This window comes from Cryptomeria japonica, chromosome 2 (genome assembly GCF_030272615.1).
Source record: "Cryptomeria japonica chromosome 2, Sugi_1.0, whole genome shotgun sequence".
Lineage (NCBI taxonomy): Eukaryota > Viridiplantae > Streptophyta > Pinopsida > Cupressales > Cupressaceae > Cryptomeria > Cryptomeria japonica.
In genome coordinates this window covers 566,117,881-566,262,059 of record NC_081406.1, presented here as the reverse complement: position 1 = coordinate 566,262,059, position 144,179 = coordinate 566,117,881, and the positions used below count along the sequence as shown (strand labels likewise).

The window sequence follows — 144,179 nt, the reverse complement described above, 5'->3', positions numbered from 1 at the left end:
TTGAAAGCCTTCAATGGTTATCAAAGACTTTGAGCCATTTAGTGGTTGAAGGTTGAAAGCCTTTAATGGTTATCAAAGACTTTGAGGGTTTGAGAAGTGACTTCCCTTTTGCTTAGGAATGTGACAAAGTTTAGAGAAGGGGTTAGGTTATTTAGAAGTGATTAGAAAATTCTAGAAGGGGTTTAGGCATGCAAGTGGATTTTGTAGGAAAATGCAAGTGGGAGAAATTTTGGTATTTTCAATTAAAATAAAATCATTTATTTCAATTAAATGGTGTAATTTGCATTTGGATAAATATTCAAATAAATATTAATTTATTTAAATGAGAAAAATGAAGATAAAGCATTAAAATGCTTGAAGACTTTGAGGGAAACCATTAAAGGCTTGAAGACTTTAAGGAAAACCATTAAAGTCTTAAGAAGACTATAGAAGGAAGCCATCAAGTTTGAAGACTTTAAAGCCATCAAGTTTGAATACTTTAAGGGAAACCATTAAAGGTTTCAAGTGGGTGAGGATAAATAAGATTTTAAATAAATAATTTATTTAAAATAGTTGTGCAACTTGCTTTTGTAGGAAAACACAAGTGGGTGGAGGATAAAGGTGATTTAAATAAATTATTTATTTAAAATAATTGTGCAACTTGCATTTGTAGGAAAATGCAAGTGGGTAGAGGATAAAGGTGATTTAAATAAATGTTAATTTATTTAAATGTGAGAGGTGGGATTTTGGGGGATTAAATAAATATTAATTTATTTAAATGTGAGAGAATATTTAATTAAATAAATATGATTTATTTATTTAATTAATGGTCTAAATTTGGTTAAGTGATTTAAATCAAATAAATTGAATTAATTAATAGGAGAATAGGGTTAAGATGAATTAATTAAATATTAATTTAATTAATTATTAATTGATGGTTAAATAATCAAATAAATACTAAGTATTCATTTAATTAAGTGGACAGATTTATGTGACTAGAGTTAGCAACATCAACATATTCATATTCACTATCAGAATGAACAGGAGTAACATTTTCATCTATATCATCATCAAGATTTATAAAAATAGGATCTTTAACTCGCACAAGATCAAGACCATCATGCATCTTATGTTCAGGAGATTTCGGCTCAATCGTCAGCTGAGGAGAAAATGGAATAATATTAGTTGAAGGTGTTTTTGGGGATTGCAAAGTTTGAGAAGCAGCTACCTGAGCTCTAAGACGACGCTTTCCTCGACGTTCACGTGCAGAACGATTTCGTCTAGTCTTCGTAAGAAGTTGCGAAGATTGAGGAGGAGGAATGTTCTCATCCTTATCACTTGGGTGTTTAGGTTGTGGTCTCTTAGGTTGAATAATAGGAGAAGAGGAAGGTCTCTTCTCTCCATAAGAGGAAGGAGGAGGAACTGCTCCATATAAGGGAGGAATACTTGGTTTAGAAAGGAGACCAAGTCCATCATGACGAGGAGGGATAGGTCTACTTTTAGGAAGTTTATTAGATATAGGCGTAATCACATTCATAGGAATGGGTTGGGAATCTTCTTGAGGAAAGACATTAGTTTTATCTTTCAAAGGAAGAACTTCCTTCTCAAGAACGATAGGAATGTCAAGTTTGGGTGTTCTAGGTTCACTTAGAGATAGGATCATATCTTTCTTCCACTTTTGATAAGATTTAAAAAGATGATCACTTCACGGAGGAAGAGATTGGAATCGTTTAGGCCAAAAGTAATCAATAGGAACGCTAGAAGTTCTTTCAGCTGGTTTAAAGAGACTATGATTGACAGTAACAACTTCACCATTATGGGGAAATTTCAAACACTTGTGAATAGGAGAAGCAATAGCTTTCATGGAAGATAGCCAAGGATAGCCTAGCTTCACACGAAATTGTTCGGATGATGGAATAATAGCAAAGTCCACATCAAGGGATTTGTTATGGACCTCAATAGGTAATGTAATAGAACCAATTGCAGGAGAAGAAAATGCATCAAATAATTTCACAACCACATTTGTTTCGTCATAGATCACTTGATTCAATTGCAAAGTAAAAAGAAATTCTTCTGTAATGATATTAACCATACAAGAAGGATCAATAAGCACTCCATGACAAGGTGTATTCTTGACTTTTGCAACTATATATAAAGGAACATCAGGTGCCCTGATAGTTTCACTAGAATCAAAGGTGATGGAAGGTTCTTTAGGGATTCTCTGCTGCTCTACAAAGTTAATCACATTTGGAGTCATAGACACAAGATCATCAGGTGAGACAGAGGAATCAGTAGTATCAATCGCATTAGAGGTGTGAGAAGGCAATGGATCAGTAAAAATCTGAAGATTTTGGTTAGGAGGAGCTACAGATGTGTTGCCTTTATCATTCACTCCAGAAACAGAAATAGTATTATTATCAATCAAATCTTGAATTTTACCCTTTAAAGCAAAACATTTTTCAGTATCATGCCCAAGATGACGATGAAATTGACAAAAAGATTTGTTATCAAAATAGGGTGAATTAATCTTTGCAGGATCTATTTTCTTTATAGGAGGAAGAGTAAGCACATTTTGTTCCAATAACTTATTCATAATACTATGCAATGATTCATTCAAAGGAGTAAACTTTCTTTCTTTCTTGAAAAACTTAGAAATAGGATGCACACCTGATGCCGCATTCACATTGTTGTTGATGATGTTTTCATTGAATTTAATGGACTCTCTGTTCGGTTTAAACTTCCCAAATGGTTGTTGACTACTATCACCCTTATCACTCGGAGCCATAGGATTTGCTTGTTCCATTTGACTCACAGTCAGTTGATAATTGTGAAGAGTTGCGCACAACTGGTGGAAAGAAGTAAACTCAGAAAACAGAAGTTTTTCTCTAATGTCTTTTTGTAAATTAGAAATAAAGATTCTTTGAATATCATTGTCAGGTTCTGGAAAAGAAATTTGAGCATACAAATGCTTATATCTACCAATGAAATCAGTCACTTTTTCTTTAACACCTTGTTTACAATGCATTAAATCAATCAAAGTAACTTTAGGACTTATATTGTTTTGAAATTGTTGGATAAAAGCATTTGCAAGTTGTTCGAAAGAAGTAATAGAATAAGAAGGCAACGAGCAATACCATTGTAGGGCTTTATCTCTTAATGTTCTAGTAAACAATTTTGCAAGCAACCTTTGGTCATAAGCAAAATCAGTACATATTGTTTGAAAGGTCTTAACATGTGTTAGAGGATCACCCTTACCATTATAAAGCTCCAAATGCGGAATTTCAACATGTTTAGGGGGGATAGCTCGAACAATGTCAAGAGAAAGTGGGCTCGCAACATCAAATGTGGGCATACTAAACTTAGATTAATTCATAGAGGCAATTTGTTGCTGTAAAGAAGAGACAGTTTGTGCAAGATTGTTAATGGTCACTTCAGTCGAAGAGTTCATATTAGATGTGTTAGATTGTGATGGAGGTGTTATGTTATTGAAAGAAGGTAGAGAGTAAGGTGGTGGGACACTATGATAGTTAGTCATAGGAGATGATTGGAAAGGAGGAACACTACAAGGAGGAATGGAAGGGTTAAATGAATTGCCCCCTTGCGTCATGTTCATTTGTGGAGATATAAGAGGAACACTCATTGAAGGAATGAATGAAGAAGTCAGATTGAATGAAGGAAGAGGGTTGATTGAAGAAGAGGGATTGCCCCCATGACTAGTGATCATAGGAGGAATGTCTTGTATTGAAGTAGTCGTTACATTTGATGTCAAAGGAATAGAATGATTAACTTGAGTAGGAGGTTGTGTATAACCTAAGGTTTCGAAACAACTTTTCATTGGCATCACATTCGAATCCACAATGTGTGCAATACCACGCAAAATATCAATTCCATTCTTATCACTTTGAACCATACGTTTTAGACCCTCAATTAATGAAAGAGCTTCACTATCAGGGTATTCTTGAGACATCCATTGTCGAAAATCATCAAATTGGTTATCCAATTTTGAAAGTTGTTCTACAGAAACCTCATGGAGAGCTTCTTCATCATTAAGAGGATTAGAGGAATTACCCATGTCCTCGTTAAAAAGGCCATTCAAATTAGGTTCCATCTCCTCAGTAATTACACCTTGGAAAGACTTAATTCTAAGGCTTCGTCTAACGGGAATAGTGTAAGTAGGACTTATTGTTGTAAAACTCATGCACTAAAGAGAGAGAGAAGATTTTGAATTTTAAAGGTAGCAAATTTGAATAAAATCAGCCAATCTCCTAGATTTAAGCTGTTAAATGCAATCAGGACAATCTCCCGAAATTTCGGAAAAAATGTCCGGGACCGTGGCGAACGGAGTGCACACGGTCCTCGCAACTTTTTTTGAAATTTTCAGGGATGAAAGTTATGATGATTTTAAAGCTAATCTGAAAAAATTGAGTGATTTTACGATCTGTAGATAGGCCAAATTAAAGTTGCAATCTCAAAATTGAACCCTACCAAGATTGTTGAAAAAATGCAAAATTTGAATTTTGAAAAAGAGAGGGAAACTGAAATTTTGAATTTTATGATTTTAGAGGGAATGCTGAAAGCAATGCAGGCTTTGAAATTTAAAAGTTGACTCGATTTCATGCAAAATTCAAATTTGAAAGTGGAAATCAAAGATGTTGCAATTAAACACTTGATTTCAAAAGTCACAAACTGCAAAAATTTGAATAAAACACTGAAATTTCGAATGAATGCTAACACATTTTTCAGATTTAGGATTGTAAGAAACACAATTTTGATATAAATTTCAATTTCAACAGTTTTTGAACGATTAGAAGCCTCAATCCAAGCAATCGCTAGACCAACTTTGACTTTAATTTTGAAGGTGTTAAAATTGATAAAATCAGCCAAAAGTCTGGATTTTAGCAGAAAAATATAGTAAGAACTAGCTCTCCAAAATTTCGAAAAAAATGTCGGGGACGATGGCGCTCAGGGTGCACACGGTCCTCGCAACTTTTTTCCAAATTTTTAGGGATGAAAGATATTGTGATTTTATTGCGGAATCCAAAGTTACAGCCGATTTGGAGGTGTTTTGATTAGTGAAATTATCAGTCAAAGGTTGAATCAAGAAGGTCTTAAAAATTAGGGTTTTGACATTTAACCACTTAATTTTCAGAATTAAAGCACAAATATGAATTGACAATTTGCAATAGAAGGGTAGATCTGAAACAAGCATTAACAATTAAACATTTCACAAGTTTAATTACTAAAAAGAAAATTTTAGGGTTTTTATGCAATTAGCCTCTAAAATTTGCAAAAGATCAAACATGGAAATGTAATTAAGGAAACAAAATTTTCAGATCTAACCATGAATAATCGGAATGAGGATGTTCACGTCGGGTTCACCAAAATGTAAAGCGGAAAAATCGAACCCTAGTCGTTCTCCCCTCCCCGACTCCAAGGAGAGAGAAGGTAGAGTCACTAGGGTTGATGGTTTTCACTTAGGAGAGACTTTACATTCAAAAGAGGGGTTGAAACCCACAAGATCCAATCCCACGCAATGCAAGATTGGATTCTAAATGAGTTTCAAGGGTTAAGACATCAAGGATACCCTCTTTTGTAAAGAATGTAGATAGAAAGATTGAACTAAGAATGCATGTAAAGTAGGAAAGATTCGCTTATAAACAGAGATAGGGATATGGGATGAAGCTGCGGACCTGGAATTAGCAGTAAAATGTCGAGACGGTGTTGTTCTGCAAATTTGAGCCAAAGTTGACGGGACGATGGCGCCCGGCGTGCACATGGTCCTCCGAAAAATCCGCGAAACGAAGGTGGATCTGTTCGTCTCTGCACAAGGATTCCAAATCTTCAATTACAACCGCGTACCTGCAACCTACACACAGAAAAGAGAGGACGATTGGGGGGTTAGGGATGAGGGGTTTGCCTTTAGGTCAAACCCCGGTTTTGGAATTAACCAAGAAATGAGAATGCTGTAAATATAAATGTTTGTAATGTAAACAAGTACTGATACCTTGTTGTAAGAATGTTTGTATTCTTACATGCGAAGGTGTAATGTATGTAGTATGTTGTATGTTGTATGTGATCTCCTCTTCAATGGTTGAATCCTTGTCTTGAATGCAACACCTAGCCTTGAATGGAGACTTAGAATGCTCAATTGCTTGAAGGAATGCTTGAATGCTTGAATGCTTGAATGTTTGAATATCGCTTTCACCTTTTGTTCTTGCTTATTCCTTCCTCCCTTTCTAGGAGAGGAAAATTAGTTTATATACTTGTCAATTAGGGTTGATAGACTGATTTTTCCGACCTTAGGCCGACCAGGAAACATTATTTCCCGAATTGCAAACTTAAAGACTCGATGCCCAAAAGAGACCAGGCCCAAAATAGGGCCAGGGACTAGGGCGCTGGGCGCCATGGTCCTAGGGGACTAGGGCGCTGGGCGCCCTAGTCCAGAAGGACCAGGGCGCTGGGCGCCATGGTCCCACCTCCCGGGACAGCAGGGTGCAAGGAGGGATCAGGCCAATGTGCAGAAAATGCAGTTTTTGGTGTTGTAAACAGGTTTCGAGGTCTCCATTCAGGTTCAAGGTTGCGCCGCCATCGTGAAGACCCAAATGCAGTCGAAATTGCAAGTGTCACAATTTTAGGACGCTACAGGTAGATTGCCTGTTCATGCATTAGGATGAAATGGGAATGAAGAGTTAGATTATATGAGAAGATAAGTGTCAACCGGATTTTGCTTGTCTCAGTCACACGAGGTTTTGTCGGTTGAACTCTACTGATGGACCGGTGTTGTTGTTTGTCTGTCAGTGCATAAGTGTTAGTTGACAAACCGGTTAAGGTTGTGTTTTTGCCTGTACTAATCCACCCCCCCCCCCCCCCCCCGCCCCCCCCGCCCCGCCCTGCCCTGCCCTCTCAGTACCGGTTTGATACTATTCTTTCATCATTAAGTTATCAATTGGTATCAGAGCCTTCTCCAGGTCCTCTGTGTTGTAAGCTTAACCGCTTGAGGGAAAGATCCTTTTGTAATGATGAAGAGGGAAGGTCCAAAGTTTAACAAAGAAAATTTTAGTATATGAAAAGATAGAATGAAGATATACATCAGAAGCATGGGTGCTCAACACTGGAGCTATGTTGAGAATCCCTATGTTGCCCCTACTGGTACTCTCACCGATGATCAAAAGAGAGAGATATAGGAGAATGGGCAGGTCATGGAAGCCCTAATCAGTAGTTTATCTGATATTGAGTTCGTTGATGTCCAAGATAAGGTAAATCCCAAAGAGGTATGGGATACTCTTGAAAATATCTATGGAGGTGATGAGCATGTAAAACAAGCTAAGGAAGAAAGCCTTAGAGGAAAGTTTGAAGACATGCGAATGGTTGAAGGTGAAACCATTCAAGAGTATGGTATTAGAATCAAAACTGTTGTCGGAGATATCAAGAGTGCAGGTGGTAAAATGGAAGATTCCACTGTGGTAAGCAAAGTCCTGAGATCCCTATTGTCAATCTATGCAATAAGGGTTGTTGCTATTTAGGAGTTGAGATCAATAGACAAGACTAAGGTATCCTTGGACTCCATCATAGCAAAGTTGACAGCCTATGAGCTAAATAGTTTTGATGACAGTGTTCAAAAGACTGAATCAGCTTTTAGAGCTTCTGTTGTACCATCTAGGAAAGGAAAAGAAGCAAGCACTAGTGGTAAACCAAGACAGAGTAGAGTAATGGATGATGAGGAGTTTCTGATGGAATTTGAAGCTCTTCTTGCCAGGAAATTTTCAAAAGGAACCGGTAAATACAAAGGTAAGCTCCCTTTGAAATGTTTTTCGTGTAATCAGATAGGACATATTGCTATGAACTGTCCTAATAGTGACAACAAGGATAAACCGGAAAGATTCAAGAAATTCAAAAGAGGAAACCAGAGAAACTGTTTTGTTGCAGTTGATGAAAGTTTCACAGATGAGGAATCTGAAGATGAAGAGAATGAAGACATTGTGTTTGTTGTTGTAAAGGAAGATGTGTTAGACAAGAAGGCTCTTGTCTCCCGCTTTGATAATTTCAATGAGTGGATTATTGACAGTGGTTTCTCTTACCATATGACTGGTGACCAGAGCAAGTTTCTATCCTTGGAAGAGTATGATGGTGGTGTGGTTCATTTTGGCAACGATGCACCATGTATGGTTAAAGGAAAAGGGTCCATCTCTCTGAATGGAAAGAGTAGTGTTGACAATGTATATTAGGTTGATGGTCTCAGACACAACCTTCTGAGTGTTTCCCAGCTAAATGATAGTGGTCTCACTCTGGAATTTGAGAATGGAGTGTGCAGAATCAAAGGAAAGAATGACGAAATTGTGGCTACCAGTATGTAGACCAAAGGTAACCTATTTTAGCTGAATGCAAATGTAAGTACATGTCTTATGGCTAAATTTGATGATAGTTGGATATGGCATAGGAGACTCTGCATGTTAACTTTGATAACATTGTGAAGGCTAGTAAGATCAAGGCAGTTAGAGGGTTGTCGGTGCTAAGCAAACCGGATAATACCTTGTGCAGAGAGTGTCAATTGGGGAAAATGTCTTCCTCAACCTTTAAGGGTAAATCTTTCACTGCTGACAACTTGCTTCATCTTGTGCATACTGATTTGTGTGGTCCTATGAAAACTAGAAGTATGCAGGGTGATAGGTACTTCATGATTCTCACTGATGACTGCTCAAGAATGATGTGGGTGACATTCTTGAAAGACAAGTCTAAAGCCTTTATGAAGTTCAAAGCTTTCAGAGAATTAGTGGAGAAGGAAAGTGGTAAAAGGATCAAGTGCCTCAAAACTAATCAAGGAGGGGAATTCACTTCCGGTGAATTCAACAAGTATTGTGAAGAATTTGGCATCAAGAGGCAACTGTCTGCCCCTTGAACTCCATAGCAGAATGGCCTAGCAGAGAGAAATAACCGGACTGTGGTTGAAGTAGCTAGAACCATGTTGATTCAAGGAAAGGTAGCTCACACCTTTTGGAGAGAAGCGGTAAGCACTGCAGTCTACACAATGAACCAGGTACTCATCAAGAAAGGTAAGGATAAAACTCCTTATGAGTATTGGACCGGTAAGACACCTGTGGTTAGCTACTTTAGGGTATTTGGTAGCAAATGTTACGTCAAGAGGAGTGAACATCAGGGCAAGTTTGAAGCTAAATGTGATGAGGGAATATTCCTAGGATATTCCACCAAGAGTAAAGCTCTCAAGTGTTTCAACAATAGGACTTAGAGAATTATGGAAAGTATCAATGTGAGAGTTGATGAAACCTCTGAGAAACTGGAGGAAACCGACAGTGAGCAAGTTGTAAATGAACCAGTTGCAACCTTCTGGGAACTGGTTGTCAGTCAACCAAGTACCAGTAACAGTGTTCCTGAATCGATGAATGCTGATACTGATGAAGGTGAGGATGAAGAGGAAAAGCAAGAAGAACCAGTCAAGACTATTCCTCGGTATGTCAAGTTGAATCATGATCCTAAGCAGATCATAGGAGATAAGGATGCAAGAATCCTTACAAGAAGAAATATCAGAGAAAACTCAGGTATGATCTCTGAATTTGAGCCTAAATCATTCAAAGAGGCTCATAAAGATGAAGACTGGATCAAGGCAATGGAAGAGGAACTAGACCAGATAGAGAAAAATGGTACATGGTCCTTGGTACCCAGACTGGAGCATAAAAATGTCATTGGCACCAAATGGGTGTTCAGGAACAAGTTGAATGAGGATGGCACAGTGATTAGGAACAAAGCCAGATTGGTGTGCAAAGGATATGCTCAAGAAGAAGTAGAAGACTATGGAGAAACCTTTGCTCCTGTAGCCAGATTGGAAGGAGTTTGTATGCTTCTTGCATATGCAGCTTTTAAAGGATTCAAGGTATATCAAATGGATGTAGAATCTGCATTCCTGAATGGTGTACTAGAAGAGGAGGTGTATATAGAGCAACCAGATGGGTTTTCCCTATCTGAAGACAGTGATATGGTGTGCAGGCTACATAAAGCCTTATGTACTCTAAAGCAGGCACCTAGGGCATGGTATGAACGTCTGCATTCCCATCTTGTGAAGATTGGATTTGAGAGAACAAGTGAAGATAACAATATCTACTTGAAATCTAAAGGAGATCAGATCCTGATCTGTGAAGTTTTTGTTGATGACATTATCTTTGGTGGAGATGACAAGATGAGTCATGAGTTTGCTGATGAGATGAAGGAAGAGTTTGAGATGTCACTCATAGGGGAGATTAAGTTCTTCATTGGACTGCAGATCCAGCAGATGAAAGATGGAATCTTTATCACTCGGTCCAAATATGTCAAAGAGGTGTTGAAGACCTTTGGCATGGAAGATAGCAAACCGGTTGGTACACCGATGGTGAATGGTTGCAAATTATTAAAAGAGGATGATTCTGCATTGGTTGATGAGAAGGAATACCGATCAATGATTGGTAAGTTGCATTATGTAGTGCATAGCAGACCAGATATTGCACATGTAGTTGGCATTATTGCAAGGTTCCAGAAAAGTCCAAGAGAATCCCACTTGGTTGCAGTCAAGCGGATTCTTAAGTATCTAAAGGGAACGGTTGACTATGGATTCTGGTACCCATACAACAATGATTTCAACCTGAAAGTATTCACAGATGTTGATTGTGTAGGTAATGTGAATGACCGGAAAAGCACAACCGGTGGTGCATTCTTTCTCGGTGGTAGACTGGTCTCATGGATGAGTAAGAAGCAGAGCTGTATCTCTCATTCTATAGCAGAAGCGGAGTATGTTGCAGCTTTCATGAACTGCACTCAGACAATCTGGATGAAGCATGTATTAGATGGCTTAAAAATCCCTGTATTTGAACCGGTAAGTATATTCTGTGATAGCACAAGTGCTATCAATATTTCAAAGAATCCGGTTTTACATTCTAGAACCAAGCATTTTGAGCTTAAGTATCATTTCTTGAGGGAAAAGGTTCAGAATAAAGAGATTGCACTGGAACATGTTTCCAGTAAGGAGCAGTTAGCAGACATATTCACAAAGCCTCTCCCAAAGACTACATTTGTGTATTTAAGAGGTGAATTGGGGGCACTGCCCCTTTAGGAGGTAAATTAAAAGTATTTGTTCCACATCAGTCAGGTATTGCATAGTCAATTTTTTTTTGTTGATTGATGTGTTGAAGGATGCTACTCCTGAGGGGGAGCAGCATAATAGAACAGGGATGTGTGTGCCTCCACTTTGGCATTGTTGTCAAAGGGGGAGAAGAAGTGTAGCGGAGAAGATATCTGCAGAAATTGGGGAGAAGATGAGTTAGCAGAGAGATATCTTTGTATATTGTCATCAATGCCAAAGGGGGAGATTGTTGGCATTATGTGAATCGGTATGTGGACATAATGACATTGTATGTTGTCATTGATGTCAATACACTGAAGAGGTGTGAATCAGCATATGTAAGAACCGGTATAACATTGTGAACTGGTATCTGTACCAAAGTGAAGCGGTGTGCTTGTTCAAGGTGAACCGGCATAAGGTTATGGGAACCGGCACATGGAAGCAGTGCATGACTACCGGTTGGTGGTCTCAACTTCAAGGTTTCCAGTTGGAGTTCTTCAAGGTGACTTTATGTGATGAAGTTAGCATGATAACGAAGAACAAATAGTGTTGCCACGTAAGCCTTGTGCGCATGAAGGATCTTGCATAAAGAAGAGTGTTCCTATCTACCTCGAGAATGTGCGAAGTCTGTAAACGGTGATAACGTTTGATGGGTTATCAGTCGCCATGAAATCGGTGGAAAACGAATGATGGAGAATGTCTTGAGATTGGATCAAGACTATTGCATTCAATATAGTATGATCAACTGTCAGGATTGAACCATTTGAATTCCTTTACCTATCAGGTCTAGGGTTTAGGGTTTATGCTACCGACCTGTCTATTGTCCTATAAGGTCGATGTTGTGATTCTTTCAAAGTCTGTTGGCAAAATTTGTGTGTGTGTATCTAAGAGAAGAGATACGTGATTCTTGCCAGACTAGAGGAGAGAAGTTATATCTGCAGAGTGTAAGTGCAAAAGGTGAAGAGGAGCTTAAGCGGATCTGCATTGGCATTGAGTGCTATTATCAAGACATTGATATACCTATTGATCTTTAACCACTTCAATAGTTGTGAAATCCCCTAATAGGGTAGCCTTAACCGACTTGTTGAAAATCCTTTAACAGGGTAACTCGAAGCTACTGAGTCATTGATATCCTTTAGCTATGAGTTCTTGAAATCCTCTAACAAGGTACCCTTAACAGGGTTTAACCCTTAACCGGGTATTGTAGCCATCCCTTAACCGGGTGATCCCTAATAGGATCGGTTCCTAACAGAACCTATTGTATCTATCTTTAACCGGACAAGGCTCCTAACAGAGCGGACTTCCAAAGAGTTTAAAAACAAGCTTGTGGGTATTCATCCCCACCGTGGTTTTTCCCAGTTGGGTTTCCACGTGAAAAATATGTGTGTCATGTGTGATGTTTTCTTCATGTGATGTTATGATTGTTTTCTGATTAAGTGGTGATGCATGTTGATCTTGCTATAATATGTACATCTTTGATGGTAGATTGCATGTTCATGCATTAGGATGAAATGGGAATGAAGAGTTAGATTATATGAGAAGATAAGTGTCAACCGATCTTTGCTTGTCTCAGTCACACGGGGTTTTGTCGGTTGAACTCTGTTGAAGGACTGGTGCTGCTGTTTGTCTGTCAGTGCATAAGTGTTAGTTGACAAACCGGTTAAGGTTGTGTTTTTGCCTGTACTGATTCACCCCCCCTCTCAATACCGGTTTGGTACTATTCTTTCATCATTAAGTTATCAAAAACAAATATTGGTACAGAAGAAATTCCACATAACATATTCCTGGCTCAATCCCTAACAGAGACAGAAAGATCAAAGTTCATAAGTTTCTTCACAGAGTGACAAATCAATTTTGCATGGTCATACGCTGATATGCCTGGATTGGATCCGAATTTGGTAATGCATCATTTGATAGTTAAACCGGGGGCAAAACCAGTGAAACAGAAATTAAGAAAGATGCATCCACAAGTGGCATTATTAGTCAAAGGAGAGCTTGAAAAATTATTGGATGTTGGATTCATACGCCCAATTGATTATCGTGAATGGATCTCCAATTTAGTGTTTGTTAGTAAACTAGATCGTAGCATCAGAATATGTACAAATTTCAGAGACATCAATAAAAGCTCGTCCTAAGGATGACTTTCGATTACCAAATATTGACTTGATTGTCAATCTCACAGCAGGTCATGCGATGTTATCTTTGATGGATGGATTCTCTTGTTATAATCAAATAAAAATCGCATCTGAGGATCAGCACAAAACAACATTCACTTGTCCTTGGGGAACTTTCTGCTGGAATGTCATGCCCTTTGGGCTAAAAAATGCAGGCGCTACATATCAAAGAGACATGACTACTATCTTTCATGATCTCATGCACGTTACTATGGAAGATTATGTTGATGAACTCTTGGGCAAATCAATAGACAAAGATACACATTTGGACATACTTTCAGTCATTTTTGATCATTTGGAAAAATACAAAGTAAGATTAAACCCCCAAAAATGTGTCTTCGGAGTAACCTTCGGGAAGCTCCTGGGATTCATTATCTCAAAAAGAGGAATCAAAGCCGGTCCAACAAAAGTCAAGGGCATCCTAGAGATGCAACCACCAAGAAATATCAGCCAACTTCGATCTTTGCAAGGGAGACTTCAGTCCATACGAAGATTCATAGCACAACTTGCAGATAAATGTAATCCTTTTCAGCACTTGCTACACAAAAACATCAAATTCAAATGGGATGATAATTGTCAACAAGCTTTCCAAATACTCAAAGATTATCTTCTAAATCCACCAGTATTTATGCAACCAGTTCCGGATCAACCCCTATTACTATACATATATGCTACTTCAACAACACTGGGGGCACTCTTAGCACAAAAGATTGTTGAGGGCAAAGAAAAGGCAGTCTACTACATCAGTCGCACATTGGTGGGATATGAGCTAAACTACACACCAATTGAGCGTGCATGTCTCGCTATGGTCTTTGCTTTGCAAAAATTACGACATTACATGCTAACTCATAAAACTAAGTTGGTCGCAAGGATCGATCCGTTGAAATACCTTCTCAATAAAGCAACGCTTACTGGTCGACTAGCCAAATGGGTGATGCTCCTGAGTGAATTCGACATTGAATATGTGGACATAAAAGCAATAAAAGGACAAGCTATTGCAGATCATTTAGCAGATGCTCCTATGATAGACAATGTTCCTCTAACTTCCAAATTTTCATATGAATCCATCTTAACAGTGTCACATGCAAAGCCTTGGCAACTATACTTTGACGGCTCATACACATAGCATGGGGCAGGAGCAGACATCCTCTTCATAACACCTCAAGGGGATTCCATACCAAAATCATATCGATTATCATTTCCTTGCACTAATAACATAGCAGAATATGAGGCATTAACAACTGGACTACGGATTGTAGTTCAGTAGAAGATCCAAGAACTTCATGTTTTTGGGGACTCTCAACTTGTAATTCGTCAAGCAACTAATGATTACCAAACAAAGGATGAAAAAGTAATGCCTTACAAAAGAATGGTGACATCATTTTAGCCGATATCCTATACTGTCGAGGTCTAGATGGCACTCTTCTTAGATGTTTAAAAGTGGACAAAGCTCAGATTGTGTTACGTGAAGTTCATGAAGGGATATGTGGTCCACATTCTAGTGGTCCTACCTTAGCCAAGAAACTCATCAGGACTGGATATTACTGGCCTAATATGGAAAAAGACTCCTATTAGTTTGTCAAGAAATGTAAGCAGTGTCAACTTCATGGAGACCTCATTCATGCGCCAGCACAAGAACTTCAACCAATTGCGACTCCTTGGCCCTTTTGTCAGTGGGGACTCGATCTCATAAGAAAGATTCACCCTCCTTCCTCTAATGGTCATAAATTCATCATCACTGCTACAGAGTATTTCACCAAATGGATCGAAGTCGTGCCTCTTACACAAGTCACTAGAAAGAAAATTGCTACATTCATTCTCAACTACATCATTTGTCGATACGACATTCTTGTTTCCATCATCACCGACAACAGGCATCCCTTCAAAAATTAGGATGTTCGTGAACTCCGTGATCACTTCCATATTACCCATCGTTTCTCCACATCTTATTACCCCCAAGGTAATAGTCAAGCTGAGGCGTCTAATAAAACAATCCTTAAAATCCTAAAAAAGACAGTCAACAACGCTGGCGGCAATTGGCATATCCAACTTAATCCCGCACTTTGGGCTTACCACACAAGTGTCCGCACACCTACAGGAGCTACACCTTATTCACTTGTCTACGGCACTGAAGCTATCTTTCCTATTAAGGTCAAGTTACCCTCTTTACGTGTCTCTTTGTAAAACATTATCAGTGATAAAGACTACAGGGTCTCTCGCTTACAAGAACTTGAACTATTGGATGAACGAAGACAAACTGATTTTAATCATCTCAAGGCTTATCAACAATGAATGAGTCATAGCTACAATCATAAAGTCAAGCCTCACACATTTGAGGTAGGTGACTTGGTTCTCCAAGAAAATCCTAAAAATCAGCAAGACAGAGAGAAGAAGGGCAAGTTTGAACCAAACTGGCTTGGTCCTTACATCATCACAACAACCTATGGATCCGGTGCATATCAGCTCTCAAGCATAGAGGGTGAACCTTTGGAGGATCCTATCAACAACATGCACCTTCGTAGGATTTACACATAGCTCTTCAGAGTATCCTAATTCAAAAAAATAAAAATAAAAATAAAATTCAAAAATACAAACAAAAAAATAATAAACAATAAAAAATCGTTACTTGGTAAAAACCTGGCAAACAGGTGCCTTGCGACACAAAAAAAATTTGAAAAACAGAAAAACATTTTCGTCCAACAGTGAAAACCACTTCGATGGCACCCTGGGCAAGTACCATGGTGAAAACCAGGTCACCGACGCCATGTGTAGAGACATTGCTCCTCCTTCCTTCAGGATTCTCTTTCATCATTTCACTTTGCACACACTCACATCCTATCCATTCATAATAAACTTACCCATTCCCATCATGGCTTATTATTGATCTACCCAAGATTGGTTAGCCATCCATAATAAACCTTTATTTTCATCCCTTTTGATCCATAATAAATCAGCGCCTATATGTGGCTAAGGCAAATCCTATGTCTAGTGATGGGTGTGGAACTAAGAGCATCGTTTGTTCTGAGGAGTGCAGTCTCTTCCAACTTTATTTAGTCTATCCACACACAATCCGCAATAAAGAAACATTTGCATCACTGATCCGCAATAAAGTTTCGTCTTCTCCGTAATAAAGTATCAGTTTCATGGTTCAATTAGTTTCAGATGAGACATAGTAGCAACAATGGGCTTCAACAAATCAAATCTTTCAACAGACTTAGGCAACGTTATGGTTCAATGCTATCTATCCTTTTGTGAAAGTAAACATTGTGACCACAATCAAATAGACTTATACAAGTGACAAGAGACACTAAACTTGAGGACTACAGTGGATGTTGGTGTCGAGTCTTGGTTTTCTTTTGATTTTTATTTTTTTGGTGACATGTCTTTTAGCTTTTCCGGGATGTCTCTGACTAGAGATTTTATCTCCAGGATGTCGTTGACTAGAAAGGCGGGGATGGGGTATCGTCACCTATTTTTCTTTTGTTGTTTGTGGATTGTCTCTTAGTAATGCTATGACTTGTCCAAGGATATGAGGACACTATGAGTCTAGTATGAACTGGGGCATTCCTTGTTTGCAATTCTTTGATCTCCATGCAAATGGGTACAATGACTTTCTAGGTCGAACATATGCCTCGATTGTCATAACCTACTTGCCATAATAAAGCTCAATGATGATAACGCACAAGAATCTCTTTCACTGTCATATCTTCTATCTTTCATCCCCCTTTCTTGATTGACTTCCATCGTCCTTCTTGAGTCCGTGTAGCCTGCTATCACACAACTGAGTATAATGACATGCCAAAAATATTTGCATTTCATGTAGTTGCACCTGAATTACCACTTATTAACATTTCATACATACATATAGATATCACAATTGCATCACATCCTGCACACAACACATGTTAGCACATTTCACATTCTCATCATTTGCATTATCACATTCATTTGCATTTCATACATTCATATTTGTAGTGGCATAACATATTAAAAACATAAAAAAATAGAAAATATTGCATTTCATTATGTACATATTTGCATCCATATCATAACCATCACATAGAAACATACATCATGAAACATCTCATCACATAGGTACACATGCATATAGCTGCCGCAAGGATGAATCTCATATATATATATATGAAATCATTAGTGTCATGATACAATGATGTCAAAATACATATGGCTACAATCACCCAAAGGTGTCATCATACAAAATGGTACAAAACTGATACATAGGGAGCCCTCTAAGGCTATGATGAACTCCCTCCCTCGGAGCCACCTGGCCTCAACGGAGTCTGAGCCCTGGAAGGACCCACCCCAGGATCATCTCTCTTGTCCCCTCTGTCTGGTGGTGGTGGAGGACCCATGACCCCACCGCTCGATGCTTGTCTCCTGTCTCTCCCTCCAGTGGTCGTCGTCATCTGTGATGGTCTTTGAAAGCTCCTAGCCCACTACTCTGGTGGCACCACTCCATAATATAGGTCTCTCCAGTAGGCTATCTCCTCCCCGGCCCACAGAACATAGGCGTATCTAGCCCCTGTGTCCTCTGTTGCTTGCCTCCCTACCCTCAGTGCTATCTTAGCCTTTGTATAGCGTTGAATAGTCTGATCCATGTCCCGCTTAGTATCCCTCAGCTCTCTCGAGTCTAGTTGTATCCCTCTCTAAAGTCCTCCCCCATCTCGCAGCCAATCCTCGTGTCGCCCTATCTGAACAAAGGAACCCACTGATCACTCCTGCCAACACTGCTGGTAGTGCTAATCCTATCATGGTATCCCAAACCACGTGTCCAGCCCTCATCTCTAGTCCTGGATCCTGGAACACTCGTCTCAGTGCATCCCTGTCTCTATCTTGATCGTAAGGAACTAACTCTCCATCGATCGGTATCCTCAGTATCTTGTAAACATCCTCTAAGGTGATTGTCATCTCACCCATCAGCAAATGAAAACTGCAAGTCTCTAAGTGTCATCTCTCAACCAGCGTAGTCAGCAATCCCATGTTCGCCCGAAACTTAGGCACATACAGAATATGTCACAAGCCCATAACCTCAATAGCTGCTCTATCCTCAAATGTCAGCTTCGGTCGTAAACTCTGAGTCGATGGGAATCTCTCCCGTGACTCCAGCATAGGTAGGTACTCCCGCAATCAAGCAAATCAACTATGTCAGTTAAAGTGGTATTCCCTGTTCATCACAAAATGTTGCTTTTTATCTAATTGCTTATGGCATTCTATCCTAGTGACACTCATTGTTCATCACAAAGTGTTGCTATTTATCCTAGTGGTACTCCCTGTTCATCACAAAGTGCCTTGACCTATCCTATCCTAGGGCCTCTGCTTGAGTGTATCCTCTTGAGTAGTTTCCTGATTGGCAACGTATGTTCTATCACAAAATTGTCAATCCTAGCCCTATCTGCTATCCTAGTCTTCCCTAGAGGACCTGCTTGAGTGTATCCTCTCAGCATCTTATCCAATCGACAGCCTATGTTCATCACAGAATTGCCAATTCGACCTAGAAGACATAAACGCACCTTTATGACATAAATGCGCTTACATATTGCACAAATGCGCCTGCTCTGCACAGACGTGCCTAAAATACACAAATGTGCCTATGCTCTGCACAGACGTGCCCATATAGCATAAATGCGTCTACACAACACAGACGTGCCTAGCCAACCCAAACCCGCCTTATCGTTTTTTGACCTCGCTTGACATATTCTAAAATGTATTTACTGCTCTACCTAGCATGCATTAATGACAACATTCATTGCAACAAAGTACAAGGAGGTTTTGTGGTACTTGTCGGCTCTCCTGCATCTGTTGGCCTCTGAAATCGGCGAACGCGATCGAATCTGTGAACCAATGCCATCGCTGTTGATTGCTGCTGCTCTATTCTCTCTCTGTACTCTGATCTCTTGGATGTGTGGATGACAGTGAGGATGTTTTCCCCTCGTGGTCTATCTTATAGACTACCCTAGCCCTAGCCCTCGTTTCCCGAGTCAGTCTTCATTATCCCATGACTCTGTCACTCTATCCTATCCGGTCAGTCCTTTCTAGCCTTTCTTTCTTATCGAGAGATTGTCTGCGATCTTTCCAGACATTTTCATCCAATCTCTCGAGGGGGCATATCATTCCCATCTCGGGGCAGCTTTGTATCAGTTCATCTTATCTTCTTTGAAACAACACGACAAGCTACATTGTCTCAAAGAGGGGCAAAATGTAGACACCTAAAATTGTTCTGTCTAATTAAATAAATATCTTTATTTATTTAATTATTTTAAGCCTAATTCTTCTATTAATTGAATAAAACTTTATTTATTTAATTAATTCATTTATCCTCTTCTAAGCCTTATTTCTCATTTAAATAAATTTATTTATTTAAATTATCCTTTTTACTAAATTAGATAAATATCTTATTTATTTAATTATCCCACTTCTTCTATTAATTAAATAAATCTTTATTTATTTAATTAATTCATTAAATTTTTCTACCTATGGCACATGTCATTTATCTCTTAATTCCTACACTATGCACCCTTTCATTATTTTCTTATTTCCTCTACCTACCCTCTAATCCTAGCCAACCATTTATCTTTTACATCTCTCAATCTTATCCCTCCATTTCTTATAGTGTCTTCTATATAAGGAGATGCTTCCTTCATTATCAACTCTGATCAATTGACTACCCTAAGCATCCTAGCATTCGAACTTTCATATGCGATCAAGCCTACTTGCAACCACATTTCCGTTCTTTGTTGAGCTCTTGTGCACACATAAAATTTGAGAGCAAATATATCAAGCAAGATCAATGGAGATAGGAAGAATGGAGATGCAAACCCTATTAGACATGTGATGGTATAATCTTTGTGATTTCATTTGATTTGCATTGTCTTAAGTAATCTTCATATGTTATGGTGGATCTTTGTTGTTGTTAGGCTAGGGTTTTGTGGTTGAATTCATTTAGTCTCTCAATATTGTTGTTATCCATTTTCACCATAAACAGACCCCTATAAGCTCACCTAGATGCAAGGAGTGTTAAGTGGATTGTTCATTCTCATAAGAGTTTGTCTTGTGTGAACTACTTATAGAATATATGGGTCAATGAGTTTGACTCAAAAAATACATAGTTGAATCTTGATAACAATAATACAATCCCTACTTACCTCAATAAAGAGACAATATCACAATTCCCTGGGATTATTTAAATGATTTATTGGGCTTCTATTGATCACCACCTTTAAAATCCAAATGGCACGATCTCGGTGATATAGTACAAGCAATGAGCTAATTCATCTTTTGTAGTGTTCTAGTTGTTAGGTTTTAAGAGAAAAGAAACAATGTCATAAAGGTATTCTTCCTTATGGAATGTAGTTTGTTTTGCTTGCAAGTTAAATATTCCTAAGGGTTAGTATGAATTATGTGGTTTACAGTTTTGATTTGATTTTTTTATTTCATTTAAATTTAAAAATGGGAGCTAGTAAACATATTGCACGCTATAAGAAATTCGGTTGTAAGTTATTATTGCAAACTATGGATTTCTATTGATGGTTTCAGTCTAGAAAACTATGTCATACTTTACACTAGAAAAAGTACATGAAATATCCTCAAATAATTTATAGTCTTGATAGTGTTGATGTCCTTGCAACATCCCTATTTCTAGTAGAATTGAGTGGCCACTAAATATGTTCCCTCTTGATCCTTTAGTCTTGTATAACAATCCTAGCATGAGTAAATTTAGTCTACTTTGGATCCTCTAGTTTAATATTATTTCTTATGAGGTACCCTTGATATCTTATTCAAGAGAATTCCTTAAATGGACTCCCTTGGTCAATTTATATTTGTTAGTGTGATTTGCCTCCCTTCATTCTTTGGGCATATGCCTAAATCTAAAAAATGTAACATGTGATGAAAATTTTGCATGCTAAACTAAGGGCTGAAAAGAAAGATAATTAACCGAGCAAACACAATACATCATACACCTTAAGATTAGAATCGTAAAACTAAAATGGAGAACAAAATGATAAACAAATGCAAACCATAATTCCCACTTTAATTTGATTATTCCACGATTGGATGTGTGCTCATGACATAGTTTCAAATGTTCGATATTGCTGCATGATGTTGATGAAAATGATAATGGATTGATAAATGAAAATGATAAAGGTTGGGTTGAGTGATAATTCCAGCAAAGTGACGGTATGATTAAGAAAAGGTCGATTCGAGAGTTTATTTCAACATTACGATGGTATGATTAAAAAAGGTGGATCAGAGAGTTTATTTCCGCATTATGACAGTATGATTAAAAAAGGTGGATCAGAGAGGATTTGGTCTAAAAATGGAGGGATTAAATAGGAGATGAGATGACGGTGAGGGGATCTTAAAATGCAACACTTGTCCTCAAAGAAGACAAGTGGCATAACAAAGGGAGTCAAGTGGAAGAAGATTCCACACTTGTTCTCAAAGGTTCAAAGGAAAAAGACAAGTGTCCCAAAGGAGGGACACATGTCTTGGGAAGGAATGACACATGTCTATTTGGGGAATAACCACCCAAATAAAGGAATATCTTACTAATAAATAAGAAAATTAGTTAGAATGTGCACACATGTGTGAGAGGGGAGGAGGTTAGAAGGGATAGGATAAGGTTGGTTGGAGGGATGACTAGGCTAGGGAAGTGGGTTGGAAGGAGGTTAGGGAGAAAATTTAGGAGCCATGTGCTCAAATAGGAATTTGAATAAAATTAATTAATAAAATTAATTAGTACATGGGCTTGGAGAGGGGATATTTAATTAATTAAAGTAATTAATCAAAAGAGGGGAAGAACAAAGATAATTAATTAATTAGGAGGATAGGATTGGGTAATTAATTAATTAGAAATTAATTAATAGGATATGATCAAAGGGGGATTAATTAATTTGATATTAATTAATAGCAATGGGATAACTAATTAAGATATTTAGTTAATTAAATGGCTAAGGGAACTAAACTTGATTAAATTGATTAACCAAATTTAAGTGTCTACATGTAAAAAATTTCTAAATATAAAACTTTTTGGATCAATTTCTAACCTATGTAGATTTTCAAAACTTTGCTTACCTTGGCACTTTGCCTTGAGTTCTTCAATCCTTGACCCCTTGCCTTGACTTACTAGTTGGATTTTTTATCTTTACGTGATGACATTTCAAAACTACAAATTATCTTGGATCCTTGACTCTTGTTGGCTTTCTAATTTTCTAGATGAGGGTCTTCAAGATTTCAATTTACATTGTAAACATAAGTTATATTCATGATTCACTGTTTAGTAGGCTCCCAAAGTTTCCCATACTAACCTACCTAGAGATAGAGCATATTTGGAATCCCGACCCTTGAACCCCCTTAAACCCCCACATGTTGAGAAAAGATGTGTACACCTTGCATAATGCTTGTGATCTAAAATTAATATTTTGTGGTGCACCCAAGGAATCTATGAATGCATTCATCACATGTGTTAGATATTGTTGGAGACACTTTTTATGTTGTATGTTTGGGATAAAATTTTATATGGTTGCCTATTGGAAAAATATTTAATATTGAGAAAACTTAAGGGTAAGTGCAAAAACATGGGGGACCAAAAAGTAGACACTTCTTGGCTCCCTAGTAAACATAACACAAGCACATTATAACACACTCATGTTATCTTTTCTTTTAAAAAAAAGAAAAAAAAACTCGAGGTCAAGCTCATTTCAACTTGGCCTCTCAATAGAATAACATGTTCTATAACTCTTTTGGAGTGCACTCACATTGTGGGATAGCCCTTACATCATTATTTGTCCACCAAATTATTGAGGCCCTATCATCCATTAGCTTGCTCACTCAGGCCCTTGTATGGCATGATATGCCTCTAGAACTAGGTGATGTGGGTGAGTCTTCCATGCCTTGATGTTCACCACAATTATGTCATAATTTAGGTCTCTTTGTACTTATTGGCCTATGGATGATCAAGATGCACATAGCCAATAGGAGGATGCAACTATATTGCATTAGATGGTCATGACATATAAGTTGTTGGGTTGAACATATGACATTGATAGTCATATGAATTTGAACAAGGTCTAATTTAATTTATTATGTTTCATTTTGAAATGTAATATTAATTACATTATTAGATTGATTATAGTAAAATTTCAAGGTCAAAGTGTTCATGCTACATCTAGCACCCTCCACTTCTCGATTACACAATGATGTTGAATCCACAAGTATGTAACTAGAAAATAAATAATAAATATAGTACATGAAAATAAATTAACCTTATATGAATGGTAATCGTATAACTCATAATGGATGTTGAACATATCAATGTTGGGCCTTCAACATCAACACTGCTAGTTGGATGGTCATGCATTTTTCATTGAGGCAAGCTTGACTATTTTTAATCATTAATTATTTATAAAGTATTGTTAGGTAGATTTTGGTAATGACATTTGATGCTCCTCTTTGTTGATACATAATAGCTTCGGTAAGATAAATGATTGAATGGGAGATAAATGAAGTCTCCCATTCAATTATCTATCTCATCGATAGATAAATTCAGATCTCACTGATTATTCCTTTATCTGATATTTATGTTATAATTGCTCTCCTTATTCTGTTACAACATTTATCAATTATGTTACTCATGCAGACTGATGATTAAATTAAGTGCAAACTATTAAACTAATAAACCGATAATGATTGGGTCTTATTCTAACCCTCCCGATTCATTATCGGGTTACCACTTTAATAGCCACCAAATTTACAATGATCGGGCCTAATGCATTCCACCGACTAACTAATGTTATCGGGGTAAATTAATTGATAACCAACTAACTTAAGTTATTGGGTTTAAACCGCTTTATTTGCCACCGATTATTATTGCCACCGATTACCACCGGCCTAGTTATATTGATAACCAAATGCATATGTGATGGCACAGATTAAGCAATCGGTTATGGAGGGACACGACCAAGGGGTATCTTGGTCGGTCATGTCCAAAGGACATGATCGATCAAGGTACCACTTGATCGGTTCCCTCCATGATATATATACACCGATAAAATGTTGTGAAGAGAACATAGAAAAACATTAATGCTCTCTCTCCACTTGCAACAAAGAAAAGAAATCAGATTTATTATATTGTGAAATAACATATACTTGAAAGGAAAATTACTTTGAATATAACTTGCACCTTGAATTGAAAATTGAAATACATTAACACTCTTCGCACTCGTACCACAATGAAGCATGGTGTTTTCATAGTAGCATCATCTTCAATGACTTTGGTAGAGTTATGAGTCAAATTAGTAAAATTTATAATATATTTATTTGTTGTTTTATCTATCTATTAGTAAAAATTTGAAAGATATTGATTTGTACTTTAATTTGTATCTTAATGGTTGTCACATGGCTTTGGAACTCCAGATCATGAACACAACCTTGATTTTTATATTAAAAGCAACAAAACAAGGGTGTTGACCCTATACAAACTCAAGTTGAATAAGCCATTAACAGTAGGTCATAATACCACTGTGTAAAACAAAGGCCAACCAAACCTTCAAGTACTATTCGTACAACTAGGAATCATACTCGAGTGGGGAGAAATTTCACCCACAACTCGACGAAAAGTAGTTTGGGGGGGGGGGGGGGAGAATTACCTTTTTGCCTACAAAAAATAACAGTCCAAGCAATACTATTGTTAGGAAAATCATTACAAGTGGGATCAAGGGGGGAAATCCCCTTAGAAGTTCTATTAGCACTTGAAGCATAAGGATTTTGTAGAACAAGAGCAATTGTAGTAAGAACCACAGAGCCTTAGGAGGCCACACTAGTAACAAGAGGGGGAGTAGGATCCAGGGGGCCACAACAACAGTTTGAGGAACAACCTCATGTAAGGAGGAGGTGTCATTATTATGTGAAGAGTCATCATAATCAAAAGCCTTGATAGTCAAATGAGCACCATTAGCGTCCTTCCACCAACTAGTAACACTTTTACAATGTGAGGGAGAATAATTTGTAGCTAAGTGACCAGTTGAGAAGCATCAACAACAATGAAAGGGGAGGCCCTCATAATCCAACAATTGAGTCCATTGCCTATACCTAACCATAAGAACCACATCCCCAAGGAGAGGCATAGAGATGTTAATGTCGATTATAATATGAGAAAAAGTTGAACGACCCATGAAGGAAGTGGTATCATCAACCTTTGCCAATGGCTTTATAACAAGAATGCTCCCAAAAATGAAGAGGAATATTGGGAATACGAACCCACACTGGATGCACATTGAGTGGTTTAGTAGGAGGGTTAAAAGAAGTTGTCTAGGGTTTGACTGAGAGAGAGTTAACTCCCCAAACCCATAACTTTCTCAACACCAAGTCATAGGCATCAAAAGAAGCAAAGGAAGTAATATAAAAAACCTTACCACAAGAGAAACGATCAATCATACCAGTAACCAAAGGCTTCGAAGAAAAACTCACCCAACCAAGTAGATCTAGAAATGAAGGCAAAATCCCAACAAATCCGCACACCAACCCACAATGCTAGTAGAAAACAACATTTTCTACCACATCTTGGCCAAAAACCACAATAGGGGAGGTCTTGGCACAAGGAAAAGGGTGAGATTTCCCCTTGGGGGGGATGAGAAACACTAGATCTAGCAACATGAGTAAATATTTGCCCACCAACAATAGAACATATTCTTGTTATGCTATATGAGGAGATGCAAAAGTAAATTTAGAGGGATAATGAGTATGCATAAGTGATTATTCTTTTATACAACATTCTATATATTAATTTGTATACTTTTTATTGTATTGGGTGGATCTTTAGGCAAGCTTAGTGAGGAGGTTGAGTCAATGAGTTTGAAAGAAATCATCATTGTATGCAACTCCATCCAATCGACATTCAAAGGTAGCTCATGATCTCTTTCCTTCCCTTAGAGGGAGGCAACTACATTAAATTTCTTGGTTGTATACTTATATGATAGTTTTGTACATATATTGTACTTTTACTCACATATAACATTTCATGCCTATGGATTTTTGGTTAATAAAAAATTATTTTACCAATGTTTTCCATATTTGCTATTTATTATCATGATCTATGAATACTTTCAAATAGGGTGAACTCACATGCTGGTTCCCACTTTTTGGTACATCTTGATTTTTGCTGAAATCATACATTCTTTAGAAAATATAATGATTTAAGCTTTAAGAGGTCCCATTTGAAGTAATTAATTGAAGAGAGTTCGATCAAAGCTTCTTAGATCAAAATTTCTTGGATAGAACCTCTCTACTTCTAAAACATACTTGCAATGGAGTCTCCTTTGCATCTATCAAATGCTAATAAAAAACCAATTATACATTAGCTTTTGGGGGCTCAAATGAATTCATTTAGAAGTTTTGTTTTTTAAAGTATTTAGTCCTTATTATAATATTTCCAAATAGTATATTTTTTAATATATTTAATTTCATTAATATACTTTTATTTTATTTCTTATGAATGTAGATTTTTCACTGAACATGATCTTCTTTGTTCAATGCATTGGGATAATTCAAAAAAATTCTGAAAAATATCTATGCACTAGGTATTGATGTCTTCTTTCTAACAAAAAAAATAAAATTGAATTTTGATATATATAGAACAAGTTATGTGTTCAAACGTACACGCATATCTAAATTATAATTAGTCGGACTTCAAAACTTGCTAAAATGAAAAATATTCAACATATCACTATCAAACTAGCTGCATGCCTTAGCGGCTATTGATGTTACAAACCAAAATTCAAAATAATTAATTTTTTATCATTTATAGAAAAAAAATACGTTTTGGGATGCACATCACTCTTAAAAAATGTTATTTGTTGTAAAAAAACTACTTTTTGAGGGAGATGGAAAAATCAATAAAATTCTATTCAAAAAAAATTGAAAAAATATATTTAGAATCTAAAAACAAGATGTTACAAATGACTAGTTTACATCATCTTCAAATTCTTAACGGTTTAAAAGTTATAGATGTCGGAAAGTGAAGGTTTTTTTCAAAATGTTTATCTAAGTGTCAAAGTTGGTCAAAAAGTGGGAACTAGTATTGTGAGTTCACCCAAATTTACTATTTGAGAGAAATCATCCCTAAAGCTTTCCAAAAAATCATAAATATTAGCTTAATTATCTCACTCTAGTTTTCCTTCAATTCTATATTAACATAAATATAAGATTTATGTTGGCTTCTTATGTGCCCTTAGAAAAAATGGCATCTTGATGTGCTATTGTTCAACTATTTTTGTGATGAGAACCTCTAATTCGTCACTATTTGTTGAGTTCAATCCTTCACTTATTTTCTACCTTTGTTTTTCTATCAAATATTCCTTAATCTATTTTCCTTAAAATTGTTAGCATTTCTACCATACTTAGGAGTTTCTTTCTACTTGAGTAGTTTCCTCGTCCTACCTTTCTCCCTAGGCACTTCTATCTTAAAGAAATATTTCCTTCATAATTTTTCACACACAAAAAAAAAATTCTTCTTTTTTTCATTTTTCTATAATTCTAAATGATCCAATAAATATTTTCTCACTTGAAACACTTCTTTTATGAAATTGTATAGGATATGACTTGTTTGAGGTTTTTACCTATTCATGGTGTTGTTTCAATCTAGGAGATAGTGTTTTTGATACACTTTAATTAGTAAATGTCATTTATGAAGTAATATTGTGTTGTCCATCTCTATCCGAATGTCTCAATTATGTTGATGTCACATTTATTGTACACACCCTTTGATTCCTAGCTTTTGAAATCATTCCCTTCGCCTCTCAATTCCTAACCTTTCATCATATTTTCTCTTTGCAATCCAACATATTTGATTACCACATCATCTAAGTATTTCAAGTTGGAATATAGAGGTTTTATTTTTCTAATGGGAGCTAATAGACCCACAAACCCATCATTAACTGTAATTATAAGGTTTTGAAAATCTAGTTTAGAATATAGTTGTTAAGTTAAAATCTTATATGGTAGAGCACCTCTACATTTACATAGTGGCTAATTACTATAGCTCCCAATCCCTCCTTTCAATAACTTACTTGAATTCATCACTCTTTCACCTAATCTTATAACATGGTCATATATATATTTTATTATTTGATGAGTGTTTAATTGCATATCTATGTCATTATTAATGAGTGGTATAGTAATTATCTACAACTTCATTGGTGGAATTTTAATAATCTCCATATTCATGGAATTTGAATTATCATAACACTCCTCCTATCATGCTCCAAATCTACTTAGTTCATATTTTTTATTTTCTTCCAATATGTTTCTTAACTCTCTTAGACCTCTTTTAGTCTCTCCTCTTCTATGTTCGTCTCCAAAGCCATATTACTTTATACAATCTATCTCAACTCCTTACTATCTCCTTTTGATATAGTTTTTATTCACTTAATTAGATCCTTTATAATTATTTTAATCTATATCGAATGGCTCAATCAATATCTATCTTTACTAGTTGCATCTCTTTGAAATATTTTTCAAGAACCCCCAATTTCTATTCATCATTTCCGAGGTGCCCCTCTCGTGAGATAAGACTGGTATATTTTTTATACAACATCAAAAACATTTCCTTCTTTATCTATAATATTTGGTTTATGAATATTTGTTGACATAATTATTTGTTTCGTGTGTTATGACCTTCACTTACCACTTAAAAAGGTTCTTGCCAATGAGCAAATATGTTGAAAGAGATAGCATATAATGAAGATATAGGTGTATGGAATTTAAAGTTGTAGTTTATAGTTCAATGTATTTTTTTTAAAAGAAGGTTAAAAATTGTGTGATGGGTTATATATTAGTATAGAGGAATACAAACCAAATAAATATTGGAGCATTAGTTTCCCTAAAAGCCTCTTGAATCATTGTCATTCACTATTTCTTTAGTGCTTGTTTATTTTGCAACACTACCTTAATGACTCCTAGAATATCAATATGACATATGTTCATGATAGCAAGATTATCATTTCATTATTTCTCTTGGAATTGTCAACACCACCTCTTACCTTTATATACATGGTGGTAAAATAATCAAGTCTCATATATAAGACTCTCATGATCATGATACGAGATCTTGCTTAATTGTTGATTGATAAAGTAGATATTACAATGGTTCCTATTCACATGTCCTTAAGGACATTGTATTGTTGAATCATAAACTAGTGTTAGCTACCTCTCGAGAAATCTAAAATCTCTTAACCAATATTTGATATGAATGATTGTGGCTTAGGTTTGATGACCTTTGACCACTCGTTAAATACCTTAAGGGTTTATTGGTCGCTACCTTAGGACTATCCACTATCATACTCAACCATGACAATCATATGGGACTGCTATCATGACATTTGGAACCTTAACACTCATAAAGTCACCATGAAAGAAGGTTTAAAAGTTTTCTTAAATCATTAATGATGGATATCTTCATAAAAAAGAGTGTTTCAAGAGTTTACAAATACCATGATCCACATAACAATCCACTATCACACTAGGAAAGACATAATAGCCCACAAGATCATCAAATCCCACAAATACATGGTACAAATATACAGATTTTCGTTTAATAGGGTAGTACACATGAAAATCTAGCAATGAGGTGTTACTATGTTCACAAAAATGAGAAAAATTAGGTAATAATTGTTAGTTTGAATGAGGTTATTTCCTATCTACTTATTAGTGGGAACCTATTCACATGTTAAGTTTACTTAGGTCCTAGCGTGCATCTTAGTTAGGTGTCACATTCCTATGTTAGTTTTTGATTAAGTAAAAACAAGTTTTAAAGGGACCATAAATCCTATACAAGACAGGTTTTAGAAGGACCTGCAACTCGAACCGAAAGATAAGCTTAAAAGACCACTCAAAGAAACAGAACACAAAAGAGAATTGGCCCAGCCAATCAAAAGAAAGGGAACAACATAAGCCCCCACCAAAAATCAACAAGCTGCAAAAAACCAGCAGCCCTACCCCAACCAGGAAAGATCAAGAATTTGACGTACCCTTATGGGATCAAAGGGTCATATCAAAAGAGGATTGGGACAATTTAGATTTTTTACTTTTAACAGTAATCCATCCCTCCTCAACCCTAGCAGCAACCTTTTGCCAAGAGGATGGGTCCAGAATAGAGGACCTCCCATCATCAGGAGGAACAGAGCCAGCATCCAGAGAGGCAGAGACAACAGAAGATCCAACAACAATCTGAGATGTGGGAGGTTCATCCATCGAAGAAGAAGATCCATCATTTTTCACACGATCAGTCGGGATGCCACTGCAAACATTCACACATTCCTGAGGCAAGGCAACACCAGAAACAAGAGGCGTAACCTCAGTCTAAGGAACCTGTGCGACCACCTGGGAGAAGCTTTTCTTTTTAACAAAATAGTGTTCAGAAGATGCACCTTTCCACCAAGAAGCAGATCTTTTTTTCTTTTTATCTGTTTCACACCCTGCAGCAACATGTCCAATCTAGAAGCACTTTCGACATCTAAAGGGGATACCTTCAAAGTCGAGTGGTTGGACCCAAGATCCCAAGGAAGATTCAATCTTTAACTCAGCTGGAAGCCCTTTAGAGACATCAATGTTAACCAAACTACGAGCATAAGTAGAATGATAAATTTGGTAAGATTCCTTATCAATCATTAGGAATTCACCTAAAGCCTCCCCCACTTCCTCTAGCAGAGAATCCATCCAAAGATGAAGGGGAAGGTTGGGGAGCCTAACCCAAATAGGAATCTCATTAAATGAATCAGTAGATGGATTAAAGCTTGAGAACCAGGGTTTAACCATCAAAACATTCCTAAGTTAGTTATCCTTATATCCTAGGTGGCATTTTATAATTTTTCTATAATGGGGCCATGTCTCATTATTTGCTAAATTAGACACATAGGCCATTTAATATTTGCATCATGCATTTAATATTTGTTCAAGGGTAGTTGTGCATTCCTCATCATACCTTGCCCATATAAACAAGGCCTATTGTACATTTGCATTCATATTCAACCATTATCAATCTAGACATTATTGATGCAATTTATCTTGTCATTCTCTCTTGTAGAAGCTATTTTGTTCTTGCAAGGATATTGGGGTGTTCAGGAGTCACCTATCTACCCCAACCTGGTATTCTCGAGGCTATAGACATCTTCCTGTATTGGAGAGTGATCATACGCCTTAAAGATCTTGTTGGGTCCATTTTGGGGTTTCATCGACCTCACAATTGGATCTAGGGCAAGTGAGAAAGTTAGGATTGGCTTTTGTTTCATCAATTTTCAATATAATTTGCAAATTTTGCAGGGGTTTGAAATCAAGTGTTTGGTTGCAAAATTTGGAGGTAGCTGTGATTTCGAGACACTTTAGGTCAAATCTGACCTTGCCATTATGCTCAAAAAGCCCAAAACCCCAAGATTGACTATCAAATTGTCAAAATTGAAAACTTTTTTCCAAGGACATCTAGTATTTTTCGGCCATAATGACAACCATATGGATTTGTATGGATCCATACTTGGTTGTATGTTCCAAACATCTCTATTCCAATGTTAGACCAACCTTGCGTCAACATTTTACCCTGCACCGACAAAAAAAATGGCAGAAATTCAAAATATTATGTGGTATATTCGACTCTTGGTAAGCTTTCATTGATTGTAGATGATGATGTTTCTAATTTTTGAAACATAATGACCACAGTCAAATATTTTAAAGATATAAAAATACTTATCGTGGAGGCACCATACATGTATTTATAGATTTAAAAAAAACATTAATAGGTGTCACAAATTCCAAAAACCCATCCATCATACTTTGGCAATTTTTTGCACTTACGGAGTTTCGGAGATTATATCAGAATAATGTATCCACAAATGATTGGTTGTATTGGGATTCAAAATAAGGCCTTTCCTAGTGTTGACCCACCTACCCAGACAAATTCGCGTAGTCAATTGATTCCCATGAGGCACTAGAACACAAATATGTCTCCCAAAAAGTTTTCACTAAATGCAGATGAGGCTTTTTGCAACTTTTGAATTTTTTTCACCATGGCCAAATGCTTTGGAGATATAAAAATATGAGAGAGGTTATTGTGGAGTGACCCTCTATGTAGTTGTAGGTCCATACGAAACATATAAAGGTGTCATAGATTCTGAGAGATAGTCCATCATAGTTTGACAACACTTAGGGCTCTTAAAAGACTATGTTGAAATAGTGTACCCCCAAAAAATTGGGACAATTGGGGCACAAAACATAGCCTTTCCTAGCATTCAATCACCTCCATGGATGTGTTGGCGCAAATGATTGAGCCCCATAATGCACAAAATGCAAAATATGGCTCCTAAAAAGATTTTGTTTAACACAGATGATGCTTTTTATAAATTTTGAAATATTGTGACCACGGTTAAATTCTTTAGAGATAAAAATATAGGATAGATAATTGTGGAGGGATCTTATATGTAGTTTCAGGTTAAAAAAATAAATTAATAGGTTCCATGAATTCCATGAAACATTCTGTCGTAGTTTGACAATTTTTTGCACTTAGGGCTCTTAAGAGACTACATCAAAATAGTGTTTCTCAAAATGATTAGGTGTCCTAAGGTGAAAAATGTGAATTTTCATAGCATGCACCCACCACTCAGAAATGTTGGTTCAATTGGTTGAGCCCCATGATGCATGAAATGCAAAATATGACTCCTAGCAAGTTCTCGCTAAACACAAAATGATATTTTTGTAACTTTTAAATATTTTGCCACGATCAACTTCTTTGGATATATAAAATTTTGAGAGAGATTATTGTTGAAGAACACTATTTGCAACTATAAGTTTGTATGGAACATTCGTTGGTGCCACAAAGTTTGAAAATTAATCCATTGTAGCTTGATAATTTTTTACACTTAGGGTTCTTATGAGATGACGTAGAAATATTGTAGTCCAAAAGTATTGGTACATTGGAGGTACAAAACAAGGCCTTTAATAATATCTACTCATCCACATGGACGTGTTGCCATAATTGGTTGGCCCCCATGATGCAAAAAATACAAAATATGGCTTATATCAAGTTTTCATTGAATGCATATGACACTTTTTGCAACTTTTGAAACATTGTCACCTTGGTTAAATTATTTGGAGATAAAAAATATGAGAAGTAATTGTAGACAGGTCCTACATGTAATTGTAAGTTAAAATAGAACATTTTTGGGTGTCATAGATTCCAAGAACTAGTTGGTCATAGTTTGGCAGTGTTTTTCACTTAAGGCTCTTAAAAGATTGAACTAGAATAATATAGGCCAGAATGATTGGGACAATTAAGATGTGAAATAAGGTCTTTCCTAGTGTTCACTCACCCACTTGAATATTTTTGAACTATTGATTAATTCCCACAATGCACAAAAACAAAAATATGGCTCCTGACAAGTTTTCGTTATATGTAAATGATGCTTCTTGCAACTTTTAAAAGATTGTTACCGTAGTCAATAGTTTGGAGACATACAAATATGAGAGGCTTTATTATTCAGGGATCCTATGTGCACCTATAGGTTAGATGAAACATGGGTACGTGCCCTAGATTCTAAGAAACAATTTGTCATAATTGGCAGTTTATGCACTTAAGGTTTTTAACAGACCGTGTCAGGATAGTGTAGCTTGAAATAGTTGAGTGATTTGGGGAATGAATAGAGGCATTCCCTAGTGTTCACCCACTCACTGGAAGATGTTGGTAGTATCATTTTTTCACATATTTGTACTACTCTCAATTGACATTGTTTCCAAGAATAGATTTGTTGTTGGAATAGTCAAATGACATTTAGTTGTTCAGAATTGAGAGAGGTAAAAATGGAGGGATCCCTATCCACTTGTAGATATAGAAAAAATATTTTTACTTGCCATGATCTCCAATTACTACTTTTATCATAGTTTGACAATTTTTGCTCTTAAGGCTTTTAGGATACTACATCAAAATAGTGTAGCCCAAACTAATTTGACGCCATGAGGAATGAACAAAAGTCTTACCTAGCATTCACCAACCTACACAAATGTGTTAATTGCTTTTCATCGTGACGCATGAAATGCAAAACATACTTCTATTTTCAAATGTCTCTATCAAAACCAAATATTTTTTTGATATAAATTATTTGTGCTTGTATTTAATGAATATAAATTATTTCCAACTATATCGATTGAAACCAATCCATCCCCAATTTTTGATACAAAAATTATGAGATAGAGATGTTGTCAAACTTCATAAAATGATATTGATAAGGATGAAAATAAAATACAAGATCTTATGGATTTCAATTATATACTTGGTTCATATATGTTCGTCTTGCAAGTGTGTTAGTGTTGAGGCTTGTGCTTGATTCTATTGCCCATGTGATCAAGATACAAATATTTAGTAGCCCATTATCTAACCATGTTATTTTTTAAAATTTAAAATACATCTTTTATTTTAGTTTGGTTGTATTTTTTATGTCATGTCATCTTCCATGACTTAGTGGTTCTACGTGTAATATTTATTATAATCATAGAACTAATTACACTTTTAGATAGTCATTGGAGTGGTTTCTAGGTGTGCCTAGATGTATATGAAAAGTTAACAAAACCCACGAGTAGTGGTGTCTTTTATTACATGTGCATATTTGTATTCATTTGCTTAACTGAAGGTCACATGGATCTAGTGAGGTGGAGCCCACACTCTCATATGCACTCATCATATTATTTACAATTGTTTTTTAGTTGAAACATTTGATTTTCTTAGGCCAAGAATCTTCATAATGGCCCTAAATTTTAGATTTCTCATTTTAACAAATAGTTGACATCTTCTAGTTTCATTTAACTTCTTAAAAAATAATCTCCATAGCTTATTATCATATCTTTGACAAGTATGTTTGGAAATCTTATCAACCATTAGCTTTAAAATATTCTCGTCAATATCAATTAAAAAATTACACTCTTTATACAAAATTCTTGGAGGTTTTGTCCATGATAAAGTTGCCTCAATATTAGGAATTCCATCAATATTGAATTGAGATGGGATAGATGGTGTGCGTTCAACTTGAGATGGAAAATATGTTGTACCTTCAAGTTGAGATAGAAAAGGTGGTGTACCTTCAACTTGAGATAAAAAAGATGGTGTACCTTCAACTTGACATGTGAAGCATGGTGTGCCTCAAACTTGAGATGTGAAAGATAGTTTACTTTCAACTTGATATTAGAAAAATGGCATGCCTCCAAATTGAGTTTGTAGGTTGAAAGGCACAATCATGGTAGTCGTATTGATCCACCCTCCTTTGATATTGATGTTTATAGTTAATGCTATTGTCACATGTGAACAAGCACCAAGAGATAGATTTTAAAGAGTTGAATAATAGTCTATGCATGAGAAGGCAAATATAAGGTTATGGAGAAAGTTAGGAGGCTAATACATTGTCAAAGAGAAAGAGTTGTAAATTTTTTAGATAGTTTGTTAGCCCATCAAGGAATTGGTGAAAACATACAAGGAGCACCATGAAAGGTCTATATCATCATAAGGAAGTCTACTCAATGTGAAGGACAATTTTTATGTTGCAAATGATTTGTCAAAAAAATATTTTTCTTACAAACCACCACATTTATGTCATTAAATTTATAAGATAAACAAAAACTCATAAGATTTTTAGAGACCCTTATAAGTATATAAGGCTTGATAATCATAAGATCTTATTCAAAACATTGGAATTTTGAGAAGAATCCCCAAAGAGACACAAGTATATCAAAAAAACATTTGTCACTAAGTTGCAAAACCATATGGCCAACTATGAGAAAACTTAAAGGGGTTCAAAAGTTTTAAAAGCATGAAGATATTAGTTAAGACTATATGTGGTAGTAGTGAGTGGTTTGTCAACCTTGCCAAGTATGCTTGGGATGAGATGTGCATGATAGGGTAGTCTATAGGCCTATCATGACAATGCAAGATACTTTGATAATCATGACATAAAGGACAAGTTTGCACTTTCATTAGAGGATAGATTGAGTTCTTATGAGGGTGTTATGTTTGAAAGGAAAGTAATCCATTTGATAAAAATGACAATGGTTGTGACTCAACACATGGATGTAAACCCTCATTCTTGTAGAAACTTTGGAAGTGAGTGAATGTTTAAGGCATACAATAAAGAAATCCAGTTAATTCAAGGTCAAAAGTCATAGTGTGCTAGGAGAGGAGGATCAAATAATAGTCATAATTTACTATTAGAATGGTTGTTAGGAGTTTCTACAAAAGGAAGCAAACAAAGGTGTCATGACAATGCTTCTCACTTTGGAAGAAGACAATGACAAGAGACTTGTGAGCAATGACAAGGTCATGATAGTGGTGTTGACAAGATTCATACATGACCATGTTAGTCATTTTGTTGAAACCATTATGTTAAGTATGAAAAGAACAATGGTATTGACTATTGAAGAAAGGCACTTTTCAAGATCATACTCATGTCCACAAGTTATCAATCTAGGGTAGATCAAAACAACAAACAATAGTAGTCATGACAAAGATGTCAACAAGATGAAGGTCTATGATATTAGTGATGTAGTCTCTTACAAATAACAAGACAATGAAAACCAAATGTCTATGTAAATACACAGACGATAGCCCTTACCTTTAAAGGGGTCATCACTATGTGCAAACCATCATAAGATTGTCATAGTACAATCATAATGATGGTCATGCAATTTTTTGTTGTTGTTGTTAAATGCTATGGTTTGGAAGGGTTTATTCAAGAGCCATGTAAAGTTTCAAAACTGTGCAAAGTCCTTTGAAGTCACGAATGATGATGTTGAGAGAACATGTCATGACACTGATTGGTTTTGTTTGAACCTTTGAAAGAGAAAATGATGGTTGAGGTAAAAATAAGGATACATCAAGAAGAAACTCAAGACTTATAACCCTAGTAGAATGAAGACAATCTACAAGTTTAAATATAGTGCCATTGAACTACTCCTTTAAGCCTGGCCAATAGTGCTCAAAGAGACCTAAAGAGTAGTACAATCCATAAGTTTGTATTGCTAGAGAGGACAAAATATGATTATAAGGTTTGAGACTTAAAGATAATGGTGACAAATTATGATATTCATGAGCCAATATAGTTCAAACAAGGTAGTCTATATGATAATATAACTAAGTGATGGCATTATTGTCTATTTAAGATGGGTAGTAGTTTCAAGGTGCAATATCATACCTTGTTCATAAGTAGAACACAATCACCACAATCAACAAACAAGGATGTAATCATTCATACAAAGTTCCAATGAAGGTAAAATGGAAACCTACACATGTATGATAATCATCAAATCACACAACCATCATGCCTGCTCATAGATCTAACAAAAAAGGAGCAAAATAAGGTGATTGGTTTGAAGTCATGAAGGAGTTTGGAGATGCATTGAAGGAGAAGCCTTCTCCTATACCTCAAAGAGACATTATTCTCTTCCAACTTATGAAAAACATGTCTTATGTGTATGCTAGTGATAATATTAAGGCATCAAATGATAGTTGTAGAAGAATAAGTGTCATTTTGGGTAGTTAAGACACTCACAACAATAATTTCCAACACCTTGCAATCATCTAGAAGAGTGGAAGTTGCTTATTGGAGTCTTTCTAGGAGCATGCAGAGGAGGAAAAGTTTGGAAAGTCAAGATCAACCCCTGAATGCCTAGCTAGAGCTTTTAGAGGGGTGTTAAAGGAGGAAATCGAGGCATTATTTTTCTAGCACCCAAGAGAGATTGATCATGCAAGTCCAAGGCAAGAAGTTTCATTCATTACAAGACACATCCTATATTCTATCTTATTGTTAGATTTGCAAAGTGGATGCCTAGTAAAGACAAAAATATATGTATTTTGTATTAGAACTTCAATTTGTAACACATTCTAAGTGTACATTTTGTGGTATTTTTAACTCAATTTTTTCACAAAAAAGATTATAACAATGTTGTACTAAATTGAAACATGCCCTTTTTATTAATAAAATGAGCCATTTTTGCCTACTCAAAGTTGTGTATTATGCATACCATTAAATGATTGATTCTATATTGTGATGTAGTACATTTGTTTGCAGGTCATAGCTTGTGTTTCCTTTATAGTTTCGTATTAAAATTTAGCTGTGAATGTTATTATTTCTAAAAATTATCATAAAGCCAAAACCTTACTATGAAACACTTTTGCAAAACATGTCAAGAACTTGAGCTAAGATAGCTTGTTGACTTCTATGATCACATTGTGTATCACTAAACCAATGCAAATCATTAAAAAATTCTTGTGTATCACCTTTTTTCATGTTTTAGGCTCATTTTCAAGCTTAGTTCTATCCCTTTTTCTTGCAATAACAATAGAGTAGACTAGTTTTATGTGATATACTTGGAGAACCAACCCACTTTGAAGATGCATTTGAACTTATAAGTCACCCACAACCTAAGAGTGTTTCCATTGTGTCGGTTAGAAGGATAATTAATTCACCTATCCTCCCAAGGTGCATTCCAACATGACAATAGTTCCATTAACACAACTTAAGTAATATTTCATGCAAGCTAAAATTGGTATACCATTGAAGGAACTTGAGAGCCTGACATCATTTAGTTACATGTGTGTGGTTGGCTTCAGTGAAAATCATCTATAAGAGTATGTGTGTTGTTATCTCTAGGCATATGTATCAAAATGTTATTGTCAACTTAATAAGTTTTGTAAGAAACTAATCTAATATAGGCTCAATGACAAGTTTTGAGGCCCATCACATGTAAGTACAATTGTTGGATATTTTTGTAGTGTTCTATCATTTGCATTAACTATCATAATTAATGATATCTATAGGAACATCCTCTTCGATCTACTTGAGTCCAAAGTGAAGGAAATATCACTTATTCTCATACACTGGTCCATTTATACCACTGTTCAATCATAAGTCTTGCTAATTATCTTTGGTGACATTACCCCTAGCCTTAGATTTTGAAGTTATTTTTTAGGATTTGTGGAATCACATGTTTGAGAGCCCTCTACGAACACCATCCCGGAACTACTTAGTCCAAAGTGAAGGAACATTACTTATTTTCATGCATTGATCCATTCACATCTTGCTAACTACCTTTGTTGAGATTATCCCAATTTTAGATTTTGAAATCAACCTTTAAGATTTGTAGAATCAACCTAAAACACATACTCTTGTACCAAATAACTAAAACCAATTATGTGAATTTGATAAAGAAAAATAAAATCTTCCCTTTCATGTGATACAATCTTCCTAAAATTTAAAATGTTTAAAAAAGACTTAAATACGGACATACGTCCATCAACTTTATCCTATTCCCTTGACGATAGGCCTCTACATATATACCCATTATAAAACATATATACAGCGATAGGTACCAGAACTGTGGCTCAATTTCTGAATATAGTAATACTACCAAATATAGTCTCTCCTGCATCATCTCCTAACTAAATTTGGCGCACTTGACAGTCTACCGCAAAGCCCGGCCAAAAAAATACATTAAAAAAATAAAATATTAACAAGCTGTACAGCCCAGAAAATGCGTAGAGAAGCAGCGAATGTTAATTTTCTGAAACCTTGAAAACTATTGGCAATGATCAGGATCCATCTAATCCGCGTCCGTACAGAAGATTGCTTGCCCCTTAAACAGATCGGTGCACCTTCATTTAAACCTGCGCAGTGATTTTGCTCGTCTTTAAATTTCAGTGATAAAGTGTTGAATTAAATGAAATTTTCTTTTGGCCTGAAATTGCATCGGTGGAAGCAACTATTAATGAGGCCTGTAGCGTGGATCTAGACAACGATGAGCAAATGTAGGACGAAGTAAGGCTTATGTTTTTGACTGTGTAACAATGGCTGCTGCAAATGGCATCGCTGAAAATAGAATTCAAATGCAAAACAATGAGACTCAATGCAGGCAGTGGGTTTTTGACGAGAGAGATAATTTTATTTCATGGCTAAGAGGCGAATTCGCTGCGGCCAATGCAATTATCGACGCTTTGTGTCAGCATTTGCGGATCGTGGGCGACTCAGCAGAATATGACCATGTACTCTGTTCTATCCAGCAAAGGCGCTGCAATTGGGCGGCTCTTTTGCATATGCAACAATATTTCTCTGTTGCTGAGGTCTTAAATGCGTTACAGCAAGTTAGTTGGAGGAAACAGCAAAGCAATGCGGATCATGCTCAAATTAAGGATAGGAATGTGAAATTGAGGGCCGAATCTGCAAAGAAGGTAGGGCACAAGGCATCATTTGCTCAGAATGGAGGATTTCTAAGTAGAACGCCTCATGCAGAAAATGCAGCTGAAAATAAGAATGCAAACTCTGCAATGCAGTGGCGAGAAGGTGCAGCAGGATCAAGCTCTGCATTGCACCCTGGTGAAGGAATTCACAACTTGCGAGGATTTGATAAAATGAGCTCCTCTGTCAAGGCTAAAGAACAGGAGAACAGTCAATGCCAAGTGCATTCCAGGTCGGGAAGTAGTGGATCAAATGCCGGAGAGAAGCATCAAGGTAAGGTCTCCTAGTCTTTAACTGGAACTTAAAGAAAGAGAGAAATAAATTATATTGACTTGCACAGCGGAAAATCCGTACGTCCTACGCTGAAAATATCGATAGGTTCTGATGGGTAACTAAATACTAAAAACAAGAAGATATTTGTTTGCACCAAGTACTTTGCTTTGCTTATAGCCAGTCGCTTGAAAATTTCAATCTCGGTTTCAGGTTTTCTTGCTTTAACAAAACTCGCGGAATGTTTCAATCTACATTTCAGTGCTGAAATGCTTCAGTAACAATTTTATGTTCAGAGCTTTGACCTAAGCAATGCACACAAGTTCTTGATCTTCCCGTAAGTCTTGGTCAAATCATAATTGTATGCTAGGTAGTCTCTTTTTGCGGTAGGAACACGTAAGTTGGTCCTTGGTAATTAATTCTATACAAGGCATTTCTGTACATTCAGATTTTGTTCCAACAATTGAAAAATTGACAATTTAGACAAGCTATAAGAATCTCCTTTGAAAACAATAGAGATAACTAAAATCATATTGACTTAAAAACAAAATTAACACACAGGAACATGCTTTCCTTTTAAATATATATGATTTCCATGGGCGCAGTGCAGACCCTTTTCAATATTTCAAATATCCAGTTAAAGAAAATTAAAAAAAATAACGGGAGCTCTTCCGGAATAAAAACAGAAAATACAATTCCTATAGCCAGTGTAATGCATTTCAGGCCCTTATAGCTATAACTGGAAAAAAATAATTTTGAAAACGAGTTCGGAATGTTAGAGAAAGAAATAATAGTGTTTGAAGCTTTTCACAAACAGAAATTTCAGTGAACCAGGATTGGAGCCTCTCAAAATGCTTTTGAGACAAGGATCTGTGAATGAATATGTTCTGCATTATCTTTGTTTATTTCTAATAGTTTTTTTAATTATTGTCAAGAATAAAGTTTTTTGTAAATATTATAAGAGTTCTGATCGAGCTGAGATTGTGAATCGATCAGGTCCTTACAATGAGATAAAAAAGTGTGATTTTCGGATCAGTTCAAAACAAGAAGATCAGCGGCGTTCTATAATTACAGTCTCTAAAAATTTTATTGGCAATGAACTGGTTGATGGAAAGATGGTAAGAGATGGTTCATATTACATGCATTACACCATTGCCATTTGAATGAATATTGCAAATTAGTCAGAAAAATAATTTTATCTTAACTGCAGGCTTCTGACAAGCATGGTGTTAATGGAATTTGTTCTATGCTGACAACTCTTTATAATTGGAACAGATCAACATTGTTGAAGGCTTAGAGTTATACGAAAACATCTTTGATAGTTCAGAGATTTCGGGCCTTACTTCTTACGTACAAGAACTTAAGCTTGCAGGTCGAAAGAAGCAGCTTCGAGGCAAGTTACATCATACCCTCAGGCTTCCATTTATGATGATCAAATACAATTTCATTGCAAGATTACATGTTTCTCTCACCCATGTTCAAATTTGAATAGTGTTGAGAAGGCAAATATTTCAAATTTCACAGGTGACAATAACTAATAAAAGAGAAAAATTATGCTCAATATTCTTGTCTTCATTTGAGGGAGTTGGAAAAGATGTGTTCAGTATGCTCGCCTTTATTTAAGGGAACTATGTTTTCCTGGTGATAAGATATTTGCCGTTATGAGCATGACACGAATCCTGTTACTTTGGAGAGAAAAAAAAAGATTGATATTTCTGAGACAACTAATCTCCTATTTTTAATAAATTTCTGTTGATTAAGAATCTTTCTTAGTTGTATCTTTTAATCTTTATCTTGCATACCTCCTTAATATGCCTTCACTTTGAGTCTTCCTATGAGCTTTCTTTTTTCTTCTTAGTCTTTTATCTGAAGATCATGATCACAGGAATTTAACTCATTTGAAAAGCACATTTAAGCAATCTACTAAAGTTAAAAGAACCTGTTTTTCCTGTTTGATTGTATTTATTTTCCTAGCTATGAATAAGTCTCAGTATTATTTCATTGCAGGTACCTATGTTATTGCTGCTATTATTTTTCCTATTAGTTTTTTTGGGAGAGATATGTACATTATATTAATATTAAAAAAATTACAATAAGGCCCATGGCCAACGAGGAGTACAATTTTATGTTCCATTGAGATAAAAAGGAACACTGTCTAGGAAAAAACATTTGGTGTGCAAAGCCAAACCTATTCATCTTTTTCCCACCTTTATAACCAAGAAAGCATATAACATGGAGGGGCTTGCTACAGAAGAGTCCTTTACCACAGGAAGACTGACTTGGTTTAAAATTTTTAATTTACCATAAAACACGCTACCACAGGACCCATTCATCACTGAAAAAAAAATTACCATTTCTATTGTATTATAATAAGTTTAATGACTATTTGTTTAGTCTGGTTAGGCTTGAGCTTGGTATGATCCCCTTCTGTTGTTTTCATACCTCTTCAATTTTAAGTTTTTTTCTGTATTCCATGCTAGATTTTAAAGTGGTCAGATCTAACTGAGAGTTTGATGATTATATGGATTGTAAATAATACTTAATATTCATTCTTAAGATGCTCTGCAGTAGGGAATGATGCGTTCTCCAAGTTAAGTAGCATTCGCAATCTGAACTAGAAACCCTTTGTTTTTTCTGGCAAAAGAAAAAGTAATTATATTGATAAAGGTTATAGTTAGAAAACCGCAGAAATAGATCTCATAGATTAAAAAGTTGGGAGGTGTAATGATGTCCATTGGCTGAAAAGGAGAGACAGAGAGCATAACAAAAAATACAGTAAATAAGATACCAAAGATAATAAAAAATAGAGGTATTAGCCATTATACATAAGTCATTATGTATAGAAAACCAGAGAGGAGTGTACATCCAGAAGTGGGGGCAGGTGAGAGCACAATGACGCTTAGTGATGTGAAGGTTTGCTTATTCGTCCCTAGCATTCCAATTCCACCTCATGCCTCCATGTTCCAAATGGCCATTGGGACTTCATTCCAGTGATCTATAAGAACATTGTACTGAGGCAATTGGAAATTCTTTGCATTAAAGCTCTCTTGGAGGCCATTTAATACAGGTTATTTGAGCAGCAACAGAGAGTTTCCCTCTGGCCCTTTCATTGCTCAACAAGTGCTTGATTTCGTCTGTCTGGTTGAGTAGACTTTGTTAGCATTGCCTTTGGACCATTAGGCTTTCTCCTTGAGTATGCTTTGAGAGGGACAGAGATTGCTCTTAAGCATTTACACCTGCAGTATTGAATCCTTCCATTTAAAGTCTATCCTAAAGCTCGTTAACTAGAATGAAAATTATTTTTATTCAAAAGTTTATTTCAGAATTGCATGGAAACAGACATGTTATTGGATACAGATATGGCAGATTATCAAGATCCTTTGAGACAAATATGGCTAAATACAACAATTATATAAATATAAATTTATTCAATTATTTATACTTCTAAGCCTTAGGGTATAAAACATTACTTTATAAATATTTATTTATTTAATATTTTAGTTTATAGCATTTATAATGTTATATTATGTTAGTGTATGTTGTGATTGTGTGTACGTACACATGTATTTATGATGTGAGCAAATTTTTTATGTTTTATTTTTTTTTTTTGCGAAATTTGGATGTTTTCTCATAAACCCTAAATTGGATATGGTAACAGATAATGTGAAGTTGTATCCAAATGTATTGGATATGGCCCAAATATAGGCTTGTACATTGAGAAGGTTGGGTACAATATTTATGCCATGTATCCTTCAATATCGTATCCAGATCTGGTCTGTTTATTGTTGTTTCAAAGGAATAAGATTGTAACAGCAATTTGCCATATTTATTTCCCTTATTCCTTGGTCGTCTACATATCTACTAGAGTTATCCCCTCCGTTTGAAGAAGCCTCTAAAAGTCTTGCCATACTCAGATCCACTTCGAAATGGCTCTAGTTGTTTAACTTTGCACAAAAGCTATGTTATTGTATTTGTCAAACCCATCCCTGCATCCTTGGACAAAAAGGTTGAATTTGTTTTGATCCTAGAATATATACTGAATCCTCAAAATTGTAAATGTGTGGTGTTTTTGAACTATTTCTTGGAGGAACCCATGATACACTACTAAAATTATATAAAAAAAGAACTTAATCAAAATTAACCAAACCCATTTCTAACTTTTCCCAACCTAACCTACCCAATTCCAAGCCCTTAAGATGTAAACCTTTTTTAATGCTTTGTTTTTTTTTAATTCTTATTATGCTCAAAACATTATGTTATGGTTGAAAAATCTGGGGATTCTTATCAAAGCTACGATGCTTACTCTTGCTTATGGGATTTGCTATTTCCCATCCATCTGTTAATGCAGTTTTGACTTCGTGGAGCATCGTGTGGAAAGGTCAAGCCATCTTAGATGACCATGGACTATCAAAGTATTTGAAGAAGAATGGGTGCCTGGCAGTAGGGAGATGTCATGTTTTGTTGAAAGTTAATTTTAGTTTGGCAGAAGGTGGTTGTTGATGGCTGCCTAGCAAAAGAAGAGGATTTAAAGTTGGAATACAATGATGGGATTCTAGGTAAGGATATGGGTCTAACTTGACTTCACTTAAATGGTGTGAAGCTCCTCCGCTAATGTTGATGTCAAAGACTACCCTTTCTGGCCAAGTTTGGTGGATCTTCACACTTGGATTTCTAGGATATGGGCAAAGTTTCTTTATTAATGTAGCTTATAGGACTATTTGAGTGATATCTTGGATTTTGGTTTGTGGGCTTGGGGTGAGCTCACATTGATATTTTTGGGTCAATTTATCAAGATATTTTTATGGGGCCCCAACCCTAAAAACAAGGGAAAGAATCATAACTACAAAGAAAAATAAAACTTGTATCAACTAACCATTCAGGGTGCAACGGGTGAGAGAAAGAACGAAACATAACAATCAACTACACCCAAAAGATGAACCCCCATCAAACATAAACAAAGCACTTGTCATGTGAGGTTAACTATCCCTGATCCACCAACACTTGATTCTGGGAATTCCATTATATTGGACAAGTTAAAAACACTCCCATACTATCCCACAATAGCAACTAACAGAAATCTTAATTGCACATGCCTTGAGAAGTAGGGTCCTCCATTCCAACAAACTGTACATTATGGATAAACTATTGTTTCTTTTTAGCCCTAGACAACGTCTTTCTAATCAAATTGGGTAGAGTGTATAATTTGGATGCCTCCAAGGTGCCCAAACAATGGGACACTGCCATGCCCCCTGTAAGAAGAAAGGTAAAATATATCAAGCAGTTATCAGACTGCCATGCAGAACATTACATTACAAAACAAATTGCAGCATTATAAGTAAAACTTAGGCATTACAATAGCTTTCCTTGTAAGAGGCCAATCAAGGAAATAAGAAATTAATTATCAACAATTAGAAAAGGAAGCCAACCGAGAGAGAATGATTAGAAACTAGATAGTAATAGCCATTCACTGTGAAGGGCCGACCAGAGGCTAAGACTAAAGAGTTTAATTACTAGAAATCTATTAAAGAGGGGGAGCCAGCCAGTTTAAGGATATTCAATTATTTAAATGGGCCAACTAGTAATCATTAAGGGCAGTGGTTAGGGCAGTGTTTAGTTTGGAAGAGGTGCATCACTTTGCAAGGGTCACCCTTTCCACCGTTGAAGATATAGAAGGAGGATCAATTCAGTTATCAGATCATCAGTCATTAGTTTGAAATAAAAAATTATTCTCAAAGGGCAGTAATGAAGAGTGATGACTCATTTCTTATGAAGAGGTGTGACTTCTCACAATTGAAGATAATAAAGATGAGATCAATTCAATTGAAAAGGGGGAAGGAAATGATTGGAAATACAGCATTTTATCTATAATCAGAAGGGCAGATCTGATTTAAATGATAAGGCAGCAGTGAGTAGATATGATCCTTTAAATGGATTTCTCTTTCCTAAGAGACATGTCTCCTCAATTAATTATGAAAATATAAAGGAATCGAACAAGATCACGACAGATCAATCTTGGATATAAGTAGTCTGCATTTCAAGTTACAGCAGTCTGTGTTCTAACAAGTATTGTAGTATGCATTATGATGATGTTGTTTACCATACAATCACTTACATATTTTGGCATAGTTAATAATGTGAAATGCTCATCAATCTAGATTTTTGATTTATCTATTAAAATTAATTATTCTCCTACAAACAATCATGTTGGGGTTAGTAAGAAAATACAAGGAGGGAGAGCAGATATGAGATTCCCTTCTAAGTAGACCACCCCATGTTGGATGGATGACGTTCCTACCACCTTTGGGCCAAGGGGGGGTGCATCCCGCCCTTGGGCTTAGATAAGAGGAATGCTACAAGCACCCTATTGCGGTTTCCTCTCCAACCTCTACGATGGTTGATTGTTGGAAATGAATTAAGGATAGATACAATCATAGGTGGGTTAATAAGGTGACACGAATAGGGAGGGCAGAGACGGACTCCCCCACTAAGTAGACCACCCCATGTTGGATGGATGACATTCCTGCCAATTGTGGGCCAAGGGGGGTGTGATATCCCATCCTTGGTCTTAGTGCAAGGGATGTTTTGGGCACGCTATTGTGCTTCCCTCATTCAAGAATCAACCCCTATTATGGTTGAATTCTATAAATGAACTATAGATGCTACGGTTTCTAGAGTTCAAATAGCTATTACATGACTTATCTAAATAAATTAAGATTATTAATATATATGCACTTATATGTTATTGGATTCCTAACCTTTATAGAAATAATTGGTCTTATATTTCAAATGTTATCTAACATGATTGCAGGACCTAAACTAGGATCTTGCTAAAGACATTTTAATTGGTAAAGTTAAAATTCTAACTATATGACATTGCATATTTTAATTAGACTTGTGATCTTAGGGCAAGATTTAGGATCATCCCAAAAGGGGACATTGTAGACAAACAAATTCAACACTGCAATGTACACATCCCAATAGTGAGTAGAAATAGCCTCAACATTTTGATAAATATTTTGAATCTCTTCTTGCATGATTGGTTGCACCCTGTCAATTGCCAAACCATACTCAACTCGCCCACAATGGACACTAACTCATTATTAGGCTTCAAAGGCAACATCTTAACCCAACGCCATACCTCCAAAGATGGAATCACTGCTCTCATCTTCACATGAAAATCCCCCAAAATCATCGCATGCATCCTTGGTCTTCTGTTCCCTTCATTCATTATTATGCTCTTAACCAAATTTAAATTGTTTTGACTAGGGCATTGAAAAATCTTATATAGCTTATTGTTTGTGATGGACCTTGATGCAAGGGATCATATTCATGGCTTGTCACTGTACAAACCATGTAGTTAACACCTACAAGAAACCCTATCACTAAGCTCCACACCCAACTAATAAAATGCTGCCCAAACAGTTGAACACCTAACTGGATTACTCAACAATACTCTATCTCTAATTTGCACAATGGCTGCCAAAATCCTTCCCATAAACCCTTTGCACACAAACCATAACATTTCACACACCTCTACCTCATGAGACCTTGATATTACAACCCACCATTTTAGTGATCTTATGACATTTTACATTAATAGAATAATAGCCTATTATGTAATGAGCACCAATTACATCATTGATCATTCATGGAGATTTTGTCCTTCTGAATGACTTCATGAAGCCCTTCCCTATGATCACAATTCCCACTTATCAAAGATGTAAAATGTGAGAAATTAATTCCATTATTGGCTAGGAGGTTTGATGCATTGATATACTTCCAAAAAGAATGCAAAATTCAAGTCATGTCAAACTCCTTAATTAATAATAAGGCTTCTTCCATGAGGCTTCCAACTTTCTAGTTTGGGTTTTCCTTTTTCCTAAAATCAGTGATGGTAACTAAGAAATCACCTTTTATTTCCAATTTCTTATCACCTTTTGCAAGCACCATAGAGAGGCCACCTATGATTGCCTCCCATTTTACTCTGTTAGTAATCCTATGTGTAATGCCCCGCTATGAGGCCCAAAGGACATAAACAAATAAAACATTGAAAATACGAATTTTTTTTTTTTAATATTAAAATAAACCATACATATGAAAGGAGTAAGATGATGTTACAAGATAAAGATAAGAAGAACAAATAATATCTAGCAATAGTCCTCAAGGCTCCACAACGATGTTACTCAAGAATAACATTGACCATACATACAAGCACAAATGAAACTTCTATAAAAATGATAACATTGTTCTATACAAGGGATCATGATACATAATACATTGCCATGAGAATATACATATGATCATCAGTTACATTACAGGGTATCCATAAGGATATAATCTTCAAGAGTACAACAATGGAGTGGATACAAAAATCTGGTACATAAAGATAGTCTTCAATCTCCTCACAAGCCTTCACGAACAGAATGCAGAATGAACCAAAACCCAATGGGTGCGAATAGCACTTCGCCCAACCATGTGGTACCATCAGGTCCACCCCCTGTGCTAGGAGGTATCAACCAAACCCAAGAGACGAAAGGAAATACAAGAAGATACAAATGACTCACACGAGGCTCACAAGACTACTGTCACAAGAGACTCACAAGGCTATAATCACAGGAACTCAATAGTACAAACAACCAACCCATAGAGGCACAAGCAATCCACAGAAAGACAATACCTAGAGAAACCACTAGGTATGCAATAGGGAAGAGTGTCATCACTAGGTTGTTATGAGTTACCTTAGTGAGTCTTCACTAGGTCCCCACCCCCTTCCTGGGTTACCCTGGTGACCTCTACCGACCCCTGACCCCCATACAAACTCTAGTGGACCACACCAACCTTTCATAGGGACAAGATTGGTGGATGCCATTTCAGGCCTTCTCAACTTACCCTGAACCTCTACAAGCGTTTGGAAGTAAGAGAGGCAACAAAATTAATCTTTATTAGTGTGAGCTAGCTACCCACCCCAGTTCATTATTTTATGTTTTCACTTGATTACAAAACTTTCATTGAGTTACCCTGGCGACCACTTTGGGTCCTGACCCTCAATGAAAGCCACTCCCTCATGACTTGCACCTAGGAATCCAAACTTCAACACAAGGTCTACGACACCCAAAACATCAAGAGTTTAGACTCCTCTACCATAGCAAGGTTGACTGATTTGCTAGAACAGGGTTACAAGCAAGGATGTTCAAAGATACGAGGAAGGAGTGATAAGTATAGAGGTCATATAGGACACCATTCACATTGCATTGAGAGATGAAGAGCAACCATACATAAATAGGATTACTAACATTGTTCTAGCCTCTGGAACCTAATTACATTGAAACAACACATCTAAGTAACCCCACAGTGACAGTCGAGATCTAATAGCAAAAGAAAGGTCTCATCATGCCAAAGGATAAAAGAATTCTATCATAATTTACTAGGGAGTCCATATTAACACTTATACGTCAAATAGTTCTAAACAACATCAACTCCATTAATACAAAATTTAAGACCATAATAACTCATTCCAATCCTAATATTTAGTCTAATAAACTGACATTATATTAATTCTAAACATTGTAATCCATTCCTATGAATTTGCTTCTATCATATGATCTACGACAAAATAATTAGCAAAATCCATTGTGCATACAATTACACTTTTACATAACCAGATTATTCTATACACGAAAATAAATGAACAAATGGACAAATATAAATATAACCATATATATATATATACTAAGTTACTGGTTCTTCCCTTTTTGGCCTGGGTCCGGGTCCTGGTTCGTGCTTGGTCCTGGTTCACCTCAGGTTCGACCTGGGTTCCACCCAGGTCCTGCCTAGGAGGCTGGGTTCCCTGTGGGTCTTGCAACTTGGGTTCCACCCGAGTCCTGCCCAGGTGGTTGGGCCACCTTAGGTTCGACTTGGGTTCTACCCGGAACCTGCCTAGGGGGCTGGGCCACCTGGGCAGGACCTGGGTGGAACCCAGGTTGCTGGACCCACAAGGAACCCAGCCCCCTAGACAGGACCCGGGTGGGACCTAGGTCGAACCTGAGGTGAACCAGGACGGGGCATGAACCAGAACCCAGACCCAGGCCAAAAAGGGAAGAACCAGTAACTTAGTATATTTATATATGGTTATATTTATATTTGTCCATTTGTTCATTTATTTTCATGTATAAAATGTTCTGCCCAGGTGGTTGGGTTCCCTGTGGGTCCTGCCACGACCCATAGGGAACCCAGCCACCTTGGCAGGACTTGAGTGGAACCCAGGTCGAACCCAGGCCCGTGGGTTCCCAAAAACGAGGCCCATGGGTCATAAAACAAAAAAAAACAATTAAAAGACAACTTTTTTAATAGTTTTTAAACATGTAAACCCTAATTCGCCCCTTTATGATGTATTTCATGCATCAAAACATTCATTCAACTCATTCCATCTGCATTTTTAAAGATTTTTTCTCTACAACTAGGTTTCTTAGTTTTTGCATTTTTCTTCGAGGGTGAAGACTACGAAGGTGTGAGACACGCATCAAAGGTGTAGGAATCATTGGAGAAAGAAGATTTAGCCATCAAAGGTGAGTGAATCTGATTTTTTTCAAATTAATTTTTTTTTTTAAAGAAGTCTTATATATTTTTTTACACTTTGTATGCATAGTATGGGGTTATAAAAATTTTATCAAATTTTTTCAATAATGTTGTGTTTTCTCTTTTTATTTTAGGTGCATTATTCATATAATCATACATAATGGCTGGAAATGGAAGTGCAAGTGCAAGCTCTAGTTCAGTTGCCCATTTCCGAACTCAAAATAACCCCTTTAGAATTGATCAAGATTCACCACTTTGGCATTATACAACAATGATCAAGCGAGTGTCTGGTGGTGGGGGTTTTGTTTGGTAGTGTAACCATTGCGGCATTGAGTATACCAGCTCATACTATCGAGTGAAAGGCCACCTTTGTTTCATCTCCAGGTGTGGAATAAAATTTTGTAAGGGATCAGATGGTAAGGGGCTGTCAAAATCTCTAGTTTGGAATATATTAGAGAACAAGAGGAAGTTGATAGGAGAAGTGGCAAAGCAAAGACTGATCATCCTCTTGTCCAGTCAAGCTCGAAGACTACGAGGCCTTCTAGTAGTATTGGCTCCACAAGACCAGCTGGTTCACATCCTTTCATGCCAAAACCACCACTTGCTCCACTAGAGAATCAAAATGTTGTGGCTTCACAGAAAAGAGGCCCATTGGATAATGCCTTCAAAAATGAAATGAGAGAGATTGCAGATCAGAGCATTGGGCGTTGCTTTTATGGCAATTGGCTTCCTTTCAACCTTGTTAGATCACCTTACTTTTGGGACATGGTACATACCCTTTGCAACACACCTTCTGATTATGTTTGTTCCAAGGTATGAAAAGGTGAGAACCACCTTATTGGCAAAGGAGACAGCATCTGTAGGTTGAAAGTCATCAAAGATACATGGCCGGAAACAAGTTTGACCATCGTTTCTGATGGATGGAAAGATTGTAAAAATAGGCCATTGATCAATGTTATAGCAGTGTGCCCTAAAGGGGCAATGTTTTTGAAAGTGGTGGATTGTGAGGGGCAAGTGAAAGATGCAAGTTTCATTGCCAATATACTCATAGAATGCATTGACATGGTGGGGCCTGAAAATGTTGTCCAAGTCATAACGGACAATGCTAAAAATTGTAGGGCAGCAGGGACTATAGTGGAGGCTACATATGATCACATCTTTTGGACACCATGTGCAGTCCACTCACTCAATTTAATCATGCAAAAGATTGGCACACAAATTGATTGGGTGAAAAAACTATACGCGGAGGGCGAGGATATTCAAATGTTTGTGACTAATCATCATATGTCACAAGCCATTTTTAGGACCTTCTCCAAGTTGGAGTTGTTGAAGGTAATTACTAATTTAAATTTTATATTTTTATTTTTAGTTTTTATTTTTTATAATTGATATATGTTGTGCATTTTTTTAATGTCATGTTAGGTTGTTGAAACACGATTTGCATCTCACAGGCTCGTCTTAAGACGACTTGTGAAGGTGCGAGAGGCCTTGAGTTCTATGGTCATCAACGGATTGTGGAATGTATGGAAGTAGGGCCAGACAGAAATAGCTCTAAAAGTAAGAACATTGATCCTTGATGAGAAATGGTGGGGTAATGTGGAATATGTTTTGAAATTCATTGAGCCCGTCATGGGCATGATTAGGTATGCTGATACTGATCGCCCATGTTTGGGTGAGATTTATGATGGCATGGATTGCATAGTGGAGAAAATAAGAAAAGTAAATGACCCAACAAAAACATTTTTCAAAGTTGTGTAGAATATTATTGTTGACTGTTGGAACAAGATGACCACCCCCTTACATCTCTTAGCATTTACTTTGACGCCAAAATTTTATAGTGCAAAGATACTTGCAACACCAAGGAGGGTGCCACCATATAGAGATGCAAAGGTTGCTTTTGGCTATAGGGCTGCCTTTAAAAAGATATATCAAGATGAGGAGACAAGAAACATTGTCATGAGGGAGTTTGGCCAGTTCGTATCCACAAAAAATCATGATGTTGTAGCTCTCAATGCTAGATATGGGATGGATGTTGATGAGTGGTGGTATGTACATGGTCAAGGCTTCGTTTACTTACAACCTCTTGCAATTAAACTTCTCTCCCAAGTATGTATCTTTTTTATTTTTTATTTTTCTAGTTTTCCAATTCCATTTGATGCTATCATATTTTTATTTTATATTTTATAAATTTCTAATTGTGTTTTAACTTTTATTTAAAACAAGTTGCAAGTTCTTCTTTAGCTGAGCAGAATTGGAGTACATACTCCTTCATCCACTTAGTCAAACATAATCGTTTGGGTGCAAAGAGAGCCGAGGATTTGGTCTACGTACACTCCAACCTTCGTTTGTTGTCACATAAGGACCCTGAATATAGTGTGGGTGCAACAAGGAATTGGGATCTAGCCCCTGAGCGTGCTGATTTAGATGCTACAGTTGCATAGCTTGCCCAAGCCTCTATAGACGAGGCAGCTATGGAACTTGAAAGAGACATGGCTAGTGGGAGTGGCATTCCATTCAATAGTGGTTCAATTGATGCTGAATTTGAACCATTGATGACCTTGGGCTTGGGTTGGATGCTTCAGATGGAGATGAATATGGAGTTTAAATCCCATAGATGGCTTGTAATTTGAATTTTTATTGTGTCATGACATTTTCACATTTTGAAACTTGAATAAGTTGAAACTTGAAACTTGAATATTATCCTTTTTGCAAATTATGAATATAATATTAGACTTTAGTATGATTTATGTATGGAAAGTCACATTGTATATTTTATTTTTGTATGGATTGTATATAAATTAATAATTATATAACTATATTTTATAATTTTGATGTTTGAACATATATATATATATGTGTGTGTGTGTGTGTGTGTGTGTGTACGGACGAACCTATACCCAAGAATTTTTTTTTTTGCCGAATCCGAACTCGAACCGGTAACTTAGTATATATATATATATACACACACACACACACATAATAGGAAGATATCTAGCAAGCATTGCGAAATAGAGAATTAACTAAACTTCTTATATATATATATATATATATATATCACATCACAGAAAACATAATAAATTGAATCTTATTAACCCCAACACATAGCGCGAAGGAAACTTTATTGGATGCATTGTAGGGACGAATACATGGAGGGAGGCATGGGTATTCTCTACCCACAACCGTGGGAGAGGCCCATGCTGTGGGTTTGGCTCTGCATAGTGTGGGAGCTCTGCACATTATGGAAGAGCCGCTCGCAGCCGTGGGTCTTCCTACGCTGTGGGTCGTGCCCCCACATTGCCGTGGGAACTTCCCACAATTCAACATGGTATCAAATAAAATTAAAAATTTATATTAATATAAATTAATAAAACAATAACATTAAAACAAATAAAAACAATAACTTTTAAATTATTAAATTTAATAGATATTTTGATAAAAACACGAGATCTTTGTAACTAATATTGTAATAAAGAGTATGAAGATCACAGCCATGAGATAATATTTTTTTTTTAAAACAAAGAAAATTAGACAAGGATTCACAAAGATTTTAAGCATACAAACCCATTACCCAAAAATTTCCAAAATCCAATTTACATTTAATTAAACCAAGATTCATAGATAATATCAATAACCCAAAAGATTTCCCCATTTAACTAACAATCCATTAAAATTTTCTCTTTTCAGATAAACAACAGACTAACTTTTCAATCAAACTAAAAGAAATTCTACATGCAAAAGAAGTGAATCTGGAACCCTACCTCTAAAACTCTTCTGGAAATCACGCACAGAAGCAGAAGCAAAAATTCTCAAGAAGATCCATGACTGCCGAACACGATAAGCCAAACACTCAAATCCAGAAGCTTCAACAAAAATCTAACAAACCCTTTCACTAAATTCTCAGCAAAAACCCAAAACTCAACTCCATTGTTTCTCCAATTTCTTCTCCCAAACCAAATTTTCCCCGATCCTTTTCAAAACCCATTATCAAAAATTCATGCGTACCCAAAACTTCACGGGAAGCCAAAGCTTTTCTTCCCTTAAAAATAACTCCCAAAAAGCATGCAAGATTCTCCACATTAAATTCATTAATTAATTAATTTATTTTCTTTTTGTAACTTCACACATGCAGATTTTAAATTTGAAAACAATTAATTATAAATTATCTTTTTAAAATTAATTTTCCTTGAGCACATTAAAATACCAAATTAAATGTTCTATTTCCCAATTGAATTAATCATTTACAATAAGGATAAAATAAATTTAATCACTTTACCAATAAATTTAATTTAATCTTGCACAATTTCAATTTATTAATATATAATATTAATCTCGTTCACAAAAATAATAGATAATTATTATACTATATGCAGGAGTAATGAATTGCGACAAACCAAAACACGAAAGACCAACAGAGCTAACGACTGACATGACCGGGCAACCAAGATACAAGGATACCTGACTGGGGATTTGTTCTCGTAGGAACGATGGTACGACAATGGTCTGATTGATAACTCCAATTTTCCACTTTACCATTGGGTATAGAGCACGCTCAGACCTGAAGGTTCAGGTAGAGTCGATGCTCGGTACCTGCAGTTGTATAAACGAACTGTTGAACATTTACATATAACTCATATAATAACATACCGCGCAAAGGGAATGGAAGCGACGTAGCTTGCCCGTAAGGAGCAGTGCGATGCTTTTCCCTTTCAACCAAGCACATCAAGGATAAAGCACAGTGTATGTTAGAACAATTACACATCGATAAATATAATGATTAATTCCTAACATCACACATATAATTCATTTCAATAATCATCTGCCTAATTGAGCATAGCTACTCATCATATAAACACACAATGATCATCATCATATAAATCATCATTCGATCCATAAAGTATATATCAAAATAGCCACATAAACTACAACAAAGGTGATCCAGATTTAAACTGAGTCTGATCAAGGGAGGGGCATTACATTATGCCCCAAGAGTAAGGAGCTACCTTTTATCAAACACTTGTTGAAGAACAATTGAATGCCCTTTTTCTGGTCCCTTCTAACATTTTTGGAATTGGAGAGTGCCAACTTTATTGGAAGGGTATTTTGATAGTGGCAAAGAGTTCCTAGAGCCAAGATGAATACAATGGTACTTTTTGTGTGTGGATCAAGCATTTTAGGAACATTCCACAGTCGTTGGAGAAGTCCGTTATAATAGGAGGGTGTCAATCTTCATATAGATTGATATTCAACGCACTTAAGGTATTGGTGGGGTGGCCATTATTCATATTTGGGTTTGTTAATATTTTTTGTACCTTTGCTGGTTGTGCAGAAAATAATCAAAATATTAAATGGTTAAATATTTAAGTTGTCGAAAAGAGGAAAATTAAAGACAAGTTATGTTTTATTATTTATAAAGGTAATTAATTGAGTTTGGAGGAAAAAAGTGAATATATAAATAAAAGGGATTAAAAAGGCAATTATTGTAAAAAAGGAATTCATTTATTCATTATCAAAATCAAAAATCTTGTTTGCCTTGGACAATTTATTCATCTTTTTTCTAAAGGACAAAGACCCTCCAGTTTTTAGTGGATTTTAAGAATGAAAACCCTTTGATCTCCCCGTAATGGTGATTCCATGTGGGAATCATATTGTGCTTATTTTTAATATTTTCTACTTTTCTATTGCTACAGTACCCACGCTACAGTAATTATGTACTGCTACATAATCCGTGCTATGGTAATGCATACTGCTATAGTGCCTGCACCACAGTAACTCTGTATTGCTACAGTAACCATGCTATGGTAATCAGGATTGCTACAGATGTGTTCTACCACAGGGAATTCCATACAACAATGAAGAGGATTTTGGGACTATTTTAAATATTCCTACAGGTCGCTTGTAGCTGCATACCATTCTTACCAGCATTTGTATGACTTTCTCTAACAGGTGCTGCCAGAAAATCACATTCTGCATTAACTGCTCAAATATAGCTCTTAATATCATACAGTTTAGGGTTTTCTGCATTATGATCTGCAGCTGATTGCAGGCTTGAAATGAGATTATTAGTTTTTCTTGCTGGCAGCTCAAACTAAGTTACACATTTCAGACTTTGGTATGTTGTTGTATTCCAGTCTACATTAACTTAAACAGATTAGACTCTTTTGGTTACATCAATCCATGTTTCATTAATAGCTATGTGAGATTTCAATTATGGGTCTATATTCAGTAGTATTGTAACAATTTGAATCAGCTATATCTAGTGAATCTTCAGCTGGCTATTACCATAACACCTTATTAGCCAATTAATTTTGGAGCATTAACATCAATTTAACGTCGTTATGTTGTTAGTTTTTGGTTTTAGCAATTGGTATGTTCACTTACTGCTGTTAGGAATTATTTCAGTTGCATCAATACTTGTACCTGGCTTGAAGTCTTGTAAGTTTTTGAAGAATACAATCTCAATGCAATTCTTCATGTCTTAGTGGCTTCAAGGAAATCATCTTAAGGTGCTGTTTACATGATGTCAACAGTTTGAATGAAACTAAAATCAGCAGTTATTAGACATCAGCAAACATCATTACAATTTCAAGGATATTAGTGAATGAATTCAGCCAACCTTGGATCAAGTTGAACAAATGGGTATGTGATAATTTCTAATTTACAAGTTTCTTGATTAATTTCCTGGCTGATGCAGTCAATTTTCTGTAAGAAATTAATCATTTTCAGTTCACTTGACAAAATGACAACCATGTGTTTGCTGGTCAAGTGTTGTTTTAATTTTGGGAAATGAAAGTAGAAGAGAATTTCAATGTTAATCAATCATATTGCAAGGAATCTAGCTTAAAAGCTGCACCAACTTCACCCAAGATTCCACAAGAAGCCCTATCAAAACTCAATTTCCACTAATTATCCAAGAGGGGAGACATTTAGTCTCATACCCTTCTGTTTATCTACCGTTACCCCATTAATTGGTGCAGGGGAGAGGTTACATTGTTTATGAAATCTTGGTTCCTTGATTTCTCCCCTTCAAACCCCTCATCTTTGGTCCCTATCTGGGTTTGTCTCCTAAATCTCCCCATACAATATTGGCTACCAGGTAGTTTAATGGCTATTGGTAACACCTTGGGTAAGTTCTTGGCTATTGCCCTTAAAATGTGCTTGTGATCTCAACCAACCTTTGTAAGAAACCAAGTTGAGTTAGAACTTTTGGTTGGTCTTTTAAAGGAAGTTCAGTTATAAGGTTGTGAGAAATTGTGGAAACAAATCCTTGACTATGAGTGGATTGCCTTTCAATGTAGATCTTTCTTCTCTTATGGCCACTTGTGGTGGATTGTTTGTGCAAACACCCCTTGGGTAACAGTGGAAGCTTCTTGGCGGTATGGGGCATTGTTGACGTGTATTTTGTACACAATCATACACAGAATAAAATACCCAAAGGCATCTTATCCTCTCTTGAATAAAGTCGCTAACTGCTGAAGATTTCGCAAGAAGGATCAGTTAGGATGACTCCAATGTTCTTTTTAGTAGGGTCTCTACGTGTGGATAAGCACCAGTGGTCGTTGTGATTGCTGTGTCATCAAGGGGCCTTACGTTGCCGAAGATTTTGCTAAACTAAACAAGCTTTTCAAAAAATATCAAAAGGATAGGGTTTGCAAGAGGTCTAATCTAGTCTAACCCTAAGAATGACTCAATGTGGACAAGACTTGGTGAGATTCTACCAATTTCAATATTGCCATAAATTAACAACTCAATTGAAATTGATGCGATCTTCTAAGGTAACAAATGATTTTTCAATACATCAAAGACCAAGGACACTACCACGAAGGTACATATCCAAGATACAACAATGATTGAAGGTTTAAACGATTCAAATATCTCCAGTTGACCACACAAGGCGTTCCTACAATCAGCAAGAAGCTAGTGGTTTGGAAAACGAATCCTACCAAAGATCAAGTCCAACACTTTGTCCTTCGAATTAACACACTACTTCAATTGAGAATGATTCAAGGAAAATGAACAACCATGAAGATAACCAAAAGAATTGCAACAAAACACCATAACTTCAATATTTCATTGATCTCAAAGCCATCATGTACAACAATTGCTTGAATTCCTTTCTCAAAGCTCAATCTTGCTACAAAAGTAAATTGCTTCTAAACTCTAATCTCTCTAATACATCAATAATTTCTAACTCTCTCTAATTTCTAGTTTTTCCTTCTTACAAAATGAAAAGAAATGAGGGTATAAATAGCATCCTCAATTACAATGAACGGTCCAGAGCAAAAAGCAGATCAATGGCCAAGATTATGACACCTAAACCCTAATTAGGGTTTTATTACAAAAGTTCCCCTTTTATTGCACAACATTAAATGCATAGCCAATTATTAAATTTGGCACGAAAATCTAGGAGACATAAACCAATGACAACTAAGGTGCCATGTCATCTATAATAACCTCTCATCTAGAATCTTATTCCCTTTCCAAAGCTCCTTTTTAGCATATGCAATGAATCTAGACACGATTCCTTCGATTTCAGCAATTGGAATCTCGGGAAGATTCTTCATTCTTTCTTCCAAGTGGATGACCTGATCAAATGCCTCGAGAAGAGTAGCGTCCCATTCAGGTTCAAGTTCCTTAGTTTTCTCAATCAGGAGCATGGTAGCAAACATCTGGTCCTGTTGCTCATCTGTGATATTAGCGTCCTTGCAAAAGATAACCTTGATTCTATCCTCCAATTCCTGCAAATCCACATCTGTCTCAACTTCGATCCTCCTGCCAAGAATAGTACGTAGTACCTCAAATATTCTGTCCTGGATCGGGTTGATAACCCCCTCAACATGGCTACATCTAGTACTGATGTCCTCGAAGAGAACTTCCTTTATCTGGAGTAAGGTTGACCACTCTGTAAATCTTGCATTTCCTGATGAAATCCAAAGGCAATCTAGAATGCATCTTTCTTTTCACTTCAAGATCGTCTAGGAGATTCATCATAAAATCTTCTATCTGAAATTCATGCTTAAACTTCCTACCGACTGTCTCCTCTATATATCCATGTGGATCAAAGCTTTCTCTCAAAGCAAAGAATGAAAAAGAATACAAAGCTAACTCCTTCTCTGCGTCATCCATGGCTAAAGCATTAGGACATACCTCAACTGAATTGCCTAAGATGATAGGTACAGGAACTCCATTTCCATGTCTGTGTCTGAATGCCTTCGCATAAGCTGCCAACTGTCTTGTTACCTCAAGTAACACTATTCTGTCTGTCGGATATCTCGGCAACATGTATGGAGGTGAAGGACATCCATGAACTCTGATATAAGTAAACTTCGGAAATTGGATAAACCAAGCACCGTACCTCTTTACTAGTTCCTGTGCATCCTGTGATAGCCTATTGTGAATCCCACCTTGCAACGTCCTGGTGATGTTCATTGTGAAGGTATCATTAACTAACTTGTAGTTACTTCCTGGCGGATGATGCAAGTGGACATAGGAATCACAAACCCTGACCTCGCCGGGTCCTCTTCCAATCACTCCTCTGTGAGGTAGTCCTGCGTACTCAAAGCTCCAGATTAAGGCATATATAACGTATGAACTCATGTGGAAGGATTTGGTAGCCTTGAGTCTCCTTAACTGTACGTCCAAGCAATGGCTAATCATTCTAGCCCAATGAATTGTTCCTTTTCCCTGAACTATCACCTGGATAAAGTAGAACATCCACCTCTCAAAGTAGAAGGCTTGAGGAGCTCCCGTGACTCGGTTGAGCATTGTAATCAAATCTCTGTACTCCTCCTGGAAATCGATCCTATGTGGTGTGTTTGGGATCTTGCTTAGGCGAGGACGACTCTTGAGTAACCAGTTCTTGTTGATGATGCTTAGGCAAGCATCTGGATCATCTTCGTACATGGACCTGGCTCCTTCTATGCTCTTGTAGACCATATCTTTGTGCTCTGGAAGATGGAAAGCCTCACTTATAGCTTCCTCTGAAAGATACGCCAAAATGTTTCCTTCCTTGGACACGATCGTTCTGGACTGAGGATCATAATGACGAGCACACTCGATCATCAACTCATGGCACTGTACTGCTGGAGGGAAGCCGACCGCCTTAATGATGCCACTTTCAATTATCCTCCTGGCGACAGGTGATGGCTTGCCAATGTAAGGGACCTCTCGAAACTTCTTCGTACTGAAGTTACCCAAGTTGGTATCTCCAATGTTGCTCCACTTAGACACGATCTTGGTCTCCACTTCTTCGGTCTTTTGATCTTCCTTCATGAGAGCTGGACGACTGGTGGATGCTCCCGCCTTCAGGGTCGCCATACCTACACAACATTTCATAATAAGAAACTAGATTTGCAATGTATAACATAGATTAGATATTAATTTTAGGAAACTTCATGATAAGTCCTTGAGTTATCATTTCCTAAAAAACGATTGAGCCACTGAAATTCAAAATTTAAGGCAATGACGATCAAAATTCGAAACAAGAGAAGACTTCGCTATACCTCACTTGAGAGCTAACTCTAAAAAGCAAAACAAGGAAATTCGCCTAGGCAAAATCAAAATTTGAAGCTTTCCCACGTGATCTTCCTCAAGCGAATGTTCAAATGAACGTCCTCCTTAACAACTTCGCCACCTTTGGGGGGGGGGTCTTTGACGTGATGATAGCAAGTTCGCCTTACTCCTAACCAAGGTTCGCACTCCCCTTTTAATGATGCTCGCACCACTTCCTTTGCTAAATTCGCTCCTTGCTTGGAATGGAAATCCGCTCCATTTTGAACATAATTCGCACCTCTCCAAATCGCATGTGAAGGATGTTTGAATAATGATTTGAAAATGAAATAAACACCCCCCTTTATAGGCGCTTACCTCATGCATTACCTTAGGCCGACTTGGTAATTAAAAGATAATTAAAAACAATTTTAATAAAAAAACCAATGGCCGACTTTGTAAGAATTTAAATCCAAGCGCTTAATTTGATTTTTTACTTGAATTAATAATTAATTAATTAATGCCTTCGTTTTTTATTAATTCGATTTTTTTTTTTAATAGGCAAAAAATTAATTAATAAATGTCATGCGTTATTTTTAAATGCTATTTAATTGAATTTTTTAAATTTATCGATTTTTAGCATTTAATAAAATCCAAAAAATGTTTTAGCGCCAAAATTTGAAGTTGAGAAATACGAACCATATCGCTCTGGTCCCTGGGAGAGGGACAGGAGCGAATTGTCATTTTAACCTGGATTCTCGCCTTCGACGTTCAAAATCACCATCTCAACGTTGAAATTGGCATTTTCGCTAGGAACCTCAAGCTTGATCGACTTGATTTTGTGGATGAGTGCCTCCTAAGGTTGATATCGCCCTCGTCCCTTGGTGAGGGACAGGAGCGAACCTTATGTTTTCTCCTTGACCTTAGCTCCTTCGATCACCAATTTTCATCATGAGGAAGAAACAACGTTAGTCTTTCACTCCACGCTTGCTTTACTTGGCTTTTACGAGGCATATTTGAAGTTTGAAGGATTTTTGCCCTGGTCCCTTGATGAGGGATAGGAGCGAACCTGGTGCTCTAGTCTAAATTTGCCGTCCTTCAACCTTTGCTTCATGTTCATTGCCTTCCAAATGACATTTTCAACCTTATATAATCTTGCTTTGACATGATTTTCGAAGGAAAATGATAGATTTAATGAAAATCGCCCTGGTCCTTGCCTAAAGGACAGGAGCGATTTATCTTCTTGGCTCAATTTGATCACCTTTTGACGTTTAACTTCCTCGCATATCATCTTCTTAAGAACACTTTGACCCTGTGCAACCTTGTATGTCCTTGACTTAGCGTGATTTTTGAAAGAACTGGCCAATATGGTGAATATCGCCCTGGTCCTTCACTGAAGGACAGGAGCGAACTTTGGTGTCTTGGGTGCATCCTTGTTCTTATCAACTTGTAATTGCCTTCACAATATAAAACGATGTCCTTTGGTCCTTCTTGAATACTTGAAACGTGATCAATATTCAAAATTTAAGCCTTCATAGAAATTTCGCTCTGGTCCTTGACTGGGGGACAGGAGCGAACTTGAGCATATAGTGCAATTCCTTCATCATATTAACTTGCAGTTGTCTTCAAGGCTCAAAAATGATGCTCTTTACTCCCTTTCGAACACTTAAAATGTGAGTGGCAACTTAAATTTGGACACATTTGAATATTTCGCTCTAGTCCCTTGGTGAGGGACAGGAGCGAACTTGGGCATTTAGTGCAAATCCTTCATCCTTGGCGGTCTTTGCGACTTCGTTCTTCGTCGAGACACCTCAAAATGTCCTTGCCACCTTATACTTTGACTTGGAATGACTTGAATTTGGGTGGAAGGCAAGATAGCTACCATTTCGCCCTGGTCCCTGACTGAGGGACAAGAGCGAATTTTCACTTATAGGCTACATCACACTTCGCTAACTTCCAAAATTATCTTCAATGGTCTTGTAGTACCCCCTTTCATTCATCTTTGCCTTGGAGTTCATTCTAACTTGGTGAGAAATTGACCTAAGGCAAAAATCGCTCTGGTCCCTTACTGAGGGACAGGAGCGCCTAGGCCAATATGGAGTTCACTTTGGTGTCTTGCACTCTTCAATTTGTCTTCAACAGGTTCGTTACGCCTTCTTTGTTTGCCTCAAACTTAAAACTTGCTTGATCTTTGCCCAAAACATGCCTCATGAGGAAATTCGCTCTGGTCCCTGGGAGAGGGACAGGAGCTACCACTGAATTTCGCCCTGGTCCCTGATTGAGGGACAGGAGCGATTTAGCTTCTAGATCAAGTTTTCCTCATGTTTGTGTTTTCAAATTATATTAAAATGATGAAATATATCTCCTTTGATCTCCTCAAATCGTCAAATTGTTCGAATCCTGCAAGGACAAGGCAATGTTTGATTTTGAGCTCCGGTCCTCCACTGAGGGACAGGAGCGATTTTTGCTCCTGGCACATTTCCATGCTTGTGAAATTCTTCAAATTATATTCAACGGAAAGATCATGCCTCCCTTTATCATTTCCAGTCAAAAATTTGTCTTGATCCTGCAGAGACAGTAAAATCTTGAGAAACAAGCTCCGGTCCTTCACTGAGGGACAGGAGCGATTTTGCTCCTACAGGCCAAAATATCAAGATTTTGGGAGTTTAATCACTTCACAAGGCAAAAACAAGTCATTTCCAATGCCCGGGATCAATTATCAAAATTTTCAAAATTTGGTCAAAATTACTCAATCGGACGAAAATCAAACACTCATCATCAACACTTAGACAAATTTTTAGAGTTGCACTCAAAATCCCAATTGAAACTAGACCAACTTACTTAGCCTCTGGCGAATTCACTTTATTTCCAAAATTGCATCCCTCGGGAGGAAGCTCTCAAATTCAAAATTGGACTGGACTTTGGCTTGAAAACACAGTAACAGAAACCCTAAGGCTTGACCCTGGTCCAGACAACTAACAAACTAAACCAAAACCCTAAAAAGCAAAGCGAAAGGCGAGCAAAAACGAGCAAAAAGAGGGGCTCCCCATTTAAATGGGGCGATGTGTGAAATGGTCACAACAGGCATGATTGGGGCATGATTTCGTCATTAGATGGTTTTGGTAGATCCACATGGGTCACCTCCTCTTGGCTCACCTTGGGTCACTTTGGCACCTTTGATACCTTCGGTTGTCCCACCTAGGGTTGGCTTGCTAGATTGCACTCTATTATGAATGCTCCGCTTCCTAGGGGTAGAGAGAAAGTGAGCCCCTAGGTGGTTGTTCAACATGATCTTTCTCGCTTTTGTGTCATGGGATAACAAACCCAGCATTTTAGATTTTTGTCTTGTTGATCTTTTGCTATTAAGCTTGATGATGAGCTCCCTTGTTTTCTTAAAATTCTCTTCAAGGGATATGTGCCTCTATGTATGCATTTTGTGACAATCATAGTTGGGTTTATATTCATCAAGGTAATATTTCCTCTTTCTCCCTAACGATTTTTCCCATGTAGACTTGCAAAATATGTCCATAACCCGGGGTTGGCTTGTTAAATTGTAGTCTATTATGAATGCTTGGCTTCTTAGGGGTAGAGAGAAAGTGAGCCCCTAGGTGGTTGTTCAACATGAAGTTTCTCACTCTTGTAAAATTCCCACAAGGCCAAAGATATCTCGTGGGATAACAAATCCAGCCATCTCAGCTTTTTGATTTGTTGATCTTTTTTTATTAAGCCCAATGATGAGCTCCCTTGTTTTTTCAGATTTCTCTTCAAGGGATATGTGCCTCCATGTATGCATCTTGTTGACAATCATAAGTGGGGTTATATTCATCAAGGTAATACATCCTTTTTCTCTCTAACGATTTTTCCCATGTAGACTTGCAAAATATATCCATAACCGAGGCCTTTATTTCTTTGTTTTTATTTGGACATGTATTTTGGTGGATGCCCCCTCACTTATCTGCATGAGGTTTTGTTTCATCTAGGACTTATTTCTCTCATTCAAGGTTTCTTTGGTGACAAACTTAGGCCATGTATGTACCTCCATCAGCTCAATTTTTTTAGATAACTTAGGAGATGCACCGTAGTACAGGCCTCAATAGAAGGCACTTATTTCAGCTAGAATAATGTCATTGGGGATTGAAGGTTTGAGTTTCAACTTGCTAGCCCATAATTCACATTTGTAAAGCACCACCAAAATAACTAAAAGCTCAAATAGAGTCTGCATAGTTTTCTAATCCCATAACTATGCCTCCTTACTTCTATTTTGTGATGCTATAAGTGCTCTCCAACCTCCCAAAGTTCTCTTCCTTCTGCAAGTATGTCGACAGAGCCTGTTGTTGAAGTCAATCTGAAGATACTTGTACTCTTTCCTCTAAAATATTGTTAATGTAGATTAGATTTCTTAGTAGATAAAATAGAGGTATCTTTTAATTTTATTGTCTCACAAATGATTATCTCACTAACCTATGAATCTTGCAGGTTGCTGCAAGTATAAGGGAAGATAGTATGTCCACAAAGTATGTTGATTTCCTAAGTTTTGATAATGCTTCAAGTGCTGCTGATTATATCACAAATATCGCTGTGTTGAGAATGAGATCGATCTTCCAAGGCTTGCACTAATAGATTGTGGTACTACCTTCATCGATCTGTTTGTGAATTATATATATCTAAATGGGGAGGCACATCGATGGATAGACATGTCTCCACACGTGTGGAGACATGTCTTTCCACTGATATGTCTATCCATTTAATATTGCAAATACCGATTCATAATCGGTGGCATTAACAAACCGTTTGTTATTACAAACAAATACCGATTCATAATCGGTGGCATTAACAAATTGTTTGTTATTACAAACAAATATCGATTCACAATTGATAGTTAACTAATCAGTTAACACAACCGATTCACAATCGGTATGCTAAACTGAAGAATCAGTTAATCGATATACATTATCGATTAAGGTAAATCGATACACATTATCAATTTATGGTAAATCGAAGAAGATAGTCGATACACTCTATCGATAGGGTATGGATCATGCATGATCACAGATTTACACTTGGAAGATGATGATCGATATATGATCAGCCATTAGATCATTTAATTAGATTTAATTTATTCATGAAAATAATATGTATGTATATTAATATACATAGTAATAATAAACTCAATGATTATTACTATGTATATTGGTATACATGTGTGAATTATTCTAATGATGTAAGTCTCATTCATGATCATATTTATCTGACCGAAGCTATCATCTTTAACACTCCCTCTTAGCTAGGGAGGATAAAATCTATCCAAGAGTATAACACAATAGATCCATTAATTGTGAAGGAGGATATGGTATAACCAAGAATATCAAGTCACATGATATTCATCATATCTCACAAATATCCATATTTATGGTATGTGCACTTGACATCACGTCTCATGATGCCTCCCATAATGGATATCAGATCATGGCATATCCACGGATATTAAGATTCATAATATCCACCATGATGATCTCTTGTAGAGTTATTATGGTTTATTTAATGACATCAAGTCTCATGATATCTACCATAATGTCTAAGAGATATTAACTATCATGATATGTCCACGGATATCAAGTCACATGATATCCATCATGATAGTAAAATTGATAATTGTAAAGTTGTCACCTTACAATATCAATTAGATACAAGTGTTCATTATTGAAAAGTCGCCACCTTTCAACAATGTCCACAGGGAGCCCATGAAGTCATGGAGTCACACACATGACGATAAAAGAGTTTACACATTAAACATCTTTAAATATTAGTACAAATAAAAATAATTAAAGACTCAATCTCAAATTTAATTTACATTTTCAACCATACCAAGTTTATCCCGAAAGTGTTCAACCTTTATCTTGGAGAGTGGCTTGGTGAGGATGTTTGCTGTCTGATCACTTGTACTAATATACTCCAACTGAATCACATTCCTTTCTACCATGTTTCTAACATAGTGATAAGAAATCTCAATGTGTTTTGATCTATCATGAAACACTGGATTCCCTGAAAGCTTGATGCAACTTTGGTTGTCACAATGGATGACAGTAGGATTCAAGGGCTGTCCAAATAGTCCTACAAGCAATTTCCTAAGCCACACTGCTTCTCTTGCTCCCATGGAGGCTGCAATGTACTCAGCTACTGTAGAACTCTGTGCAATTGAGGATTGTTTTCTACTGACCCATGAGATCATTGTTGATCCTAAACTGAAGCAACATCCTGATGTGCTCTTTCTGTCAACCACACATCTAGCCCAATCTAAGTCAGTGTATCCATGTAGATCTAGGTCTACATGTTTGTATCTAAGACCATATCCAATTGAGCCTTGAAGGTATCTCAGAATGTGTTTTGCTGCAACAAGATGTATCTCCTTTGGTTCACACATAAACTGGCTAAGTGCATTCACTGCATAACAAATATCAGGTCTAGTGTTGACCAAATACATCAAGGATCCAATTATCTGTTTGTAGAGAGTGGGATCTGCAATTTCTGAGTCTACTGTTGCTTCCTTCAATTTGTGCAAATTTGTTTCCATAGGTGTAGACATGGGTCTGCACTCCATCATTCCAAACCTCTTCAGAATGTCAATAGTATACTTTCCCTGATTCAGAGTGATGACATCTGCCTATTGCCAAACTTCTAATCCAAGGAAGTAATGTAGGATACCCAAATCCTTCATATCAAATTCTGAAGCTAAGTCTTTTTTACACTGGGTAATTAGGTGATCTTCTCCTGTGATTAACAGGTCATCAACATATAATATAAGAATTATCATATCACCATCAATTACCTTAAAGTAGAGGTTTGGATTTGCATCATTCTTGGAAAACCCTAATCCCAAGAGGTAGTGATCAATCCTTTCATACCAGGCTCTAGGGGCCTGTTTGAGTCCATACAAGGCCTTCTTCAATCTGCAAACATGTGATTCAACCTTATGTATAACAAATCCTTCAGGTTGCTCTAGATAGACTTCCTCCTCAATCGTGCCATTTAGGAATGCAGTCTTCACATCCATTTGATGGATCTTCCATCCCTTTGATGCTGCAATAGCAATTACGGCTCTGACTGAAGTGTATCGGGCAACATGGGCAAAAGTCTCTTCATAATCAATTCCTTCTTTCCGAGAGAAACCTCTGGCAACAAACTAGGCTTTGTGTTTTTCAATGCTACCATCTGCAACATGTTTGATCTTGAAGAGCCATTTTGATGATACAACAAATTTTTCTTTAGGCCTTGGTACGATGTCCCAGACATCATTTTTTACAATGGACTGATACTCTTCTGACATAGCATGTAATGTTCCCAAACTATTCAACATTGGCCGTACGGTGGTGCATCAGCAAGGCCGTACGAAGTGGAGTAGAGGGGGCTGTTGTACGGTGGAGAGGCCGTACGGTGGTGTGAGGTTGGGTGTTCGCACGGTGAAGGGAAGTCGTACGGTGGTGTGGGGTGGAGGGCGTGCGGTGGAGAGGAAGGAGTGTTTGGTGTGAGTGCCGTATGGGGAAGTGAGGGAGGGGCCGTACGGTTATGCCAAACAGACCGTACGGTGGGGCACAAGAGGGCCGCACGGTGGTGGGGAAGGTGTGCGGTGTGGCCGAAAGGAGGCCATACAGAGGTGACAAGAAGGTCTTTCGGTGGTGCAGAGGTATGGTGAGCTTGTGTGGTGACTTCCTGGAGAACCAGATTAACAGAGATGTAGCTGTAGAAGTAAACAATGATAAAATTCAAGATTTGCCAGATCCGGAACGATTACAATGACAGAATAGGGTGAGCGGTGAGCCTCACCGAAACTGCAAATACCAAATAGGGAGGGTCTTTCACCTCCGAAATGGCGGAAACAGAACTCCAACAGGAATTCGCACAATAGAGAAAGATACCAAAAATTCGCCTACCTAGACTATTACAGACTCGGCCATAAATATGGGCTCTGGGAAACTTCCCGAAGGCTTACAAACGGGCCGACACAAACGTAACTTAACTAATAAAATAAAAAAGGGGGCCCGATAGATTTTATTATTATATTTAGGGCCATACAATAATTAATATTATTTAATTATATCGGGGACATTACAAATTCTCACCACCCAAAGATTGCTTGCCCTCAAGCAATCCATCATTAAATGGTTTGCCCACTGCAGAGATCCAGGATCCCAAACCAAGCATGCACACGGATAGCCATATTTGTAATCTCCATGCTGCAACATGACCACATGCCCACACATGGAAGTACGTGAGAAGAGTAAACCTCCCTCCAACTTCCACTGCTCTACTCTAATATAAAAGTTGCCATGCCTGGAGTCGTCAGGATCCCACTGAAACGAATCATCAAATACATCGATGCCCGAATCCCAAGCTATCATGCCATCATGCCAATCAGTCATTTTCCCATGGTGGTCTGGAATCTCGAAACTCATCTACAACAAGTTCTTCTCATGTAGATGCCGCTCTTCTTGAAAAGTAACGCTCATGTTTGTCGCATGTTCTTCATACCACTGTGGTGTTCCAGAATCCTTGTCACTCACTATGTTCTACGGAAGATTATGCAGGCAGAATACCTCACAGAAGAACCACTCGGCCACTTAGGCTGCCTGGTATCCGATGGAGATGGAAAAGAAATGGGCATACTTGGTCAAACGATTTGCCATGACGAAGATGCAATCCTTTCTTTGCACTAGGGGAATTCCGGTAATGAAATCCATCAAGATGCTATCACATTTCTGGTCAGGGATTGGCAATGGTTGCAACAGTCCAACGGGTAAGGTGTGCTCTGATTTGTTTGGCTGGCAGGTGGAGTATTCACGCATGCACTGCAGAACGTCATTCTTAAGGCCCTTCCAAGGAAATTCGTCTCGGATTTGTTTGTAGATCTTCAGATATTCCAGGTCGCTGGCCAGGGGAGACTCGTGCATTTCTTTTAGAATTCTTTCCTTCATCTTGGACTCGGGTACCAAATAGATTTTGTCCTTGTAGTAAATGATGTCGTCAGCCACCTTGTATTTGTCATCCTGCACTTGACCATCCATCAGCTCGCATGCGAATGTATTCTTGGAGTATTCAACCAACAGATGTTCCTTCCAATCTACCGAAATCTGGGATAGAGAACATATGGCAAGCCTTCTAGCGAGGATCTGGCAAAGCTCTTGCTGACTACTTAACTCCTTCAACGCATCTATGAATCCTTCATTCGATGTCATGATTCTCTCGACAGGCTGGCAGGACAACCTGGCTCTGATACCACTGTAATGTTCCCAAACTATTCAACACTGGCCGTACGGTGGTGCATCAACAAGGCCGTACGAAGTGGAGTGGAGGGGGCTGTTGTACGGTGGTGTGAGGTTGCGTGTCCGCACGGTGAAGGGAAGTCGTACGGTGGTGTGGGGTGGAGGGCGTGCGGTGGAGAGGAAGGTGTGTTTGGTGTGAGTGCCGTACGGGGAAGTGAGGGAGGGGCCGTACAGTGTAAGGGTCGTACGGTTATGCCAAACAGACTGTACAGTGGGGCACAAGAGGGCCGCACGGTGGTGGGGAAGGTGTGCGGTGTGGCCGAAAGGAGGCCGTACGGAGGTGACAAGGTGGTTTTTCGGTGGTGCAGAGGTACGGTGAGCTTGTGTGGTGACTTCCCGGAGAACCAGAGTAACAGAGATGCAACTGTAGAAGTAAACAATGATAAAATTCAAGATTTGCCAGATCCGGAACGATTACAATGACAAAATAGGGCGAGCGGTGAGCCTCACCGAAACTGCAAATACCAAATAGGGAGGTTCTTTCACCTCTGAAATGGCGGAAACAGAACTCCAACAGGAATTCACACGATAGAGAAAGATACCAAAAATTCGCCTACCTAGACTATTACAGACTCGGCCATAAATATGGGCTCTGGGAAACTTCCCGAAGGGTTACAAACGGGCCGACACAAACATAACTTAACTAATAAAATAAAAAAGGGGGCCCGACAGATTTTATTATTATATTTAGGGCCATACAATAATTAATATTATTTAATTATATCGGGGACATTACATAGCAACTTTCCACACTTGATGATTGAGAGCTTCTTTAACACATGATGGTTCTAAATTTATGATCTCACTCATCAAGGCAACATAACTAAAGAATCTGTGAGGTCTCTTGCTTTCCCTGAAGGTTCCTTTTGGTGCTGTATAATTCTTGACTTCCTGAATCATCTTCCTAGCCCAAAGTGGTCTCTTTCGGTTTGCATTACTGGGTTCATTTAAGGGAGCAATTTGATCTTCATTGTCAATTTCTTTAGGAGTCTCCCTTTGAATCTCAAGAGCATGATCCTCTTCCATATTGTTAGGAGGATCTTGATCTTCTATCTCAAGAGAGCGTTTGGATTTCCTGAAAGCAATGTCTTCCTCAAAGATGACATCTCTGCTAAGTTCAATTAATCATTGGCCAGGTATGTATATCCTATAGGCTTTAGATGTTTCACTATAGCCTACAAACATTCCTTTTTTGCCTGAGGGTTCTAACTTAGACCTCTTTTCTTTAGGTATATGTAAGTAGACCGGACAACCAAAGATTCTTAGATGACTTATATCAGGTTTGATGCCAGTGAATGCTTCTTTAGGTGTTTTGTTATCTAGAAGTGAATGAGGGCATCTATTTTGGATGTAGACAACTGTTCTAGAGGCTTCAACCCAAAATGAAGTTTCTATGTTTTGATCATACATCATAGCTTTAGTAGCTTCTACTATGGTCCTATTCTTTCTTTTTGCCACCCCACTTTGTTGGGGATTATAAGGTATAGTAACTCCCTCCTAATCCCAGTATTTACACAAAACTCCTTAAAAATGTCTGAAGTATATTCCCCCCCATTGTTTGTCCTTAATGTTTTGATTTTTTCCCTGACATGTTTTCTACAAGAGCTTTGAATTCCTTGAACCTCATAAGGATTTCTTCAGATTCTTTACATTTAAGAAAATATATCCAAGTTTTCCTAGAGAAGTCATCTACAAATATTACATAGTACAAGAATCCTCCTATAGAGGTTACAGACATTGGTCCACATAAATCAAAATGAATTAGTTCTAATACATTTTTAGATTTGCTATCACTATTGTGGAAAGTTCCTTTTGTATTCTTTTCTAGGGCACAACCCTTGCATGTTCCTTCATGATTTTGATTTAGCTTAGGCAAACCAATCACCATTTTCTCTATGGAGGGTAGAGCACGAAAATGGAGATGCCTAATCTTTTGTGCCAAATCTCGTTTGAATTTGAAGTCTCATGAATTAGGGCTTGAGTGGGAGTAGTGCATAGTTTGTAAAGGCGTCCATGTCTAACTCCTATAGTTGCAAAAATGAAGACTAGATTTCTCTTTATCCCTGGCACAAATAATACTCTTGTGAGCTAAAGAGATATGCCTGATTTCAGATTATGGTACAGGTTCCAATCCTTTTGATTGGGTCGTTAGAATCGTCCCCAATGGTTACTTCCTCATCAGAATTCTCCACCATAGTGTCTAGGTGTTCCCTGAATCCGGTGATATGATGCGAGGCTCCACTATCAATTACCCAGGTGTTGAGGCTGGTTGAGACTTGGCTTGATAAGGCTGAATAGAAGACAAACTTCTCGGGTTCATTCTCCACACTAGCGTTTTCAACTTCAACAATGGAGGCTTGTGGTTTTGGCCTATCCGAACACTTCATGGCATAATGTCCATACTTATCACATCTGAAACATTGCACTTGAGATATGTCCCTCCTCTTATTGGAAGAGCCTTTTCTATTGGTGCCCTTGTCCTTCTTCCTCTTGAAGTTCCTCTTCTTCCCTTTCTTGTGAGAGTGAGAGTTCAACACATGAATATCTTCATTGGTGGCATTTTGGTCAATCCCTCTGGTGATCAATCTGGATTCTTCTTGAATGCAATCCATCTTCAACCGATCGAACTTGGGGAGCTTTGAACGTGCACTTATTCCTTGAATAAATGATTCCCATGATGTTGGGAGTCCATTTAGAGCCATCGACGTTAACTCCTTGTTGTCAATTAGATGACCAATTGTAGAAAGTTGGTCTCTCAATTTAGTGATCCTCATGAAATATGATGTGACAGTTTCTCCCTTATTCATCTTCACATGATGGAGTTGTCTTTTCAACGTGAGAGTGTAACATCCTAGATATTTTTTTGTTTGTTTTTAGGACCAATAATAATCACCAACCAACAGATAACCCGTTAAGGTTAGAAAACATAAATTCAAAGCTTGCTGGAAAATGCAACCCTTCCACTTTCTGATCACCAAGTGCCCAATATGGGAAGGTGAGAGCATATGGTGAATAGGGGATCGCTAGATCTCAAATCTGCTAAAAAGATAAAGTGAATACAATACTGGGCGGCAAGCCGGCCCCTTCCGCTTATCCAGCAGGAAAGAAAGAAACTTGGTGGTGAACCAGCCAAGTGAAACATATAGCAGACACAAATCACTCAACCGCGGTATTTCAGCGGGAGGACTGAATTACAAAAAAACTCAACTCGACTGCTTATGCAGCGGGAGGACCATTACAACCAATCATCACTCGACCGCTTATGCAGCGGGAGGACTAAATTACAATTTAATTGAAATAGGCGGCAAGCCAGCCTCTTCCACTTTCCAACGGGATGAGAGTTTACAAGCCAAAATGGTTAGTAGTACTACTACTTAACCTTACAATAACAAAGAGTGAGAGTAGAAGAGTAATGCTGAACATCCAAAATAAATAGCATGAAATTCTGCACATCAAATCTGCAGGCTGGAAATGCAAAACCAGTAGCCTATGAACCCACTAAACACTCATAACTCTCTCAATACTCACCCAATTTACCCCAAAACAGTTCTAAACCAATACTATACCAGCAACAATGAAAACAAACCCAAAGTGAGCTCCCAAAATACTCTCATTTATTTGGCACACATCCCAATGCACCCCCTAAACCCAACGCCTAACCAGAGAATTTCGATTTGCATTATAAAATTCCATACTCAATGCAAGGTGCTAAAAACTTACAAGATGAATCGCCAGTAGTAGGAAAGATGGATGAGGTACCCAGAATGATGGAATCGCCTAGCCAAGAGGTATGAGCAAAATAGTTTCAGTAGCTCTGTGACCAGTAACTAGAAAACACTCCGATCCCACACAAAACACTCCACAATCTGCAAACTCACTCACCAACAACACTAGAAATACAAGGACACAACTAGGTACTATCTTCCAAGTACAAAACTGAGACTTAGCTAGGATGCCACACTTTGAAGCTCAGATTTTTCAATCGCCAATCCGGCAGCATAACGATGCAATTTCATAAGGTAACCCAAAAGAGAGCCCAAGGCTCTTATTTATAACCTCAAACTCCACCAAATTCAAATGCAAATGCTCACAAATTCATCTTTCCCATTTGCATTTCATTTACCCAAGTGGAACCCAAGGATTGCGCCATACTTCAAGTCTAACCTTATGCCAAGCAGCAAGGACCACGATTTGACTTAGCAAATACTTTGTTAAAATAAATAACATCTCTCATTTTAATGTTGGCAACCCCTTCCAGACATAAATAATTCGCCTAGCACTTAGGAGACATCATGTTATGCACAATTTCCCAAAGTCTTTAATCAGTTGCAACAATAATCAAATTAATTAAATATTAAACCTTAGGATAAGGAAATAATATTTAATTACGTCACTTATGACTCCAATACTGATTATTAACAAGACCAGGATGAAGCTGAGCAAGGAAGACCACTGAACTGCTGCAGGATCAGGACCCTGTCCAATGCCAAAAATAGAAACACTCCATACTGCCACTTACTAAAAATAGCAAGTCATGAATTACTGCTCCGAAAAGCATGATCTTCGCACCCAGTGACAGAGCATGGAAAGCTCAGTAGGACAGTATCACCAAAACAACCAACCCCTGACTTACTAAAAATAGTAAGTTCTCGCTTCATCAATGTTTGACCCTAATTTTTCATTCCACATAGCCTACGGGTCTCACGAATAGGCCAATGGACCATTGGAAGTACATCAACGAGAAGGGGGGCATTACAGAGAGCTCTGTTGGTATTGTTTATTTCATACATGTCTTCAAGTGATTTGAACATGCGGTATGCTGTGTCATACTTTTGAAATAACCGGAACTATATGGTCTCTAACTACATCCACGATCACTTTCATGGCTTTTCCATTGTTCTTGTTCCATTGAATTTTCTCAACATCTTCATCTGGTTCAGGTATGTTTCCCTTTATAAATGAATCTAGTTCATTCTCCTTCAAGCTAAGTGTTGATGTGTTTTTCATGCACATGTGCACACAAAATAAAATACCTTAAGTATCTTATCCTCTCTTGAACAAAGTTATTTGAATGCTGAAGATTTGCCTAAGGATCAATCGAAATAACTCCAAGGTTCTTGTATGTAGGGTCTCTACGTGTGGATAAGCTTTGTTGGTGTGATGTGATTTTGCTGGATTCACAAGGGGACTTACATTCGATTGCCTGAATGCTTTGATATGCTGGAACTTGAGTCCTATCTACTAGCTGGGAGATTAAAAAAAAGCAAAAGATTGAGGGTTGAGGAAGTCTACTCTAAGACCTAGAATGCAAGAAGATAGATGAATGACTAGGTGAAGTCTTACTGGGCTAGGTCTCACCACCAAACTGAACAATTCGACACTAGCTCACTGCAATCTTCTAAGGAACGTTTTGGGTATGTTCAAATCATTACCATCAGACATTGATCACCATTCAAGTTAATGCATGAACAATAGACGCATAACAATTTGAAGTTAAGCTCATTCAATGTCAGTTGACCACGCAGGGCGCACTTACAATCAGTAAGAGGCTAGTGGTATGGACTAGGTGGATTCCACAAGAGTACATTCAACAATTTTCTCCATTCAATCTGATTATCTACCATCAAATTTGACGATCCAACAAGAAACCATGCATATTGCAAGAAACAATACATTTCACCTTAACTTCAATGAAAATGGAGTTCATTTACAATTTAGGCAACAATTTCTTGCCTTCTCCTATTCTATTCTGATTGCTATTCTATTTGCTATTCTATTCTACTCACTATTAGCTATTCTAACCACTATTAACTAACTATTCCCTATTAACCTTTACAAATGAAGAGCCAAAGCTTTATATAGAGCGCTCTTTACATTTCAATGGCTCAGATTGATTTACAATCAATGGCTAGGATTACAATAGAAAACCCTAATTAGGGTTTGTTACAACAAACTCCTTTAGCCAATGAGAAAATTACATTCAATGCATGAGAACCAATAGGAAACAGGGGTAGGTACATCGGAGTTTGTGCCTTCATTGATTTACAATCCTAGCATTGATTTACAATCAATGCTAGGATTACAATAGAAAACCCTAATTAGGGTTTGTTACAACAAACTCCTTTAGCCAATGAGAAAATTACATTCAATGCATGAGAACCAATAGGAAACAGGGGTAGGTACATCGGAGTTTGTGCCTTCATGCATAAGTGTGGTTCATCGAATCTGGACATGTTGATGCGGAGTCTTCTGATTGGAGGAATAGTGATTGGGATGCCACTTTGTCTTGTGTTTGCTTGGTCAATGAACGTTGAGCAATATTTCATGATACTCAATGTGATGATAATGAAAAGCTAACTTTGATTAACTCTTTTGAAACTATCTGCTTCTTCAACGTTCCCTTGCACTGACCTTGGTTGATCCTCCTTGATGTAATAGTGTACCTCTCCTTGACTCGTTTGTGCTTGATGAGGCCTCGTCTTGATTTTGCATAATAGTGATAGGAAGTCATGGTCAAGTCACTCCTTTGGTAGCTCATATCACCTTGAAATGTTTGTAAGATCCTTCCTCTGACATTTTGTGAATTCTTAATGTGGTAGAATGAGGTCCTTGAGGATGGTTAGCTCCATTGCTTGCAACTATTAAACACTTGAAGTCTTTAGCACTTTGAATCTTCTTTTATGTGCTTAAGGGGACCCCTTGATGATGATGAGGTTTGAAGAAGTCGTCCTTGATGATGATGAGTTTTGAAGAGGTCATCCTTGTCCTGGCCTAATCTTCCTCCAACTTGATCTTGTAGATCTGCAAAACAAACAAAAATGGTGTTAAGTACGCATGATATATTCGTTCTAACATGTCATTCCTCACTTCAAACCATCAATAAGAAGGCACTAGGATCAACTTCACTCTGGACCCTTTGGAAGGACAGGACCTATAATGAAATTCGCTCTGGACCCTCTCCAAGGACAGGACCTATAATGAAATTTTCGCTCTAGATCCTCTCCGAGGACATGACCTATAATGAAATTCGCTTTGGACCCTTTGGAAGGGTTAGGAGCGAAATTTGGAAGATGCTCAAAACCCTCACATTTTCATCACTTCACTTTATTGTACACATCAATTCTCTCTCTATCACGCAATAGGAACAAAGATTTTGATCCCAAACAAGAAGCAAATAGGTGTTTAGGAAAATTCACTCTGGACCCTTTGGAAGGGTCAGGAGTGAAATTCTTCCTTTGATGCCATTCATCCTCCATCCATCACTACTTTGTCTTAAACTTAACTTTTCCAACCCTCCTCTTATCATGATTATGCAACTCACCTCTATCTAGCTTGAAACAAGGTGAAATAGGGAGTCCTTCTAAGGGTCAAGTGCTTAGGTGAAATTCGCTTTGGACCCTTTGGAAGGGTCAGGAGTGAAATTTGAGGGATTAGTCTTGGACATCAATCAAACATTCAAACTTCACCTTCACTCACGTTGCCTTGGCCCTAAAACATGCTAACAAATTACCTTAAGGGGCGTCTAGTTCAAAATGTTGGATCAAAAGCATATCTTGACAATTTCGCTTAGGTACCTTTGAGAGGTACAAGGTCCTTTAGAAGTTCGCTCCTGTCCCTTTGGAAGGGTCAGGAGCGAATTTTGCTTCTTGAGCTCAAATTCTTCATGTTTTATATTCAAACTTGTTTCAACTCATTCACAAGGCCTCAACATTCTCACTCAAACCATGGGAAGAAGGTTCATGATCCAAACTGGGGGGCGAGAAAGGAGTCTAAGGAAATTCGCTCCTGTCCCTTTGGAAGGGTCAGGAGCGAATTTGGCTTTTGTGCTCAAATTCTTCATCACTTCTCCCATTTGCTAGCTCGAACATGATGTTTATACTTCTTCGAAGGCATGGATAAGTTAATTTCTCCTCAATCAAAACTTTGGAGTAAGAATTCCTTTCAATTTAGGAGCAAGATGTCTACTTTAGAAGAATTCGCTCCTGTCCCTTTGGAGGGGTCAAGAGCTAATTTGGTTTATTCACCCAAATTCTCAATTTCTCCCTCAAACTTTAAGTCCAAATTTGCTCAAATTCATCCCTTAAGGTGAGTTCAAGTTAGTCCTTTTCCAATCAACGCTCTAGAGTACAAGAACTTCATCATCTATTGACTTGACCAACTCAAACCTTCAAAGGGGAAATCCTTGACAACACTTACTCACATATCTTCATTCACTTCCTTGACTAAATGACATAGGTCTTAAAGGCAAGGCCACCCTTGGATTTTCACTTAGACTCATGGCAAGGTACAAAGATTTCCTTACTATCAATCAAGACTTAACCCCAGAAACAAGTCTTGAGGCCTAACCAAGAGAAGGCTTTCAAAGAGACCCTGAACTGGACCACCCACTGATTCATCTCAACTCAGGGAGACCATTCAATCCCAATGAGCTCTCTGGCAACTCCAAAGCAAAGATTAATAACCATGACCTAAACAATTAAGCCAAGAAAACTAACCCTAGAAAGCAAAAAGTAGGGGCCCCCATTTGCAATGGGGCGATGTGTGAATACGTCACAACAGTAAGCATGATCCTAAACTTCCATGAGACGCTCCTTCAAGACGATCTTCGAATCTTACTCCGCTTGCCATTATGAAGAAAGAAATGTGATTTTTCCTAAGAGCAAAATGATAGTCGAGATAATCTACTATCTCAAATCTAATCGGATCTTCCTTGACCTTGCTTTGATACCATGCTAATGTAGATTAGATTTCTTAGTAGATAAAATAGAGGTATCTTTTAATTTTATTGTCTCACAAATGATGATCTCACTAACCTATGAATCTTGCAGGTTGCTGCCAGTATAAGGGAAGATAGTATGTCCACAAAGTATGTTGATTTCCTAAGTTTTGATAATGCTTCAAGTGCTGCTGATTATATCACAAATATCATTGTGTTGAGAATGAGATCGATCTTCCAAGGCTTGCACTAATAGATTGCGGTACTACTTTCATCGATCTGTTTGTGAATTATATATATCTAAATGGGGAGGCACATCGATGGATAGACATGTCTCCACACGTGTGGAGACATGTCTTTCCACTGATATGTCTATCCATTTAATATTGCAAATACCGATTCATAATCGGTGGCATTAACAAACCGTTTGTTATTACAAACAAATACCGATTCATAATTGGTGCCATTAAGAAACTGTTTGTTATTACAAACAAATACCGATTCACAATTGATAGTTAACTATTCAGTTAACACAACCGATTCACAATCGGTATGTTAAACTGAAGAATCAGTTAATTGATATACATTGTCGATTAAGGTAAATTGATACACATTATTGATTTATGGTAAATCGAAGAAGATAGTCGATACACTCTATTGACAGGGTATGGATCATGCATGATCACAGATTTACAGTTGGAAGATGATGATCAATATATGATCAGCCATTAGATCATTTAATCAGATTTAATTTATTCATGAAAAGAATATGTATGTATATTAATATACATAGTAATAATAAACTCAATGATCATTACTATGTATATTGGTATACATATGTGAATTATTCTAATGATGTAAGTCTCATTCATGATCATATTTGTCTGACCGAAGCTATCATCTTTAACAAATATTACCTTGAAAATAGAAGTTGTGCTGGTTTTTCTTCTTTCTATTGGAGAAGATCATGATCTTCGTCTTGTTGGTGTTGAATTGCTCACCCAACTCCTCGTAGAAGTGCTCTATAAGGTATAGAAATGCTCTTCTAACCATTTAGGTGATCTAGCCATCAAAATGAGAAGCCTCACAATGCACTCTCCAAAAAGAATATCCACCCCTCCTTGCAATTTTGGTCATTCTTGTCGTTTGTCAATATATAGGCCAAAAAGAGAAGGGGATATAGGATACTATTCTTTGACACCTACGTCACTCAAACTTTTTGAAGGCCTGCCTAAGTTCTGATTTTTTTCAAACCTCTTCATAAAGCCTATGAACAACCTTTATATTACTTTGAGATACCAAGATCCTTCAATAATTTACTCCTAGGAACCATGTCGAAAGCTTTCTTGAAGTCAACAAAACAATAGTAAGCTTCTGCTTTTCCGTTCCTATCTTTTTCAATGAAATGCCTGAAAGTAATGCCATGATCTATAGTTGAGTGCTTTGGTGTAATAAGCACCCCTGATTTTTGCCCAATTTTTAACTCTTTCCATTGAGAGAAATTTTGTCGAACAGTTTGATTGCAGGAGTAAATGTTGTTTTCAGTTTTGCAAGGGGAATGACAAATGTTTAATAAGAGTCTAGGCAGGTTTTTTCTCAGAAAATGAAGAGAAACTTGTATTGTCTGAACCAACAAGTTTGTGTATAAACTGAAACTATATTATTCTCAATATTATGGCAGATTAAAACAGAAATGAAAGGGCTGACCTTACTTGCAAAAGATAGTCAATGATTGTAATGTCCCATTTTTGAATAGGATTTAATAATAAATATTAATAAAATTATTATAAAAAATAAAATATAATATAATTAAAATTTAATTAAGTTTAATGAATGGTCAAGTGGCATGAAATGAAGAGTTGTGACTCCCTTAAAAATGAGATATAAAAGGAATATGAGTTCATTAGGAAGGAGATATGGATGAAGGAAGAAAAGAATGGAGCATAGGAATTAAGTAAGGATTAATGGAAGAAGAAAGGAATGGAAAGGAAATAAAGAGATTATTCTTTCAAAGAGCAGAAATGATGTAGGGTTGTGACTCTTTCAAAGGGTGATATTTATGAAAGGTTATGTCTCTCTCAAAGGGCAGAAATGATGAAGGGTTTGGACTCTTTCGAAGGGTGGTAATTGTGAAAGGTTGTTACCATTGCAAAGGGCAGACTTGATGAAGAGGTTTGACTCTCCCTCACTCAGAAATCCATGTTGTATGATGTTGATGAAAATTGTCTTGACATGAGGGACAAGGATGTTATTTCCCATTTTAAGTATTCTTCCTGTAACTCCACCATGTCACAAGCCTTACGTTGAAAATAATTTGAGAAGAAGCTAGTTTTTGTTCCTTTGAGTGAGTCCTCTTGTTAGGATCTCTCTTGTAAGCGAAGTTTGGGTTCTATTTTGAAGGTTGAGACCTTAGTTTCTTAGCTTTGAAAACAATTCCTTTTGAGTGATGTTCTGGACAATATATGGGGTGGATGCCAATTAAATCAAGAAAATCTTCACCTAGGAATAATGCTTTTAGCCATACAATCCTTTGATTTCGTGTGAAATGTGGGAAGGCTTATTGTTGATCTCTTGGATTTTGTTGTTTGCTGGTTTTTTCTTGGCTTGTTTTAAACTTTTCTTGGGTAGGGATCCCCTATAGATCTCCAACTAATTTAACTGAAAAAAAACATTGATGGTGTGGTTAATTTCTTTATATATTTTTTTTTATTTTTTATATTCAATTTATGTATGTTTTGATGATGAATCATACTGAGAACCCTCCAAAAAATTGACATTTCTTATAGTTGAACCCGTACTTGGATCTAGGTAACTTAGCATAAAACCTAGATTGCCGGTTCGGGTTCGGGCACGGGTTCGAAGAACCCGGTACGCCGGTACGGCAAAATTTTGAAAAGGGGTTTGGGTTTGTTTGGGTTCATTAGTACAAAAACATATAAATTTTTCTCATATATATATATATATTTTGATATTTGTGAAGCCTATAAGCATGAATTAAGATTTGCATGTCACATAGCATTATATAAACAACAAAACAAACATAAACTTGTAATCATAGCATCATGATCATACCATAATAGCATCATATACATCAAGTTTAATATCAAAATAACAAAATAGTCAAGTATCATTGTTTCAACTTTCAACAATATAAACTTAAAGTTTAATCATCAAATGGATCATCTAATTCATCCCCCTCCTCCTCCTCCTCCTCATTGACATTGACATTAGATGAGCCAATGCCACTTGCACTTGCACTATAAGTTGGCTCAATTTCCGAGTCATCAAGTGTCAATGCAAGACGCTGAGAAGCAGGAGCATCCAAATCAGTATGCTCTGGCTCTATATCCCACATCTTTGTTTCCCCTTGTGTGTAGTCTTGTTGTTTGTGTGAAAGAAGACGTAGGTTGGAATGCACATATACTAAATTCTCTGCTCTTTTTGATAGCATCCTATTGCGCTTTACAGAGTGGATGAAAGAGTATGTGCTCCAATTTCTTTCTAAAGCAGATGAACTAGCAACCTATGAAGACAAAGTAAACAATTAAAGTTATACATTAATAAAAATAAAATTACTAGCAACCTATGAAGACAAAGTAAACTATAAATAAACTAAAACTTGTAAATTTAAAATTTTAATTAATTAAACTTACTTGTGATAAAACTTTTATAGCGAGGGGTTGTAGGTGTTGGAAGCATGTGCCATGGAAGTACCACCAGCTATGAGCATCCTTCTTGGATCTATGACGAAGTGCATCAACACTTAGACCATTCCCATTTGCAAATTCTATGAACTCATTTGTAACAACATCTCGCAAATCATCATCGAGATATAGTCTAAGAAATGCTGCTTTGTACCCATCAGATACTTCTAGATCTCTCCATGGTGGAATCCTTTCTAGTTTATCAAGAAACTGATTGCTATAGTACTTAGGTGTCAAGGCATAGGCAAGAAGGTGCAAAGGAGTGGTCATCTTATTCCACCTTTCTACAATAATTACTTCCAGTTCTTTGAAGAATTTCTCCTGAGGATCATTCTCTTTTTCATTTATAGTGACCTTTATTTTTTCAAGCATTGAGTCAATGCCATCATAAATCTCACCTATGCAAGGCCTATCCATGTTTGTATATCGAATCATGCTCATGATGGGCTCAGTGATACTTAGGAGATATGTAACAAGATCCCACCATTTCTCACTCAATATTCTATCCCTAATTTTTTCTGCCCTCTCAGTGCTACTTTGCTTCCATACAATCCAATTGGTGCTGATCACCATATTGCATAGTGCCACTCTAACTTTCACAAGTCGTCTTAAGATGATTGTGTTTGATGCAAAATGGGTCTCAACAACCTATAACACAAATTAATGCCAAATGATTAAAAAATAAAGCCAAACTTTAAAGAAGAATACACAATATAGCTTACACAATGATATTAGGAACATTGAAAATTAAAAAAAATCATAAAATGTAAAATTAAATTACTATTTCACTTACCTTCAATAGCTCCAAATTTGAATAGGTTCTAAAAATCCCTCGAGACATGTGGTGGTTTGTGATGAACATCTGGATGTCCTCAGCCTCTGCATACACATCTCTGATCCATTTTATTTTTTGCCCAATCCTTTGTAGCATAAGATTGAGTGAATGTACCGCACAAGGTGTCCAAAAGATGTGATCATAGCGTTGCTCAACCAACAAACCAACAGCTCTACAATTTTTTGCATTGTCCGTTATGACTTGGACAACATTACGGGATCCCACAGACTCAATGGCAGAGATGAGAATTTCTGCAATAAATTGGCCATCTTTTATTTGGCCCTCACAATCCACAGCTCTCAAAAACATTGCCCCTTTAGGGGACATCGCTATGACATTGATCAAGGGACGGTTTTTAGCATCTTTCCACCCATCTGAAACAATTGATACACCTGTCTCAACCCATGAATCCCTTATGGGTTTCAATGCATCTTCAACCCTCTTCACCTCTTTCTCCAATAATGTTCCACATACCTTCTTATAACTGGGGCCTTTATACCCTTTTGGAGCCTCATTAACACTTTTTATCATTTGCTTCCAATATGGGGAGTGAACAACATTGAATGACAACCCATTTGCATAAATGCACCTTACTATATCTTCGTTAGCATTGTCTCTACTCTCATTTTGGAATGCGGTTTCTAAAGGCCCCTTTGTTCTTTTACGTGTCAAGGGTGGTTCACTTTGAGGTTCATTTGTGGCAAAGAAGGGGTGGTCTTCTACTACAATAGTGGGATTAGAAGGGCCTTGCATTCCCTTTGTTTTCTTTGATGCGGTTTGGTTCAATCTACGAGCTTCTCTCTCTTCTGCCGCCTCATGCTCCCTAATATATTTCATCACTGTCTCATCTGGTATAGGTTTACCATTTTTTCTAGGGCATTTTTTGATGCCTCTTCCTTTTATTCCACACAAATGGCCTACCACCCGATAATATGAACTATTACGTTCAATATCACATCCATGACATTTCCAATGGAATCCCCCACCTCTCGGAAGTTGTTTTATAATGTCCACATATTTCCATAAGGGAGAATTTGGATCATTTCTTTGTTTTGCAATTATTTGTTCATTGCCAATGGAGGGAGATGTAGATGCCATTCTAGTTCCTATGGCAAGAAATAATATAAACATATTCAAAAACAAAAACTAAATAATGAAAAAAAATTCAATTTTCATGTTTGACAATTTGTGAAACAAAAATAGTTGGAAAAAAATGTTTAAAAACCTACCTCTTGCAGCCAATGGAAGCTTGAAAATGTATGGAAATGATGCTGCAACACTTGTTGAAGCTTAAAAAATCAGTCTTCAACTCCTCCTCTTTGATCTTGGAAGCCAAATTTTGTTCACCCTTTCTTCAACCTGCTCTCATAAAACTTTTGTTTGCAACACAAATGAGGTGAAATGAGTCAATAAAATGTTTTAGAAGTCAATTTTAGGTTATAATTTTCACTTTTTACAAGGCGGAATTGAAAAAAAAATTAATTTTGCAATGTTTTTTGAATTTACGGGCCGCCCAACCGCCCGGGTTCGACCCCGGGTTCGACTGGGGTCGAACCCACTCTGGGTTTTCGAACTCTGGTCGAACCAAGGTCAAACCGGACCCGTACCACGGACCCGGTCGAACCCGGACCCGTACCAGGGCGGCCCAAGGGCGAACCCGGTAACCTAGCATAAAACATATGTAACACAATTTAATCTTGCTGGCAACTAATATATGTAATGTCTACAAGTCTTGTCTTTTGAATCTTTTCTTGACAGCAAAGTTTTAGCCTTTATAATTTAAGCAACCAACCCAATGCTTTAGTTTTGAAAGCACTTCTAGTTTCCTAGATGGTTTGGTGCCTAGCTAACCTCTGTTGCATGAGATCCTTGGTCTTCCACTTTATATTTAGTTAACAAGAAATAGAAGGCAAGTCTGAACTAGTCATACTGATCTTTAGTTGCAGTGAAGGAAAATAGCTACCCATTATTCCATCTTTTATCTCTCCAAACAAAGTGTAGGATGTCCAATTAATTTTTACAAAGACACTCTTGAGGGATAAATTTTTAGGGTTCTTGAAAATAAGCTAATTTGTTCCTGCCAATTTTAATTTGCAATATAAAAACCATGTTTAGAACTGTTGAGACATGGACTAGCTAGGACTCGAACCTAGGACCTTCCATATGCTATTGGAGTGCTCTACCACTGAGCTACTAGCCCCTCTTGGACCAGTCCATCATTGGTCCGGGTGTGGCTTATTTCCAACACCAACACCCCCACTTAAGCTACACCTCTCGTGTGCTTGGGGCTCCTAGCCTGGACCTGACTCTGATACCATGTTGAGACATGGACCAGCTAGGACTCGAACCTAGGACCTTCCATACGCTACTGGAGTGCTCTACCACTGAGCTACTGGCCCCTCTTGGACCAGTCCATCGTCAGTCCGGGTGTGGCTTATTTCCAACACCAACAAGAACTGCTTCACTTTTATATTTTTATTGGCAAAAGTTCTATTGTAGATAAAAATGACTTGAGTCCCAATACAAGAGGTTTAAAGATGAACCAAAATGCATCTTTGATGTAGAAAAGATAAGTCACAAAAATCATTGACTGTAATCTTCATTCTGCACTAGTAACTGGATTGGATTGCTACTAATTACATGTGAGATTTCCATATAGCATATGAGCATTTCTTTCCTTTTCACTATGCATGCATGATTTAATTTTGCATTGGAGCTGTTACTGTAATGTCCCCATATTGTCAAATAGTAATAATCTGTATCTAAATATGCTTATGTATTAAATATTTAATTATGAATTATTTGCTCATTCAAATTAAAGATTTGAATTGATTATTATATTCCTTACCATACCAATGAAATTAGAAATAAATAAAGAATATAAATACACTATTAACAGTGATTATTTGATTAATAATTTTATATTAATTAATTAAATAAGAATAATCAATTATTAATAGCATTATTATTGAATCATTATTGTTATGATATGAGTGGACTGCCGCCGATTAATGAAAAAGGAAAGGCAGCCACTGAAGGGTGGGAAAAAGGAAAGGCAGCCACTGAAGGGTGGCTTTCCAACATCAATGGAGGTAAATAAATAGCCTCCATGATATGTGAAGAGGGGACAAAATGGTAAGTAAGTAAAAAGGGATCAAATGCTTAAGGGAAAAGTAGTTCGGTCAAACTAAGACTGGGAAGGCAGTCAACTATTTTTATTGGCAAGGATTGATCACCATCGATTAGATTAAATCAGAACTTTATTAAGTTATAGGCAGTAATATCCTTGTTCTTGGTGGTATGTATTGGGATGTGCTTAATATGTATGCTTGATATATGAAGCTTGATAATGTTTATGCAGAATTTTATATGTTACTGTCAGTATTTAAGAAGATGGGAATGAGATGTTCCAAAGAGGGGCAGTCTAAATCCAAGCAATAGGTTAAGTCCCAAGATAGGGTGGGGATCAGCGACCCATAAGCCTCGAGGGTATAGACCCAAGATAGGTAAGGGCTTGGATCTGTAAACTTTGAGGGAACCTATTGTAGTTGTTCTCTAAGCGCTTTGGTAACAGACATATCCTTCTTCTTCCTTAAAGCTGAAGTAGTAACAAGGGTTGGTACATGTGTTAAGAGTTATGAAAGACAAACTTAATTATATAATATGGTTGATGAACAATTCACTTATTAATAATAAATAAATTGAACTATGGATAGCACATATTTGATTCTTGTTAAAACAGATTTGTCTCCTAATCCATTTAGTTTTAGTCATTAGTATATTGAACTAGATTAATTATGTTAATCAGGTAGGGGACATTACAGTTACTTTCTTCTTACTAAGTGTGTGCTTTCATTTGGCATGATATGTAATATCCCGAACTGTGAATCTGAATCAGACTGCTGATTTGTTTCCGATATTTGTCTTTGACCAGCGAAGGTGGTTTTGTTTCTTTTGTTTGTTTTTCAGATTTTTGTGTTTTTGAAGGTTTTTGCTTGATTGTTTGACAATGCTGAATGGAATATAAATGCAATACATGAAAGAATAATGGACTGAAACAAAATTCAGAATTTTGATTTTATTACCAGCAATTAATAAATGCAAAAAATGAGCAAATTCTAGCATCTAGAGCCCAAATTGGCATACCAAGTGTCCTATGCTAGCTTGAATGAGCCTGATTATTGATGGATCCAAGGACTTCCAACAGCACCAAAGTGCTTTATTGCCTTCCACAATAATTACTAAAAGCAAATTATGAATGTACAGTGCAAATCCTTCAAGGTCGATAGGCTAGATTCCCAAATTCTAACAATTCTCCTCAGTGAAATGCTCATGTAGACCACATTTGTGCCAATTCTCCTGAATAACCCTTGGATTAGCTGAAGTTTATCATCAACAATGAATTCTAAAACAAATTGTGAAACTTAAACCCTCCAAATTATTTATTTGACCTCACAGGCCATGAATGGATGGTATGGCCAGCAATATTTAGCACGTATTTTGCTGGAAATGTCCTCCAAACTTCTCAGATCTACTAATGATGTCTCAGACCTGCTATAAATGTAATATCTCCTCCAAATCTTGACCCCAAATGGCCTGAAAGAGGATCCTTCAATGCTGCAAGTGAGTGGGTTTTCGTCCAAACACTGAAGAAGAATGAGAGTTTTCGTTCCCAACCTAAAATCCAACTGTGGCTTGCTATTGCAGACCTCTCAATGCTGAATAGAATGTAAAAACGAATTCAAGAATGATGAAAAATGACCACCAAATGCCTTTTTAAAAGGCTTCAAACCCTAGGTCATCACTTTTAGGGTTTCCATGTTTTCAACTTATTAATTTTAATAAAATCTATGCCTTTCTTTAAAAATTGACCCCTTAGGCATTATACTTTATTATTATAATGTTTCCCCCTTTTTATTACAAAATTTTATGCCTCAAACGCCTAGGAAAAAGGGGGCCAACTTATTATAAGTTATTTTATTATAAAGTGACTTATGATATCGCTTTATTATTAATTTATTCCTTATTTATTCATAAAATGCAATCTGGGATTCAGATCTGAATTCCGTCTGAAGCATTGTGGTCATCGATGCCACCTGAGTCCTGCAAGCTAATTGGCAGTTCCTCCTAAAAAATAAGAACTCACCCTATAAATTAGGAACCTCACTCCAAACTCCAGAAACTGCTCAAAAGGCTCCTTCTCTACTCTGCGGACCCCCATATGGTCATCTAGTCAATTGCCAGTTCTCCCTAAAAAATAGGAGAATTCCCTAAAAAGTAGGAACTACTGTGTAAACGCTCAAAATGGCTCACGAAGCCCTTGCAAAGCTCTATGCCCTTCAGAAAGAGTCCCCTAACCATCTGGTTGACCTACAGGAACTCAAGAGATAGGTTAACCCTTTGCTCATCTCTTGTCGCCTAGAAAGGGGACATTACATGATATTTGCAACTGTATTCCTACTCGCTTTTCAAGATTTTGTATGTTTTTTAGTCTTCATTCCTTCTATCACGTCTCATCTATTGCTGTTGTTTCTTCTCTAGACTTGCATGAATGAGGTTTATTGGATGTTACCAATACCTCTTCAAGTTGGAACAAAGATCTAGAGACCACATCTGTTCTGGTTTCCTTCTAGATTCTGTCATGCATGTTCATCTCCTCTTGTTCTTGCTTGCATACTTTTTCCCCATTATTAGACCAACTTTGACTTTTTTGGATGCCAATTCGTCTTTTGAAGCTCCAAAAAATCTTCTTTTGTATCATGATGGGGCTTCTTTGATACCATGTATGATTTGTCTAGACAATCTACGTGAGAATAAAATGCCAATACTAGTTTAGAGATCTGATTGCTTATGACAACAATGAAATGTAAATAAGCAACACAATTGCTATATCAAGTGTGAGCTGTGCTTATCAAGTATGTAAACACAAGCAAAAGGGTTGCATTTATAGGAAATGCAACTAATGAAGGAATAATATGCAAATACTTGCTAGCTACATAACCAACAATAATAAATAATGCACCAAACCATTGAATAAAACTCAACCAAAGTAAGCTTAACCTAAAGTGAATAAATGAATAAGAAACATATAACAAATGCATAAGTACACCAACAACAAGATACAACCCTGTTAAAGACCCATGTACAAAGGAATACCCTCTAAAGAATAGAGAGAATAGAGAGAAGGGACTAGGTATTCAGACCCTAAGGAATAGCCTATTGAATTCCTAACAAAGTTCACACATGAAAGCCCCCCAAAAGAAGAGAGTGTTGAAACAAATAATCTCATAACAAGTCTCGAAGTAGGTCCCTTTGCATTGAAAAAAACATCTCTCTTTTAGAAGAACCTTTTTGTGTTGTATATGTGCCAAATTCATATTCCAAAGGAAGATATAAGGGGAAAAACTTCATGATCTTTGAAAATGTTCAAAATCTCCACGCCTATGCTGAAAAAAGATTGGATCTGATTAGAGGACATAGATAGAAATGCAGATATGTCATCGAGAAACCCTATATCTAGAGGAGAGTGAATGATAAGATTTATATCTACCCCTCATTTACATCTAAAGAAGATAACAAACCTATGGGAGAGATCATCAAAAAAGAGAATAATGTCCTCAATATTGTCATCAAGATCTCAATAGTGAGATTATAAAAGTAAATGTGAGATGTCTAGTAAGTATCTATTCCAATGTGGTGGATCTTGTAGACATGTATGAAACTATCGAAGAGTCATCAAAAGTCTTTTAAAGTAGTTGTGATCTCTATAGAAACAAGAGGAGTCTCTATAACATCAATTGGTGCAAGGTTACCCAAGTAAACATCACAAATGTAGATTCAAGTGGATTTCCCTCGAGGGCTTCATTGGCTAGGCAATATTATATCATGTGCATTCATATTGGGGGGTTTAATATCCCAAAAATGAAGGTGCAATATATTGTCTATCGATGAAAATAGGGGGGTTTTTAATTCCGTCTATGAAAAAATACAATATTTGGTGAAAATAGGGGGGCTTTTAATTCGGGTTGTGTATTGGGAGGGGGTGACAAAAAAGAAGTTTAGGGCAATATTTTTTGAAAATAGGAGGATTCTTTAGTATGCCATGAACGCATGTGCTATAACTCAGGTTCACCAAGTGAAACCCTCGTGGGATTTCCAAACAACTACTAGATTATTGTTCAAGTAGAATAAGGGTACATGGTGTGCTCAAAAAGTAAACATTAGTTTGTAGACTCTATCATTGTTGTTAAGCCATGCAATCTTTTTCTCAAATTGTGATGCAAAACACTACATCCAAGATTTCCCCATTAAAAGGTGATGACATCAGCATATCATGTTGATTTCAACAAGTTGATTACATAGGTTGTATGTTAACAATGTATGTACAACGTGACACATGGATACTCAATCCATTGGGCATTCACTAGGTCAAATATTCTTGAGAATAATCCTTGCAGTTGAGTTGTGGTATGTTGTTGGTGCAATTGGCGGCGATGACACTTAGATAGAGTGTGTGTGCTAGTAGTCTATGGATAGTGTTGTTGGTGGAGGTGGCAAGTTTGTGTTGTTGCTATGTAACTTCTATTTCATGTAACCCAAAAATTTGAGTTTCTAAAGATGGCGTCCAATTTGGACAAATTGATATGTGATCTTAGGGTTTTTGGCTACTTTGGATGTACTAGGAAGGTTAGATTTGATCCCAAAATGCTCTATAATCATTAATTTCTACAAAAAAAATATAGGCAACTCATCGCTTGAAAATCGTGTTGGTTGGTCTCTTGGGGTTTCATTTGGATGAAATAAAAAGCAAAGCCAACTTTTTTAGATCCAATGGACACAATGGTGAGGCTAGATTTGCACCACCATTTACACAAAATAGCCTATAGATACAATTCCTCTCTCAAAACCCTAAAAACCCATAACAATGGACTTGCCTAAGGGCATCAAGACTTTGATACCATATAAAATTTAGTGATACCATGTAAGATTTTCCTAAGCAATCTAGTCAAGACCAAAATGTAAAGAACTAATTTAGATAGCCAATTTCTCAAGACAACAAATAAATGTGAACAAGGAATACAACATCTTCCATTCATAAATTGTGAGTTGTGCTTATCGAGTATGCAAACACATATAAAATTCTTGCATTTATAAGAAATCCAACTAAGGGAGGAGGATGAGAAAACTCACTATCCACATAGGGAAGTATATCAACATTCACTGATAATAAATAATGCACCAAAGCATTAAATAGAACTAAACCTAAGAGCCTACCTAAGTAAGCTCAACCCAAAGTGCATAAATACATGAGAAATAAATTCTAAATGCATAATTACATCAACAATTGCACCTTACAACAAAAAAATGTTCTCAAGATCCTCCATATTAAATTTTTAGAGATTTGACATCTCTTTTGTATCATCTAGGACTTCTTTAACAAAAAAATTCTACACAATATCATCAAGGATTTTTAGAGGAGGTTGAACCCCAAGATACTCCATTCATACAGTTCCAAAGGAAGTTGATCTCAAATAATCTTGTATATTAATTCCTTGTTGGGAAAAAAAATGGTAATGGGAGAATAATGCACTTGTTTTGGCATTCACATTGTGAATTACAAAAAAATCAACACAATATCATCAAGGATTTTAGAGAAGGTTAAACCCCAATATACTCCATTCATACAGTTCCAAAGGAAGTTGATCTGGAATAATCTTGTATGTTAATTCCTTTTTGGGAAAACAAATGGTAATGCGATAATAATACACTTGTTTTGGTGTTCACATCATGTATTACAATAATGCCTCCCACTACCACCACTAGAGGGTAATTGTCTTCAACATTTCCTGTCATAGAGGTGATATTTGTGCAACGACCCCTCTTGTTGGAGATGTCAAAAAGTCCATGGGTTGGCGCAGGGACTTATGACGATCAACAACAAAACAATGCATTTGTATATCTCCTTACGTCATTCCTTAGAGTTTAGGGGGAAAATAAATTTGTGGGCATTTTAAATTTTATGGAATTCAAGAATGATGAATATTATCTATCCATAGGAGTAAAGTTTGATTGTCTAGGCCAAGGGATAGGTGTTCTTGATTGTGGACAACCAGTTACTACTAGCCTGTATTGTAGAATGAAATACTCAAGCCTCTAATGGTGACACTCATTTGATCTTATTCTACTCATAGGTTGAGATGAAAAACCGTTTGGTCTACATCAACGATAGGATGCGTGTATAGGGTATTTTATAGATTCTGCAAATTTTTGAGTATGCTCTACTCATGTGCTTAGTGCAATTTTGACTATCAAAAAGAATAATTGAATATAGTTCTGATATATTTTGTATGTAAGAATCTTGTAATAAGTTTATTTTAGTAATAATTAGAAGTTGTAACCATTCATCCATCAACCTTCGTTGTTTCTGCTCACACAGTCTAGCTGCATGACCTCATATTATATGATATCAGAGTCATTAAGAGCCTAGTCATCAATAAGATTTGTATAAGTTATATTTGGGTATAGCGAAGTGTTTATCACAGTTGGGTTACTCTTTCAGAATTGAGATTTGAGCCTTTATATCATTCCATAATTCAGTTAATTGTCTATGTTATTGTTGTCTATTGACACTTCAATTGCTCTCCTTTTGTGGATTGGGTATTGCTATCTCATAAAACCTTTATAAGTCATCCCAGATCTAGTCCAATAATGTAATGTCCCCTTCCTTGTGATGATGCATTCAATGGTCCTTTTGCCTATTCCGGAGACCCGTAGGCTATGTGGAAAGGAGAATTAGGGTTTCCATGTTCTTTGGAGTTCCGACCAAGCTTGTCAGGGGTGGAATGTGAACTTACTATTTTTAGTAAGTGAGGGTTTGGCTGTCGGGATGGTGTAGAGTTGCTAAACTCGCCAAGCTCTTTCTCTGGTTGTGGAGATCACGTTTTTCGGAGCATTATTTCATGACTCGCTATTTTTAGTAAGTGGCAGTTTGGGCATTCTATTTTTGGCAGTCCTGGATTTGGTCTTGATCTAGCATAGTTCAGTGATCCTCATTGCTTAGCCTCATTCGGATTTTGTTGATGAAGAGTATTGGAGTTATAAGCAATTTAATTAAATATTATTCCTTATCCTCGGGTTATTATTTAATTATTTTATTACTGATTGATGTTATGGGGAATTGTGCAAAAAGTGATATTTTTCCTAAGTCATGCCTAGGCGAATTATTTGATGATTAAAAGGAGACTTTATTTTAATGCTTCAAAGTTATAATATGCCAAAATCGTGGTCCTTTCTCCTAGGGAAGTGGGCGCCATTCTTGGGTCCACCACATGAAATGAAATGCAATTTTAATGAGGAGAATTTGGAGGCAATTTCATTTGAATTCAGGACTTGAAAAGCTATATAAACAGGTGTTTGGCTCCTCATTTGTTTATCCAGAGAGAATATATCGTTATGCTGTCGGAATGACTCCAGACTTCGTCGAGGGTGAATACCTCTTAGATCTTTCTTTCCAGTTTCGAGTGTGAGACATCACTCGTAGTTGTGGTTCGAAGTTGTGAGCTATTTGGTGATTTTTGGGTGTGTTGGTGAAGAGTTGTGTGCTGCTGCATTTTTTTGGTGTTGCTGGTGTGTGTTGGCTGGAAGTGTACTTTGTTTGTAGCTATCTGCATGTTGGGTGCATCGTTCTGGGTGAAGGTTCGTTGGAAGCTTATCGGAGAGACAATAATTCTCCTACATTGGTGTGGCATTTGGGGAACTCTCCAATTTACAGTTGCAAATCGAACTATTCAGCCAAAATGCCATTTCCAGAATTGCCTTGGGTTGCGTGCATCACCTTTCCTACTCTCCAATTGCAGTTTCAAGGTATTGAACTGATCGCTTATGTTATACTATTCATTTGCATTTGGTTTGGCATGATTTCATTCAATTTTGAGAAAGTTACAAGCATTTTAGTGGATTTTGGGGTGGCTGGTTCTGCGTTCTGCGTTTCATTGTCTTTGATTTCAGAACAGCAAGTAGTGTTTGGTGGTGAGAACTTGTTATTGAATACTTGAGATATGTACTTTATTCTATCTTCTATCTTCTCTCTCTATCTTTGTAAGATTGCTTCAGTAGTATTGACCAGTCATTCTAAGTCATGATAACTATACTGACACCTCCCTATGACTCTAAGGCCAATTAAACAACTCCCCCAAGGATAACTTATCTCAAGGATTTGGCTTTTGATGGCAAGTTTGACCTTTCCCAAAGTCTACATCCCTCTCCTTGATGATACTCTCCCTCCCTTTTGAGGCATTATGATCCCTGCATCCACTTGGACATGCAAATGTAGTTAGGCCGAATTTTTACCTTCCAAGATTCCCCTAAATAAATAAAATAACATTATTGACAATTTCAATATTCATTTTCATCAATAATTTCATCTCACTAATGTTTATATCAACTGCAGATGTTTGCAATATATATATCTCTAAAACAAAATAAAACCATTCATGTGAAGAGGGATGTAACACTAACTCCAACGTTTCTCTCAATTGATTGCAAATTAGGATTTTATCAGGTTAGGATCAAAGAGGAAGACCTATACTGTACACTATAAGTGGACTGTAATGCAATTTGATCTAATGAATACTCCTGCATACTTCCAATAGAGGATGGACTCTATCTCTAGATGATGTGAAGATTTTGTGTATATATTGATGATATTCTTATTTTTAGCAAAGACTTTGATGACCATAAGTGTCATCTTGAAACATTTTATAAGTTAGCATTCAATTTTGGTGTTGCTTTGTCCTTAAATAAGATTCAATACTGTCAAGATTCCTATAAGTTTTTAGGCATGGTAGTCAACAATGGTGTGTTGGAAGTCCAGCCATACATCAAAGAAAAAGTCTTGGAATTTAAGACTCCTTTTGATAGAAAGACCTTACAGGCTTTCGTAGGAATCTTAAATTATGTAACAATTTTTATCCAAATGCAGGTTTCAACAAAGAGCCACTCCAGCAACTCAAGAAAAAGAAAATTCAATAGTATTAACATACAACTGCACTAAACAGAATGCAAAAAAGATAGCAATATCTTGGTTCAGGCTCCTAGTACTAATGATTTCATCCTATATACAAATGTTTTTGATGTCACATGGTGAAATATCCCTAGCCAATTTTTTTTAAAATTTTTAAAACAAGTTGGATTGCAATAACTTAGATGATTGTTCGTTTAAGTTAGAATATAATTCCATGTGCTGAAACAACTCTACCCAGAATGCACCGTGGATGGCGAGCATTGGTCAGAGGATCTTTAAAACAGTTGCTTATGCAGAAAACTCTAACCAGCATGGCGCCGAGATGGCGAGCATTGGTCAGAGGATCCCCTATTCTAAAACTGGAATGGGAACTCTACGCCAAGTATGTGCTACCCACTCCAAACGGACAGGGGCGACCATATGACGGAGTGAAAACTATAATGCTTGTTTGATTAGTAATGCAGAAACTGAAAACACTCAACACCCGGAATGTGCTTTCCGACCCAAGAAGGGAGAGTAGCTACCATAGGGTGGAGGATAAACTTATTACAACAACTTGAGTGAGTTTGAGAATTACAACTAGTAATGGAGCATGATACCAAGACTGCCAGTACTACTGTCAGCTTTTACAAAGTGTGGATTCCTCTGTTCAAATCTTGTAGAATTTCTAAGGGATCACATTACATTATGGAGAGCCATTATGAACTTAAGTAGAAATACTAAGTCCAATAGCTTCAAAGATCAATATACTGGATCTCCCGATTCCTGTTACAAATCTGCACATTAAATGCATAAACAGCAGTCTATAGGACTACTTCACATGCTCATATTCTTCACATATAACCTCCAAATGACCAGCAATCAGATGCAATAACCCTTATTAATGGAGATGCTTAAGACAAGACAAAGAAACCAACCCAAAACCCATGCATACAACCTGCACGAATTTCAATGCACTCCCAAATGGTACGATTTAGCAGAATGGTACGATTTGCTCTTAAAATTCAATGCAAGCTTCTAAAATGCTACAAACTTAGGAAATGCAACGCCTAGGTCAAACAAATGCAATGGGCTAATACCCAGAATGATATTTTTGGTGTTTTCTGTTTTATGAATGAAAACATGCAGTCGCGGTTTCCTGGATGCAGAAAACTGAATACACTATAATGCTTAAATGATTAATAATGCAATACTCTGAAGATAAACTACTATCAAATGCAATACTTAGAGATTAAATCACCACTAGTTGTTGTCTTTCAAACAAGAAGCGATGCCTGTGCTAGAAGGCCTTCATTCCTTGAAGCAAATCCCAGAGCCAGACAAAATTCTGCAAAAAGATCCCCTCCATGATGCACAAGACTCCAATATATAGATTCCTTGGACTCCACGAAACCCTAAATGCAACTTCACCTCAAACCCTAATCTCACCTTCAACATGGCGCCCCATCTTTCCTAGCGCAAAAGTCAAGGTATATAATAAAGTCTTCACCTTGGTAAGTCACGCCTTGGTTTTGACTTTGGCTTAGGACAAAAAAAAATATTAAATATACTCCATGAAGGCGCCACCCTTAGAAACCCCCTTTTAAGTTGTCATTAAGTCATTTGACTAGGCCAAGGGGTAAAATAACATTATAATTATAATGTTATTTAAAATTGAAATTACTTGACTTCTCAACCTTGCATTCTGGAGCTCGAATCTGTCTATGCCCTTTTGAGTCGACTGAACAAGAAAAGGAGATTGCCCGATGCCACCTGGATACTGCCAAAAATAGAACTTACTAAAAATAGTAAATTCTAAGAATTGCTTCGAAAGCAGAGATGAATATACCGTTGCGAAGCTCTCTGAGCAACCAGAAAGAAGCCGCCAAGGAAACCACCCAATATGAACAAAGTCCTCCTCAAAAATAGGAAACCCTAATTATACCTTCCAACTGGCCTCCGAGTTTCCAAACAAAAGACCAACGGTCGCAGAGAAAATCAGGTTTGAGAAGGGGACATTACACATGGGGAGGACGCTAGGTCTTTATGAAGGAAGGAAAAGAGTTTACATTAAAATACGGCAGTGGTGTATACCCTAATGATGTGGATTCTTTCAATAAAGAAATCTTTCATGTTCTTAAATGCTTTAAAAAATTATGTTTAAAATTAATGCATTTGAAACATTTTATTATCAAGACTGATTGCAGCAGGTTTTTAGCTTTTAATGACAAGGACCATGGACGTAAGGACAGGTGAGGGAAATATGTCCGGTGGCAAGCCTATCTGAACCAATTTAATTATGAAGCTCAACATATTGTAGTCAGAGACAGTATAGTGGCTGATCACCTCAGTAGAAATCTTCCAGTAGTCTTCATGCAAGCTTTTAGCCCTAGCCAACCAAGCTACCCAGGGTATGACATGCTAAGAAATTTGATGTTCATTTTAGAGGCTTAAATCAGTTAGCACAAAGAGATATCTTGATGAAACGAGTAAATAAAAAATATTTGCAAAATGCAACTGCTGATACTGAATGCTTAGAACATCTTGGTTGTATTACTACTCATTATTACAGAGATGATAATTGGGAGTTTACTGTTTTGAAAATTGAAACTGATAAACAATATATGCAGCTTTTGATGTTGTTCAATGACCTTTCTTCAATTGGGTAAATACCTATGTTGCAAGATCCTCTGATCAGATTATAGAATTCTTCTAGTCTATTGGACCACAACACATCAATTTTGATTTCCTGTTTACTCAAGGCATGGTGACAACTGTTGTCATCAACAAAATGTTGAAATAGGAATCTTATTTTGTGCCCCACTTGATTCATGACCAACATCAGCAAGATTGGAATATTCATCATAGATTCCATATTCATGCCCAGTGGTAGCCATTAACCTTGGAAGATGTATATAAGCATTTAGATTTTGAACCTCGAGCCCCATCTCTTGATAGCAGCTCTAGTGGGAGTATTTCGACTTAACTTTATTGTACAAAGGATAGTCACTGTCAGCCATATTTTTTGGTACAATAAACCTCCTTTTATACACTTGTTTACCCAATATTGTGTAGACCATTCCCTTTTAGCTAGTCTTTAGGTCATTCTAGTCCTATAAATAAGTGCTCTTGAAAGGGTAAAGGGCATCACTTTTCTAAGTCTTAGAGACTCTTAAGGTTATAGAAACCCTACTAATAAATGAGTATGCTCTACTCATGCGCTTAGTGCAATCTTGAGTATTAGAACAAATAATTGCATATAGGTTTGATAAATTCTACATATAAGAATCTTGTAATAAGTTTATTTTAGTAATATTCAGAAGCCGTAACCATTTGGCCATCAGCCTCTGCCGCCAGTTCTGCTTACTACAGCCTAGTTGTGTGACCTTAGATACTATATTGGACAGAGGCATTTGATAGCTCCTCAGCAAGAATAACGCTATTTGGTGAAGCATCAATTATTGCATAGTATGCTTTTGTTAAGCCAAATTCTATGCATGGGAGACAAGGTTTACAATATGTTTTTGGTTTTCCATCTTTCTTGCAGCACATATATTCTTGTGGTGAAGTTGTTTAAGTGATGTAGCTTAGATCAAGGGATTTAATGAAAAATGGCCCAATCTAGTAGCCCATAGATCACAAAATGTGCAACACGCAAGCAAATGTCCACAACGGTAATTTTATTAATTTCCTGTAGGTCAATGCAAACTTATTATGAAAGTACACCATGATACAGAAGCAGTAAACACTTCTGTGGCCTGCCTCTTTGTTAACACTATGGAAAAAATCTTTTCTTAGGGAGTAATAGACTGATTCCTCATTTGTTTCTCCACTCTTCCTCCTGCTGTAGGCAAGCAAACCCTCTAATTCACCCAAGGGGTCCCACTTACCCTTCCTGTTTGTTCTCTTTTTTTTTTCTTTTTTCTTTTTGGTTTGATAGTTTTCAATTCATGACCATCCACTATCCTTCTCAAAATATCAGACTGAAACACTAATATACTGAGTGTAAGTGTTGGTTTAGACTTTAGCCACAAAGGCATTTTCTGGATTTTGTAACAAAGAATCCTCACAAATTAGCACATAGCCCAACCGGCTCTTGGTATCCTTTGTAGTTCTTGACGGCAGCATGTAGAACATCTGTGCCATCAATGGCCAAGAAAAGAATAAACACCACGCAAAAGAGGAAAAGGACCTAAAACATCCAGTTGCACAAAATAATTTTTGTAATGCAGAATAATCACTGTAGAAGGAGACAACTAAGCTATAATGTTGTGCAAGGGCAGAAATGGGTTGCCAAAAATAGCATATTTTCCCTCTCTTACTAGGTCACAACATGCTCATTGCTGGAGGGAATGATAACACCGAATCTAGAAGGTTTCCTTGCTGCCAAATCAAAAAAAAAGAAAGTGGAAAGTTTATAGCTGTTGAGAGATAAAAGGAAAGCAAGTCAGAAGGGGTATACATGAGGTCACAACCTTCTCAAAGTCGCAATTATAGTCGCAATTATATTGCATTAAGTATTGTCCACCCTAGCATCCAATCAGGAGGATATACAACTCAGCACAACAACCTTACAATTTGTGTTGCTGCCATAAGGCACAAGCAAATTAAACCAAGGCAATATTCAGAACATGCATAATGTCTTCTTGTAGTACACTATGTAGTCCCTATCACAGAACACACTCAACTCTTATGGCATTTTGTATAGCAGTCCGAATGCGAGAGACTGATTTCGTAGCTTGGTTTATGACTGTAACAACACAAGTATGGCCTATAGCACAACTATATGAGGTAGAAACATAGTAGAAATCTCGATCCTCTAGTAGCATTCATTAAGGAGGCAAAAAAACATCGATAACATAAACCACTACTATTTTTGGTGATACAAGATTGCATTTGAACCCAGATGCTTCTATATTAAACATGCCAAGTAAGTGAAATGTTCAACAAGTTTGAGACTCATGGACATTTGAGAAAATTGGGACTGTTACCCATTTATTGATTCAAATGATCTCCTCATACATCAGATTTCTCTTCTTTGCCTCATATTCGTTACTTCTCTTTCCCCTTGTCCTCTTCTCATGCAACTATTGCACCCGTTTATCCGTTTATAAACCTAAATATTAATTCGCAGCGTACTCATTTCTTTTTGAATATTAAATCTCAATTCATTTGCATACCTAGCTACCTTTTCTCTATCAATTTCATGGTGTCCTGATGTGATTATCACCTCGTAGAATTCTTCTATGTAGTCATTTAGACTCATTTCCTTTTGCCTTAAATTCTTAAGACTTTTCAATATCTCCAATAAATAATCTCCAAATAGAAATTCTGCTTTTAATCTAGCAACCATCTAACTCCACTAGGTGATTCTTATTTCTCTATTCATCTTTCTTTCTTTCTGCAACTTTCCACCAAGAGGTTGCATGTCCTTTAAGTTTAGCCATCCTCACTCTTTGTGAGTCGTCAACAATTTTGTATTCAAAATACTCTTCTAACTGACCAATCCAATCAATTAATTCTTTTGGATTTAATGCACCAAAGAAATTAGGAACTTCCATCTTAGTCTCTTTGCTAATCCTTTCAAGAGCTCTCAAGAAATGGTCTTCTCTTTCTTCTAGAGTTTGTTCATCTTCCCTTTCTCTTTCTTCTATTTTGACTTAATCATCAACACCATTTTGTCCATCATTTTTTCGATTTCCTCTATGGTTAATAGAAAAGTAGCTATCTCACTTTGGAGCTCAATCCAGAGTTGTTCCAAGTTCTAACACTTTCTCCATTCTATTTATTGTAGGAACTCTTCTTCTTAGGAGCATCTTATGAAATATCCCCCTACTTTTTTTTGAAAATTTTCAACTTTTAAACACCACAAAACACCCGTTAAGGTTAGGAAATATAAACTCAGTGCTGCTGAAAGATAATCCTTCCACTTTCTGATCACCAAGAGCCCAATGTGGGAAGGTGAGAGCATACGGTGAATAGGGGATCATTAGCTCCAATAATCAACTCAAATTACAATGCTGGGCGACAAGCCAGCCCCTTCCGCTTGTCCAGCGGGCAAGAACAACTAAAAGAGAATCACTCATCCACTTTTCTGCGGGAGGATGATTATTACAACAAGGAAATAGATCATTCAACCACTTATGCAGTGGGAGGATTGAAAAACTTAATAACTGAAATATCTCAGGTAGTAAACAAGGAAAATAATACAAAATCTTTCAAAACCAAGCACATAAATAATACTCTTATAAATTCAACTTTCCCTATCCAAAACACTACACGGTAGATTTTGGAAAGATATTCCTTAAACAGTAGATTGACCTATAGGAAAATATCCACTGCTTTTCCCAGCAATAAAGTCATTTAAACTTCAGATGCTGCTCTTGATAGAGACTACATAGAATGATATTCAGCAAAATAGAATATTGTATGAGAAGTAGGAATACATCTTATTGAAAGTACTAAATCAGAACTATGAACCTGGGACAGTCGGTTGTTGATGGAAATGCAAGCTTGAATAATGTTTCCCTATCTCTTGTTGGTTGTCTATCTTTTATCTTTGGTGGGTCACAAAGCTGTGCACAGAGCGACTTTAGGTGAACACACAACTTCCTTGCGTGGAGAGGAATGAATTGTAGCTGCAAATGGGTTGCAAAATTGCTGCTAGAACCTGGAGAAACGTCCAAGCTAGACCTACAGGGGCTACGCCCTATATTGAGTGAGAGGGTTTGCTGATAAGAAAAATAACATATATCGTGAATGCGAAAAAAAACCTTTTCCTGCCATCATAAATCAATCCTTCTGGCGATAGAAACAACAATTCTCTTTCCGAAATGGTGTGATGGTAGCAAAAAGGAAAGTTTCCAATTCCGCCCTTGTGAACTTGTCAGCAAAAACATTCCAAACTCAAACCTGGGTGCCAGCTCATTCCAAGTCATAAAAACAACCTTATCTCTTATCTTAGCGATAGGGTAAAACAAAATACCCCCACCTCCTAGGGGCGCAAAGTGATTACTTAAATTCTGGCCCCTCCAACGACTGAAAAATAGGAGTCACTTAAGTGACTTAAGTGAAACCGGCCCCAAACACTCGTCTCCTTTAATTTCATAAAATTGACCAAGTCTGGGAGATGCACAACTAAAACAGACTTAGCAAAGTGATTATTGCAGTTTGACGGTTCAATTGAGAGGGGACATTACAATAACAATCCACTCAACCGCTTATTCAGCGGAAGGACAAAAGTACAATGAAATAAGATAGGGGGCAAAGCCAACCTCTTCCACTTAGTCAGTGGGGGATGTGATACAATCCAGAAATAAGATAGCGATTAGTACTACTAATCAGTTTTACAATACATATCATGGATTTTCAGATCAAAGATATCGCTGTCCAAAGCTGTAAATAATATTTAATGTTCTCCACATGTTACTGAAAACCAACTACCCCCCAAAACAACCTCACACTCCAAATTTCATAATCTGATGTACTTTTTCCAGCAAGCTGCATAACACAGACCAACAAATTCTAACCACACTAAAATGCACACAACTCCTCCAAAACTCAATGGAAAGACTCGAGAGTGATTGCAAATGATTTCTAAGGAGGCGACCTGATTAAGACCAACAAACAACAACAAACTTGCCTAAAACATTAATGCACACATTTCTAGACAATTTCAGCATGGTACGACCTAGGAAGTACGGTGATTTTCTCTAGAAAATCCAAATCAACTCCAAAACTCACACAACTTAGCAAAATGAATCGCCTAACACAGAGGAAGACACAAGAAAGATACCCAGAAGCAGCGACTGGACTCCTAGAGACTTATGAATGATTTTCACAATCAGCTCCATACCAAACAACAAACTCCAGCATTGAAAACAACACTCCAAAAAATCAAAGCATCAAATAACTTCATCTTCCTTAAGTTCAATCTGCTCCTCTGAGTGAGAAACAGTCACAATATTCAGCTAGGGGCTATCTTTCAAGCTCGAAACTGAAGGAGAGAGGTAATCATCCCTCGAAGCAAAGTCTAGAATGATTTCAACAACACTTCGTTATGATAAGCAATAGATAGTCTCAAATGAAGGCCAAGGCACTTATTTATAACTTTCTCCCAAATCGAACCTCCTTTTCCCTCTAATGTGGGACTAAACAATGACATTCAAATTCACTTTACTTTGCATTTCATTTCATCCCTTTCACCAAGTCGTCCCATTTTGCCTAGACAAGACACTTTATTAAAATGCAAATAACACATAATGTGAGCGCCCAACATATAATTGAGAAAATGACTTTAATATAACTTAAGCAATCCCTTTAATGAATCGTCCATATTGCCTTAAGTTGTAATCCAACTTTAAACAACATTTTCCAACAGATCGACCCCCTTAAGGTAGCAAATATACTTCATAAAAATATCAATAGTGTGTTATGGCGTCCAAGGCAATAAAGTGAATTATTTCATAAAATTAACTTATTTCTTTCTAAGGCGTCCATCATGCATTAAAAATAATTCACTTATAAAATATTTTTCCTCAACCATGAAGTCGCCCAACATAAGCTCAAACTTGCCTAAATAGCTCCAAAATGCTGGAAGACCAACTACTCAAACTGACCTGCCAGAAATAGCCATCTAAACTGACCTGTTGAAACCCTGCTAAAAATAGAACTTACTAAAAATAACATACTGCTAAAAATAGTAAGTGTGTCCAAATGCATTTTAACCACATTCTGAGTAGTCGTCACAACTTACTAAAAATAGTAAGTTCAGAAAAGTCTTTAGATTCAGTTGCATGTCACACCATTGCGAAGCTCTTTGAAAACACAAAAGGAATCCAGAATCAGAACTGTAAAATTACAACATGCAAGCCACCAAAACTGCCAAAGCATCCTCCTAGAAAAAAAAGAAAACCCTAATTTATGCCTCTGACTGACCAACGGATCTCAGAATTGGTCAACAGTCCCCAATACAAACTAGAGTGGAAAAGGGGACATTACATCTTACCAATATTAATGTCACTTCCACAACAAATTCCTAGAAGTTAAACCTCATTGCTTTCTACTCACACAACTGAGGAAACATGTGAAAAATAACTGAATGATATTCAATGTATTAACAAAGGAGATGAAGGCTTCTTAAATAGAGATTTACAAGATGATGTACAAACCATTAACTGGAAGATAAACTTGACGCTAAATATAGCTGCCAGTTCAACTCTAAGACACTAAAAATAAACAACTCGAGATGACAACTAAGACAACAACTAAGATGACCATTATAGAGTAAATATAATATTTTAATACCCTCCCTAATAGTCATCATACTCAATACCCTACAAAAGAAACTGCAAGTCTTTTGATCACACACACAAAGAACACTCTGCTACTATAGAGACCCTCCCAGGATTTGTAGAATGTTAATGACCAAGAGTAACAGAAACTGTCCAACCTAATATAATCCTCACATGCGAATTATTGAACCTGAAACCACAATTTTGAGGAAAAATCGACAAACCCTCCAAAGAGCAACAAATGCATTTTTAGCAAAAATCACAAAAACTTTTGCAGAAGGGTATTGAGCACTATTTGCTCTAGCAACTCCAAAACATAATGCAAGATACCACGGTTGCAAATGTTCGCCCCAACAACTCCAGGTGCGGCCCAAAATTGATTGCAACAAACCACAATTTTTAGGAAAAAATCATCAAACCTTGAAAACATGAACCTTTCATACATGATAAAATACCTCATTTGATGCCTTGGACACACTTCAGCCCTATAAGGACCATTTTGACAATATGAGACAAGTAAGATCACATCTTGAACTTAGACATTACAAATTGGTCTTCAAGGACCTTATTACATGAGAATGGTCATTCACGACCTTATTACATCTTGAAATGCCTTTGAAACTTAAAATGATTCAACATGGCTGAAAAGAAGCATATGGCCATCCAGGTGCTCTTGCACCAAGAATTCACGATTTTTGAGGTGAAAATAAAAAAATCCAAATCCCATGCGAACGTTGCGAATTACAAATGATTTTTGAGGACAAAATAAAAAAACCAAGACAATTTTTGAGGAAAAATTGTGAAAACCCACAGACAATTTTGCAAGAAAAAATCGTGAAAACCTACAAACAATTTTTTAGGAAAAAATCGTGAAAACCTAACCGATGACAAAATTTGCTTATCAAAAAGCATAGAAGGTTGACTCCTCTTCACAGCGTTGTTCTGCAACATGAGCCTGCTTCTATTCCCGAGACTCTCCCTGGTTAGATTGCACAGATGCCAACAATTTCCTACAATCTTTCTTCATATGGACACTGGACACTTTTCTTCTTCAAAGACTGATCTTGACCTCGACCTTAACCTTGACCTTGGACCTTTTGCTGGAAGGATTGAGCTTTACCCTAATTCTTATCCGGGGCTTGGACTGTGAAGGTCTGTTCAATGGAGGACGAACTAGAGTTGCTTCCAAATTGTTGCTTCCATCAATCCTGTTGTAGAAGCTTGTTGTAGAGATCAAGAAACTTCAGATCAACACTAGTAGAAAAGATATTGAGCGTATCAATGAAATGCTCGTAGGATCGGGGCAAGCTTTTCAACGTGATCACTACCATATCCTCTTCCTCCATGGTTCGGCCAATAGCTTCCAACTGGTCACAAATGTCCTTGATCTTCGTAAGATGTGCTTAGATAGATGTCTTTTCATCCATCATGGTAAAAAACAACATATTCTTCAAAAAGAAAGCTCGGCTCTTGTTGAATGTTTCATGAAGATCCTTCAAGGGATCCTAGATATCTTTAGCTATTTTACTTGTCGGCACCTAAGGGAGTTGATCATTTGTGACTGAGAGTTTGATAAGCATGACAACCTCTCGATTTTGCTCATCATGTTTATCTTGGTCTAAACCCATCACTATAGGACGAGTAGCCTTGCCTAGAACAATCTGATCAAGGCAACGATATTTAAATATGGTCATCATTTGCTGTTTCCAGGTGTTGTAGTTGCGGCCATTGAACTTTTGACTATGCTCCAACATGATGTTGGTCAAAGATGCCATCATGCAAATTGAGGTTGAACAAGTCAACTTTGTGAAGGCATAGAAAACGAGACAGAAGAATCTGATTAAAAAAATCAGAATAGAAATAGCTGGCAAAAATTCAAGATGTTGAAAATCCTAGCACAAATTTTGAGGCACAAATCCCAATGTGTGAATTTTAAAATTTGTTGAAGACCCACAAATTTTTCTACAAACCCTTGGTGGCAAAAAAAATAAACAGCAAAAATAAATGTACTGGCATGGAACCCAAGGCATGAAATTTGAAAGACCTAGAAAATTTTTCTGTGAACCCAAAATATTTTTTTGGAAAACCAAAAAAAATCCGCAAAAAATCAAATGATATTTCAAAAAAAAAATTGTTATGAAACCCGAGGTCAGATCAAGAACTAGAAAATCCCACCGAAAACCGCGAAACCGTAGTCAGAACAAGAACCTAGAAACGATTTTCTCGGGCAAAAAAAGAAGAAGAGAATCTGTCAATCCGTAGGTTAGAAACTAACACGCGAAATAAAATACGTTGTCGTCACAGCCACATAATCTACAAAAATTGCAAAAGTAAGTGCCAGAAAAACGCGCTAGAAATCATGGAAAAAAAATCGCAATGATCAAGCTCTGAGTAGCAGAACACAGAATCGAGGGCGAAAATAAACTCTAGATTGAAAAAAACAAGGGCCGTAAAAATCCGCCCACAAACCCTACCATGAATTTGAACCAGACCCGCGAAAAGAAATTCTTCTTGACCACGAACCCTTGCGTGCCTAGAAAAGAAACTTCGAAAAATTTCAATAAAAAATTTTTAGAATTACAAATTCTCCAAAAAAATTTCCAAAGCTCTGATACCATGAAAAATAATTGAATGATATTTGATGTTTTAAGAAAGGAGACGAAGGCTCCTGATGCAGAGCATCATGAAAAACCAACCAAGAACCCCAAATCAACCATGAAGTTCCAATCCTAGGGTGCTCAATGACCCAAAAATAATCATCAATCTGCAACCTTGATATGTTTGAGGCATCTAAAAATATTAATATCAACCAACCAACCCAATATCAAATCTTTCATATCATTTATAACCCTTTAAACATTATTCAAGACCCAAACAATGCATTATGCTATCCCAGTTAATGACAGTCTGATATACCCAAACTCAGTTATTAATAACTTTCAAATCCGAGCACATGTTCAAGATCGCTTCGGTGAGGATGTAGAAAACTAGGTTTCTCAAACCATATCCAAAATTGAGAACAATCCAACAGTGGAATTAAGAGTTATGGTCTTTGCACCAAGACCGTTTTTGACTGTTACAAAAAAAACCAAGAAATCTGCATTCCCAGTCCACCTAGGGCATCAAATATCTCATAAAATACTTAACCAATCAAATTTAAACTGAATTCATTTGAAAAATAATTCAACCCTATATCAAACACCAAATTTACAACAATTTCCAATGGTGCAATCAAAATATTTTAGTGAAACTCTCCACAAACCCCAATTTGGAGGGTTTTTTGACAGTTTTCACCAAATCTTGCATAACTTGCTTCAATATGATTGAAATTAAATGAAACCAAAGGGAAAACAAAGTTAACTCATTCCATTATCATATCCAATACATTTCCAATGGATACAAATGATTTTTCATAAAGAAAAACGTGAATGATCAGACTGTAATGCCCAGAAAACAATGTGGAGTGTGTAAAAACTTCAAATGTTATTCATTTCCTTTCTCCAATCACACACACACCCGCATTGGATTCGACCAAATGATGGATTTTATAACCTCCACACATCCATATGGAAATTACAACTGACTCAACCACCTTTAGACCAATCAACAACCCTTTTACAACTTTGCAAAACATGAGTTTTTTTTTGCTTGACAACATTTAATGCCACAAATGACAACTTTGATGAATATGAACTCCAAACTTGTAAGACTTCACATGAACTTTCCAAATACATCAAAATGGACTTCAAATGACCTTTTACTGTTGGCATTATGTGAACCGGCATAAAGACATAATGACATTGTATGTTGTCATTGATGTCAATATGGGACATAGTGTGAACCGGTATATGCCAAAGTGAAGCGACATATTTGTTCAAGGTGAACCGGCATGTAGTTATGGGAACCGGCATATGGAAGCACTGTATGACTACCGGTTGGTAGGCAGCTTCCACTTCGGGGTTTCCGGTTGGAGCACCTCAAGTCTGTGTGACTCAATCGGTGATCTTTGTGTGATGAGTTAGTAGTATGATGAAGGACAGATCGTGTTGCCACATAAGCTCTGTGTGTGTGAAGGATCTTGCATGAAGATGACTATTCCTATCTACCTCGGGAATGTGCGAAGTCTGTCAAACGGTGATTAAGCATGATGGGTTATCAGCCGCCATGAAAACAGTGGATAATGGATGATGGAGAATGTCTTGAGATCGATTCAAGACTGGTGCATTTAATGCAGTATGATCCAATGATCAAGATCGAACCGTTTGAATTGCTCAACCTAACAAGTTTAGGGTTTAGGGTTTTTGCTACCGACCTGTATGTTTCCTATAAGGTTGATGTTGGGTTTCTGCTTGAGGTTGTTGGCAAAAAGTTGTGAGTGTGTATCCAAGGAAAGTGATACGTGATTCTTGCCAGACCAAAGGAAAGAAGAGATACCTGCAAAGTGAATGTGCAAAAAGAAAAGAGGAGCCTAAACGGATCTGGATTAGCATTGAGTGCTGTTAACAGATCATTGTAATACTTGTTGATCTCTAACCACTTCAACAGTTGTAAAATCCCCTAACAGGGTAGCCTTAACTGTCTTGATTCAAAATCCCTTAAATCGGGTGGTCTTAACCGGCTTGTTTCAAATCCCTTAACTGGGTAACTCGAGGCTAATGAATTCTGAGAAGCTAGAGAAGCTTAGGAGATCCTTTCAGCTATTGAGTTCTTAAAATCCTCTAACAAGGTGACCCTACCGGGTTTAACCCTTAACGGGGTATCCCTTAACCGGGTGATCCTTAACAGGATCGGTTCCTACCAGAACCTATTGTAATGTCCTTAACCGGACAAGGCTCCTAACAGAGCGGACTTCTAAAGAGTTCAAAAAGCAGCTTGTGGGTATTCATTCCCACCGTGGTTTTTCCCAGTTGGGTTTCCACGTGAAAAATATGTGTGTCGTGTGTAATGCTCTTGTCTTGTGATGCTCTGTTTTATCTGTTAAGCACATGAAGGTTCTATGTTTTATGCCTGTCTATAAAACATATTGAACTCACTATTGTGAAGATCTGATGGTTAGGTTTACTAGTTTATGCATGAGAATATAATGTTACTGTGGTATTGAGCTAAGAGAAAAGCTTATTGAGTGACCAGTTCATGACTGATTGAGCTATACTGGATGTTACCGGTTGCACTCTGTTTTACCGGTATCCCTGTTTATCAGTCATTTGGAGTATTTGCTTTCAAACCGGTTTTGGACTGTATTTGTATTTGTACTGATTCACCCCCCCCTCTCAGTACCGGTTTGGTACTAGCGGTTCATCATTGAGATATCACATGAACTTTCCAAATACATCAAAATGGATTTCAAATGACCTTTTACAACCTTTTTACCCTTTCATGACTTGTTTATACAAATTTGACCTCATAAACCCAATCAAGACCTTATTAGGACAACTTGGACAACTCATTACAATTGGCTCTTTTAGCTTACATATGACCTCATAATGACTCAAAATACATTAAAATGACCATATAAACTCAAATATGAGTGAAATGATTCATGGCATGATCTTTAACCTCCTGGTGTATGTTTGGGTTAGGTGCTCCTGCACCAGCGCCTTAAATAGAGATCAAACCGTTAATTGAAAGATAAACTTGACGCTAAATATAGCGATCACTAGTTTCACTAGTTCAACTCTAAGACATTAAAAATAAAGAACTCAAGATGACAACTAAAATGACCATTATAAAATAAATATAATATTTTAATAACATGAACACACTCTTTTAAATGTTCTCAAATATCAAAGATGTCTCTTATAGCATTTTGGAATTGTATGAAAATTAAACAAAAAAACATTAACTACAACTTTTACAGTAATGATAGATTGCTTGCATTGAAAGCAAAATTCTATCCTCAAATACTAAATTCTAACTTTCATAAAATTTCAGTTAGATTCTTGACAAGGATAAGTACAAGCTAGCAATGGATCTTCTAGAAGGTCATCAAAAAATAACTAACCTACAAATAGATGCTGAAAATATATTTTTCAGAATATGCTTTAATCTCCTTGAAAACAGTGTTGACTAAATATAGTGCAGGCTAAACATAGACAACCTTGACAGGCGGCTCTGGAGATGATTTTGATGAAGCTTCTCTCTGTTCTGCTACGGCAGATCTTCTGATAAAATACTAAAACTTTGGCAATTCACCAATCTTGGTGTCCGGTATTGGAAAACCTTTTTCTATTGATTCTGCATCAAATCTTAACTGAAAATTGCAAATTTGAATACTCTGAAACCCTAGAATATATCCTACATCATCCCTGCAAAATTGGCATTACCAAACCACCACGACAACCTCCTTCAAAGAAAATTAAACTATTGACCCTGAAATATATTTGATGAAGAGTAGATGAAATAAGAACTTCTGATTACTTGTTTTTGTGATGACTGAAATATCATATAGAATACAATAACAATGTTTCTCTATCTTGAACAGCACCGGTGACTTCAATAAATTCCCAACTATCTTACATGTCTCAAATGTTGTTTGAAGACCGAAAGACCTTGTCAATGATAACTCCTGTCAAGAATATGCAAAGGACTCTTGATGCTTTGTATTCAAAACTGTAGTTTAATACTAAAGCTCTTCTGCAAGACTGCAAACTCGCTCTTGCAAGGTCAATTGTACTGCTGCTAATTTTCGTCTATAAACTTGCTGATGGTATGACAAAATTGCAGGCAGTTTCGAAGTGACACCAAGGGTTTGGTGAATATAAGAACTGAAAACGAACTCTCAAAAGACTAGGCGCTTCCTATATGTTTGCAAATCTTTTTTTTGGAAGTTCCAACCCAGCCTGAAAAGGGAATGAAAATCTCTGAAAAATTGAAGACTTTGCCAAAATCAGACGACCTTTCTTGAAACATTGAAGGAGATGATTGCTCAAGATTGCCGAATATCAATGGAAATACCAGTGAAACCACATAAAACGCTGCTGGAAAACTCCTCTTAATCTGCTGCTTTGCAACAACACACCTCTAAATATAGCAGGTTCTATTTTGTTTTGGAGAAATCATTTCAACATGGAAAAGCGCACATCTATTAGTAGCTAATGTGCGAGTTTGGAACCAATATGTAGTTGCCACTTGTTAGGCTCACATTCAGCTATGCCCCAGCACATCTGTTCTTTAAATTCATGTTCCTCTATTACCAGTTGTGTGCTAGCATATACCTGTTTATAGTTGTGACTCGTCCTCAAACTTAGTCAGCCTCTCATCAACAGCGCTATTGTGAATGGGCATCTGACAAATTATTCATAGAAAATCATGTCAGATTTCAATAAGGCATGCTCCAATGTACGCTCGTGTAGGCTTCAAATAAACCCTTACATGATTGGTGAACAACAATCAACATAGAGCCAGTTTTGAACCATTCCTAGTCGGCCCTATCCAAGATGTATCTACAAACACCCTGCAGGACTTTTGAGTTCTCACCTTTTTGTCGCTCGCTAATGCATCCTGTTCTGTAAATCCGCTTTTGCATTTGATGGTCCACACTCTATTAAGATATCTATGGTTTTGAAAACTAAAATTGGTTGATACTTCAAAATAATTCATCAGTCCTTTATGAGATCTTTTTGGCGGAAGCTGGAATGTTCCCAATGGAACCTCCACAATAATTGGTTTCTTAACTTATTTTAAAAAAGTTAAAAACATCTGTAACCAACGTAGACTCCAAACTGTTGTTGCGGAGGAATTAAATTGGAAGAAGATGATTTAGATAAGTTCGGATGAGCAAGTGGGACATGGATTTGAATAGGTTGGTTAAAAAAATACATTATATCAAAGAGTTCAACTCTTTGGAGCATGACAAAGATTACTTAAGGCCTACAATTAAGGGAAAGGCTAGACTTCTAGTGATAATTGAGTATAGTTTCTCACTATCTTAGATGTGAGACGAGCAGTTCCAAAGAAGAATGAGATGAAAGAACTTGTCTTTTCTACAACAAAGAAGTGGTTGAAATTGAATGACACTTTAGCATTGAGTGTGCAACATATGAGGATATTCATATAAACAACTTGAAGGTGAGTAGTCTAAATGAGCAATTTGAGGAGACAAGACTTCATAAGATCATAGGACTCTTCATCAAGATCCACAATATAAGAGCTAATATTGAAGTGAACTTGAAAATTGTTAGTGATGCTACTCTTGGTCCCATAGACGGATGATCTCGTGGAAGTCATTAAAACTCACTCATTCATTTATTTATTAATAAAGCATGTCACAATAAGTGCATTATCTTGTCAACTTGGCTAAACATGCCTTAAAATATGAATTACATTTTTTTCTTTTCTTTTTCAAAACATAGTTGTATCTATTTTCCATGTCTTTTACTTGGTTAAACATATTTCAAAATTTACTCTACAACAACAATGAGCAAAATGTAATGATTTGAATATGTTCATGTGAGAACAAAATATAATTGACATATATTTTAATTTTTTTTATTAAAACATAAAAAAATTAAATAAATAAAATGAAAATAGTTCAAAATATTAATTATCTTTTTTTTCTAAATTTTAATTAGATTAAGAAAGGTAACTATTAGAAGGAAGAAGTGGAATATAATAGTTTGAGTATGTTGAAAAAACATAACAAACATATAAAAAAACTAAACTATAAAACTACAAAACACTAATTATAGTCAATGGACCCTTGGTCTATTGATGAAGTTGAAAGGTTCTTAATGAGCCCACGAGGGTCAAGCCTTGTTGAGTGCAAGGTATCAAATAGCAAAAACGAATTTGTGGATGACCTCCATTAAAACAAAACACTAATTATATATATATTTTATTTTAATTGTACTAAGAAAAGTAATTATTAGTAAAACGTAGAATAAAAATAGCTTGAGTATGTTTAAAAAAAACACAACAAAAATATGTCAAAAAATAAATAATATGAAATAAATTTAAAATAAATAAAAAACAAATAATTCTTTTGTAGATAAAATAATCTTAAGTAAATAAAAATAAGTCTTCAAATAAATAATATAAAAAAAAATAAAATAGTCCTTAAATACTTCTAAAGAAAAATAAAATAACTTTAAGTAAATTAAAACATCTTTCAAGTATACAATGTAAATACAAAAATAAAATAATTCTTAACTAATTGTGAAGTAAAATAACTTTTAGAGTAACTCAAGATCAATATCTCTTGAAGTTTTTTTGGATAGATGTAAATAAATAGTTGTATCCATTAATATGAAAGTACAAGTACAACTAAATATATTTAAAACAATATTTGTTAACAAGTCAATTATGAAGTACATAAATACATTAGAATACTAGGTGGATGTAGTGGCTGGTTACCTATGCATTTCGGTGAGATGGATCATTTCCCATATGGACACTCTTTCATTCCTATTTTTGGAGGCAACCTTCCATCTTCAATTGAGCAACTCTTCAGACTTTGATGTTTTTGCCATCTGTATCTTCAAGTTCAGTTGTTTGTCTTTGTTTGCCATCTGATTTGAGTAGTTTTATTTGAGGGCACTCATGTAGATTATAGTCTTCTTTACCTGGTCGTCTTCTATTTTAGTGGAGGTTCTTTAGATCGATATTTATTCTTCGACAATGTTTGTAGGTTCTTCATGCTTCAATGATTCTTCTACTCTTCTTTTGTTCCTATCTTTTGAAACATTCTTGTTTGGAGACTTCTTCAATCCTTCACTTGTATTTCATCTCTTTTTGGAGTAGAGTTTTTTCCCATGAGGTTTTCTCTATTTCTCCGCTTTAAAGAGACCTTTTGTACTTGGGTACCTCATCAGGCTTTGTTGTTGGGACCCAAATTTGCCATCATCTGTAGTTGCATTTTTTTGCTTCATGCATTTAGTTTTTTAGCTACTCCCTAAGTTCATCTTAAGGGGGGGTGTTAGAGTTATCATGTATTAGCTAACAATTATTTATTTAATTATTAGTTTATTATACTCTACGCTTAAGCTAAACTTAGGCATTTAATAATATATTAGGTTTCTAATTATTAAATACACTTTATCCCTTTAGGGTTGCACACTTTTAGGGTTGCATATTCTTCTTTTATAAGGATTGTATTGTACTTTTTATTTTATTCCCTCTTTGAATGATAATCTTCTTCTTCAGAGCCATTACTGTTTTTTACCTCCATTCTTCTCTTGTGACAAGTATTTTGCTTGCAGGTGTTCTTGGGATCTCTGAAGTTGTATTTCTCAACTTCTTCATATAATAATCCAATATTACATAATGAGCAAAATTACAACCTATAGCAACATATAGTATAGAGGTAATATACCCTACCACATGTAATGGTGGTCAAGTATTATATCTCTATGTCCAAGTGTAAAATTCATCCATCCATGAATAGTTGCCTGCAAATTCTTGTTGTGTATGGGGAAGGTATTTTGAACCAAAATATCAAAGGGACCCTATCCTCTCCATCCATCTATTTATTTTGAAGTGAATGAATAGATAACTCATTCATTAAGTAATGAATACAATTATCATGATTATCATATTAAGTTATTTCTCTTGTTTACCATAGATGTACAATCATAATCATATGTAATACACATCCATCATTACATTTAGAATTCACAACATGTAACATCACAAAAGGACATTACAATACAACACATAAACATAATCAAGACCTAAAAAATGTTAGTTCAACACATTAGTACAAATATTGGCAAGCATACATAATATGTAGAGCATACCACAAGACACATACCAATAGAGACATTCACCTCTACAAGGACAACACTTAAGTACAAACATTAACAAGCATATAGAATGTGTAGAACATAACACAACATACATACCAATACAAACATTCACATCTACACATAAAAAGACCATATTACAAGGCTCCCTAATGTATCCTAACCATGCTAAGATCGACTTCCTAAAGAGTGGCTATGAATCACTCACAGAAGGATGAAGTTAAACTATGTTAACCATAGAGATGAAGTTAAGGTATGTTAGCCATAGAGAATGCTATCTCAATAGGCAATAACATAAAACGAACTTACAAATAGGGCATGTGACTTTGGAATGGATAATCTTATAGCTCGAGTGATGGAAGGTGAGTCATAATGCATAAGCAACCTATAGACATCTTGTTGATGAGAGTTGTAGGAGGTGGTGTGATATGGCATTCATATAGTAAGAAGAGTTAAATCAATTCTTCGGACAAACACATTTTAGGGGACAATGACCTCCTAAGTGTTAAGATGCAAAGTATAGAAGATGATACCAACGTTCATCTTCCACTACATGGATATCCAACTTCTCACATTTTAGATTCCAAAGATCCTCAAGGTAGTTAGGGGCAATAGTAGGACTAATTGAGGCCCAACCAGGCTCACTCACTAACCACCTAATACACCAAACTAGTCACAATTCTCAAATGAGAGACAAAATCACCAAACTACATAGGGAAAAATTAGATGCCAAATAGGACTTCCATCTTATGCAATTAGGTTAACATTTCATTGAATACAAAATTATCCATTGTTCTACGACAATCAAAATTAGTAGAAATAGACTCTTGGTCAAATATGACCAAATTGTGAAAATAGGATATCAAAATCATCAAAAAATGGGTGTGTTACACAAGGAGAACATTAGGTAGTATAGATGTCACCAAGGGGTGTGTCTTGTGGTGATGTCATCCTCAAGGGGCATACTAGGTAGTGGTTTGTCCTTGTCTTTTGCACATGGTGGTGCAAATGTCCCCATGGTGCATAGATGTCCACAAAAAAATTCTAGAGATTTAACCACCCAAAATTGGGTGATAAGGTTATCCTCTTCCCTTGTCCATTCTAGATTTTGAAGATTAAAAAACACAATATAAAATAGTAAAAAGAAAGTTTTGCATGGTTCAAAAGCACAAATTCTAATGAGTTCTCATACCCAAACTTGTACCAAACCTTGTTATTGACCTTAGTTGACTAAAAAACATGCAATTTTATAATTTGATGAAAAAATACCTAATTTTGATATCCTTAATAAAACTAGTTAAACACTTTTCCAAATATATCAAATTTGATGGTTTTACTTTTCTTAGCTCATAGATCCAATATTAATTTTTTGTGTCAATCTCCCTATGATAGGAATCTTAAGGCTTTGGTTTGTAATGTCCCTGATTAAAATCATACAATATTTTATGCAACGTTATGAATTTTTGTATTTTTTTTCTAAATTTTGAAGACCAAGCCAAGTTGGAACAATAAATAAAAATTGAAAATAATTGACTATGAACATTTTAGAAAACCCTCAATTGTTGATACAGGACTTCATATTATCATTCTCATCAATTACAATTGGTAGTATAAATGCTAGATTACTCCAAATACTCAAATTTGAATTAAAATGATCACCATGAGTATGGTATTCTACTGATTTGGAATATGTTAAATTTGGTGATCAGATTAGATAGACAGTAAATCAATTCAAATGCACATAATTTACCTTGGGAAAACCTTCCTCTTGAAGGTGAAAAACCCATCAATGAAGTATATCTTTATTGTCTCAAATGTCTTTACAATAAATGCTTCACACTTTGAAGCTATGAACTAGTATAGGTTCAATTAGACTGTTGTATACAATTCATGTTGTAGAAATGATGTATGATGACCTATCTAGATCAATGTGATTTCTATATCAATCAATATGTCTTGAAGATGAATACACACTGCTGAACAAGAAGTCAATTAGATAGAGGAAGAACACGAACTGCAGAAGGATATCGCTATGCTATTGAAGAAGAACATGATATGCTTGTATGGTTCAAACTGTTGAATGCTGATTGTTAATTTGATTTCAAAAAGGAAGATATAATCTCCCTTTATATCCACCGATGCAACCCTTCACCCAAGAGTCGACACTCATCCAAAGGACACGACTTCACAATATGCATCGTGTACATTCACCAAGGGTGGTGGATATCTAAGTCGGCTTAATATGTTTTATTTATACACAAGAAATCGTATTGCTTAATTGACGTCTTTAATTGTTTCTTTTGCATTTATTTAATACATATATTAAATCGGTACACATAACCACATATGGGTCGATCTCATAAAATGTCTAAGGCCGATTAGGCTAATTAGACATTTGATTTGCTATGTCGACCCATAGAAGGATACCGACCGTTGCTATAAACATCAACACAATAAATACTAGGCAAACAATGACCATTGTGCATACAAACCCTTAAAAAATCAATAATATATGATGATAAAAATGCCCCCTAGATATGGCACTTAGCTCCAATGTAAATGTTGATTATCAACAGCCAAAAATGCAAAAAATTACATGTGATCTAGTGACTAGGGTTTGAAAGTGAAATAGATGTTGACAATAAATTGCCTCCTCAATATGGCACCTCAAATCTACTTGAAATTGATGATGAACAATAGCAATACATTTTGAAATTTCAATAATAAAAGCCTCCTTGCCAATTGTCAATTTTGTTTGCAAACTAATCACTTCTTGTTGGAATCTTGCTTGAAATTTCAAAAATTAGCAACAAACACTATAGTAGCATTGTAGAAAATTGAAATTTATCTTCAAATCCCTAACAAATAAATCAATTTGTGATCCCTAGACGAAATCACCCAAAATGGGAAACAATGATTTTCATCCTTGATCCTAGATGTAGAATCTAAGAGGGTTAAACCCCAAACTAACCAAGGGTTTTCATCCTTGGATGCCCTAGATTAAACAACTGCCCAAATATAAAAATTGGATGCAAAGGATAACTTGAATGATTACCAAATGAAGATGCACATCACCTTAATGTACCTTTTCAAATTGAACCCGTGGGTCTTAAATTTTCCCTCTAACCATTTAAAAATACTTTTAATTTTAATTTACTTTCATTATGTTATTTTGAGTATTTAAGAATGCTTATATTTTAATACTAGCGTTTAAAAACATAGCTTCTAGTTTACTTATAGTAATATTATTATGATGCTCTAAAGTTGGAGATTACTAGGCCCAACTTTAATAATATTATTAATTATCTTAATTCAAAAAAAGGGAACACAACATGGTTTGAAATCATCACTTTTTTATTTAATTCACCAAAAATACAAATACATAGATCCAAATTCATTTGGTTCATTTCTATAAACTCTAGTTTAGTTCAGTTAACTTTTTTATTTAATTCACCAAAAATGCAAATACATAGATCCAAATTCATTTGGTTCATTTCTATAAACTCTAGTTTAGTTCAATTAACACGATTATAATTTCAACATATCTAACCATTCACAAATCACTTATGTATTCACAAATACTTGGTGTAAATAAATTCCATACTAAGATGTCATCCTTTCGAACACCCAATGTAATAATATTGTTGATAGATGCTAAATCATTGAGTCCTTCAATAGAATCATGAAAATCTCCTAAAATTGTAATTCAATCCTATATGAATGTAAATAGCAATAAGTATTGTGCATTATAGGATTCTATCTTTTTATTAAATCTTTCTTTCAAAATATTTTCGAAATTCTTACTAAACCTTAATTAAAAAAGTAATAAATCTATTTTCTAACTTTAGAATTCTCATTTAAAATATTACAATTAAAATGCATGCACATCACTTAACTAAAGCAATTGAAATAATAAAACAATATATAATTCTATTTTGATAATTTTCTCTTCACAAATCTAATTGTAGACACATAATTATAGAACAAACTTTTATTTTAATCTAATAAAGATATAGTTTTTATTTATTTATTTAATTTAAATTATTAAAATTAAAAGTTTAAACAAGGAATAAATAAAGTAGTACAAGTTTTAAATCAATTTTAATTTGACGAAATCATTTAATTGAAAATAAATATTAATTAAATTTAATAAAGATTTATTCTATTTTACTAGACAATTAATTAAAATATTATAATTAAATAAATGAACACCATTAACATCTATTTCTAATTAATTTAATTATCTTAATTAATTCATTCAATCAAATAACTATTTAACAAATTTGACTTATAAGTTTATGGCACTTAAAGAATCAAACCTAATTCACCTTCCTTAATCCTTTTTCTTATCAACTACATATTTTACATATGATCATTACACTATTAAATAGTAAAAAATAATAATATTTTATATAGCATTATGATCCAGGTATAAACATTCAATTAAATCATTAATATCTAATACAAATATTAAGAAAGAAATGCTTAAAAGAAAAACAATCATTGATGATCTCGTATAGAATTAATTCATGGTGATAATCTTATATAGAATAATAATGAATCATCAATAAATGATCAAAGCGCATGATAATCCCATATCCAAAGAATAAAACAATGGGACAGAAAATAATATATGTCCAAACATCCACAAGAGTGTTAAAAGGCAGATAATTAATTAGGAGAAGGATACCAGTTGAGCACGTATGAATAGTTGTGAGGATTGTTGATACTTTTTGTTTCAAGAATAGTACAAATAAAAACTATTGTTTGAAATATAAAATATCAATTTTTGTGTATTTATATATTAATAATTACAAAACATTGGGGCAATAGATGTGACTTTAAAGTTGTTATTGCTATGAAATGTACCATTAGTTGTAAAAAACAACCAATCATGCAATGCCACATCAACTGCACAAGTATAAGGGTCTCTTTTGCACAACTATTGATCTCATTTTTTTTTGGGTTGTTTTGGATACCTTTGACAAAAAACATGCTGATGTGGCACCATACTTGATGATGTGGCAGGGGACTTGCCAAATAAACTGCTGTAAAAAGTTGATTTGAAATTTTTAAGTAAGCTTCTGAGAAGCCCAAAGTTAGGATACACAACTACTTCCCCCAATAAGACAAACTTTCCGTCACAATCATACCCCAAAGACTGATTTCCACTATTTGGTGCACACCTGTCTTTGAACGTCTTGCAAAAAAAAATTTAAAATTTTGCCGTATTTGAATTTCCGCTAATTCTTCATCGTCACCATCACGAATATGTTTGAAAACTCTATTGCTTCCCCTGCAAACAGACAAAATAATAGATAACAAGAAGAACGTAGTAGATGACAAGGACCAAGCTTTCGAAATCACAACTATCATTTTGACAAAAAGACATAATTAGGTTGAAATTTGACACATGGAAAATTTGTATGGATACAACAATGCTTATCAACCTTGATAATTAGATCATCTAGAGTAATATGCTTCTAAACGTTGGCCTGTTGACACCTATTCCTTATATTTTGGGTTAGAAGCTTTACATAATCTAAGGATTGAAGTTCCCATTCTTTTGTAGAAGAGTTTATAAATTATATCACATTTCAACTCCGAATTTTTGTTGGTCGTAGTTCCCCCACAAAATATCTATTTGTTTATTGACAGAGTTTCATTTAAAAAACAAATAAATAAAGCCGTTACCAATGAATAATTCAGTAATGACGGAGAAACGAAAAGAGCAGCCAGAAGTATATGCATCTTAATGTTCAAGGTGAAAGAGCATGTTTAAATATGATGAAGAGAATGGATTGATAAATATTCGTCGAGATGGCTTGTCATGATTCGTCTCACGGAGTTCCTGACATTGAAACAATAAAGATACCAAATGAATATTGTTCAAATGTTCCTATTACTACCGTCGACCCGGATTTACTAATTTGAAGATTAAAATACCGTGTTTATACGTGTAAACGGGTTGATAACATCCGTTTTTATGCTCGAGCGTTTTGTCCGTTGACCTAAGGATTCCTGTCAATAGTTATTTCGCTTTGATGATGCGTGCCAAGTTTCATTCCACAATAATATGAACTCTTTCCCTATTTCAAATTTGAAGTCTTGTGTTATTCTCTTATTTTCTTCCTGTATAGTTCTGTATGTTTGAAATTATGGCCACTCACATTTTTCCTTGTGATCACTTCTAAGTTTTTCAAATGTCAATTCACATGGGTACATTTTGCTTTCAATACTGATTTAAATTTATACTTGGTGGATCCTTCAATGTCTGTCTGTCCTTGTCGTCTAGATTAATTTGTCCTTCCTTTCTCTACTTTTGAGCTTTGATGACTGAGTGATGGTATATTTTGTGGGATTTTTGGAATATCTTATATAGATATACATTGGTTTCTATGAATATTGTGAGAGTGAAATTGTTTTGAAAGTGTCAAAGTGTTGTAATTCAATTGATTGGGTACAATTGGTGAGGATGATGGTATGAGATATAGAAAACTATTCATTAAAGTTCAAACTTCAAAAGTGTGTTCCGACAGGTTCGACCCCTTCCCTGCTTGTTTAATAATTGAAAATCAGAAAAAATATAGATAAATGGAATTTGAAGCAATATGAGAAAGCATGCCATATTAAACATACTTGTTGGCATAAGCTGTTTGGTCCTATGATCATGCTTTTATGTTGGAACTTGGCAAGTTGTTCTAATTCAAAATTATTTTTTCTTTATTGTATTGCTGATAGGAATTTTTAAGGATGACAAATTTGTATGTTTGGGAAAAAATGTTAAGTCTCTTTCTTTTCTCTTGCCATGTGTCTCAATTCTTCTTTTTATGTTCTCATACATTTCCTTTCTTATTTTTGACATGTCTAATACTTATTTTCTCCTTTAGATTTTATCATTTAAGTTTTTTGATGAGTGAAAGTTGATGTGATGAGAAACTGTCTTGTAAGATGCATTCATTTTTTATTACTACGTCTATTATTTGATTTGTGTCACTGTACTGCACATTACATAATATAAAGGCATAGACGTGTGCATGCGCATGCATACTTGTTGGCATATATGGGTAAATAAATGAAAAAGGTTGACATTAACAGGTCAGACGTTTGTGGTTTCCAAAAGACCCGCGAGAGGCCACGGAAGAGAAATGATTCAGTTTGGTGTTCCTATTATGAATGCACCTTTAGAAGGGGAAGTCGCAACTGGAACTCTGAAAGGTGTGTTACTTCTCCTGGATCAGAATCTAGTTTCCAATGGTACGCATTTATGAATGAAGCATTATCATCTATTTTTTTCTGAGAATTCAGTTAGGCATACACTTGAGTAGAGAATTTTAATACACAGCTATACACATATATTTGTATATCAGACTTGTATTCAACTGATTCTATGCTACACTTAGAAACTATGATCTAACATTCATTTAATTCATGTTTTCCAAACTTTTAGTGAGCCGGGGTTCAGTGGTAAGGTGGGAGGGATTGATTGAACGATGACTTGGGTTACACTTACAGCTCCAACAGACTTCTTTTATGATTCATGAGTCAAATCCAACACACATGAAAGCTATTTCCTACTTTCTGACTACTATCTTTTGTAATTTTTAATAGTAGTTTTTATTTTTTTTAACTACTATCATTTTCTATATTACGTTGAAAATATAAAATCTCTTGTCTAGTGCAGAAGTGTTGAATCGCCTTGTGCCATGGCTTTCAGTAAATTTTTTATTCCATATTTAAATCCTCACTAATTGTAGACTTTTATAAATTTTAGTGTTAGGAAACATACTATTTACTTCACTCTTCTTTAAGGGAAGCTTCCTCTTACAATTTGGGGAAAGGTTTTACCTTATTCTTTTGTTTTGTGTTGCAAAAAAAGGTACCAATTAAAATACCAACTCCCCTACAATATGAAGAGACGTTTTACCTCACATTGTTTCATTTTGTATTGTCTCAAGGAAGGCAAACTAATACACCAACATTTATATTTGATGAGTTGATCATCATAGCGAGTAAGACCAATGCAATTCAATAGATAAAATTATATTTAAGTTATACGATCCACATGATGGAGTTAGGTCACTTGCGTTATTGCTTAGAGAGTGGAGTTTTTTCTTAATATATAGACAGAAAAAATATAAGGTACATGATATAAGAGATATTGTCCAAAAAGAGCAGATAAGAGTAGATGACTATCACTTTCAAGACTGACAAAAAAAAAAAGGGATTTGCTCCTATGCATAAAACCCAACAACCAAGAAGCAAAACAAAGTATCAACTTGTTGACTTTAAACATATTAAGAAAAGTTTTCTTAGCAATGTTCAAAATAGCATTGCTTGATTCATTTCGAAAACTGATTGCTTAATTCCTAGTCAACCGTTTTCATAAGAGCCAAAACACTAATCAGCTATGGTGGAGCTTGAAACCTAAAATATATGTTGTCACCCAAATTAGCAATAAGCAGAATACTATCGATCCTTGCAATTGGAAACAAATCAGCATACATAAAATCATCCTCCATGTCACTATCATCAATCTAGCTACCATCACGATCTATATCCAACCACCACTTAGCTTGAAAAGTGTCAAATTTTTGCAATAGGACCTTTCCGTCATCCACTAATTTGTAAAACCTACTCTTAAATATCTTCTAAGGCATTGTAACTTTCAACACAATAGAGGAAAGGGTGAGCTCCCAACAAGGTTCAATAAGGGTCCTTTTGTCTTAAGGTTAAAACTTAAAACACTTTATTATTCCTAGTTTTCCACAAAATCCCTAGATTTTCAATTTTTCAATAGACAGACTATCATACCCTATTTAAGGCCTTACCAAAATATTTCACAAAGCCAAATAAACTCTCACACTAAGAAATATTATCTTTGTAATCCCATCCAAGCTTCCCCCACTCCACACACACACCCCCACCCCACTAAAACAAAAATTAAAAAATAGACCAACATAATTTATGAAATTTGCAATAAAGATAGATCCTCAATAGTCTCAATAATATTAAACATAGAACAAAAATTTAAGGTCTAACATTAGTATCACTTAAAAGTTTGAAATAGAACCAATAACAGTCTTCTTAAGAATGACTAGTCATCTTAAACAAGAAATTTTCTTGGGTTTTAACCAACAAGACAAAATATGACCTAGAATTAAATGCTAGTCCTTAATAGAAAGGGAGAGATTCCAAAGAGTATTAAGCATATGAAAGATTTCTTGTGTATCCATCAACATTTTCTAAATGTCTTTACACTGACCAACATTAGAGAGGTACCATTCTTCCATTTTATATTTCTTAAGATCATTGTACTAGAATTAATCTCAATAGGAAGATTCACACTCTCCAACAATTTTTTCAATATGGAATGTCTTTTTCTGTGAATTAGGAATTTTCTATTTATTTTGAAACTCAGACCATGGAATCAAACCACCATTTCAATATGGAATGTCTTTTTCTTTGAATTAGGAATTTTCTATTTATTTTGGAACTCCGACCATGGAATCAAACCACCATTGCTAAAGATAACTCCAAATTTTCTGCACTCTTTAGCCTCCCAACCTTTAGCAAAACAACTTTTGGTAAGAGCTAGAGGCCTATGATTATTCAAGATTCTACTAGATAGACCTATAACTGAAGAACGTTTCCTTATCACTAGGAAAGCTTTCACTTTAGAAGGTTGTGGTCTGCCATTTGGATTTTAGGTTTCAGTGTTATATCGGTTAAGTTCTTTGTAAAAGGTTTTTGGGGTCTTTTTAAAACCTTTTTTTTACATTCAATCAAAAATGAAAAAAAAACTAAATAAATAAATAAATAAATAAATTTCTTTTAAAGAAGATTCAATTGTAATTCTGATATGCCATGTCCAACAAAAGATTTACCTTGATATTGTCTATGCTTCCATTGTATGCTGAATCAAGTTTAGCTTCCAATATCTGAGGCTTCTGTTCATGGATTCGTCATTATATCATTATCATGTAATTTCCCATCACTTTTAGTATCTCATAGATTTCTTCGGGAGCTCCTTGCATTCATAGTACAATAAACCAATCTTCAGCATTATTGTTTCTTCCATTTGCTAGACCTCTGTATAGGCTATACAGAGTTTGTCCTCACTATCGGTAAACTATGCCTACTGCATGCTTGTTAAAATTTAATTTTATATTTCTTTGGGCTGGACAGGCACTCTGGATCTACTTCACATTCCCTCGTCTTACCCATCTAGAACTTATCCCATTAGCAGGGGCGAGCCTTTAAAAGTGTAATCTTTTGCTTGTTATCCAAATTACTTGCTTAGTTTATTTCAACGGCATCTGCATCAGGGAGTTCTAGCTCTCCCGGATGGGCCCCTACAATTCTATGGGCGAGATCGAGATTAACTATTGTGCTCTCGATAATTCTGAATCTGATATAGCAAGTCGAAAAATAGATTTTGCTTTATATTCTATATACTTCCATACTATCAGTTTTTCAGGCAGTATGGATAGCATTAAATCCATCAACTGCACACAAGACATTTTTATGCCCCACCTGAAGTTGTAAGTTGTATGTTGTATGTTATATGCAATGAAGCAATAGTCTGCAAAAAAATCGCGATTATATCCGATTAATCCTGAATCCTGGAGCTAGCCAATTTATTCTTCAAAAAAATCTTTGACCAAGTGTTGACCCAATTTTCAAAGATTTTTTGCATTTAAATCATGTTAAAATCCTCAAAATTGACAAAAAAGTGAAAAAAATCATTGTAAAAACTTGCAAAAACCCTAGAAAAATGCATGAAATTACTGAATTGCTTAGAAATAGGGTTGGTCACAGACAAAATCAGAGTCAATGTGGAATCAACGTTGAAAAAGTTTGTTATTTTGTCCATTTTCGGGGGGTTCATCATTCCCCACACTTGTTCAAACCCATGAGCTCAACGACCCAACAAAGGTAGAAAGCCCACGAGCTCAATGGCCTAGTAGGGGTTTGAACCTTGGTGGCTACCTCACCGATGGAGTTTTTCTACCACAACACTAAACGTTCAAAGACATATTTCATATATGTAGATATAGATATATGATTTTTAATTTATAATTGATATAGTTAATTTTTGCTCAAACAAAGACATACAATTCATTATGTGAGCAATATATCTAAAGTGCTCCACGAAATAAATCTGAATGACAACAAACAAGCTTACATAGTTGTAATAAAAGAGCCTCCAACACACAATCATTAAAACTTGTCTCTACCTAAAATAGTAGTTGCAAGCTAGGTATTGCCAAAACCAGTGACTTGGTAATCTTTTACTTCAGCTAAACAAATGCCTTTTGTTGAATTCTACCCCATATAAAAGACTTACCAATTGCCATCAGGGAATATAAAGCATTGCAACTATGGAATATGATTTGATAAGCTTTCTCAAATATTGAACTACCCCTAGAAAACTCCTTGCCTCAATCACAATGAAAGTCTTGGATCACTTCAAAATGGCTTCCACTTTTACTAAATTCCTAACGATTGTTGGATCTTTGTCTGATAAATTTTGATCTCAGCTACTTCATAGACTTAGCTAATCTTTGATTTTAGACTTAGACAACTATTTGGTGTATTTGGTGACTGCCCTTTTAAAAAGTTAAATGAATATTTGCCTATGTAATCAGCAATATGAATATAAACAACGAAAATCTATTTTCTACATTTCATGGGTTAAACTCCTAGTCTCAATCACAATAAAGTCTTGGATCACTTCAAAATGGCTTCCACTTTTACTAAATTCCTAACAATAGTTGGATCTCTGTCTGATAAATTTTGATCTCAGCTACTTCACAGACTTAGCTAATACCCCTAGAAAACTCCTTGCCTCAATCACAATGAAAGTCTTGGATCACTTCAAAATGGCTTCCACTTTTACTAAATTCTTAACAATAGTTGGATCTCAGTCTGATAAATTTTGATCTTAGCTACTTCATAGACTTAGCTAATCTTTGATCTCGGACTTAGACAACTGTTTGGTGTATTTGGTGACTGCCCTTTTAAAAAGTTAAATGAATATTTGCCTTTGTAATCAGCAACATGAATATAAACAACAAAATCTATTTTCTACAATTCATGGGTTAAACTCTATTTTATTACTCTCTATATCTCTATGCTATGGAAATGCCCTTAAGTTCTAAAAAAAAAGTAGTTTATGTCTATTTTTCGCCAAGTGTTTACGATTTTTTATTTAATCCAATTTCTTACCCATTTTTTCAAAAAATCTTATACTTTTGGTTTGCCGATTTTTTCCCCAAATGATTTTTTTTAGTATGATAAAAAGCATTGCAATTGTGGAATATGATTTGATAAGCTTTCTAAAATTCTTGGATGACAACTATTTGGTGTATTTGGTGACTGCCCTCTTAAAAAGTTAACTAACTGATTATTTGCCTATGTAATCAGTAATATGAATATAAACAACAAAAAATTATTTTTTACAATTCACAGATTAAACTCTATTGTATTTGCTCTTTATATCTCTATGCTATGGAAATGCCATGAAGTTATTTAAAAAAATAGTTATTTTTTCTTTTCTACAATTCAAATACTTTTGATTTGCCTATTTTTTCCCTAAACTATTTTTGCTAATATGATTTCATGTATTCCAGGAGTTATGCGTTCTAAATTAAGTATGCTCAAGTTTTTTTTTCCTATATTTTTACTTGTTTCTACAAAAGTAATTGATATTTTGGTTTACATGCTTAATTTCAATAATACTGTCAAATAAGTCTGACATATTTTTGTCAACGTGAGAAACAGCATCTAGATTTGTAAATTACTGTGAGGTAGGCTTCTTGTAATACCGAGATTGTGCTGAGCGTTTGGCAAGTTGAATGTGAATGTTATAGAAATGACCAGATGAGACTTTGGAGTCAATGGTTCTAAACTAGAAACTATTAGAAGAGAAGCTGCAACACTGAACCTCCTCTGTAACTGAGAATCTCTGTGAATGACTCAAATGTGCTCGACTGGAAAAAAATCTTCCATTCTTTTGACATTTTACGTTCAATTTCTGTAGGAGTTCCGGTTAATTATTTTGCATTATGTACTTTCTCATGACCCAAATGTTTTCTGCAATGAATAAAACATTTCCAATATGCAACGTAAGGTACATCAAAATCTATACCATAAATTTCTGATGAAGTCTGTTTGTGCTTCTATTCCATTTTAGAAGACTTCTAATGACCCTTTGAGTGAAAAACGGGGTGCCTGATTGTGATGGTAAAATGTGCAGACTTAGTGGAGCCCATTCCAACAGTTATGGAAGATGTCATCAATCGTTTATTTCAATGGCAACTAATTCGCGAGAGAAGGCCAGATTCTTGCATTATCAATTTCTTTAATGAGGTAAATATTTCTGCTTTGCTTGGAGTGCTTACTTATCGTGATTACACAAAAGGACCATCATAATAAAATATTGCAAAAATGATGGCGATTAGTATTTTTAAGATTAATTACCGAATTATGTCCTTTGAGCAATTAAGCTCATTAATTTCCAATGTCTAAATTTTTCAAAATAAACACTCGACTTACTTTATTATTGGTCCTGGTTTGTGCTCACTTGTTTGCTGGATGTAAAATTGCTTGACACTTTAAATTGGGATAAAATTATATGCAGGGTGATCACTCACAGCCGCACATTTGCCCATCTTATTTTGAGCGCCCATTCTGTATTTTGACATTGTTATCAGAATGCAGCATGGTGTTTGGACGTTCAATAGCAATGAACCATCCTGGTGATTATAAAGGACCTCTCAAAGTTTCTCTGCATGCAGGGTTAGTACTTGTAGCCTCTTGTTTCAATAACTATACTCATTTTATAGCAAATATGTGGATTGTCACTGCGTAGCATCCCTCTCTAAGTTCACGCATACTTATGTTTGCAAAATAAAGATTTTTCTTTGAGAGTCGCAACTTGCTATTTTAAAAGATTGATATACTAATCATTACTATATTGCATGACTGTTAACTGCTTGGACAATAAACATGAAGTATTGCTATACAAATTGATTTTTTTCGCAATAATATATTACTCTTTTACGCAAGGTTAAATAGAAAATACTAAATATTGATATAGAAGAGTTGAGTTAATGACTTCTCACAAATACTGGAGGCTTGCATGTGTCATGCACAAGATTTAAACACGAAGATTTTCAGAAGTAACCTAAGTAGATCAGATATCACATAATGCTACGATACGTTTTTGCCGTCTTTTTCCCTTTTTCTGGTAATATATAATTGACAGGAGGTATCAGTGCAATCCTATTAGTTTTATGGGTCAAACACAGCGATACTGCAAGAGGACCAATGATACTCAAGTCAATTTGTTTGGCTTCTTATCAATTATATATTCATTATTAGTTGTGCAACTGGATGGAATGTTTACTTGATTTGTTTCTACTGGGGAGGTCATTTAAACTGGTAGCTTTTGCTTCTCTGAATCTTAAGATTTGCTGGGTGTGATAGGTAAATGATATTTGTGCCCCATAAGAGTGTCCTCTATGGTTCCATTTGTTAGAACTTGCGAAAAAAATTGATTTTTCTATGACTACAATCTTGTCGTTATATGGTAAAGCTATGCTATGTGATCTACTGTTTTGCCTGATGTGAATGCATGAAAATAATTCTGATTAGCTTATGCATTAAAGGCTGCTTGGGACTAATTTCATTGATTTTACCTTATGAGCAGGTCACTAATGGTTTTGCAAGGAAATAGTGCAGATTTAGCAAGGTATGCAATCTGTTCTTCTCCACTGCCGAGGGCAACTATTACCTTTGTTAAAGTGAAACCGAAGAAGGCTGCTACTTTTTCGACCAAACCCATGAGTATATCACTCTCATTACCCCAATCAAATTCAAATTCACCACAACCAGTGGACCAACGATCAAGTACAAGTGCTCTTGTCACAGTGCCTAGGGAAGGAAGAGGAGTGAATCAAACTGCTCTGAAGAATTTTAACATGCCTTCCATCCATACATCTGGAGTACTGCCTGTGCCTTCCATCCATGCATCTCAAGTTAATCCATGCCTTCCAGCTCCAAGAATTCAGCCTTTGTTTGCAGGCCCAACTGGACCAGTTGGTGGTTATCCATCTATGGCCGTTGTTCCTACTGCCTGGATGGCAGTTCCTAGGCACCCACCAAGGATGGCTACTTCCGGAACAGGAGTATTTTTTCCAGGCAGTGGTTCAGGAAGCGATCCTTGCCAGTGTGTAACCTTGCCTCAGGAACAGCAAGTACTTGGTCTTTCCTCTGGGCTACCTAGAAGTGAACCTTCCTCTAATGGTGCTACTTCTACGGAGCCTTCAGTTGCTTCCAACCAAACCAAACCAGCTAGCATTTGACAATTTCAACAGATATACAGAGAAATCGAGTGCATTGTAACAACCTTTGTCTGGTAAATTTGACCCAACAGTTCCCAAGAGTGCTTTGAGTAAAATTACTGTTACAAAGCTCCAAAAATTAATTATAAAGGAATCCGAATTCTTAAGGGTAATCAGTTGAATAGGACTTCTAGTCTGTCAAAGATAGCTGCAAACAGAGTAAACACAAAGGGTGTTGCAGGGAGAAGCAGTTAGATCACAGTCAGGTCACATGATGGCCTCATTCTAATTGAACTCTGAATTGAGCTGTATCTATTGAGATCTTTTTCCTTATTTAGAAGATGAATTGCTAAATTCTTCTTTGTGAGATAGCTTTTTGGTAAAGAGAAGCTGGATTCATCTTCGGGAAAAAGATTAAGCTATAGTAAAATGAAGACAATAGTCATTGAGGCAGTGAAAGTCCTGCTTGTATCCTCAATTCTTTGAAATTCTTAGTTGAAACTATCTATGGCAAAATTTGACGAAAACAACAATAATCATTTGTTTACTCTTTCCTTTCTAACTAATTGAACATAATCAATTCCACTTGGAAACTTTGGATGCACCGATTTCTTGCAGGTAGAAATCTAGAGGTTCATCATACGGTTCATTCTTAAGTCAATAACTAGCATTTTGCTAGCTGTAACTCTCTATCTTGGACATTCCTAATTATCATATTTGCATTATTGTCCTTGTCTAGAATCAGGAGATTGTTTTTAAGTTCAATAAATAAAGGAGATAATTATCATATGTTTCTTAACTCTGATGTTTTCAGCATTGCCAATCTATATTTCTCTTTGAAGATGCCAATACAATTGCATTTTAATTCTATTATCAGGTTACTACCCTTAAAAAGTTGTTCACTGTTACTAATTCTTGCTTATTGCATTTGAAGCAATATTATTCTTTCTGCTGCTTGGTAAGTTCTATGAAAGCCATCCTGTTGAAATTCTTTTCATCAGACAAACTTTGATGAAAGTTTGAGGCAAGCTCAAATATGGACAATCAATCAAGTAGAGAACATTAGACCCATGTTACAAAACTCTTATTTGCAGCATTTACATTGAAATAGCCCTGCTAGAAACAAAAACTGTCTTTCATCATGGATACTGAATTATTTAGCAGTAAGCACGAAATGATGCAATAGGTAAGACGACATAGACATTGTTCTTTATCATGTGTTGACATTTAATTTTAATGCTTGTGCTCATTGTGAGGGGGGCATGTACAAATGTACAATATCTATTATTATAGCGCTGAATTATGGACTGCAGTCTGCTATAGATCACACGGGGAATTTTCCTAGCTTTTAGGTCGCTCTACTTCGTATAGCGCAGATTCCAGTGATATTTTCAATCCCAATAATTTTTAGATTCTTCATATTAAAAACCATTTTCTGATATTTGAATGTATTTTATTAATACTTTTTTATTAAAAAGTAAAATATTATAAAAGTGACTTTATTAGAAAATGAAGTGGGGAAAAATAAATAAATAAATAAATTAAATTTATTTTCTTTCATATGGGGCAGCCAATTTATGGAAGTAAAAAATTATTTAAAAATAGTAAATGTTTCCTTTTTCTCTAGAAACTTCCACAAGGTCTTTATAAGGACTTCATCTTCATTTTGGAGGCATCATTGAGTTTATTTGTGGAAAATTTTCATGTTGGTTGTAACTTGGTTTCAACTTCATTCCAAGGATGAAAACGCTTGTGAATTTGGTGAGTTGGGCAGAAACCTAACTCATCCATTGGATGTTCCGTGATGGGGATGTACTTGTGCTTCATTGTTGATTGATTGGTGAAAAGAGCAGAAATTCTAAATCAGATTTGAAGATTAGATGTTAGGGCTTCTTCATTTGGCGAGTTGCGCTATTATTTGCCTAGGGTGAAATAGGGTTTCACCCTAGATTTGGAGTGCTATATTGTAGGAGGGGGTGATTTGCCCTAGAGGACAAATTGGGTGATTTTGTAGTGCTTGGGGTTTGATTTCATATTCAAATTTGGGGCAGACCTGTTCACCATCCTTGGAGCAGCAATTTTGATGCTTGTTATCATCATTTAATTAGAGCTTTGTCCTAAGATTGGAGCGTGATTATCTGGAGGAGATTTGTGAGTTGTTGGAAGACGTTTAGACCATATGGAGCAGCAAACCCTAGCTGGTTTTATAGTAGACCTAAGTGCCTCAATTTGGAGCTACATTTTAGAGCCTTTGTAATTAATTGCACTAGGGTTTGAAATCCTCACTTGTGGCGTTATAATTGGCCATCATTTCAAGGACAACTTTGCATGTTTGGTATTTATAAACCCTATAACTTATTTATGTTTGTGCACAGCAGACTACTGGGCAAGTTGGGTATTCAAATCTACATATCTATCTCTATTTTATCTCAGAAAATGTAAGGGAAGTTGTTGTATTTCAGTACTGGAAATTTTTGGGCAGATATTAAGGTGGTTGTTGCATGTTTCTAAACTTAGAAAATAATTTGAAAACTATTTCTTAAGTTGGGAAATCAGATTTGATTATGACATAATATATGGGACTGCAATTGAGGTTTTTTACATGCAAATAAATTTTCAGAATGTTGTGCCCTAGTGTGGGGATGATACAGTGGTATCAAAGCTGCAAGTTTTAGAAGCTTGTTTGGGTTGATTGCATGTGTGGAAAAGGTGATCATAGCTTGGAAAAACAGAAAGGAGTAATGGTGGGTTTAGATCAACCATCATCATCAAGTGAAGAAGAAAAACATTTAAGCTTGTTTGGGTTGATTGCATGTGTGGAAAAGGTGGTCATAGCTTGGAAAAACAGAAAGGAGTAATGGTGGGTTTAGATCAACCGTCATCATCAAGTGAAGAAGAAAAACAAATGTTTTTAGACATGATACAACTGTTGAATGATAACAGCCTTTATTTGAGTCAGTTGGCTCATAACATAGCATATGGAAGAACTTTGGTGCATACAAAAAGGGAAGAAAGTAGCAAAGTTGTAGAACAAGGAACATTTTACCAGCATATCCACGGGCTTTTATACCAGAGGATTGGCCTACACAAGAGGAATCCATTGAAGATAATGAGTATGTTGTGATTGTGGCTAAGTATCAAGCTTTGGGGGTAGATTCATGTAGCAATCACTTTCAAAGACTACATGTAGCAATCACTTTCAAAGACTACTTGGAGGTAAATAAACACACAAAGCCAAAGAATAAACAATGGAATGGGTTGCAGAAAAGGTTGGGACATCTATCCTTACCTAGCTTTGATGGATCATCCAAGGGTACAACTAGAGCTTGGATTCAAAATTGGATACTTACCTTGATCGTATTAGATGAAGGAGAGTGAGGCCATCAAGTTTGCTACTCTTAACCTCAAAGGAGTTGCACATGAGTGGTGGTATCATGGATTAGTAACATAGGGTCATGGTTCAATTGTTTCATATGATCAGTTTTGCACTACATTGATAGAGCAGTTTGACTATAAGGATTCAGACGCACACTCAAGAGAGTTAGCTCAGTTGAAACAGGTTGAGACACTTGATGCATACATTTCAAAATTTCAATGGTTGTCAGTAATGGTTTCTGATGTGACTGAGAAGAGGTCGATTGCTTGGTTCATAGAGGGTTTGTCAAAACATCCTAGGGGTTGGGTCAATGCTTTTGATCCTCCTATTCTTGTTGATGTTATCAAGAGAGCACATCACATGGAATTTTCTACTCCTAAGAGTAAGCACTATCAGGAAAATATAAATACCAAGCAAAAGAAATCATCTCAAGAGGAGTCAAACATTTCATCCAAGTAGGGAAGAAGAAGATAATAAGTAGTTGTGTTTCCATTGTCATGAATCATGGGTGCCCTATAGATGCCTTGAGAAAGGTAAAATGTATTATGTTGAAGTTATATCCCACAATTATGACACCACTGATGATACTTCAGAGAGTGGCAATGAAGAACAAGATAATACAGTCTTAGCGCATGTAGCTACTGCCCTACTTCCGGGAATACACAAGTATCAACCATTCAAGGTAAGAGGAATTGTGAATGAACAACACGTGGCATGTTTGGTGGATAGCGGTGCAACTCACAATTTTGTGAGTGATAGTTTGTTGGTTAGGAGTGGATTGCCATTGGAATATTTTCCAAGATTTCATGTCATGATGGCTGATGCATTTAAGATGAGATGCAACAAGAGGATACCACAGATGAACATTGAGTTTGATGACTACACCATCAATGACGATTTCTATGTGGTTGGGATTAATGATTCCGATGTCATATTAAGAATTCAATGGTTGCACTCTCTTCGGAGGTACACTCAAGATTTCTAGTAGATGGAGTTGGAGTTCATGGTGGGTGCGAAGATAATACTCGAAGGCTTTGGTAGATGAAGAAGCAGTAGCTATAGCAACAAGGATGATGGAGGTTATACACAATCATGATGAGATTGAGTGGGCAACTTCACAAGTTGATGGATATGATATTGATGCAAGAGACTTTTCGAGAATGACATTCCATGTGGAGTTTCTTATATCTTTTGCATCTACAATAGGCAACGCAGAGTATGTGAGCTGGTTGAGTGTGCAAAAACTCATTGAGTATAAATGTTGTTGATCAATTTCTTCTTGTTATTGTGTTACACATTTATGGGTCTTTGTTGTCACTGAAATTAAAACTGTTGTTGGTGGTCCGGATGAGTGATGTTGTTGGTCCGGATATACTGCAACGAACTATGATGTCAGTACGGATATATTATTGTGCTAGTGTATGCTCCTGATGTTCCTGGTCATGTCGGTTATGTTTTTGATATTCTTTGTTTGGTTTGGAAGCTCTAGTGTTAGCTTTGTTGACTGTTATGAACAGTACCATAGTCCAGGATATGCGTCTGCACTAGATATGTCTCAGATAGTAATGTTTACTATTGCGAAATGGACCTATAGCCCGATTTAAATTTTCAGTGGTTTGGTTGGTTGGTTGTGTTGTCTATCAATTTTGGTGTTGATTCTAGGAGTATGCAGAGGAATATGATGCTTTCCTCGTCCTAATATTGTTTCAAGGATATTTTAGATCAATCATTATTATTCCTAAGATACATTGTGCTTCGTTTTTGGTGGACTGCTTAATTTGTTTTTAGGTATGGGATAACATGCTTTGGGTTTAGCAGATCAGTTTGTACCGGCTTATGCGTTTTGGTCCGAGCGGTTGCATGTTTAGTCTCTTGGTGATATTTGGAAGGTGTGTCGACTTGGTGTGAACCCTCACACGTCTCCTTTAGCTTCTGGATGATATATTTTGGTTTGTTATTATGCACACGTTAGATCTTATTTTTGGCCGACCTAGTAGATATCATTATTGATCCAGTTGATATATAATGGGCAGATCAATTGTATTCGGTGTGTGACAATTTGTGTGAATATGATATTTAGTGTGAATATGATGTGAAGTTTAAGTGAATCAAAGGTCCAAAAGTATTGCAGTGCAGAGAAATCAACATGAAGTTGTGAACTCTTATCCATATTTTGTTAAATGTTATTTCCAATACAGTTCAATTTTTTTACTCTTGTTGTATCTGAGCAATTGTTTTTGTACCTTGCCTTGAAGTAGTCATCTTAAATTGCGCAAGTCCTTATCTTGTATCTTGTTTAAGGTTGTGTGCCTTAGTCTACAAGTCTTGAGCAGTGAGTTCTTTGGTCAGGGGCCTCAAATATTGTAAACAGTTGATATATTTGTGAGTTTGATTCTCATTGTGGTTTTTCCCAATTTGGGTTTTCCACATAAAATCTTGGTGTTCTTGTGTTGATACATTTACTATTTTAGTTGTTTACTTTCATGCACTTTGGGTTGAATGGATATCATGGTTTTATCAGTTTAAGTTTATCAAGTTTTTGTATATGTTGATTCACCCCCCTCTCAGCATTTGATTGTGTTCAACACTATGAGTATGAAGTTGTGGAGTCAAGATAGTTCTAAAATTTGGGATTCATTGATCAGCAAAATAGTGGGAAAATTTCAAAGTGATAGAGTTACAAGTTTCTACCATGCTAATTGCATTAGAGTGATATAGTGTTTTTCATACAACTAGTTTGGGATCATGGTGGTGTAGCAACAAATTGCTTTAGGACAAGCAATGTTGGGTAGGGAGGACTGTAATGTCCCCATTTAATAAAACAATTCAATAAAATGGCCAAGGAGGTGCGTGACTTAGCAAGTCACATTGTTTATAAAAAGTGAAATATTATAAAAGTGACTTCATTAGAAATGAAGTGGGGAAAAAGAAATAAAAAATAAAAATTAAATTTATTTTCCCTCATATGGGGCATTTAGCTTATAGAAATAAAAAATTATTTAAAAATAGTAAATATTTCCTTTTTCACTAGAAACTTCCACAAGGTCTATATAAGGACTTCATCTTCATTTTGGAGGCATCATTGAGTTTATTTCTTGTGAAAAAATTTCATGTTGGTTGGAGCTTGATTTCAGCTTCATTCTAAGGATGAAAATCCTCGTGAATTCGATGAGTTGGATGGAAACATGGCTCATCCATTGGAGGTTCCATGAAAGGATCTACTTGTGCTTCATTGTTGATTGATTTGTGAAAAGAGCAGAAATTCTACATTAGATTTGAAGATCAGATATTAGGGCTCCTTCATTTGGTGAGTTGGGCTACTATTTGCCTAGGGTTTCACCCTAGATTTGGAGCGCCATATTGTAGAAGGAGGGTGACTTTCCCTAGAGGAAAAATTGGGTGATTTTGTGGAGCTTGGGGTTTGATTTCATTTTCAGATTTGGGAAAGACTTGTTTATCATCCTTGGAGCAACAATTTTGATGCTTGTTATCATCATTTAATTAGCGCTTTGTCCTAAGATTGGAGTGTGATTATTGAAGGAGATTTGTGAGTTGTTGGAGGACATGTAGACCATATGGAGAGGCAAACACTAGCCTTTTTTTATAGCAGACCTGAGCGCCTCAATTTGGAGCTGCATTTAGGGCCTTTGTAATTAATTGCACTAGGGTTTGGAACCCTCATTTGCATATCTATCTCTATTTTATCTCAAAAAATGTAAGGGAAGTTGTTGTATTTTAGTACTAAATTTTTTTGGGCAAATATTAAGTTGGTTGTTGTATGTTTCTAAATTCATGAAATAATCTAAAAACTATTTCTTTAGTTGGTAAATTTATATGACTATGACATAATATCTAGGATTGTAATTGAGATTTTTTACATTCAAATAATTTTTCAAAATGTTGTGCCCTAGTTTGTAGAATTTGTTATCTTTTCCTAGTATCCCTATTTGGGGATATTACAGTTCTTGTAAATCACTACTCATGAAATATAGGTTAATGAGTTTGACTACAAAATTATATAGTTGAATTTTGATAAAACATCATAATCTAATACATTGTAAAAATACCTTCTACTTGTAATTCCAATTTGTTAATATCTAAAAACAAATTCAGGTATGACATAAAACATCTCTAGCTATATACTTAGTTCCCAAAAATTTGGAATAAATGTTGTTCCAAAATGATACAACTATTGATACTAAACAAGTTGAGTTGGAATGAGCAATTCTTGTTATGTTGGCCACTTTACACAATTTTTGATCTTTTGATTATTAAAAGGAAATGTCCATTTACAAGACTGCTCTTAGTAATAGAAGAGCACAACTTTGGTCGTCTCATACATAGCAATAACTTGTGTATTGCCTATATTTTTGGATTGGATGAGAGCACAAAACAAGAAAATAAACCAAGAAGAAGTAACTTGGAGTGAGGAAGTAAACCAAGGAAAGCACAAAGTAAAGAGTAGAATGAAGCAAATAACTTCCACTAGAAGGATTGAAAAAAAAAAAGTAGAAAACCTAGAACATAGAAGCATGAGGAGATATTGGCCACATTAATTAATTTCAATAACTAAACATCTTATATTCATATTAGGATGTGCTACTATCTATAGAGACTTATCAAATAAATAAATGATAGTGCATATATTTGACAATATATAGGACCATGGTTGCATATAGTTTGAATTCAACCATGGATCACTTGGAAATGAGACTATGTGAGGAAAACAAGTTTCTTGCTAGGGAACTTTTCCTTACAATTTGCAAATTTTTTTTACAAAGCCTTTAATTGAAGCTTTTTTTCCCTTCACAATTTAAGTATCAACTTTTTTGCTTCAATACCAAATTATAATTCTAATGTGATTTATTAAAGTTTGTTTATTTAGATTTGTAATGTCTTTATATTAAGATGTAAATATCATAAATGAATTAACTATTATTTATATATAAAATAAAATTAATAAATATATTAGTACATATAAATTAAATAACTCATAATTCATAATTAACTATGACCATAAAAATATAAACACACAATTAACATGAAAAAAATCATAAGATGAATAACCTAAAAAAAGAAAAAAGAAAAAAAACATCTATTAGAAAACTCACATAAGTGTCTTTAAAAAATCAAAATGAACCTAGGGAATCTTCTCTCTTCCCTCAAGTGGCCTTCAAAGATCTTATTCATGTGAAAAAAATTAATTTTTAAATATTCTTTTAAATAAATCCCTTCAAGGAACTCCCCTTAAATATAGGGAGATGATGGGAAATACGTTTAGAGTAATTTTTCACATTTTCCAAAACAACTTACAAATAATAATTAATAGTTTAATAAATATTATTATTTTATTAAATTATTATTTATGTAAATGGAGTTTTGATAATGTTATTTTAGACATTAATTTATCATAAGGTAAATATATTTTATATTAAAAATAGTAAATATTTTTTTTATTAAATAAATAGTAAGTTAGGGTGTTATTCTATTATAACAAAACTAAAATAATAATTTTAATATTATAATAACAAAAGTATTGTTATTTTAAATATTATATTATTATTATATTAATAATATTAGGTTTTTATTAAAATTTTATATTATTAAATTGTATGAGGATAATCTAATCTAACTAAAATAATATTATTAATTTATATATTTTAGGATAATTGTTAAATTAGTGTTATAATTAAAGATGATAGGTTAAGCTTAAGTTAAATATTTAGTTTATAGTTATCTTAAGATCAATTAGATAGATTTAAGGTTAGATTAAAAGTAGTGTCATATAAATAAACATTAAGAATTTTATATTATTATATTTTCATTATTACATTTAAAAAAAAATTAATTATTTTTTATTATATTATAAATTTTAATATATTTATTATTATGATGTTGTTATTTATTTATTTATTATTATAAATATTATTATTATATTATTAATAACATTATTTTATTATCAAACTTTTATATTATTAAATTGCATGACAATAACTAAAATAATATTATTAATTTGTATTTTTTTATATTATATATATGTTTATTTATTTATATAATATTAAACTTAAAAAAATTAGATATGGATTTTAAATAATTTGTTAAATATTTGTTTATTGGATATGTAAAATAAATTTGAAAAGATAACAACTTTATTATTATTGATTTGGGCAAATAATATAAGTGATGTTATTAGGGTTAGGTAATTAATAATGTACAGATATTCATACCCTATTTATAGGGTTAAAAATTAACTGTCCCATTTAGCAAAAAAAAATGTTCACGTTGGTATCTCCAAGGTATGTAGGATTAAAAAAATATGATTAAATAACATTAACACTATTAACCTTGAGGTGAGTAAACGGCTAGTAACATTTTATTTGAAATTTTTTTATTTGTAACTTCAAGCCAACAGATGATTTTGCAAATTAACGAATCTTAATGCCATGATAAGATTTAAGATAGTAATAATAATTAGTGATTAATATAGGGTTATTAAATAAATTAAAAAATATATATTATTAGAATGAAAATATAGAATATATATATATAATGTGTTGGTTGTGATTTTTTTAAACATTGCAAACTATATTTTGTTAACATAACTATTGTTAATTATATTGAAGAAAGAAGAATTTGCTCAAATTGTACGGAAAAAAATTAAACATATTAAAGATTATATTTGTTATGGTCTAAATATTTTTTGTTAACATAAAATAGGTAATATATATTATTATAACTCATGACCTAAAAATGTAATGACCTAAATATTATTAGGTGAACTAAATATTATTTTAATGACCTAAAAATTTGCCTTAAAAAACTCATATAGAATGTGGATTCAGAAAATCTGGTAATAAGATGCAAATTATTTGAGCCAATTAGTTTGAAGAAAAACAATTTCTTTAATTTGAAAACTTAAAAATCATGCACCTTGACTATTAAAAAATTAAAAAAACCATCGAAAGAAAAGATATAATTGGTGGAAAATCAATTTAATAATAACGAGTTAATGAAAATTTGGCCCAACTGATTGCAATAGTACTAGCCTAACGACAAGTACTAATAAGGTGGCAGATGTATTGGTAAGCGTTTGAAATCTTATAATTTTGTTGGTGAAAATACTAAATGCTAAATGATATTAATTAATTTACTAGGCGAATTTTTATTTTTGATACTTAGTTAAATTTGAGTTGTGTTTCTATTAGCAAGCTTGTATATATTGTTAAATATTGTAAATTTATGTAAATATTCGTTGTGTGATTTTTTGTTTCCTTTGGAGTAGTTTTTTATTTTTTGTATATTCTTGGAGGTGAAAGTGATCGATAAAATAGCAAGGCAAGACTTGTATATTGCTATAGCGTAGGTAGTGGAGACAATTCTTGTTGTGCTTGCATCTAGAGTAATGTTGGGCATTTTGGATCTTGATGTTGAGGGAAAGAAGACAAAACTACAGAAGGCTTGAAATGTTTTCAAGCGAGGTCTTGAGAAGCAAAACAATGTTGACGAGTTTCTAGCTTTTGTGAAGGATAATGAAGGTTTGATCTCTCAAACGAATGTAGATAGGATGGTGGAAATCAGAACGGGGATTGGTTTCTTTTAGCATAACTACTAGTTACCTACTATTGATGTGATCTCTTACTATGTATTTAGCTTTTATGTACTTTGGGAGCTACCCCCTTTTTTGGTAGCACTTATCTATTATAAAAAAATTGTATATTGTTTTAGTTTAGTTGTCTTAAAACCCAAGCATTTCCAAAAAAAAATCAAAGAATTTCCTAAAGGAGAATCAAAATGATAATTGAAACGATTAGTATTTCATCAAATTGGGTTGAAATTTACAAATTAGCTCTAAGATATTACCTAAAGTGAATTATAATGTCCCCATTTTTAGGTTCTCTAGCAGTGCAATTGTTGTTTACTTTCTAGGATTGTGTCATCATGTTTAGAGGGGTAATTTGATGTTAAGAGTGAGCTCAGATGGTTTAGAGGAGTCATATGATGCTTTTAGATGTTAATTTTGACTTTCAATTTAGGCTCCAAGACTCTTGGAGGGAGTGCATATTTTGAGTAAGTCACACAGTCAAGTCTGTTTATCATCTTTTATCATTGACATCACTCTTATGTAGTCATATTCTAATGCTGATGCTTTTCAACATTTTTTCATTAATTGGGTGTAATATTCGGCTATATTTAATTATTTTCACTAAGGTTGTCTTTTTAATTAAATATACTTTTCAAGCACCTTAGTGTTATAGCTCACTAGAAAGAGGATGCATTTTTTTAAATGATGGGACACTTAAAAGTGACTTTAGGTGCCAAAAATGTTTTAAAAGAAATTAAATCAATTTTTAGAGTTAAAAGGCTAAATAAATTAATAAAGTGATTTTAAAAGGAATTTTCTTGAAATTTCCCTAAAAGGTTTATAAAAAAGGGAATTGAGATCTCATTTGGGATGTTGAGTTTATTATTCTAATATTTTTCTCTAAAAAAATCTACATGGTTTCTTGAGTTGGATTTGGTTCAACTAAGACATTGTGAGGACGAAAACCCCTTGCAAGGAACATCTTTTACATTGGTGAAAGATCCAATTTGGAGGATAAAAAAATCTACATGGTCTCTCTCTCTCTCTCTCTCTCTCTCTCTCTCTCTCTCTCACACACACACACACACACACACACACACAATCCTATTCTCACCCTCTCTCCCTTCTCTTTCTTTCCCTATCTCTCTCCATCTCTTCCTATCCCCTTCTCTCTTTGTCTCTAACTGTCTCTCCCTCCCCCTCTCCTTATCCTATTCTATCCCTATCTTCCTACCCCCTATTCTCTCTCTCTCTCTAACTCTCTCTCCCTCCCCCTGTCCCTATCCTATTCTCTCTCTCTCTCTCTCTCTCTCTCTCTCTCTCTCTCTCTCTCTCTCTCTCTCTCTCTCTCTCTCTCTCTCTCTCAATCATACTCTCTCCCTCTCTTCCTATCCCCTTCTCTCTCTATCT

The 144,179-nt window shown here is 35.9% G+C and overlaps 1 protein-coding gene across 1 annotated transcript; it reads left to right on the top strand.

The window, feature by feature from the left end:
* Positions 1-39,712: 39,712 nt before the first annotated feature.
* LOC131041532 (RNA demethylase ALKBH10B) lies at positions 39,713-132,600 on the top strand. Its single transcript, XM_057974659.2, has 7 exons — positions 39,713-40,799; positions 41,793-41,914; positions 42,072-42,189; positions 123,560-123,679; positions 129,723-129,835; positions 130,107-130,264; positions 131,178-132,600. Exons 1-7 carry the CDS (start codon positions 40,139-40,141, stop codon positions 131,830-131,832), a joined length of 1,947 nt encoding a protein of 648 aa, XP_057830642.2. The 5' UTR covers positions 39,713-40,138; the 3' UTR covers positions 131,833-132,600.
* Positions 132,601-144,179: the final 11,579 nt, after the last annotated feature.

What these genes read in the sequence shown, in the direction of transcription:
- LOC131041532 (XM_057974659.2), top strand. Translation starts at nt 40,139, where the DNA reads ATGGCTGCTGCAAATGGCATCGCTGAAAATAGAATTCAAATGCAAAAC. An exon ending in AACTGGTTGATGGAAAGATG is followed by an intron (nt 41,915 to 42,071) that starts GTAAGAGATGGT and finishes TAATTGGAACAG; the next exon opens with ATCAACATTGTTGAAGGCTT. An exon ending in CGCAACTGGAACTCTGAAAG is followed by an intron (nt 123,680 to 129,722) that starts GTGTGTTACTTC and finishes TAAAATGTGCAG; the next exon opens with ACTTAGTGGAGCCCATTCCA.